At 47.9% G+C, this 101,317-nt stretch overlaps 8 protein-coding genes and 1 long non-coding RNA gene across 9 annotated transcripts; 4 read left to right on the top strand and 5 right to left on the bottom strand.

Annotated features, from left to right (window-relative positions):
• Positions 1–639: 639 nt before the first annotated feature.
• Positions 640–27,992, bottom strand: LOC135828860 (mucin-19-like). The gene is made up of 16 exons (XM_065341292.1): positions 27,704–27,992; positions 22,453–22,545; positions 22,110–22,173; positions 20,143–20,375; positions 19,536–19,599; positions 18,145–18,230; positions 17,457–17,503; positions 12,273–16,510; positions 11,521–11,950; positions 10,741–10,977; positions 10,246–10,371; positions 9,625–9,716; positions 4,133–4,184; positions 2,694–2,822; positions 2,142–2,300; positions 640–1,734 (listed from the first exon to the last, which is right to left on the bottom strand). Exons 1-16 carry the CDS (start codon positions 27,717–27,719, stop codon positions 1,657–1,659), a joined length of 6,144 nt encoding a protein of 2,047 aa, XP_065197364.1. The 5' UTR covers positions 27,720–27,992; the 3' UTR covers positions 640–1,656.
• Positions 27,993–28,160: 168 nt separating this feature from the next.
• On the top strand, positions 28,161–34,911 carry LOC135828849 (kxDL motif-containing protein 1-like). The gene is made up of 4 exons (XM_065341282.1): positions 28,161–28,597; positions 29,334–29,486; positions 33,944–33,990; positions 34,320–34,911. The coding sequence occupies exons 1-4, from the start codon at positions 28,419–28,421 to the stop codon at positions 34,484–34,486; spliced, it is 546 nt and encodes a 181-aa protein (XP_065197354.1). The 5' UTR covers positions 28,161–28,418; the 3' UTR covers positions 34,487–34,911.
• On the bottom strand, positions 34,592–38,501 carry LOC135828838 (eukaryotic translation initiation factor 2D-like). The gene is made up of 3 exons (XM_065341272.1): positions 36,902–38,501; positions 36,354–36,533; positions 34,592–35,221 (listed from the first exon to the last, which is right to left on the bottom strand). Exons 1-3 carry the CDS (start codon positions 38,420–38,422, stop codon positions 35,054–35,056), a joined length of 1,869 nt encoding a protein of 622 aa, XP_065197344.1. The 5' UTR covers positions 38,423–38,501; the 3' UTR covers positions 34,592–35,053.
• A 227-nt stretch (positions 38,502–38,728) lies between these two features.
• On the top strand, positions 38,729–50,376 carry LOC135828816 (dyslexia-associated protein KIAA0319-like protein). Its single transcript, XM_065341248.1, has 14 exons — positions 38,729–39,117; positions 40,232–40,513; positions 40,793–41,473; positions 42,050–42,922; positions 43,197–43,335; positions 43,513–43,667; positions 43,899–44,059; positions 44,575–44,713; positions 45,929–46,005; positions 47,000–47,088; positions 47,430–47,695; positions 47,902–47,992; positions 49,097–49,203; positions 49,760–50,376. The coding sequence occupies exons 1-14, from the start codon at positions 39,063–39,065 to the stop codon at positions 49,906–49,908; spliced, it is 3,264 nt and encodes a 1,087-aa protein (XP_065197320.1). The 5' UTR covers positions 38,729–39,062; the 3' UTR covers positions 49,909–50,376.
• A 182-nt stretch (positions 50,377–50,558) lies between these two features.
• LOC135828825 (guanine nucleotide-binding protein G(I)/G(S)/G(O) subunit gamma-7-like) lies at positions 50,559–53,782 on the bottom strand. Its single transcript, XM_065341255.1, has 2 exons — positions 53,541–53,782; positions 50,559–51,114 (listed from the first exon to the last, which is right to left on the bottom strand). Exons 1-2 carry the CDS (start codon positions 53,636–53,638, stop codon positions 51,009–51,011), a joined length of 204 nt encoding a protein of 67 aa, XP_065197327.1. The 5' UTR covers positions 53,639–53,782; the 3' UTR covers positions 50,559–51,008.
• Positions 53,783–55,377: 1,595 nt separating this feature from the next.
• On the bottom strand, positions 55,378–58,774 carry LOC135828831 (uncharacterized). Its single transcript, XR_010555756.1, has 2 exons — positions 56,664–58,774; positions 55,378–55,976 (listed from the first exon to the last, which is right to left on the bottom strand). It is a non-coding gene; the product is annotated as an uncharacterized LOC135828831 (long non-coding RNA).
• Positions 58,775–61,354: 2,580 nt separating this feature from the next.
• LOC135828804 (mitogen-activated protein kinase kinase kinase 21-like) lies at positions 61,355–68,587 on the top strand. Its single transcript, XM_065341238.1, has 6 exons — positions 61,355–62,218; positions 63,185–63,386; positions 64,177–64,325; positions 65,002–65,174; positions 66,255–66,395; positions 66,783–68,587. Exons 1-6 carry the CDS (start codon positions 61,579–61,581, stop codon positions 67,107–67,109), a joined length of 1,632 nt encoding a protein of 543 aa, XP_065197310.1. The 5' UTR covers positions 61,355–61,578; the 3' UTR covers positions 67,110–68,587.
• A 1,983-nt stretch (positions 68,588–70,570) lies between these two features.
• Positions 70,571–100,516, bottom strand: LOC135828794 (dynein axonemal intermediate chain 3-like). Its single transcript, XM_065341230.1, has 25 exons — positions 99,719–100,516; positions 98,586–98,690; positions 97,398–97,568; positions 96,848–97,000; positions 96,423–96,463; positions 95,543–95,809; positions 94,612–94,723; positions 94,309–94,387; positions 93,428–93,552; positions 92,194–92,283; positions 91,586–91,708; positions 90,374–90,499; positions 89,064–89,137; positions 88,029–88,191; positions 87,106–87,187; positions 81,327–81,433; positions 80,849–80,912; positions 80,368–80,498; positions 75,064–75,136; positions 74,575–74,632; positions 74,360–74,433; positions 73,217–73,317; positions 72,532–72,654; positions 71,914–71,967; positions 70,571–71,334 (listed from the first exon to the last, which is right to left on the bottom strand). Exons 1-25 carry the CDS (start codon positions 100,223–100,225, stop codon positions 71,254–71,256), a joined length of 3,084 nt encoding a protein of 1,027 aa, XP_065197302.1. The 5' UTR covers positions 100,226–100,516; the 3' UTR covers positions 70,571–71,253.
• Positions 77,457–80,258, top strand: LOC135806729 (uncharacterized). The gene is made up of 2 exons (XM_065320955.1): positions 77,457–79,390; positions 79,449–80,258. Exon 1 carries the CDS (start codon positions 77,457–77,459, stop codon positions 78,591–78,593), a length of 1,137 nt encoding a protein of 378 aa, XP_065177027.1. The 3' UTR covers positions 78,594–79,390; positions 79,449–80,258.
• Positions 100,517–101,317: the final 801 nt, after the last annotated feature.

Here is a 101,317-nt window from a genome sequence, read left to right as displayed (position 1 = left end):
GTACAGTGTACATGTACTCACTGCTTACTAGTACTATAAATTGGAACGGATTCCATTGGCTTTGCGCACATGTACATGTACGTTAATACTTAGACCAGCTAGAAAATTTATATACTCCCACCCTGGTTCCATTGCTTCTTCCACTTCCTGTCGGATGCTGACACGTTATTACGCCCAATATACTTCTTGCTGCTTAGTTCATGTTTGTCACTACAATGTCACTACACTATCACTACACTATGACTACACTATGACTACACTATCAGTAAGTTCTCTTTAGCTAGTTTAGGTCCTTGTTCTGGGCTGGTCGTTCTGCTAGGGTTATACCGTGTAGGTATTTACATTGTACATGTACTTACTAGAGTATTAAAGTATCAAAAGAAGATGTCCCTGTGGCCCCCTTGCCTTGGGTTACGTTGCGTGCTCTCATGCTGTTATCACCAAATTGTGAATTACATGTACTTGTAACTGTAATAACGTGTGCCCTAATGAAAAAGCAGGGGAGTTCTTCGTTCCCCTTTATCGGCTATCGAACTTTTGTCCTAAACAAGTAAACATGTACATGTAGGTCTCCTCGGTCTTTGTGGTCCATTCTCCCAACAACAACAAACCGCCCGGTACACCCAGAAGTCTGTGCTGTGAGTGTGGTGGCTCGACAATAGACACAAACTGAAGGAGAGAACGGGCTCAGGCCCCGACATGGCTACTTCCCCTTGTCTAGCCCCCAAGACGAAAATGATAGTAGCCGACTGGCCGAAATTAAAAAAAAAAAAAAAGAAGGAGAGAAAAGTCATTTCCAAGTGAAAGTACATGCAGCTGCCTACCAGCATCGCCATCTGCTGAAAGCCACTTTCATGGAGATCTAAAAACCGGCGCGATTTTTCATGGAGTTTTATGGCGTCGTTCCCATCACCAGGAACACCCTAGCGAGTAGCGACTATCATCTCGTTTGCTGAGGTGATTGTGAAAAGCGTTCATTAGGATTACTAATACATGTAGTTCCGATTACAACTTCATGTGCATGTATTATGATTGTATAGAATGTTTGTTAAAACCTCTACCATACACCTTGAAAAGCTTCGAACTAATCTACCTATAATTAGGTACTCAATAATTATACATGTACATTATTACACTGTACTGGAATATCGATGAAATCATTTAAAAAAAAAGAAGATAAAACGGAGATCAAATTAGAGATGAAATCATGTCAATGACATGATTTCATAATGTAACTGAGCCAGCAGTATTCACCAAAAGACACGTAGACACCCCATAAATGCGTGGTAAATGAGGCGTACATACCTACTACAAAAATACACGTACACGTAAGTACTACATTATATAAGTGCTTGCCAGGTATCTAGAGATGGAGTCACACATTATATAAGTGCTTGCCAGGTATCCAGAGATGGAGTCTTGACCGACTGCTTGCGTGCAAAAAAGCCCATACCACCAATGCACGGCTTGCCACATGGACACACGTCCCCAAGTCCAGCATGCAGTAGGCTCCAGCGGATTATGACCACATAAGTATTGGCATAATAGCATGCATGCACAACTTGTAAAATGAAGTGCAGTCCATAGATCTATGATTCGTGTTTTTCCCCTGATTTTCTAGTAGGAGATGAATATTTCAACTCAGCCAACGATCAGCTACTTTGCACCTCCAAACTTCTGCTCCCACTGCGCTGCCAGTGAATTCTGCTTGGTCATCCGCTTGGGTGCTGCGCCCTGTACATGCGTGGACGAAGACCAGACAGGTACCAACCAATTACATGTGCACATAATTATGGTCACATGTTACAAATTGATTATGAATTGTGATTGTTGTGTTGGTCACAAGTAACTAGGGGTCAAACGGGTATATCTATATCTCACGACCCAGCTCACTAGATCAAGCCAAGGTGTGGGTTCTCTTCACTCAGTATAGTCGAGCGACTCGCGAGCTGCAACTCCCAGTGCCGAAAGGCGGGCTCACGCGGCTACATAGTTACTTCCCCGTGTCTACCCCCCCCCCCCCCCCCCCAATTAACCGAGATGCTGGGCCGATCCATTCGCTGCTCCGCAAAAGTACTACAGCTTGATTTCTACTAAAACTTAAAGGCCTAACAGCTTCCATTACGCGCTACACTACGTACCTTCTCAGGGCTGCTGCTAGGCTGGCTGAAAGTTGGACCAGTGGAATAGGCTGACGCTGCGTCCTTGACGCTCACAGGTGCAGATCCCATTGAGCTAGAAGAAGTAGTAGCGCCAGCCAATGCTTTGGCGGATGCTTCTCTGGCAGCCATTGCCTCTTCCTGCACATACATGTAGAGTGGGTGACATCATACATGTAGAGTGGGTGACATCATACATGTAGAGTGGGTGACATCACATCATGCATGTACATGCCGACACAGACGTTACGAAACGTAGTGTTGGCCTTTGCAATGACGTACAAACTGGCAACGCATGTTTGAAAGTAGACCAAGGCGTAACTTCTGGCAACTGAAAACTATGGAACTATTCCACTGTTATAAGTACAATGGTAAATACATTGTACGCCAGGCCAGGGGCCAGGGCGTCACATATACGCCTTCCTTTGGCACTTCGCAAAGCGAATGCGGCAAAGTAAACACCTTTTTCGAAATACTGCCACGGTAGTGGTGGGACAAATTGCCTGTGCCTACACTCTAAGCGTCGTCACTGACCTTCTCTCTCTCAGCCTTCTTTTTCAGGGCGTCATCTTTGGCTTGCTGAGCACGCTGGGAGTCCACTTCGCGCTGCTCTCTCTCCTTCTCGAACTCTGCCTGGCGACGTCGGACTTCCTCTTCCTCTTTCTGCAGGGTACAGGTTGAACAAAAGATTTCGATGGATTTCGAAAAAACTTAAACGGGGAAGGTGGAACTCATGTGGAGACCTTATGTCAACGGAGTCTCCAAAGCCTCAATAGCACTGCATGCAGTGCGTCCTGCAGCCCCTGGTCAATACTTGCCTCGTTTGTCCTAGTCTACGCAGCTCCGCGTCGCGTGGTCGTCTTTTTTTAACCATTTCCGAGTTTGGTATATGAATTATTATTATAGTCTTGAAAATGCTGCAGTAGTCTACGCTTGTATTCTGAATGTAGCGACAGGAGGTGGAGAATTCGCTTCGATCGTCTTGAAAATATAATGAGTGCGTTGCCCGTCTCCTCTCGGAGTCTCCTTCGTTACATTTACATCTCCAAGCGAAGTCAGGCACCCTGATGGTTCTCCTGCCTGGGGGTGGAAAGCACGTTCACACATACATGTATACATGTATTGGTAATCTATCCTGCAATCATGATAACCTCACACTTGTCACAGGCCAGCACCTAAAAACTTAGTGAAAAGCCATGTTGTCAGCCACATCTGTATCCCCGATGGCGAACTGTAAGTGACTTTCCTTGGAGTGCGAACACGAACGCGAATTTCGTCTTTCTAATCCTCCGTAGGGTTCCCATGACAATATTTAAACTACTAGTACTCGACTTGAAATCAGCCGTAGTTTTTTAAATTGCCTGTTGACGCCAGTAACAAACCGATGAATTTCGTTTTGGTTAGCATGTTCTTCAACTTGCCTTTGGAATATGATTATTGCCATCGTCACCTACATTGTATACTTATACATGTACTGTACATGATCTACCCGGTACCGGTACCGTACCTGTACCTGTACCTACACAGTTTGCAATGGGCGCAGCGTGGGTACTAGTAGTAATCTGCAACATAACAGGAATCGCAAACGGCAGAATAATCTCCCTAATCTCCTCGCCAGACATGGTAGGTAATGAGTCACTACAGCTGCTTTGAAGTCGAGCAGGAAAGACAATCATTGACTTATGCCTAATGATTTGCTGCACTACTAGACTAGGACGGTTTTACATGCATACCTCGCAAAGTGTATTACAGTACAGGCAGTGTATGGATGACTGTGAAGCCGTCATAGTCTACAACGTAGCACAACATCGATCGTGAAGCCGTGAAGGCTGAAGCACGAAAACACAGATCTGAACATGAAGGTAGACCTCCCAGCTCCATTGAATATCTTCCAGACATAATGCTTACAAAATCAAAGTTGTCAGTTAGAGTACGGGTACAAGAACATGATTGAATCTACATGCAGAACGTACCTTTCTCCGCTCCAATGCCTTCTCACTCTCTTGGGACGTTGACACCGGTTTCCTGTGCACCCCAGGTCATATGTACAGTGTCTTTAATAGTTCGTGGTCGTCGTCGTGTAGGTCGGGGGTTAAAATATCTATTACTACACCACGACTTCCCGGTGACATAGCTGATTGTGCTACAGACAGTCAACCTGCTTACCAGCTACATAATCATTGGACATCAGTCCAGTAGTACCGTTTCAACAGTGCAGCCAATACTCAACCAGGCAATAGTCACATGTAGTACAATCAGTCATTCAGTCATGTATGACTGTACTCAGTTTTCACAGTGCCTACAGTGGACGGTCTGGACTCTGGAGTCTATGCCTTTGTATAAATGGAGCGGAGAATTCGGGAAATACAGTCAGCAAGTGACTATCACCGTGAAGGCTTCATGGTGACAACCGAACAGTTTGAACTTCTCCTTGCCCAACTTTAGAATCACTGAGACTGTCTTCTACTTTGAAGTAGCACAATCGAGTACTATACAATGTACATGATTGTGTGACTGTACATGATCCATGTCTACATTCAGTATACGGGTAGTCCAAGACCGGGGAGTCGTGAAAGCCCAACTCCATGTTATGTCCAATACTGTGAAAGGCAATCATTGGGTGATGCGCAAGCTTTGCAAGATATGCATGACTGTGAATCACTGTAGATCATGATGACTAGCTTGTGACATTCATTAAATTTTAATTAAAAACCTGACAAAACAGTGCATGAGTGTGTCGTCTAATGACCTGAACAGGACTAGACTGTAGTCATTCAAGCTCCTTATGTGTCAGAATCGCTTGCAGCTGCAAGCGTGGTTCGCCTTCCCCTCCTTTAGATTTCTCCTTCAACACTTCCATTGTCACTACAAGTATTTTCACGCTTGAGATTTCCGGGATAGTAGCCATTTATTTGCCTTTGGAAAATGAGTCAAAATGAAAATTAATGAAAGATGAAATGACCTGGCTGAATACGTACATTACTCCGTGTGACTTTCCACACGACTTGGCCATGCAGAATGGTGAAAGGCTATCTCCGGTTGTGACCATGGTGTGAACACTGAACTGCTCTGCACATTTGTGCACCCCGCACTCCCCCCCCCCCCTCCCCCCCCCCCCCCCCCCCCAGCAACAGCGCCTTTATACATAATAATTATTATGTAAAACTTGTACAACGTCATGTAGTTATGACTAGCAGTCCACCAAGGTAACGAGATATTATTATACGGTCAGATAGTGCGACAACAAGGCACAACACTGACAAGGATATTGAGACATTCGACGACCTGATTCCTAGCATCTACGAAGCGCAAACCAACAACCTTCCAACTGGGAAGGCTCAGGTGCGGAAAGATCCAATGAGGGGAAGGGACATCAACATGGAGTTAAGTAGGATATTTGCTTTCGGTTCGTGACAGTTCGTCTTCGCTTGGCTTCCCGTCTTCATGTATTTTTACATACCTTTGAGCCTCCCAAGTTGGGTGGTCTGTTGCCTTGCGTTTTCGAGTTGTAGTTAGACCGGTTTGTCCAATGGTCTTACTAGTCTCGTCATCATCATCCCGTAACGTTCGACTTTCTTTGTTGCCGAGGGACATAGCTAGTGCACAATTCAGGCGCGTACGCAGGGTCTCCTCTAGGGGGGTTTCCAACCGAATCGCAAACGACTCGTTTTAACCCCTTTCTAAAGAGTCCTAGGGAATTTTTCAAAATTATGCATTTTTTCGTGTTCTTTGGATCATAACTTCAGTTCTACTCACTCAATCTTCACTATCTTAGGCTTCCTGGAAGTGGAAAGGTAGACCTACCAGGGAGAGAATGAGGTCGACCATGATAGCCAGGAGTCTGGACACAGTACAGCCACGTACATAATTATCCAGCGCTATATATTATTATGCTATAGAGTATAGGCTAGCGGTAGAGTGCAGCGACAGTGCGAAAAAATGCCCCAAACTGCACTGGGCCAAAGGCCCAAATTGCAAACGCGTCCTGCTCCAGCGATTTCGTTTTTCTTGATTGCAGAGTTTCGATTTTTTTGTGTACTCTTGAAAATATCACACGTGAAGCCCCTGCAAATTTGAGCAGGTCAGCGTGACGAAAAGTTTCAAATTCTCGATACTCGAGAGTCGCACTGCGCGCTTTTGACAAGATCGCGGCTCAACTAATAATTAAATTATTACTTACGAACGATTTATCTCAAGAGACATTGCTCGCAGCGCGTCGCAAATTGTTTCAACCGACAGCTGAGAGTTTTCTATTCGACCTGGATCTGGATTTGACTGAGTTACGATCTGTTGAAGTTTTGCATTCTTGCCAGATCGATCGTGCGCCCTACCAAAATATGGCCAAAAACGTTGCTCGTTTGGAACAGTTGGGGGGGGGTTTCCGGGCAACGGGAACCCCCCCCCCCCCCCCCCCGCGTACGCGCCTGCCGTGCCATCTTCGTGGAGCACCCCTTCCCCTCATTCCGCACCTGAGCCTTCCAAGTAGCTGGAAGGTTGTTGGTTTGCGCTTCGAGCTTCGTGGATGTGTTGGAGCTACGTAACCAGTAACAGGGTGTCAGGTCGTCGAATGTCTCAATATCCTTGTCAGTTTCGTGCCTTGTTGTCGCACTATCTGACTGTATTATTTCGTTACCTTGGTCGGGACTGTTAGTCGTAACCAGTAACTCATAGGTCCTTTTCTCTTTCCATAATTATAAATTATGTGCTCAAGTTGGGTAAATACAATGACCTTATGTGCTGTACATGTACAGTACCAGTTTCTGGAGCGGGAAACGGCTGTTTAGCACGCAGTCACTTGAATGCACGAATACTACAAAACCACTGCCGAATTAGCAATCACTCTACACGCAATTCATTTGCATTACATATTCAAAATGCACTGATGGACAGAGTAATGATTACAAAATACAGTACATGTCAAACTCTCATGTCTGCTTGGACGTTTCCCAAACAGTGGTCACCATGCATGCAGCTGTTGAATTTCTCAGTAGATAATGAGCGTTTTTCGAAGTCACTGATGATACTGTGCTGAAAGTAGGGGTCAAAGGGGTGTACCGGGTACCCGACCGTTAATCTCAGGTACCGTTAGTAAAAGGGTACACGTTTGGATTTTGATGAACCAGTCAGTACGGAGCAACACTGCTGGGATCGTGTATTCCAGGCGGGAGTTAATTATTTACTACTCCACGCTGGATGTCTGCATTGTTGTTGCATTTTCGCACCTAGTAGATCTACTCCTGCGACTATCAGACACCAATCGATTTGCGAATCACAATGTGATATCAAAATGCAACCCGAGAACAGATGAATTAAAATCTTGATTTAGGTGAAAATTGCGCAAACACTTAAACATGGCTGCTAAAAGGTACCCGTTAACCCGCCCTTTAAGAAAATTACCCGTTCGTTAGTTAAAGGTACACCCGTTTGACCCCTAGCTGAAGGGCAAAATATCAGTGGCATGAAGATAATAACAGTACATTGTACTGTTACAGTGCTGGACAGTGAATGCTTTCAGGGATGCAATTGTGTCAAGCTGTGATAGTGGTGCCTACACATGTCCCCCAAGACCTTGAACGCCAGACAATTGTGTCAAGCTGTGATAGTGGTGCCTACACATGTCCCCCAAGACCTTGAACGCCAGACGGCTACGCATTTCAACGCGGTGCAGATTTGTGCAAGAGGGCAAGAGGTTGAATTCCACTACCGCCAGGACTGTAGCGCTATTGCACAGCACAAATTAATGTATTCCACCCGGAGTGGGTCACCTTTACACACCTGTAGGGAAAAGCACCACCATGAAGGCTAAGGGCCTAGGTGCAGTTGTTACAGCAATCTGACCGGGTGCAAGTGGGTGACTACTGTCTGTAAGACATGTTATTATAACGAGTTGCAAATAATTAATTTAACGATTGTCCAAAATTCATAGGTTAACGAGACGGTACGTTCACTAACTTGCAGTCTTCGGGCATATCTGCACATAACACATATGAGGCACTACAACCTCAACAGAACTTAAATTTATAACAGAGAAATGCAACTCGTTAAAACGTTAGAATTACTTCCTTGTTATATTTACATGTCTTACAGTACACCCGATACAAGAGAGCGTACCCACCACAAAGTGGTCAAAGAGTGCTAATCCTACTGGCTGCACCCATGTAAATATTATCATTTGCATATTGAAAGCTTAGCATACAAGTAATGTAAATCCTTGGCAAACACACACACACGCACCCACACATGCAAACACACACACACACACACAGAGAACCCCATACATTCACCACACGAGAAGATGCAGCAGAGTTGCAAGCATTGGAACAGCATCCAAGCCTCGGTTCCATGAATATACCCGATACCAAATGAAACTTCAATAAATTCCACAAGTCTGTCTGGTCATCGGGAGGTTAGGGTATGCAGAAAATACACATTATTTTGCTTCAAGGACAGATCAAAAAACAAACAACACAGAACAAACCAATGGAACCATTCATACAATTGTCATTCTTACGAGACTGAACAAAAGGGTTTGGAGATAAAAGGTGACAACTTGTATAGTTCAACCAACTGTAGCTGATAAGAAAAAACCGTCTTTACTGGCCAGCAGTGTGCCGGACTGACCAATAGCCCTCTAATTCATCTGTTAGCTAGTTTCAGTGAGATTGGAGCATATGCATTATGTCATAGTATCATAGATGTTTTATCAAACCCAGTTTATATATTTTCAAGAGACTCTGTTGACTAGAAAGCACTGCTGAAATATACATTGAGTGCATGTGCGTGCTTTATCAGGTCATTTCCGTGAGCCGTACGCGTATGCATATGCACAGCATCGAGGCAGTACATGACACCAACACACCTGTCAGTGCATATGCGTAAGTTACACGCATTCAAGGATACGTGCGTATGCGTGTCTGCTCTGTGTGTATGCTCACATGCATGCAAGTGCGACGGAATGGCTAACTGTACCGGGAAAACGGCTACGATATCGTACACGTAGGTGCGCTGAAAAGTAGATAACATACTAAGCGTGTCATAACTCTCGGTTTTGTTCAAGCACATATATACACATTCAAATTGCGTATGATGCAATACAAAGCAGCATAACTTTGCTAGCATGAAAAACGGGAGTGCAGCACTCTGCATTCGCACTCAGATAATATACCGGCAGTTTATCAAGTGTAAACGGTTAGAAGCAGATAGTACTGCGGCCGTGCACAGTCAGCGCAATACCTACACTCCTCAGCAGTAATCTATGCAAACTGTGCACATAAGAGTGCACTCGGGACCGGTTGGTGGCGTTCATTAGCGGATTTATTGGGACGTATTAGTGCATCAACATATTACCAGCATAACATTGGATTATCTCTGTATCACTTCAAGTGTCAGCAGCCCACTCGGGGCCGAAAAGTAAATCTGACATCTCACGCCAAGATAGATTAAAACCGGATACACGCATTCTTACGTGGAAAAGTGTGATGACTGCCCGGCCTTCTGTTCCCACTTGCTGGCCAGCTGCGATCCCCGGCGTGCTGATATGCCTGATCCAATGCTAGCCTATACGCAGTCAAACACAAAGTGAAAAGATACGAGTTTCTGTACACGTTCAGTGGTTTTTCTGGGTGCACTTGAAACCGCACTTCGATTCATTCAACTTATCCAGAAAGCACGGTGGCGTAGATAAGACCCTGCATCTGGATCTCAGGGCAAGAAAATGCCCTCATATCTCTATTATGTGGGCACTGTTCATCACTTAGAAATGTCCGTGATTCCGGATCACATACACTTCAATGAAGAAGGGCCAGAGAGTGGGCATCATATTACGTCACTAATTCCACAAAACTGGCTAAAGAGTAGTAATATTTCCACTAAAACTCACCCACAGGGTGTGCCCGGTAGACCAAGGTGTCTGTGACTTTGGATAATCAGTGGTTTGCCCCCACAAGGGACTTGAGCAAGCTGATAAGAAAACCATTGTACTAGCTCATTCTTTCCAATTATCATTTCCGTTTGCATTCCTTTTGTCCAGCAACACATGACAAAACAGTGCCACAGAAAAGCACCTGAATAGCTCAGTGAGCCTCACCTCTTCTTGCTTGCGCTTTTCTTCTTCTTGCTTGCGGATGAATTCCTTCTCCTTTTGCAATCGCTTCTCTTCCATTTGAGCCTGGCGTTTGTCAAAGTCTGGTACGGCTTCGATTTTCGTCCTCCTCTAGGAAAAGAATATTTTAAAGTCCAGTCTCGCTGTCAGTGATACTAGCACACTAAGTCTGCTTGTACCAGAATAGTACACATATACAGGAAAGATAAGGCGGCGTCAACTATGATGTGTGTGTGCGCGTGTACGCGTGTGTGCGCATGTGTGTGTGCGTGTGCATACATATGTGTGCAAAAGCCAATCAAATTCAGTGAATCAGTCATAGAAGGCATGTAAATCACATTAGACTATTAAATAGTCTATTTTCAAGTATTTTGTTTACAATAGGCGCATACATGTACATGTATGTTGCTTATAAAATGATACGCATCATGGAAATCATCATTTCCACTACGTAGTAGCAGAATAGACATTTCGACTCACGCTTCTAATACGCTCCAGCCTGGCCTGTTCTGCTTGCTCAGCGCTGATCCCTGGAGCAGCTGCCTGTGCTGGCGTGTCCGTGTCCGCCGGCTTGGTCTTTGGTATGAACTCCAGCTCTTCCACTGTGCTGATCGTTTTCTGCAGGACATCCTCGCTCTTAGAACTCAAACTGGGTGATCCGGTGGCCACTGTGGTTGGCTGTAAGATACCTGCCGTGGCTTGCTGTGAGGGTTGTTGCTGTGTATTCGAAGCAAGCGGGGGCAGCAGAATGAAAAAGAAACAGGGACCAAGAGTTACTATTTTATCTAGCAGGTTAGTGTGAGCATGGTATCCTTTTGGGAAGCACAATCATTTATCTAGCGCTCATACTCAGCGGATCGACGTCGGTTAGGCAGTAGTCACTACGCCAAGGTACATCCATCCTACAATATGGCAGCAGCCTTGGTGTTCAGTTGTGAGCTTGAGTAGTGTATTGGTGACTGCTGTACACTTGGATCACAGCAAAATCGGGATGCACAGGGCTAGCAGCAGCTGCAGCGGCAGCAGACGCGACAGCAGCATCGAGCGCTAGCAGCAGCGGCAGCGGATGCGACAGCAGCATCGAGGGCGATAGCAGCATCGAGGGCGACAGCAGCATCGAGGGCGACAGCAGCATCGAGGGCGACAGCAGCATCGAGGGCGACAGCAGCATCGAGGGCGACGGCAACTGCAGCGGCAGCGGAGGCGGACGCGACAGCAGCATCGGAGGCGACGGCAGCGGCGGCAACAGCAAGTGCTCACCGCATGTTGCAAAGCTGAGTAATCTCCCGTAACAGGTTGTTGGACTCTGGCAAGACATGGACCAGACCCTTGACCAGCCTGACTGATGGCACCAGTGGCCGCAGCAGCAGCAGCAGGGGCCATGGCTGTGGGTTGTGGTGCACTGGGTTGTTGATCTGAGCTGGCAGCTGCTGCTGCTGCTGCTGTTGTTTGCTTGGCCCGGAGTTGGGACAGCGAGGGGCTGCTTGTCCGCGGCTGTTGAGTTACTTTCGCTGGTGATCCGGCTGGTGCTCCAGTGGTTTTGTGCTTGAGAGCAGGCGACGTGCTGTTCAGAAGATCGGCCCATTCCTTGTCAATGTCCAACACCAGGGATTTCTGAATCTCCTCAACTTGCTTCTGTTTGTCTTCTTTAGATGGCCTGGACTTGCCCCCATCTGCAACAGTCGTTCCCCTAAAGCAGAGATACATAACGTTACATGAGGACAAAGGGAAAACGTGTAAGTACAAAGTGTTCAGCCAACCACTGCATTGAAGGAAACAGAAACACGTAATCCACACTTGTTTCCACAGAATCAAGGTCTGCGTGCAAGTGAGTGCAGTCACCACTATAGCCGTGGCAGGCTAAACGTGCTTGTACGAAACTGCTGCCGAATGCCCCGCTTGCTGAGGTAATGGTCCCGGAGATATCCACAAAATTTGAAAGCTTACATTCACAGCAGATTCGTTCACCACGATTGAGACACACAAACAATACCGCACAAATATTCACTTACGCCGTGAGCTGTCCAGAATCTTTTTTCGCTGCTGCCTGTTGCGGACCTGATGCATGGGGCTGCTGCTGAGGCATAAACCCTTGCCCAAACGGCTGCCCTGACGTGGCGGCAGGCTGGAACTGATCTCCAAATCCACCGGTACCTGTAGCACCTGCTTGTGGAACTGCTGTCGATGGTGCAAAGGGGGCTGTGCCGAACGGTCCAGGAGCCCCTGCGGGTTGTGCCGCGGGGGCTGATGCAGTTGTTGCTGCTGTGATCGGAGGGAATGCAGTAGATGTGAATGCCACTGGAGCTGCCGCAGCCCGTGGTGCTAGTGGGGCGGAAGCAGAGGCAGTAACCTGCATATGTGCTGGTGGAGCTAGAGCTTGTTGGCTTGTTGTGTTGAAAGCCGAGAAAGCATCAACTGCAGCTGGTTGTTGTTGTTGCTGCTGAGGCTGTGCAAACTCTCCAGTTTGTGTGCTGGGCAGAGAAGAGGTGACCAAAGAGGAAGAAAACCCTCCCGTCTGATCAGGCGGCATAGATGAACTTCTGTTAGCTGTCTGCTTCAAGTTGTCCCGGGATGAAGGCGGTATTGGAGGCGATGGTTTGGCTGCAGGCACCTGGCTGCTCAATGGATTACCAAAAGAACTTCCAAAGGGATCAAAACTAGGCTTGTTTGGAGCTTGTCCTGATCCAGCAGCGCTTCCAAACGGTGCACCACCAAATGCATCAGTTGTGGCAGCTGTGGACGGGGAGAACGAGTCTCCAAATGCAGAGCTGACAACGTTTGGTGCACCATCAGTCTTGGCTGGACTGGGAGAGAACGACGTTAGTCCAAATGGATCCACATTGCTGCTGCCAGACGTCTGATTGGAAGACTGCTGCTGTGTTGTAGATGATGCTCCAAAGGCATTATCTAGGGGGTTGAATGATGATCCTGGGCCAGTACTGCTGCTTTTCAGAGGTGCATGTTGGTCAGGAAGTCCAAACGCATCATCAAAGCCAGAAGTAGTACTTTTTTGTGCCGAAGTGTTGGCAACAGCAGCAGCTTGAAGACTTGCTGTGGATGAGGGTGTACTGAAAGCACCATCGAATCCAGACTGTTGACTGGCAGCTGTGGATGAAGCCGCACCAAAGGCATCGCCAAAACCAAACTGTTGGGGCGCTGCTGTTGCTGCTGCTGCGGATGGCTGCTTTTCTGATGAGCTGCTGTCAGTAGTCTTAGCTGCTGACTGTACAGGAACAGGAGCAGGAGCAGGACTGGCACTAAATGAGTCGCCAAATCCAAACGATGAGTCAGCTGCCTGAGTGGCATTGCTCGAGATTCCAAATGCACTATCAATACTCTTCCTGCTATCTGGGGTTTGAGTGGGAACGGGAGATTTCGATGCAAAGAGATCATCAAATTTCAGCATGCTCTGTGGAGCATGGACATTCACTGCTGGTGGATGGTTGGAAGTGGTAGCAGAAATGGCAGAAGCAGCAGATGCAGGAGGAATGACCGGAGAACTTGCTTGCAGTGTGCTGGCTCCCCCTGCTGCAACTGGTGGAGGAGTGGCATCACTGCTTTTTGCTGTCGTTCCTGATGAAAATGAGGATCCAAATGGTTCAAATGAGCCGCTAAATCCATCATTAAAGCCCAGTGGTTTGTCCGCCGCAGGCACAGCAGCTGTGCCTGAAGTAGCACTGCCAACAGCAGTGTTGGCTGCTTCGGCTACTCCTGGCTGCCGTACCTTGGCTGGCGTAGTAGCAGTGCTCCGTTGTGTTGGTGGTACTGGCGGTGGGATGGCCTTGCTGCTTGGCGCAGTGGCTGCTTCGACTGTTGCAGGAGCAGCAGCTAAAGCGGCAGTAACAGCAGTAGCAAGTGTGCTTGCATCAGAGCTTGCCACACTAGGTGGCATAGCAGTCTGATTGCTCGTTTTGTCAGCAGGTACGCTCGAGAATGCAGCATACTTGTCCGACACTTCTGCTGCTGTTTGCTGGTCACTGACATGGGTTGTGTCCACAGTGCTACCCGGTGTGCTTGAGGCAGGAGCGCCAACAGGGGTTGGTGTCAGCAATGCTGGTTGCAATACTGGATCAGTGTCCGTGGAAGCAGCAGCAGCAGCAGCAGGCGCTGTAGGCAATGCAGACACACTATGCGCCTCGGCCTGAGACTGACTTGGAAAGTTGGCAAAAGAATCTCCAAATGCAGCGACTGCATCGCTGCTTGATGCGACGGTACCTTGCGAAGAAGCAAAGGGATCGTTGACCATGGTGGGTTGGCCAACAGAAGATGACATGCTGGTAGCTGCAGTATTGTCTTTGCCAGTGAAAGCATCATTGAACGGAGCTGATGTTGTGAAGGCGTCCTGGCCAGCAAACAGATCTCCGTGTGGTGCATTGCCCCCAAAGCCAGTTGCTACTGATTCTTTAAGCCTGTCACTATCCAGTGGAGCAGCTGTGTTAGGATGCTCCTCGGCAGTATCTCTAGGTTGATCAAAATTGGAATCGCTACCAGCGTCTGCCATTCCTTCCAACGGAGCAGCTGGAGCAGGTACTGCAGTACTGGCTGGGCTGGCATCTGCCATGCCGAATGCATCGGCGAAGCCACCAGACTGAACCGGTTTCTCGCTTCCACCATCAGCCGGAGTGTCAAGCACTCCGAACGCATCCTCAAATCCGCTCGGTTTCCCCGAGGTTGCTGCTGACGGTTCTAGACTAAGCTTGCCAAAGGCATCATCAAATCCACTAGCTGCTGTGGTCGAGCTGGAACCACCTGTAAAGCCAAACGCATCATCAAACGCCACTGGCTTTGTGGATGCAGTGCCAGCACCGAAAGCATCAAACTCACCGGGTTTAGTCTCTCCTGCTGCACCCGCTGAGCTGCGAAACGGATCATCAAACAAAGACTGCTCAGTGTGCTCACTGGCCTTGACAGGGTCTGCAGCGGCCGACGATTTCACTGCTGCTGTTTCAGGAGCACTTGCAGTGAACGGGTCGCTGAACCCAATAGTTGCTGCTCCTGTGCCAGATGGTTTGGCTGCTTCAACAGATGCTGCCGATGCAATAGAAGGAGCGCGAGGGAGGCTTGGCGATCCATCGCCTCCTTTGTTGGTTGCTGATATCTGTGCAGCAAATGGGTCATCGGGAAAGCCGGTTGCAGGTGCTACAGTGCTTGCAGGCAGACCATCACCTCCTATGCTGGTTGCCGATATCTGTGCAGCGAATGGGTCATCAGGAAAGCCGGTTGCAGGTGCTACAGTGCTTGCAGGCAAACCATCACCTCCTATGCTGGCTGCCGATATCTGTGCAGCGAATGGGTCATCAGGAAAGCCGGTTGCAGGTGCTACAGTGCTTGCGCTGCTCATACTGCTATCATTGCTGGACACAACCTGTAGTGTGGTGCTGCTGGTCGTACTGGCAGTCAGGTTGTGGCCAAACGGATCATCCAACTGCTGAGGCTGCTGCTGCTCAGTCTCTTCTTCCAATGCCTCCAGGCTCTGAGGAGTCGTAGAAAGTGCAGGCAAATTGGAAGAACTGGGAAAGGGAGAGGGAATATCACCAATCGCCTTTGCTGTAGAGCTGAACGGATCAGCGAACATGCTGTCATCACCTCCAAACGGATCATCCGCACTCATTTGAAATGGATCCGCAGAGCTAAACGGGTCATTCTCTCCGGCTGTCACGTCCGCAAAAGGATCCATCTTGGGCTGCTGCTCAGACACTTCACGTGCAGTTAAACTGGCAAAGGAGTCGTTCGTGAACGGATTGTCGTCGGTTAGGCAGAATGCATCAGCTGGCGGCTTCTCCTTGTCAAACGCAGCGCCGTCTGTTTGTTGTACAGGTGAGAAGGCAGCAGCTGAGGAGATGGCACTGCTACCGTCACTTGCTTCTTGACTTGCCAAGTCACTGGCTACGGGTGCGGCTCCACTACTGTCGCGCAAGAAGCCAGCTGGACGCTTGGATGAGAAGCTGACCCAGCGACTTCCTTTCCTTGTCGGCACCCTTCGCTCGTTGACGGAGACCTTCTTGGCACCGTCCTCAGACGTGTTCGCGTTGCTGCCGTTGCTACTGCTGTCACCACCAGAGCAGGATGGATCGCGGATGGACGCTGACTTCCTCACTCGTGTTGGTATGCTGGTCGTGCTACGTCTCTCAGTGGTGCCTGGAGCTGCGGGTTCGGCTGCACTTTGACTTGGCTCAGCCACTGTTGGTGCCGCATCCACTGCTGCGGGTTCGGTGCGTTTTTCTTCGTCCACTGCTGATAAACGATCGTACTAACAGAACACGACAAAAACCAAAAAGCAAAGCCACACAGGGAATGACACACACACAATGATGATATCAAACTAACAAGGAGCAGGTTATATTCGGAGTGAATTCTGCCAATGATCTGATAACTCTCACACCAAACGTCAGGCACCAATCAAACTGCAACATGCCGCAAAGAGTGAGTGATAGCTAAGGTGCCAACAGCACCAGTGCACTGCACATCACTAATACAATGCAGAGCACAAAAAAAGGGGTCAGCACGGATGTGGCTGACACACTATACAGTGCACTGCACAAAAAGGGGTCAGCACAGGTGTGGCTGACACACTATACAGTGCACTGCACAAAAAGGCCTGAGCACAGGTTTGGGTGATATGCGCGTGAAACAGAGAGATCAAGGTCACCACAGCCCGACACAGGCAGGCTACGGTTATCTTCCCTCTACGCCTCCCCCCCCCCCCCCCCCCCCCCACGCCTCCTTCCCGGGGCCCTGTATTTCAGACAGCAGAGAACTACATCATAGTTCATGCGCTGTACCACAAAGTTTCTTCTGTAGCCATTCGCATAGGATGTTCAATGCAAAGCAATATTTAGTTAGACAGACCTGCCAAAACCTGCACCAGCATATGATCTCAAAATTCAGTAGATTAGCAGCACCAGCCACAGTGGACAAACTGGCACACACACATACCGCAATGCTGCAAGTACCGGGGACAGTATTTTGTTTCTGTAGTTAGAAGCTATCTAGTTGGCTACACAGTGTACATGCTGAACCTCACTGAACATACAGGACTACGGTTGTGTGTGTGTGGGGGGGGGGGGGGGGGGGTGCGAGCGCATGTGTGCGTGCGGAAAAAAATTCTTCGGGAGAATCTTGACATTGCAAAAGCCTGGTCAGTGAAAATGTTCAGATGGTCATACATGTGCTCCTGGCCCAAGAGCTCAACTTACCGACTGCACGAGTGACGGTCCATCAACGTCATTCGGTAACATGTCGCCTATTCACATGTGCACACACACACACACACACACACACACACACACACACACACACAGAAAACCAGTCCCAAGAACTGAATGACCTGCAGTATGTCGTGAATTCACCACATCACCAGGCCCTTTATACGGTGTGGATTGTGCAGTCCAGATTGATAGAACAGACAACATCCAACCCCTCTAAAGCCAGAGATCTGAGCTGCACCAAGGCAGCACCGTGACTCCCCTACGGGTGTTTTGCGCCTTAAAGGACGTGCCTTGAAGTACCCGTTACAACCCGGGTCTCTGGCAACCTATATCCAAAAGAGAGCCAGGTTCTACACATAGTTGACTTGCCAGTCATGTCGGCTGTCTACCGCCACACAGGCGTACCGGTACTTGAACATGTTGCATTCCATGGTACCATTCATTGACGTATGGATACATGTGATTTTGAAACGAGTGTGGGTTGAATGCAACTGTGTTGTATCTATGTGAGAGTGTGTGTATGTGTGTATGTGTGTGTGTGTGTGTGTGTGTGTGTGTGTGTGTGTGTGTGTGTGTGCGTGCGTGCGTGGGTGCGTGCGTGTGTGTGTTGAATGCAACTGTGTTGTATCTACGTGAGAGTTCGTGTACTTCGAAGTATGTGTGCGGTACTGCTCACCTCTTCTCAAGAAGCGCATCAAGTGCATGCAGAGAGCAAACTCTGCAGGTGCAAGCTGCCCATCAAAGTCCATGTCAGCCAAACTCCTGGAGGCCGGAGGCAGGTCACGGCAAACACACATCATTGAAAGCACATGTTTAAAGGGGAAGTTAAGGCAAAAATTAAAATTTCACCAGTTGTAGTCTTCGGGGTGCTGAGTCGAATGGTCTTGGTCCGAGAAAGCTGAGACGCTCCCTTCCTACTTGAATCCCAATCGAACTTGCGCACTTCCACCGAAACTGGGTGACTGCGCCCTACTAGATGGGGATTTGTATGCAAAATGTCACTAAAAGCGCCGTTTCGTTCTTATAAAAGCAAGGATGACCGCGATTGGCCCATATGTTGTAGTCTTTTGGACGCTGAGTCGACTGGTTTTGGTCCGAAAAGGCTGCGATGCAGCGTTCCTCCTTTATTCCCAATCGAACATGGTTGAACAAGTGGTCACGTGCTCCTGGGTGCCCAAATCACCTGGTCACCACGCCAGCAGGCGACAACTTTCACACCAAGGTTCAACTCGAGTGACAGGACTGCACCCAAAAAAGGTCAAACAGGCTAGTAAGTTGTACCCTGCAGGCACGGTGACCAGGTGACTGGTGTACGCAGGAGCACGTGACCACTTGTTCAACCATGTTCGATTGGGAATAAAGGAGGAACGCTGCATCGCAGCCTTTTCGGACCAAAACCAGTCGACTCAGCGTCCAAAAGACTACAACATATGGGCCAATCGCGGTCATACTTGCTTTTATAAGAACGAAACGGCGCTTTTAGTGACATTTTGCATACAAATCCCCATCTAGTAGGGCGCAGTCACCCAGTTTCGGTGGAAGTGCGCGAGTTCGATTGGGATTCAAGTAGGAAGGGAGCGTCTCAGCTTTCTCGGACCAAGACCATTCGACTCAGCACCCCGAAGACTACAACTGGTGAAATTTTAATTTTTGCCTTAACTTCCCCTTTAAAAGCAACATCGTGAGTCCTGCACACGTGAGGCCCGGACTTGGAAGGTACAAGTAGTCGACTTGATCTGGTGCACTGAGTTGAACATAGCAACTCCCAAATACTCAGTAGCCGGTACCCCTGTTTACTAGCGTCAGCCATCCCTGTATCCACCCAAACTAGTGCAACCGTCAAACAGCATGTGTACATGTGCATTATACTAACAGTCTAACATATGTACATACTCAACTTGATCTCCATAAAAATAAAAATAAAAAGTAAATTATCGTGTCCGTTCCCGAAGGGAACTCACGACAGCCGCTAACACCCGATAAACCCTAGCGGCATAGATACAGTCATACATAATAGATTGAGTACATACATCCATACATCCCGCACATGGGTACACCATGGCTCACCAGACACGTGCTAGTTGTGTGACAGGTAGATACGATCGCTTCAACAAAGGTTTCGCAGTGTCGCCTGGATGAAAAGAAATGCATGACAAAGCGGAGTTGAAAGTCAAACCAGTATAAGCTACATTCCCCGAACGGTAGAATCAGTGCTCACCTTGTGCACACGCACGCATATGCACGTGCATGGGTGTGCGTGTGTGTGTATGTATGTATGTATGTATGTATGTGCACACACACACACACACACACACACACACAAACACACGCAGGCACGCACGCACACACACACACACACACACACACGCGCGCACAGATGAAACCAGCAAAGACTGAAAACAAGGCTTGAGCACAGAAATGCGTGCCAATGAAACATGCTACACCACATCGCCGCCACCTGCACTGCTCCACTGCATGCAGGCCACCCATGCACACGTTCACATCACATGACTTTCACATCACCTAACATTAAGTTTTTGGCTCACCTTCACAGCCCATACTCTCTGGCGCGCATGCTTCTGGCCCAGAGCAGATCATACGACGAGATTGTTCTAGTAAATGTTATAGTAAGAAACTACCAGTTTACTCTTTGTTATGATCAGTTGGTAGTTACCTTGTATAAAGCCACTGGATTCGCTGTCGAGCTTTTCAAAAGCCGCTACGTAAGCTTTCATCTCAGCCTCCGATATAGCAGGTATCTCGTCTGCCCTCAGTTGGCGTGGGAGGAGGCCTTCCGGGGTACTTTCAGGCAGCTCCGCACCCGACAATTTCACCTTGATGAGGTGCATGGCAATGAGGAACTCGGGCAGACTGAGAGAACCGTCTTCGTCAAAGTCAGCTAGGCTCCTGGTGTGTGGGAATGTGACAAGCAGTCAGTGAAACAGACAGAACGGTTTCATACACCAATGGTTTAGACTTTAGAGGCTGCCACTGCCCTGCCCATGTCTAAAGCAGCATGAACCGCGCTACAGTAAAATAGACTAGGGGTGAAACGAGTGTATCATTAAAAGCTATCGAGCGATCATTCAAACTAACGAGCGATCTATCGAGTACTCGATAGTAATCATTTTCAAGCCATACATTTACTGGCTGAAAGAAAGAAAAAAAAGAAAAAAGAAAAAGGTTCCCTCTCGTTGTGTGCCTTGCAATCATCGTATAACATTTACACATACATGTCGACATATAGGAAATGCTTACAGTATAATTAGTCCTCCTTGTAACTATATTAAAACTGTCTCCGAAACGCTTGTCTAGAAAAAGATTTTTTTTTAATTCTTTGCTGCCGTGAGACTTAGCTTGTGCTCTTCTTCGATGTGCTTTCCTTCCCCTCTTGGGCCTTTTCTAACCTGAGCCTTCCAAGTTGGAAGGTTGTTGATTGGCACCTCGTAGAAGTGTTGGATCTAGGTGTGAGGTCTTCGAATGTCTCAGTACTCCTTGTCAGCCCGTGCCTTTTTGTCACACTAGCTGACTGTACAATTATGATCTGGTTACGCTGGTGGACAGTTAGTCAAAACTCGTAACATGTTGTCCTTTCCTTTAATCCAGCAGTTCCGCACTATGCATGCAGGGCAGGGATGTTATAATATTACAGTAGTCATACGTCTACAGCTGTACTATACACACATGTGCAGAATATCTATCGAGTGCTCGCTAGGCTATCGAGCTTCAGACAAACGAGCGGGTACCCGTCTGGCCGATGTACTCGTGTCACCCCTATAGAAACCCTGCCCCGGTCATAGTGAACAATGCCACGCCCAGGACCACCACCGGGCCCCAGTGCAGCACTGATCAAGCTGCATATATGCCCCAATGTTATATAGGGTGGACATGTATGCAGCTTGATCAGATACAGTCAACCTCGTGTATACCAATCTCGAGTATAACAACAGTTGGCGGATAACAACACAATCTTAGGTGACCTTGAAGTGATCATTTGCGGACTGCATACTTTCGACCTGGCTCATGAACTGATAGCGACGACTTGCGAATAACGGCACCTTTTCATACTACAATCGCATAGCATCAGTGGTCCTACGTTTCGCACCTAACGGAAGTAGGCAATCAGATCAGCTTACACTTTTCCTCAAGGAGGACAATCAGGCTGCGATCAACTTGAAGTATTTACAGCCTCGGTGGCGACCCGCTGGACCCAGGAAAGTAGTAAACCTGCTAGAAGCTCTGCCCGGACACAGACAATCAGGGGCGTCGGAAGGTATTCAACATTGGTGCGGCCGCACGAGTAGGCGGGGGTCGGGGGGTCCTCTCCCGGGAAAATGTTTGGGAAATTGGGCCCAAATAGCCCATATTTCATTGCTTCAAAAGTCGCAAGATGAACTTATTGGTGCGGCTTTGGCCGGACCTCACACCGGTCCCCCCCCCCCCCCCCCTCCCCGACGTCCCTGATAGTGTGCTGCACAGTGGACACCGGCACTGAATAGTACACAGCGGCCTGGCATGCAGCCGTTGCGGATTGATTATTTCAACAGCTATTGCGCACCTTACGGCTACAGTGGTATAGTCACATCAATGTGAAAACACGCCCGGTCATTTAAACACAACATGCTTACTATTAATACTAACCATATTTGACTGAGATCCGGCATAGGCAGTTTCGATTGAATAAAGAAGTTGCGAGCCTGGTCTCCTGCAACAGATTTCAATACAAATATCGGCAACACACACACATACATGTATACATTTGCTGCAGCCCATTCAGTGACCAAAACACGTGAACAGGCGTTAGTGAAGGCCCAATAGACTTTACTGTGACCAATCCTTGCTTAGCATGCATTCTGAAACATTCTTATCCATTAGGTCCAAGCACATACCGGTATGCATGTAAACAATATATTATAGTTCTAGAGTCATTGTTGAACACTGCAACATGGAATATTGAGTAAGCAATCGCTCCTGGCAACCTTACCATCTAGCAATCCATCTTCCGGTGAAAGCGAGTAGAAGATAGAGATGTTCTGGTTCCTTTCCAATGCAGGAATCCGCCACACGGGTGGCGGGGCTTCAACAATGAAAAGAAGAGAGGGGGAGAGAAAGAGAGGGGGGGGGGTGAGTGAGTAAGTGAGAGAGTGGGTAACGTTTAAGTGATTGGATGAGTGCCGGTTGAAGGGAGGGACGAGCGAATATCATACGGAGAAAAAAACTATCGACCTGGATTGAAGGGTTCAATCAATAGTCTTCGTTGCTATAATACAGATCGAGTTCGGATGTTAGGTGACCTCATCATCTGGATGACACAAACTGGGTGAAAAATTGAAAATACCACTTTCCCCTGATATCTAGCCCATTTGATGGTGGTTTAGCGTGTGCGCTAAGCCCTGTTAACGAACATGGAACATCTACCGCTCATACTTACTCTGATGATCATGCATCCTCTGATTATGATGTCATTGCTATACATGCGCATGCGCATCGTGCGCGTCACTCTCCCACGCGTGCTTTCCAAATCTTGCTTTGCAGAAAACTCCTTTGTCATTTCTGCCCAAAGTGGACATTCGAAACGCCTCCGATTATGCCCTGTTGCCCCCTCTGACTGGCACTTGTTGGGTATCTCTTGGGATGGTCGTTACTATTACGAAAAAGTCCTCCCGTTCGGGCTTCGGTCAGCTCCGTACATATGGACAAGTTTGCATCTGCCCTTCACTGGGTTCTGGAGGACACATGCCACATTCACCATCTCATTCATTATCTGGATGACTTTCTGAATGTTTCGCCTCCCAGTCTTCCTCTTGCACAGCACCAGAAGTCACTACTGCTCGACCTGTTTGCATATTTGCAGGTCCCAGTTGCACCTGAGAAGGTTGATGGCCCCTCTACCGTTCTCACCTTCCTGGGCTTAGAGCTGGGCACAATGGCTCTGGAGATCCGCCTTCCACCCTCCAAGCTGACTAAGCTATCTACCACTGTGTCAACCCTCGTCCAATCCGGCCGGGCTCAGAAACGCGACCTCGCCGCCGTACTGGGCCAACTCTCGTTCACGTCCAGAGCTGTACCAGCTGGTCGCACTGACACGCCTGTACGACCTGGACAGAGCAACTCGATCAACGCCATTGCACCAATGGCTACGCATTTCGGCATCGGCAATGGCAGACCTGTTGTGGTGGGCAGAGGCCCTGACCATACGGAATGGGAAGTCATGTTTTCCTGGTGGATGAGTGGACACCAGCCCCGACATGCAACTACAGACTGATGCCAGCGGCACCCATTGTTATGGTGCCTTCTACAACGGCCGGTGGCTGAGAGGAGAGTGGACAGCCCAGAACAAAAACGAGAACATCGAGTTCAAAGAAATGTATGCTATTGTAATTGCCTGTGCGACCTGGGGTTCGGAGTGGAGCAGGCGACGCATTCAGTTTCAGTGTGACAACAAGGCCGTGGTGGACTGTATACGCTCCCGCACCTGCCGTTCACCGCCAGGCATGACACTTATCCGGGCATTGTATCTGCTGTGGAGTATTGAGCATGACTTCTTGGTTTCAGCTGTCCACTTTCCTGGTGTCACCAACTCTGTTGCTGATGCATTGTCTCGCAATTTGCTGCAGATATTCAGGCGCCAGACCCCAGAAGCAGCAGCCGAGCTAGATCAGACAGTCTTGCCAACTCTCAGTTGACGGACTCCGTGCTATAGCTAGCAGCACTGGCAATAGCACCATCCTCCCGCCGGACGTATTCTACCGCCGAGACCCGTTACTCCCAGTTCTGTCAAGTGCATGCCTGCAATCCATTGCCAGGCGACGACTTTACTTTGTGCTATTTTGCTGCCGAGTTGCTCAGGACTCTTCAGCCCCAATCTGTCCGTGTCTACATGTCGGCAATCCGCAACCTTTGTGTGGAACTTGGCTTTACCTACCCGTCCGGCCCAACGACTCTCCTCGCAAGGGTCCTGCGGGGAATCAACAGGTCGCCATCGACACAGCGTCATCGTCTGCCAATAACCACTCCACTTCTCAGGGAGATCTGCCGGCATGTTGCCTTTCCATGTATGAGGCACCCTCACGACAAGGCCATGCTAATGGCAGCTTTTTCCTTGGCGTTTCATGGGTTCTTCCGTTGTGGAGAACTGACTGCTGGCCTGAGGCGATGTGATGTGACGATCAGTACTGACCAGCGGTCATTATCGGTAAACGTGCGCTCCTTTAAGACGGACCCCAACAGCACGGGCCACACAGTATTGGTTGGAGCCAGCACGGACGCACAGATCTGCCCAGTGCAGGCCATGGCAAACTACATGGTGTTTCACCCCGGCGGCGATCATCTATTCACCTATGCTAATGGCCAGCCGCTTACAAGAAACGCAGTGTCCTCTGAGCTGCGCAACGTGCTGCCACTCTGTGGGGTCACGGATCCGAGCGCATGTGCCAGTCACTCTTTCAGGATTGGCGCCGCAACATCAGCGGCCATGGCAAGTGTCCACGAACACATCATCCGTGTCATGGGTAGATGGCGCAGTGATGCGGTCCACCGCTACATCCGGGCTGCTATAGCTGACACCCTGCGAGTGTCACGTCAATTAGCTGCAGTTCAAAGTCATCAATGGTAGCTGCGGGTTAGTGACCACATTGCGCCTGAACTGCTTAGCTTTAGCTTTACATTGCTGCTGTCAGTACAGCACAATACACCAACCGTATTTCATGATTACTCTCATGCCACATTGGGATATTGGGAACGGGCAGTCTATCTCCGCAGCTGGCTCATTTCAATCACTACCGGTCGCAGCTCCTGCCCACGGCAGGCCGACCGTCTCTCGTTCACACTCTGTGTGCTCCAGGTCACAGCTCCTGCGCAGAGCAGGCCGACCTGTCTGTCTGTCTGTCTGTCTTTCTCTCTCTCTCTCTCTCTCTCTCTCTCTCTCTCTCTCTCTCTCTCTCTCTCTCTCTCTCTCTCTCTCTCTCTCTCTCTCTCTCTTTCTCTCTCTCTCTCTCTCACTATGTGTGCTCCGGGTCACAGCTCCTGCGCAGAGCAGGCCGACCTGTCTTTCTCATGTACGCCAGCTGCTCCGCCCAATATCCCTGATACGCCAACCAGAAAACAATGTGTTCTGAGCCTGTTGCATGCCTGTATGCGGAGAGTGCGTTAATGGTGAATACCAGACATTCGAAATGAATAGTAGAATATACGGGTTACTAGTGCTGCATGTACATAGCATTTTCCTCTAAGGGTCCCGTGGCCCGGGCCGGTTAGGTACTATCAATAGTACATAACCCCCCAAGAGTGTGCAACTCTACTTTGGGTGCTGTCCCAGACGGAATTTCAAGTTGACGTCCGCACTGTACATGTATTGTCAGACGTATCCTGAACCTGTGCTGGACAAAGCCCCCGTCTGATGCCTTACAAACTAGTTATAGGAAACACGTGTGATGCGTTGACACCCCGTGCAGGTGTCGTAAATGGCTGGTACAAGAAGCACTGTATCATAAAAATGACTTAAACCGTCTTGAAATTCTGTCGAGAAAACACCCATAAGTGGAGTTGCACACTCTGAGGGGGGGGGTACTCTTGGTATTATCTGGCCCTCCGCCTGTCCTTAGCCTGTATTCATTGTTGTTGTATCTACTTCTGAAGTACCTTCCGATCTTTGATCTTTAGTATAGCAGCATGCTGCATCATAAAGCTACCAGGTAGGAATAATTAATGTTGCCGCCTGGCATTTATTATTTACTGTCGACTGTTTCGGACTACACCATGCACTATTTGGACATGATAGAAGTTTTAATTCAAAGCACCTTGCGTGGGCTGCTTCGTGTCTATACTGCTGTGATGTGTGGGCGTACTCCGAAGCAAATGCTCTCAATACCGGCACTGTACTCAAGTTCCCCGGTAGGGACTGGCGGATAGTGCACGGCGAAAGAAGCAATTCTGCTTTTCAGTCTGCTGAAAATTCTGCTCGAAGGACATGGGGGTCTTCTAATTTTTCTGCTCAAAAAGTGCTCATCCAGTTGTATATCATTCTACATATTGTCTTTGTAAAAAAATTGAGGAACAGCCATCTTCAATGCGTGGTACATCGCGTGAGTGCTGAAACAGACATTGCACTTTGACCTCTGTACTGAAGTACAGCATGAAGTCAAGCGCCAGTGCCTGCCACTAGTACTGTGGCTTGCGGACTGGATGATGTAGCGCTGTGTCTCGGCCCCTGGCCAAACTGTGACGCAGCGCCCTCTGCCAAGCACAAGCGAGCGCTTGAACTGCAGTGCTGAAAAAAGTACCCAGGATTTCTGAGAGTAAGGGAAAGCCTTGAAGTTAGGAGTCTTAGGACTCGGGATAGATCTTATGCTATTTCAAGCGTCAGTTCTGCCAAATTCTGCTCTCTCTGTCTGTGATGCCGTTTTCTGCCGAATTTCCTGCCGGCATTATCCGCCAGTCCCTATTCCCCGAGAGCGCGAGATAGTCGCCCAATTGTGAGTCATCCGCTTTTCTGCGACCACAACCGGACAGCTTTCGGAACCGATGCAGTGTGTTAACGGGGACGGCCGAGAGCGTGTGTGCTTCTGTGGGAACCATTGGCAGCTACAGGCCTGCCCAGTGAACCTCGCTTAGTAGATAAATAGCCGTGAGTGGCATGTCCGAGTGCACAGCCTAATAATCTTTATTTCAGGATTACCCAAAGGCTGACGCCCCTACCTAGCCCCGCAGTGTACATAGTACATGTACTAGGGATGTGCAGTACTAGATCCGGTGCCGCTATCTTGTATTTATGCTGGCAAATGTCATCGGTCGGCGCTGAGGTCGATTGTGCGACTTTTCCGGGACTAATCTCAAATCCTGCTTGGGGAAATCATTCTGGTAACGTGCCCCACCTGCTCTGCCTACATAGAGTACTAGTACTTACTGCACCGTCAGTATTCTCGTGCATGGTGGAGGTGGTACCAATATCTTTATCTTCAAATGGAGCAAATGGAATTGCCAAATTTGGCCTCTACGGAGCTAGCTAGGGGACAGCACACACAGGGCATGTAAGTTACTAGTTGTATGTTGTCGTGAACTCAGAACGACGCATGCACACATGAGACTCAGACTGAGCAGTAAGCACCCACCAGTTTTTCAGCCCAAGGTGATAATAGGCAGAGCCTGCAAACAACAACAACCTACAGTACTACATTTTACTGCACTACAATGTACGTCGTTACTTGTCACACTAGGGGTTGGGTAGGGACGCTTACCTGGTGCACTAGGCATCGTTAGTCGCTAGCAAACAGAGCCACTCGAACAAGACAAGGTGAGCATTGACGACGCTGGCAGAACCTTGAGACTTACAGAACCAAAAGGCTCTACATGAGCACGAAATAGTAGATCTCCTGAGCCACCAGGACTGAGAGATTAATCCTGTTGCTCAGAATCGACGAACCGTCGGACGAACGTGAAACTAAAAAGAAGTCGACGTGCCCCGTGCACATGATGCATCGCCCAACGCCATACACTGCAGATACAGACCAGCCTAGCCTCCACACCAGGCCCAGGCCAGGGCCAGGGGTCCAGTGACAGTGTCAATGCGACGACAGCTAGCAGCGCTATTTTTATTACGAAAATGCAGTGTACTGCATGCATGCACTGGCTGCGTAACGTCACTCGTCTACGATCGTGACGTAACTCGTTGGTCGTTACTGTTTATTTCATCAGTTTATTTTGACTTTCAGTCACATTTCCGAAATTTACTCCTTCGCTTCAATTCAATTATTCTGTGTAGCTTGTGTTGGCTGTTGTCGGAGCGAACAGCAGAAAGTAAATTTTCATTAGGCGTATTATACTGCGCAGATTATATCGATAGGCGTGAAAGGCCAGCCTGCAAAGTGCACTCTGTTGCTGTGAGAATGTAGGTGTGAATCTTTGCATTTTCAAAAACGTTTATGTAGAGAAACATCCTTGGGTGTATTCTTGATGGCTGAAAACGGAGCAGCTGCCACTGATCATGCCTCGCCGACAACGGCAGCGGCTTTTGGCAATGAAGGATCTTCCCGAAAGCCAGGAGCTAATCCATCTGAGACTTTCGTGAACATGCTTGGTGAAATGGTGGATCAAAATGACGTTCGTGACATCGCTGCGCAGCAAGCATTGATGTGAGCTCCTAGGATATCAGGAAGATTTACATGAGTGTGTACTTGTTAACATGTTATCCAAGTAATAGTTCCATTTGACCATCCAGCAGTACTAGTGACACTGCAACTCATGAAACTGAGAATGAAATATCATTCTGTTATACATGTACTGTAAGACATGTTATTATAACGAGTCGCAAATTTAACGATTGTCCAAAATTCATAGGTTAACGAGAAGATATGTTAACGATCTTGCAGTATTCTGCCATATCCACACACAGCATATATGAAGCAGTACGGCCTCAACGGATCTTATTAAAACGAAGAAATGTCATCCGTTAAAGCGTTAGATTTGCTTCCTCGTTATATATACATGTCTTACAGTACCTGTGTATGCATGTAGTAGTGTGTTCTGGTAGCTTCTGTGCTACATATTATGCAGCACAGAACTGGGAAGCTGCCAGAACCCAACACCGATGTTCTCATTAACTTTGGGCTGTGATGTTCTTAGTATTTCGAGCTGGGCGTTCTTGGGTCCTCGCTCTTCGGCGCGCGACTACTGTAAATGTTATTACTAGCTTTGCATGCACTGGCGGTATTGTAAGGTTATAAGGTGATCATTTTTACTGTACTACAAATTACACAGTACAAAGTTGTTGTTTTTTGTAGTATTGTAGATCGCACTCGCCTACATTGTAGTACTGCCATGACCATCCTTTTGATGATGATATCAATGTGGCTCTTATGGTTTATGCAGGCTAAGCCGGTTTGAGAAAACCAATGAGAAATTGGAGCGCTTCAACAGCCTGGAGGCTGGTCGATTCAATCAGGCAATGGAACAGTTCCGCTCACACACGCGAGTGCTTTCGGATATGAAAAAGGACCTTGACTCAGTCTTCCGTCGGATCAGGTTGGTAGTAGCTTCATTCTACAGTCCATTCACAAAAAAGATGGGCCCTGGCTCTGGCGAGCTCCCATATTCGCCGATTTTTCAAGATTTTATCGTACACAGTGCAGTGCTGCGAAATTTGAAATTTGAAAAAGGGTACCTGAACTGGGGTTCGAACCGTTGCAGGCAGGGTTAAACGGCCTGGATTTCGATGGATTTTCCCAATTCAGTGCTCGGGCAAAACCTGGCCGAAATCCTTATTATTATTATTAATTATTATTTATTCTTCTTTTACTAGGGAATTCCCAACAGGCGTCAGCGCCTTTTTACAGGGAACCCTAGGTATAATTTGATGGATGAGCGAAATTCAGCTGGTGAACTAGACATGCGGCAAGCCGGTGGAAGAGTATTCCACCTGGCAGCGCCCAAATAAGAAATTGCACTAAAGCCATATCGGGTGTTAGCGGGGGGCAGAACAAGAGCAGCAGAGACTTGGCCACGGGTGGTGGCTGCAGTGCGAGCACCATGGGCGCGCAAGGTAAAGCGGTCTCGCAGAAGAGGACTAGCAAGTCCATTCAGGCAGCGGTAAACAAATACATAGGTTTTGAAGTTGAGGCGTTTCTCAAGGGCGTACAAGTTAGTATGACTGTATAGAAGAGTGGTGGGAGTCATTCTATCCAACGAAAATATTCTCTTTAATGCTACGCGGCTGGCAGTAAGAAGCTTGTCATATAGGGTTTGTGATAAGCAATGAATATATGCAGTGCTGCCAAACTCAAATGTGGACTGAATGATCGATAAATAGAAAAGTCGTTTGCCAAAAATGCTGATATTCTGCTTTGCATGGACAAATGCTCCGACCTTCCTATTGACAGTTGCACATACTGCATCCACTTGGGTTGAGAAAGACAGATGTTCGTCAACCAGTATTCCTAAGTACCGAGCGTAAGCAGATGGGGCTATGGAAGTGCCCCGGCAGTTGACTGCGGTGCCAGGTGGCAGCTCCTTGCCCGGTCGCCTGAGCAGGACAAACTGAGTCTTGGACGGGTTCAACACCAGTCCCTTCTGATCTAGGTAGCGATCCAGAGCGGCAAGGTCAGCACTCAGCTGGGTTGTGATGGTCTGGATGGACTTGTGCCTGATATAGAGTGTGATATCATCGGCATAAAGTTGATTCAATGCATGTTGGAAGCACTGTGGTGCATCACGGGTGTAAATGCAAAATAGCAGTGGGCCGAGCACGGAGCCTTGTGGGACGCCTCTTGTGCAAGGGCGGGCCCCACCTAGCTCTTGTCCTACTCTTACTCGCTGGACGCGTCTGGTCAGGTAGCTTGCAAACCAGGCAAGTGCAGTGTCAGCAATGCCAAGCATCTTCAACTCGTCAATGAGCTCTTGATGCTTAACTCGGTCAAAAGCTTTGCTCATATCTGCAAACACTATGCCGCAGTACTCGTTGTTATCAAGGGCTTGGAGCCATTCGTCGACCACTAGCGCTAGGCAGTCCTCACACGAGCTGTTGGTACGGTAGGCAAATTGATTGTCAGGCACGTACATGATGTTGTGTAACTTAAAGAATGCAATCAGCTGCTCCAAGACAACTCGTTCTAATATCTTGCTGCATATGGGCAATAATGAGACTGGTCTGTAATTAGTAGAGCTTTCTGCATCGCCTGATTTGAAATCCTATTCTTGCTATGGCTTGCTTTTTGGACAAATAGACTTCAGAAACATAATTGGAAGAGGATTCCATAGGGGATTGCAGAAAAATTCTAAAAAAACTCAACGTTTGACCCATTTATGGCCAAAAGCTAGAAGTCCATCTTTTTCTGAATGTACTGTACGGTATAGTGTTAATTGCAACTGTAGAAAGTAGGGTAGCATCTTAATTTTGTTATGGAAACAAAGGACAAAGATCACGTATCAGTGACCTAATTACTTATTGGGATCTGCCTTACCTACGAGCTCATTGACATTAGCGATATGGGCAAGAAAGGTATCATCAAGAGTAAATAAGCTCTCAAGAGTGTGCAACTCCTGATACCCTTTCTATGGGGCTCGCCAACGGCGAAAACTCGCATCACGTGGTGCAGTGTCCCAGTTGTAGGTTTCCAGCCTGTTTTTAGCGACCAGCGAAGTAATAATAGAAGCACTCCCTGGCAGAAACACACTGCGCGTATGCAACTCGCCAGCGTAATCATGGCTGATTTTCAGATTGCGCGCACGCTATCCTTAGTTGTACGTAGTACAAAACGTACCTGAGACAAGTGATGTGAGTTTTCGCCGTCGGAGACCCCATATGCAGAGTTGCACACTCTTGGGAGTTTATTTTTGGCATCATCATTGATCGATACAACATCGGGTGCCGTTAGAGTGTGAGAAGGAGTCTACAAACACGATGCCGTTGTAGTCGAGCCGTAATACAGGTGGAATCCTGATAATTTGAACCCTGCAATGCTAGGAAAAAAAGTTCGAAATATCCAGACATTCTAGTTATGCAAACATATCGTATGTCAAAAATGCTCGAATTGTCACGCAGAGTTACGTTATGCACCATAGACCTAGATTTCTCGGATGCTGGACTGACCTGTAAAGCCCGTTCATGCAAACTGAACTCACCAGTGTAGTGTAGAGTAGAGTGAACTTTGAATTAGTCGATATCATGTAATTAGGCAAATTTGCCGGTTTGTTCTTCGACTCTAAATAAACAAACAACAAACAAAATTACGCACTCCTAACTTCGAATTACTAGTATCAGCAGGAATCCCGTACATTTTCTATGTATGCGGATTGCGTGGGACTTCCAATGACGTGCGTATGTCCAGTTCGAAGTTCGAATTATCGGACATTGTTACTAGTATGTGGTTATTAAATATCTATGGAGAAATAAACTAATATCATCCAATGGTTTTGATCAGGGAGTCGTAAAAGCCCGGGAGAGGACACGGGATGCGCGCACGCGGACGATGTTTGCCTCGGCCAGAAAGTGAAGCACGCTAGGCCGGCGCGGCCGGATCTGCTCGATCCACGGCGCTGTGCTCGTCTTCAGGGCAGGGAGTCCTAAAATACCAATATTTTACAACTCGTTGTTGACACCATAATCCGAAACTGGTGCCGAAGGAAGAAGGAAGCATAAACATGACTGTGTGTCTGTCTGTCAGACTCAGTACACATGGTACAGGGGGTGGGGATTTGAATGTGTGTGTGTGGGGGGGGGGGGGGGGGGGGGGGGAGGCGTGTGTATGTGCACATGTGCTTGTACTTTTGTGTGTGTGTGTACAGTGTTTGTGTGTGTGTGTGTGTGCGCGCGCGCGTGTGCGCATTTTTTGTGCACAATTCCGTTATGAAGTACAAATGATAGGTTTACCTTTTGTACACTCGCCAAGACGTCGGTTAGATTCACTGAGAACCTTTCTGGCCAACCTGGAGGCTGAGCCTTCCGTTTCCTAAACGGCTAAAGTCACCGCGTACTCAGTATACGAGTAGAAAAGTGTTGAAATTATCAAGATTTATAAATAACGACCTGCGACCATGTACAATGTAGATAGATAGGGAACACACATTGATTGTTTTTAAAAGAATCCAGGCAATATCTAATCATGAATCATGGAACGAGTGCGTAATAATACTCTATGTTGCGTTTTGACGATGCTGAAGGAAGGGAGCCGTTGCGATTCACTCACAACACACGCACAGAAGTCCACTCCACTGCAATTTCTGACACAAATTCATAAATCCACGAGTACGAGGAAGCTCAGCGGATCTCCACAAGAACTTTCCACCATCACCTGCAATGGAATATGGGCTGTATGATACGACCAGCGGCTAACATGGGAAGTGGCTTCATTTTCCACAAATCTCGTTTCATTCACAACCATTTGACTGCACTGATTCAGTGCAATTTCTGCCACAAATTCAACTCCACGAGTACGAGGAAGCTCAGCGGATCTCAACACGAACGTTCGCCCATCACCTGCAATGGAATATGGGCTGTATGATACGACCAGCGGCTAACACGGGAAGTGGCGTCATTTCCACAAATCTCATTTCGTTCACCCCAACTCAAATAAAAGTGAAGTACAATTAGGGATTTATCTTGCATTTCCATCGCCTCAGAATAAATTAACTTCGATAAACTGAGAGAGAATGAGTGAGGCAGCTGGAAGAATTGAGGATGAAAATAGAGATCAGAAGACTCGACGGAGCAATCGTCTCCGTGCTCTAAGAGAAATCGGAGAATGTCCCAATTAGTATTTCAAGAAGACATCACAATTTTCGAAAATAATAATTTCCTTGCCTCGCGACACCGTTCCCTGGCAGCGTTCCCCGGCAGCGCGAGGCAAAGATGTTTTCTGGGAATGTGTGCCGTGTCCTCTCCCGGGCTTTTACGACTCCCTGGTTTTGATGTGCTCGTAGTACGTTCTGATGATATCCCCCTAAACATCATCATGTGCCTTGTGTTTTGCAAATGTGCATTGTAGGCTGCTGCGAGGGAAGCTTTCACGCCAGTATCCGGATGTGTTTGAAGGTATTTTAGTCTTGTCGCCTTTCATTTGCAAAACTTTCCTGTCCATTTCATGCCCCCCCCCCCCCCTTCCCCACACACACTCGAGTAGTATCTGAGTCTATGTGTGTGTGTGTGTGTGTGTGTGCGTGTATGTGTGTGTGTGTGTCTCTCTCTCTCTCTCTCTCTCTCTCTCTCTCTCTCTCTCTCTCTCTCTCTCTCTCTCTCTCTCTCTCTCTCTCTCTCTCTCTCTCTCTCACTCTCACAATGCACACACGCGCTTACATACACATAGTTGTTTGGGAAATCCCCCCAGCTTGCAACAATGCTTTTTCTCTATTTTGCGCATCCAGCATACGACAGAGAGCATGGTGTGGACAGAGAGGAGGAGGAGGAAGATGAAGACGAAGAGCAAGAACATGAACAAGACAAGCAAGCTGAAGGCCATACAGATAGTGCTGCTGCAAGTAACGTTCAAGAGACAGATCCCGCCGCCATTAATGTGGATGTTCCATCATGATACACATATCTATTGCTTAGTTCACTTCTATGTCCAGTTGTCCACCCCCCCCCCCCCCCCCCCTGTCCAACATCATGAATTGTTACATTCTCAAATCACGAAAACTGACGACTGCACAAAAATAATTCTGAAATTAGAGTGAGATGTGGAGCATCGAGTAACAGCATGTCCAGCATCAGTGTTTCAATCACTGCGTTAATTCTTAGAATAGTCTGCCATGCAAACTCCTAGCTCAACAATGGGTTTGTGTTTTATGAGCAATCAAACACACACAGCCAATATCAATATTCACTGCGCTCTCAAGGCAGCCGCTCATACTACAGGAAAGGTTATATGAATTTCAGTCGCTTTTATGCTGTAGATTTTTATGCTGCTGGTCAGTTTGATGCCGAAATTGAATTTTTAATGAAAGTTATTTTAAAATACTGTGTTGCGTGGTTGCTGTATGTATGAGGTACATGCCCGTGTACTATAGAGAACCAGAGCAGGGGCGGCATAGCTAGTACAGCAGCCATCCATGGTACAGCGGAACGTGTATGCTGGCGGCGGGCAAGTGGGCAGCAGACCTCACTTTTTGCCCTTGCCGCCCGATTTCTTCGACTTTCCCTGCTGCACGGTGATGGCCTGCTGTGGCACATTGTAGTGATCTTGAAGCATGTCGGTAACCGCTCTGACAGCATTTCCCTGTACAAGCACCTGTCTGTCAGCCTTGCCCTTGGTAGCTTTGTTGTGCACCTATCAGAAGGAGAAAAAGAAGGACAAATTGCACTGATACTGCTGACCAAAGTAAAACTACAAGCACCGTACAAGCAGGCGGATGTTCTTCCGAAGTACACGCAGCATAACGGGAAGGAATTGCCCCCTCCCCCCCCCCCCCCCACACACACACACTTGTACTTGCTCACTGCCAAAGCCCGGTCAAGTGGGCCTCCCTGGGAGATGGAGGGAGATTCAAAGGGAAATACATTGCATAGAAAAGATGACTCGATTGGCTATTGGGCCACCTGGTGACGAATGCCCCCTGAACTTCCCAGCCTCTGGGTGGACTTAGAAACGACGCCACTTACGGGCTCACCACACCGCAGTAAGTGGATGACGACAAGGTGCAGAAAAGGGCTCGACGGCAAATTATGCATCCGTCCCATGATCCAACTGCATTTACCCCTGCCCCAGTGAAGGTGATACTAGTACTTGACGTATGCAGTGCTGCCAAATAATTTTCGCCCAAAATCGGACACCCTTCACCGCCAAGGCTGGCCACATCGTGCGAATTTTTCTCCTCGGCAAATTTTTTACAGAGAGTTCAAAATATCGCCTAAACACCATGAAAATTCGCTTCGTTGCCATGGTAACCCCGTAGTTGTCATGAATTTTGTAATGATGAGTGTGGTCGCACACTGACTCTGTACGGACTGTCAGCGTACATGCCATCCAGCCTGATCCAGACATGTTACTTTGCACTTCCACAGCCAAGCGCTAGCCTTTTTAGAAGCAAATGTACAGTGATTTGTGCCTTCAGTTGCGCTGAAAAGTGACAGTACAGGACTTCTGCATAGGAAAGTAATGATCTCCAACATTTTGGCTGCTTTTCTGACGTTTCCCTTTTCGGACCGGTTTTCGGAAGAGCCTTCAAAAATCGGACGGTTTGGCAGCACTGCGTATGTGCACACGCGCACACACACACACACACACACTCTGGCAATAGCCGCAATACACCCGGCCAACCCAGAAAATAACTAGGTAGGCTCAATAGAGGCGAATATGTAAACCAAAACCGGTCAGAAGAAATCTTGATTGAGATCCCTGAGCATTGAGCAGTTCCCAAGGCATGCTGTTCCTAAAGATGTGTTGTTCACTTGTTACTTACGCTGGCACTGCTTGCCATTACGTGCTGCATTCGCTCTGCCAAGTCCTTGGCTTCTATGCCGTAAACCTCGACATTGTCGATCAGTGTCACGACCTTGTTGCCGGTCCGTAGAGCGGTTGACACTGAGATCGGCTGCAGCGCGCCTTTGTGCATGACCTTGATTCCAGACGAAGTGACAATCTGAGAGAACACACAAGTGTGCACATGCATCCCCCATTGGCATTAGTCCACGGCCGGGGAACTGTCAAGGCTACACAACAGCCGCATACAAAGCACCACCATTACCGACATACCTATTTAGTAGCAAGCACCACCATTACCGACATACCTACGTAGTATCACTATCGTGCTTGCGGCGAGTGGCACATACAAATACCATACTTGAAGTGTGTTGGTGTAATACTAATAGACGACTGGTCTTTATAACAACGGGCTGCGTGCCTAATCATTCCCAGTTCACAGCTATTCAAACACAATTGTGTTGTACAGGCCAGGTGTAGTAGGACTACACATGACTCATGATAACCATACCGGCACGTATGTCTCACCTCATGGCGAGGCAGCATCTTTGCCTTGACCCCACGCATCAGTTCGTCCCAGCGTAGCAATGTTGGTGCCGGCTCGCCCTTTTTCCGGAGCGCTTTGCTGAGGGCATCATTCAAGTGTATGTGGGTACGCTTCGCCTCGTCCACCAGGTCATTAGAGCGGACATACTTTGTGACAGCCTCCTTGATGTCGCTATCTGTAAGCAAGGAATCTTTGGCGTACCCAGAGGCAGAGAATACCGGCATCAAGTCCACTGAAGGCGATAAGTAGAGACTGAAAGTCGGTGCACTGGCTTCAGCAGCGGGACTATCCTCATCCAAAGATGGCAGTAGGCTACCAAAGTCAGACTTTGCTTGTCTAATAGCTGGGTGTGACCAGTTCACATCCGTGACCGAGTCCACTCCTTTAGACGTTTCCTTGACGGTGAAACAGCCAGTGAACTTTGCACCCATTGCCGCCAGGAAGCGTGACACTTTCTTGTGGCTGCTGTGTTTGATTTCTAGATGTTCATCCCCCTGGCAGCAGGACTGCATGTGGGTCCTGTAGAACTGACTTGTCAACACAGGCAGGTCGACTTTGCGCACACGATAGGCAAGAGCTAGCAGAAAGCACCTCTCCAGAAGCACGTCCATCTGCTCAACCCGAGACACTTCGCTACCAGCCTCCTCATCATCAGCAGCTGCGACCACTGCTCCGGAAGCTGCTTCCGAATCGGCCGTTGCAGCGCTAGTTTGCTGCATAGATTGTGCACTGGAGTCCGCTTCACCTGGCTTATCGCTGCCTAGAGTATCGAATCCAGCATGCTGTGTCTCTTCGGCAATGTCGTCGATAGAGATGTGCGGCTGGGCAGTTTTGGAACCATAGAGCCATAGGTGATCAAGCACGGTGTGTTTCATCAATATGCCTTTACCGCGCACGCTGGAGAAGTTGGCAATCTGAGTGGCAATAGCTGAGCTTGCCACTGCTGTCACACCGACACCAACGGACGCAAGGTTGCTTGGAGTGGCAACGCTGCGCGGGGCACGCGCTGGAAACTCTCCAAGTCCAGCATCGGTTGCACCGGCTCTAGTGATGACACCGGGAAGCATTAAGTCAGCACCACCCTGCAGTTTCCCCACCACCTGCTCTCCAGTGAACCATGTAGGAGCAAGACCAGGACACTTCCACAGTGTGTACACAGTTGGGAGAATCACATTCTCAGGCTGACTCATGAAGAATGCTGGCTCGCCATCCACACAAAAGATGCTCGTCTCGTCCTCGCGATGCAAAACAGCCGTCACCAACGTCAAAGTAGATTTCCCTGGAAGCAGAGAATCTGCTGCTTTAGCAAAAGTAGGGCCATAGCAGGACTCTAGATCAGTACGCAACTTGCGCTTATCTGAATTGCGCAACATAATGTTGCTCTTCACTCTGAACGGTTTCGAGAACATCGTGCCCGGGATATCAAGTCCAAGGACAGGGAAGTGAGGAATTCTTTCTCGCCAGAGAAGTTTTAGTTTGTTTCGAGACACACACTTCAACATAGTCTCTTCATCTAGGCATAATTATGGTATCCAATTTTTCGAAATGCAAATGACATGCAAATGACACTTTTTCAAGTAACATAGTTAGTTGTGTGTGGTCCTGCCAGTTTCTGCGATTCTGCGCTTGTAGACGCCATTTCGATTTTCCATGGAAACAATGCAAGTGACGTAACCCAGCCTAGTTGCTGACGTAACTACTTACTCGCTATTTATTATGTCATTGTTGAACGTCAAACGTTGAACAGCGGATCGAACTGTGTTTCTCAAATTTTGACACACGTGTCTCTTGCTGACATCGAATCGAAGTAAGTAATTAGTTATCGAACGCGGAGAGATATCGGGTTGTGTGCTGCCGCTGAATAATGGAAATCTGGCTTGAGTTGTTTAGGTAGAACAATGATTGCATTGATCCTTTACTCCCAGTTGCTACGCTTCCCAACGAAATATCCGTAGATTGCTTTGCAGTGATATTCTCGCCGCAGGTGGCCAAAGCCAGGTTGCAAAGAAGAGACAGGTACATGATTGTAGTAGTAGTACTTTTGGAAGTACTTGCCGGTAGTACATGCATGTATCCTACTCTTCATCAGTATTGAACAGATGCCGAATATAGTTGCGAGAGCAGCTGTTCAGGTAGCTTGTGATGGAAGCTCTGAGGTATATAGCTCTCTCTGTTCTGCTTCTTGTCATTGAGTTAGGTAAGGCCGGATTCTTTCAACAATTTCTTTCCGTGAATATTATACGATGAATACTTCTCGCTCTGTATTGCCAACTATTGGTGCATATTGGTACTGGCAAGAGTACATTGTTATGAACTCTTGTTACTGGTTATAAGTATTGTATCACAAATGCCAGCGTGATGAAAAATGATGGCCTCTAATGTGTTGGCTGTGTTGGTTTCATTCAAAAAAATTATTCTCAAAAAAATGTGTACTGGTCCATGATCCATAGCTATGGTATTGCTCTTTGTATCGAAAAGCTCATAAAATTGTGAACAGCTGCTGTGGATCAACTGACCGTAAAATCGCAATGAAAGGCATTAATTTGTAATTTTAATATTTCCTAGCACTACGCCATTGACTCAATATGTTGCTCATGGTTCTCATAGAACAGGTATGGACAAGTGGTGACGAAATGAGCGTGGAAGTATAATAGTGCCAGCAGGGACCGCTTGGGACACCGCAGTTAAAACAATGACTGAGAAGAATATACATGTATTCAAGAGTCCATACCCCTGTCGTATACAATGCTGCACTTGGGGTCCGGCACAGCTGTAGCAGCACTTCCTGTACTAGGCTGTAGTACATGACTTGAACTGCAGTTTGGCAGTCAATTTGACTTTCATGCCGCTATCGACTTCGATTTGGAGTTTCAGGTGCTTTTTGTGGAGGCTTCGAAAAAATTATGCATGGTGCTTCGCATGCATGTATTGCCTTCTTAATCTACCATACGCTACCACTCTTGTATCCACACAAAGCCTGCTATCACTACTTGATGGAAACAACATGCTGAGAAGAAATTCTATAGCACAGAGATCAGGGCTGCTACTCTGGGGTGTTCGGGACTCTTGATGTGTGAAGTTTACTCTATCCAGTTCATTCTCATTGGTCCTATCTTATTCAGTATGTTGGTTTTACTAGGATGTGTGTTCGGAGTCCGTTTCGTGTCGTAAAGATTGTCGAGTTGGGAAGCCACTTTGGTGGCAGCCTCTATTGTAAGAGATTCGGATGTGCGAACATTGCGCTCCTGCTCTGTTTTCGTGGCCTTAGCATTGTTGACCGTTGTGCCTTGTGATCATGTGCGTGTGTGAAGATCCATCGGGCTCTGAAGATGCGTGCCGCCACACAACGGTAGTGCCTGGCTATCGGCCGCTGGTGTCTCGGCTAGTGACGTCGCGTGCACAGGTGAACAAGGGCGTATCGGTGGAGGCCTGCAGTCGGCTATGTTGCCAGGAAAGGTGCACCATGGCGTATGCTCGCAACGGGACGTGCGTTCGACTGACGTGCACTCCGGCTGACCCGTCACCGCCGTGCACCTACAAGAAAGATATTGGCCACGCGAGTGCGGTGCTCATTTTCCCTGTCCAGTCAGGTGGTGAGTAACAATCCGTGTTCTCGCTCCAATTAGTTTTGGCTGCTTTCTTTTCCACTGCATTCAGATTCAGAGTGGGTGGGTGTCTCCGGTCTGCCTGTTGAATAATTCTTCCGGTCGTTTAATCCTTCCAGAGGAATTGGTTGTGTAGCATGACCTTGAGTTTCTAGATCCATTCTATTTCTTTGTACGGCGGCTTCTATTTCCCTACTGGATTGTGTTCTCCTCTTACTTCCACTGTGTGCTGCTGCTGCCGATGTGGCTGTTGTTACCATTGCCCAGTGCACTCCATCCCGTGCAACTTTGCAACCGCCAGTGGCTGTGGTCGGAATGAAGTGTGCTCTGAATCAGAATCGTGCGAATGTGATGAAGCCTCCCTGAGGTCCGAGGCAGGTGTCTGTACTCGGGCGAAGGAATCTGGAAGGCGGCTACGCGGCACTGGTGTAGTGACAACGACGGTACCGCCGACGTCAGACTCTGTTGTGTCCATCCCGCATACGTCCTTGCCATCCACTGCGGATGTCTCTCCCTCAAACACAATTCATCGCACCAGTGTGCCGTCGAGTGAAGTATCTACAGTACAGGAGCAAAATCAGCAGCAGGTGAAGGAGCCAGAACAGGGACAAAGTATACCCATGACCGCTACTGTGAACGTAGCCAGCAATAAGGTTTCATCACCATCTTTGCCCACATTAGCATTCACATCTGCGCCTGAATCACCACCATTGTCAGCGTCAACACCAGCGTCTACAATTGGAGCATCTGCGCATGCAACTTCACAAACCAATGCTGATACGGTGACCACCATCCAAACAACTGCAGCCACAACAATTTCGGCAACTGGTCCAGTTCTAAACTCAACACGTCCTAGTGAATCCATTGCACACACGGAACTTCATTCATCAGAACCTGTATCAACAGCACCAACAACAGCACCGCCACGGACAGAGAGCCTTGTACCAGGTATGGTAACTACAAGTAACTTCTGAGTTCTGTTGTGACTTGGCACGTTGGTGCTACTATAGAACACGGTCCTGCATTGTCCTTTCACCATTGTCATGACCGGGTATGTGTATAGCGGTGTTTTGTTCCTGTCTGTAGTACCGGCATAGCTAATGTGGCCTGTGCTTTTCTTGCTCAAGCCGAGCAATGTCTCGTCTTTTAAATGAAGCGATGCCTGCCATTATTATTGCCTGGTGAGTAGTAGTAAATTGTCATGCCTGCCCATCCGTGTTCAGCCTCAGCTGCAAATTTGCTGCACTGCGTGGTGCGCAGATACTTGGCCCAAGTGGATTACTAGTATTAATTGTTAGTGTGGTGCAGAGAGATGCTGCTTTCCCAGCTAGCGTGTTTACAAACTTGGAAGACCGTGTCTGCAAATAGGTATGTCTTTACTGCTGTTTCTCTTGCATGGCAAGTTAGATTGCAGGGACCTCATCGAGCCAATCTGTTATACCTTCTTCTACTGCCGTCTGCCAGTTCTTGGTAGTAGTGACACTATTCCAATTGTGCTGTATGTCTTCTTTCCCTGTGTTTTAGTTGTTCATCCTGTAGTGACCGCTGGAAAGAATCGCAGCATTACCCTGCCCAAGAACACTGTCCAGATACTTGCTACTATCTTTCCAGCTCCGGAGCCTGAAGAAGCTGCCAAGTTTGAATTTGATTGGACGTTCGTCAGCGGGCCGAGTACTGGTCAAATTGACAGCCCTCATTCGAAGGCAGCCATTTTGTCCGACTTGGTGGTTGGCGTGTACCATGTTCATTTGAAGGTGCACGGTCCAGACGGGGCTATTTACGAAGACGGTCTCAACATCACCGTCTTCCCCAAGCCACGCGTAAATCAACCACCAGTGGCCAGTGTCAATCCAGCATCTGTCACTGTGCAGTACCCGCTCAGCTCGGTGGTACTGGATGCCTCGCAGAGTCACGATGAGTTTGACAAGACGCTCAACTACCACTGGAGGGAGCTCTCCTGGCCCATCGGCCGGCGTCTGACCGACTACGACGACACGGACAACTCTGTGCTGAAGCTGCACGACCTGAGCGTCGGCGACTATCAGCTGCAGGTGATTGTGAGCGACTCGAACGGTGCGGAGGACTCGGCCACTGTCAACATCACCGTACTGCGAGAGCGCGATGATCCGCCCGTTGCTCTAGCCGGTGAGCCCCAGATCATCCAGCTACCCACAGACAGTGTGTGGCTGAATGGCAATGCCAGTACGGACGACAAGGGCATCAAGAGCTACATCTGGAAGAACCTGAAAGGCCCGCTGGGTTACGATCAGAGTGGTTCGTCATCGGCTTACCTACATCTCACCGGTCTACGGGATGGCGATTATGTGTTTCAGCTCACTGTCACCGACACGCACGGTCAATCCTCGTCCAGCACCGTCTCTTTTGTAGTCAAACCAGGTTAGGGGTGTGGACTACTGGTGCCTTGCTGCTGCTGCTGCTGCTGTGTGTTATGTTGCATTGTGTCCCAGCAATGTCTCTTTTTCGTTGTCAAAGCAGGTTAGAGGTGTGGAACGATTGGACTGCTGTAGCCTTGCTGCTGCTGCTGCTGCTGCTGTGTTTGTGTCGCATTGTGTTGTGAGTTGTTCACCCCGTCCATGGCTGCTCTGTATTGGTTTGTTCTGTGCGCCTTGTTTACCCACTGTCTAGTGCTTCAATGTGTCGTTCTGTGCAGCCAATGACAAACCTCCGCATGTAGATGCTGGCAATGACATGTCCTCGCCGGCTCGTTCTATGACACTGGAGGGACATGCATGGCTGGAGGATAAAGGGGACGGCTGCGTGGGTTGTACCTACAGGTGGATCAAGAAAAGGTAAATACCATGAAGAACTACCCCCTACCCCTAGTTGTCATGTGTCATCTCATTCCTCTATATAGATATTTTTTAGTCTCAAGTTGTTTGAACGTGTCGTGTTCGTTCTGTTGTGCTGCACTATGTGGTCGATGATGGCGTTGCTACTGCTGCTGCTGCTATTGTTGCTACTGCCAGGGCCCCAGTTGGCGATAAGTCACGCTTGTCTGGCAATACAACGCTGTTTCCTAAAGTTGACACGATGATAGCCGGACAGTACATCTTCACACTCACTGCTAAGAGCAGCCAGGGCAAGGCGGCATCAAGCGACATCACGCTGACCATTCAGAATGGTAAGAGACCATTCAAACCAGAAGGAATCTCTCGAGCAGACCTCTACTCTTTTCCCCGTTGACATAGCCTACCCCGGTTTAATGCCACCTTCACCTCTACCTATGTGTGATAGTACTTGCTTCTTTTTGTCCCTTCAGTGTGTGTTACTTCATGCTGTATGTCCACACCCACTAGCACTTGTATTGAGCATGGCTCTTCGCTTACTTTCCTGCTTGTTCTACTGTTGGCAGCGGCTGATATCAACAAGGCACCTGTGGCCAATGCCGGCGGTGATGTGACCATTCGCTTGCCCAATCACATGGCAATGCTGGATGGTAGCGGGTCAAGTGACAGCGACGACGGGATCAACCGCTGGCTGTGGACCCGCTCCTCGGACAGTCCAGCTGTGGGGGTATGTACTCGTACACGGCTTGACATCGCAGCCTGCTGTTCTTGTCACAAGGATTCTTGAAGGAGTGTGTATGATTGTGTTGTACTCGTACTCTCTCTCTCTCTCTCTCTTTCTCTCTCTCTCTCTCTCTCTTTCTCTCTCTCTCTCTCTCTCTCTCTCTCTCTCTCTCTCTCTCTTTCTCTCTCTCTCTCTCTCTCTCTCTCTCTCTTTCTCTCTCTCTCTCTCTCTCTCTCTCCTCTCTCCTCTCTCTCCTCTCTCTCTCTCTCTCTCTCTCTCTCTCCTCTCTCTCTCTCTCTCTCTCTCTCTCTCTCTCTCTCTCTCTCTCTCTCTCTCTACACTCCGATAGCCTGGATGGTGGTGTGGAACGCTTGATTGTACCACGCACTCTGCGTATATTGAACTGAGCTCGTCATGTTGCTACGTCATCGCACTACAATATATGTGGGTCACTCGTACGGCATGTGTCATGCGTTCTGTGACTTTTTTGTGTGGGTGGTTGCGTTTGCTGTGCTTAGGATGTTGCCAATGGCTCCGCTCACTCGCCCATGCTCAAACTGTCCAATCTGGTGGAAGGCACCTACAGGTTCCAGCTTGAAGTGTTCGACACTTTCCGCAAGAGCAGCATATCCACGGCTCGAGTGGTGGTTTTGCCAGGTATGCTGCTCGTCTGTGTCCGTGTTGGTGTGATGTGCCTGCTGGTGACTGCAGCTCTGTACGATCATGGAGCAGCTTTTCATGTGCACTGCCAATCATACAGGGAGAGGCATTTCTTTAGCCAGGGTTATGCTGTACATGTTTCTGTACATTGTGCTGTGCACTGTGCTGTACATTGTGCTGTGCACTGTGCTGTGCATTGTGCATCAGCTAGATACAGTACTAGTAACTTAGTAGTACTAACTAGTAAGGTCATGAAACTGAACAATGTTGGATGTGACAAGTGTCACCTGGCATACTGACGTCTGTTCTGCAGTCCCATGCAGTGCTGGGACATAACCAGTACGGGACCAACCCATAAGCTGTCCGTTGGGCTGGACTGCTGGGGGGGGGGGGGGTCTTCTGAGCACCATTCTACTCCTGTGATGAGTGGAAATATTATGACTCCGTCCCTGCGGGTCTGAGCAACCCTTGTGTGCAACTTATTTCATGATATATTCGACTCACATCGCTTATTTCCAAAAGGAAACGAGACTTCGTGCAGCAGAATGTTGTCCAAATATTTTATCTTTTTTTCCAGTTCAGTAAGAGAGTGACTTGGGATGCTTTCAAGTGTGGCTAACTGTAATTGTAGAATAGTTTTTGAACAAAAGAAGAGGAAGAAAAAAGGCGGTAGATGGAAGTGCACAAAGGCAGATCTACCCGTTTCAGTAGATCATCAATGCATAGTCAGTATATTTCATGTATTAGCACATTTTAAGTACAGTCATCGGAATGTATGACATTTCGTTGAAACTAGGTCCATTTCTATGCATACACTGAAATCCCGCACCTGTTCCAATGTCAATCAACTTATATCAGTTGCAAACCTGATAGAGCCGGTAGAGGAAAGCAGAATTTACCGCTCTTGTAGAAAACGAAAACGAACGCATCTACATCCAAGTACGAACATGGAATAGTCTGAGTATGGCTATGGAAGCTTATAGTGAAGAAAAGGCAGGAATTAGCTGTGCGATCGTCTTACTCTCTACAGAAAACATATCTGCAGGAAGTAGGACATGAAATAGGGCAGACCTTCCGGCAACTTAGCATAAATACTAGTAGGCCCAGCACGCCCCGTTGTGTGTACGCGTATGCATGTATGTAACCATTCTGCTATTACGACGTGTGTGGCCAGGACTGGCCTTAAATTGTTTGACTATGTTTCTGTTACAGCTGCTTTCTCGCTCCACGGTAGCCTCTTCGAGATCGAACTCAAGGAAGCGGCGTCTGACTTCACAGAGAACGAGAAGGTATTTTCTATGCACATGTGTGTGTTGTCCGAGTGGCTGTCTCCCATGCACACACGATATCCTGTCTGCTCTCCTAGCCAGCAGTGCAAGCTCATTCTCGCTTCAACACGTCAAGTTTAGTCTATTTTCCTCAGGGTGCGCAGGCTGTGCTATGAACTTTGTCAGTGAACAGTAGTCATGCATTCACAGCTTACTTGCTGGCAAATTCCTCTACTGCATGTAGGAATGCTGGCAACGAGTCGCTGGGATTGCAGTATAGATGTGAGTGTTTCACTTACATAGTGCGTATTTCAGCGAGGAAATCTTCCAGTGTCACCCCCTCCCAGTAGCAGACTTGGGCGCGAGTGTCACCTCAGATGTCGCTAATTCGTATTCCTATGCTGAGTATGAATCTGAATGCTACTAAGTACAAACAGCGCGTACTCTTTACACAAGTAGTCTAATACTCTATGTATGGATTTGAATGTGTTGTTGCCGGTGTGAGTATTCACTGGGGGGAACAGGAGTTTTGCACTATAAGTAGTAGTCTAGTGCTGTACATGTACGTCCTGTTTGAAATGTAGCCTTGCTGCTGTGAGTATTCACTGCGTGCAACTGGCGGCAATTCGATTCACGCAACAGTGGCGGTGTTTTATGCTTTCTCTTCTCGTATCTGGTAATTAGCATGGTGGAGACTTGTAGCTTGCCACCTCTCTTTTCACACTTGTCACACTTGATGTTGTGACAACATATTGCCACTGTGGCGAGACTTTCCTCACACTCCTTACACTGTTCTTGTTTAAAGGGGGTGCTTCTTGTTTCACTCTTGTTCTTCCTTTCTCAGCTATGAATGAGCTCTATATTGGTCTTGATTCATAGAAACAGGCCTGTTGCGTCTGGTTTTCGTTGCCCGTAGCTTCCTGGAGAGTGTGGATCAATCCTTCATCATGTCTGCGTTTCGTGTATGCATGTGCTGTGTGTGTGTGTGTGTGTGTGTGTGTGTTTATATGTGCAGGACATTCTTCTTCATAATGTGGCAAATGCATTGGGCTATGGGTCAAGCTCACCTGTTAAGGTGTATGCAATTGACTCGCGTCTTGGAAAGTAAGGTCATTTTTGCCTTGGATAGTGGCTCGTAGAATTTTCAGTTGGGACTCCTTAGCAGTAGAATTTGTTGTTATTAGTGTGAGCTGTATTTTCAAACTCCGTATTGTTTGACTTCACCCTGTCTGGTTTCTTGTTTTGCGCTGAAGTAGTTCCATAGTAATATGTGTAGCCTGTGGAGCGTGTGGCATAGTTCAATGCCACTGGTTATATTTTGTCTTCTTTGCACCTTTAATAGTGCAGTATTGTATAATTGTGTGTACTTGTTTGCGTGTGTGTGTGTGTGTGTGTGTGTGTGTGTGTGTGTGTGTGTGCGTGTGCATATGCATGCGTTTTCACAGGGTAACCATTGTACTGCACATCGTCGATGAAAAAGAGGACTGGACCGCTGAATCTGCCGTCAGTCAGCTGCGCGCGTCCCAGGACTCACTGAACGTGAACGTCAAGAAATCCTCGGTAACAGTGGAACGCATCAACACGTTTTACTGCCTGAACAACTGCTCCAACCATGGCACGTGTGAGCCACTCTCCAAGCAGTGCATCTGTGACACGCTCTGGTTGCAGAATCCCTTCAAGGCGCACTTTGGCGACAGGACGCCTAACTGTGGTGAGTTTAACCCAAGTTGCCTGATCACACCGGTCCTGTTTGTGAATATTGTACTCTGCAGTTGTGCCACCAACAGCACCTTGTATCACCACTACCGTAAGCAATCTCACTCAGTCACTGTCTAGAGGTGCTCGCCTTGAGTTTGCCTAGCCTGAATTTGCTTGCCCTCTGCACATGTACTCCTGCTGCTGCTTGTCCTGTGCTAGACTGGAACCTACTTTACGTTGCTATAGTAAACATGGCGATACTCGTAGCGGCCGTGCTCCTGTGCTACGGTGTGTACCATGCCTACAGTCGGTAAGTGAGCATTGAGAAACGTTGGTGTGCGTCTTACCTGGACAATCTGGGCGTCGTGATCTTCTTTTCTTCATTTAGCACCAATTCTAGATACGGCAATAAGGTGAACGCATTCATACCACGGCGCCAGGGGAACACTATGTATACCGTAATGTCGCCTATAAAAGCAGGTGCTTACGGCCGTATAAGCCAGTGTCAGTGCTAGGCTTCTATTCAAACCACCTATCTCTATGCATGGCAATACTAAAACCAGGCGTATGCGCTGACAGTGTATCTTAGAAATCAGGCTTGTATTCAAAACAGGCTTCTATACAAGACAGGCTTTTATACAAGACACAACAGTAGATTTAACGTCGTTCTCATGTAAATATCTTCAGAAATCTTCATCACAATGAATCACAAATTGCTATCTGTAATAGGTTTCTTGTCTCCTTGCCCCCTGTTTTACTATTTTAGCCCCAAGCTATTATTTTCGCTACTTGACCTTGCAGAGCGTGGTACCCTCTTCTGTTTGTGCTGGTGTCGTCTTCCGCAACACCACATCCCCCTTTTTCCCCATTTACGATGCCTGATCACCGAGACCTCTGGTCGGTCAAGTTGCTCTCAGTACATCGGCACGTCGTCCCTGCATCCCCTTTGTCTTGTTTTATGTTGTCATCCACGTGTATCCCAGTAGGGCTGTGTTCATAGTAAAAATCTTTAAAAAAATTGCCACCCCTATAGCCAGAGATGACCTGTCCCCAGTATACAGCCCTGTTTTCTACACGTTGCAGTGAACATGCGTACCGGTAGGTTGACGACCAAGAACAAAAACTGTAAATCTGTAAAAGCCCCTGACTCTGAGTAAGGAAATTCTTTAGGTGACCTGTAGTGTCTAGTATACTAGTATTACTTGTACTCGTAGTAATGGTAGCACTCAATAACCCGGGGCAAAACCCTTTCTGCTACAAGGAGAGTACACTTCCTGTTGTCAGCTTTATGCGCTTGACCAGGGAGTAATAAAAATACTCCCTGCGCTTGACCATTAGATCGTCTGATCAGGTCTAGTCTGATGGTGTATCATCCAGTATATGATGAAACCTGTGCGTGTGTGTGTGTGGACAGGTGTACTTTGAATCGGATCAAGCTGCGTGCCAAAGGGAAGAAAGGCTATTCCGTTTTGAAGAGGGCTGAGTCGGAGGAGGATACGTCTCTTGCTATTTTGTCGCAAGGTATGTGCAAGTACAGCATTCAGCACACTGTGTGCTGAGCGTACCTAATACCTATGCTGATACTCGCTCACTTGCTCCACTTGAAAGTGCTGGCTTTGTATTGAATGATGCTGCCGATGCTTTGTCGTAGTGAGATAGATAGATGACCACCGTATGATGTATACCATGGTACCAAATAGTTCTAACGATTTACAATATGGTGTATGAAGGAACTGAGAACCAATGGATGTGCCGCTTTGCTGATGGTATGTGCTGTGGCAACGCATCGAGTTCGGTTGGAGAGGGCAGGTGTGGGGCGGTCGTCAATGAAAAAATCGATCCAGGATGGAATCATCTTTTTGGTGTTAAAAGATGGGGGGGGGGGGGGGGGCAGGTGGTTCTTGACCAGGAAGTAACGACTCCTTGTTCTTGACCTGCGCTGCCCGGTACGCGAACCCCGTCGAATTTATTTATTTTTTAAAGATGGCATGTGATAACTTAGATGTTACAATATTCATGTGATCTGTATGCTAGTCTAGTAGTAAGAGTCTTTTGTCTTCTACTTTGCTGATTATAGCTCATAGTCGTGGCCAACTGCAGAATGACTCAGGCTCAGAAGATCTACTCTTTGATACCACGAGTCTTGTAAGGATGGATGGAAACTCCAAGACGCGCAAAGCCCACGAAGGATCAAACGGCAAACTACAGAACCATAAGGAGACCTAGGGATGCCCTCACATGGTTTGCCCACCTGCTTTCAATTTCCTTGATTATATCTGAGTGTTTTTTTTTGTTTCTCTTTTTTTCTTCCCAAACTGCCAACCATTTTAGGACTGGTTTTTGACTTCCTTGAGTTTGCCTTGGCCATGAGAGCTTACTGCATGATCTAGTCTTGTCCTATTATGTTCCATTGTCATTGAGCAGACCAAAATTGCCCCCATTCAGCATTATCATGATAAAACTCTTTGTCTACAGACCTCGATCACACATAAAATATTTTGCCCAGAAGTTGGCTGTTTAATTTTCAAATCAAAAGTGTGCGTCACATTTCTTTGCCATTGCATTTTTTAAACATTATTATACGTCACATTTCTTTGATTATCTGTAGTACATGTTTAGATTTTTAGGCTGTTTAGAAGAATTTGAAACAGCGACCATCGCACTATGGATAAGCATTACAGCATTGAACAGAGACGGCAGTTTTACCGTATTTCCAGCGTATAAGCCGCGCTTTAAAATCTGGGTGCGGCTTATACTCCAGAAAATAGTTCAAAACACGGTACTCGTTGGGCTGTGCAACCATGCATAATCTCGGTTTAGTACAGTTTTTTTCATTACCAACGTACATACCCACACACACACCAGCAGACATGCAGTTGCGGTGGACGCATATGATTACAAGTATGGTACTTTAACTGCCAGGAGGGCAGCAGAAGGAAGTCAGCACACTAAAAGAGAAGAGGGCCCACCCATAACAGCTGGCAAAAGCGTGCTGTCGTAAGAAAGAGAGACGAAACAACAGAATAAAGTGAAATAGATGACAAGAGGTCTCCAGTCCCAGACTCTGGAATCAGCTACAGTATTGACGACTACTGGAATGTGTTGCATGCTGGTGACGGAATGTTTTCAAAGTCATGAATGCAAGCATGCCTAATAGCCAGTGAGCAGAAGAAAAGATCATGCAGGGCATTGCAGAGTGAAGCAAAGGCAGCAGAATAGAGAGAAGCAAGCGGTAAGACACTGAACTGCGAGAAGGCAGCAACAGAAGAGAGTGAACGAACCAGATGTGAACGCCTTACCAGGCAGCAAAGTGAAAGATGGAGATATCAGAGAATTAGACAGTTGACCTTCTCCTTGAAGGGGTTCTCGTTGTTAGGAATTCCAACAAGCAACGGGTCATTCACCTGGTGCGTTGTGCAATATCCTACCAAGCTGCACAAATAATCAAATGCAGACAGACACACCCAGACAGACACACAGAATGAGAGAGAATAATGACCATGGCAAAGACACATACATATGCAGTGTTCATCAGTCAAAGTTTCACAACAATGAAAGTCGATACCCAAGTAGACTCCTTACTAACTCAACAGAAGCCTGCATGTGCAGCTCTCCAGCAAGAGTACATAGTGTAAAGTGAGAAAATTTCGCTATTTTCGCGACCATCGCACATTCGCGAATATAAATCGCAGCAAACCTCTCTGTACATTGATTGTAGACAGTACAAGATCCGACTGAAGATACAGAATCGTGAACCAGCACAATTTATGAAAACGTTAAATTTGCGCGCCGCGAAAGTTTTGTCGCTTCACAGTACCCTGCCCACCTGCACAAGATGAAGATTGCTATTCATTGGCTTCTAGAGAAAAATCTGACTTTGGTTGAAAACTACCCGGCCACACTGACAATGGCACAGGAGTGACAGAAGTGACAGTACACTACCGTTTTTCACCAAGCTGACCGTTCATGACGTCACGCCTACGGGTGGCGGAAGTCAGTAGCTGCTGCTACACGTATTTTCATGGCTTTGCTTTCTCGACCCCCAGTAGAGTCTCAGGGGCAGGAGAACGGCAAAGTTCAGTTGTTATCTTGGCGGCAAAGAAGCCGGCAGCATCTCCGGAATGAATTCACACCAAACGCTCCCAGCAGAGGGCACTACTGTAGAACGGGTAATTTTAGCGACTATTAATTTTAGCGTTTTCCCATTGTCAACCGGTTAGCGACGTTTTATTTTAGCGATTTTACTCACGGATCACCAGTGCACTATTAATGTCTCAACGGATTAACGACTTGAAACTTTAGCGAAAATGAGTCAATCGCTAAATTCGCTAGGGTTTTTACGTCGCTAAAATTACCCGTTCTACAGTATTCTCACTAGTCCCTAATCTCAGTCCGGTTGGTCGCAGAAACCCTAGCGGCATGGCATTCTACCTGCACGGGGAGTCGGTGGAGAAGTATGCTTTATGCACAGCGGTTGCCGCAGCCTACTACCACGGTACAGGTGCCCGGCATAACAGGCCAACACAACAACGGACTGAAAGATGATAATGAGCGGCCATCCCATGTAGACTAGACTGTAGTGTCGGTGTGAAGCTTGAACGCGAAAGGACCTCACACTCACTGAAAACTACACTACTAGACTGAAATTTACCAACCAGATAACAGATCTCAGTGTACACTGTAATACTGTATAAGCAGAAATATTCGTCTGGAATTTAATTTCGTCTTTTTCGTCCAAGGAGCTTTTGGACTGAATCAAATGTCGATTTGCCCAGCTTTTCTATACTCTTATGATCCATGGACGAAATTTTCAACCGGACGAACTCCTTTTCTTTGGAGTTGGACGAAATTATTGACCGACGGAATTTTCTGCCTCTACAGTATTCGTCAGTGGCCTTTTTTTGCAGAGAGAGAGAGAGAGAGAGAGAGAGAGAGAGAGAGAGAGAGAGAGAGAGAGAGAGAGAGAGAGAGAGAGAGAGAGTGATGCATTTTTACGCATTGCGTTCCTCGAGATCGGGTGCTTGCTGATGCACCACTGCGCACATCATCCGCTGATTGCATAAGTACTGAAAAGAGGATGGGCGGTGACGGACGGCACATCGCCGTATCCATGGACACCGTCAATCGGCGTCATGAGCGCCTTGTCGCTTCTTACGCTGCACCCCGTTAAACGTGAACCGGGTTCACAACTTCACACCGGTGTGAGATGCAGCAAAGGCGAGTGAGTCACTGTGACACGAAGAAAAAAATGGATTTAAAACTACTTCGCACCGGGCTCATTCTCCCGGAATTGTACACTCCGGTGTATGTGCTCAATACGAGTAATACTGTGCTTCATTCTCTATCAGTGATCGTGCATCATACAGTAGTATGGTGCATCCGACTACAGTTTAGGTCGTAGATCTACGACAAAGCTTTCGAAAATACATGTACGGAGCTTTCAAGCCATTCTATTTATTCGCACATTCACAGATTCAAGGATTACGACTGTATTGCCTCAAAATCCGCAGACTTTTTTTAGCAACCGAAGCCTAGCCTTCGCGTTATACACAGAAAAAACACTACTGGAAGCGAAGGGCAACTGCACCGTTCACTTCATGTCAATCATGACCCGAATGTAAGCTGCAGCAGCAAGAGCTGCAATGCGAAGGATTGACAAAAATAAGTTGTTTGAGAACACCCGCAATCTATTTACGAGGATTAGTACCAAAACAACGGGAGTACTACTGATGGAAGTCAAGCAGTGAGAACGATAGCAGAAACAGAGAAATGATACGAAGTGCAAAGAGACGGTGGGAGCGAACATCCTGTAACTCTTCAGTGTTGCGAGAGAAAAACATTCAAACTCAACAACTTACTCTTGAGCAGCTTGCGAGACTTTCATTCTTGAGATTCCCGCTTCGCTGCGAAGCTGCTCCACAGACTTCCGCGCTGATTGAACTGCCGCTGAAGACATTGTGGCAAACTTCCACCCACTCCTTTCCAACAGCAACCAAAGACGTTCACTACGGGGAGACTGCCAGTTCACCTACTTCAAGCACTCAAAATCAAATACAAACTCTCTCCGAAACTGGCGAAGAGCAGTGGCCGGGACAGCGTAGCTGGCGTGGATCTGACTGATGCCTCCAGTCTGACACTGTACTACCGGCAGTACCGCGCATGATTTCCAAACCAGCCCGATTTTGTACACAACTTTTTTTTCTTTCCATTTCCATTTTTTTCATTCCATTTCAATGGGGATATGGGTGTTTGAAGAAGTAGCCGCTGAGTGCTCGGCATTAGGTGGCATGTTTTTGGCTATTATTATTATTATGTGCTTGTTCGCGTAGACATCAGCATGGCCTGCAGGCTGCAGCTGCATTAAAGGGGCACTCCGGCTTCATTTTCGACGCCGAGTTTTCGATGGCAAGACGAAGGTAGGTGAAAGAGAAGACCCCTCGAACAAGAACGAGTCTCCAGAAGCGATCGAGTCGAGCGGGAAGACGACTTTTGAATTTCGCCGAGCGAGCGCTGATGACGTAATGAGGGATTAGCTTGCCGGTGGAAATGCACCTACGCACATACATTTCACATACTTTTTGGCCAATTTTCAATCGAAGAGGAGGTTGTTTTCTATGTTCTCCCAACGTTGTGAGCGATCCCGTCTTCTATACCCTTCCAGGTATCCTGAGGGTCCTCCAGAGGAGAATTTATCTCCAGCAAAGCGTTGTTGATCCGCTAAATTCGTCTCGAGACATATTCACCCAGTACAGATACCGGTAAATGTAGAATGTTGAATCTGTGATAATTGTTGACGATGGAGAGAGAGGCTAATAGCCGCTGTCGCAGGGAGAGTGAAGCTGCTGGAAGTAACAACGGGGAGCCCGTTAGCATCACATGAGCACCCAGACTTCAAAGCAGCTTGACGGAATCGGGGAGTACAGACTATTTGTCTCGCCGTTTTAGTGAATTTTATGATCAGGAAACTATTCGATCAGGATCCCTTCCACAAGATGTGAAGTACAGGTGATTTCTGAACTTGACGATATGGAGACCGGCCAGTGGACCTACAAACAACGTGTACCTGCAGGAAATTCACCCAAGCCTGCTGCTATCCTCTTCAGTGGCTGTTGTCTTTCAGTAAAAAATATATTCACTTCTCAACATACTTCTGCATGGCAGCAAGAAGGTGTGCTATGGAATTCAACGCCACATTCTTCGCCCAGCTGTGGATGAAGCATGGCCAAGTCATGGGCAGTACTGTACATATACTTGTAACAGAAGAGAAATTGAAGTTCATTTGTGATGGGAAGTTTGACAGCCCCAGTGACCGAGTCAAGCATTGCTATGTACTTTTGCCGCGGCAAAAATTACAGAAGAATCCGACATGGTCTTGGAATTATGCACATGGATACTACCGGTATACCAGAAATAATGGTGGCATGAACCAGTGTGGAATGGGACAGCTCACGGCGAATACTGGAGTAGCGCAAATATCTGTAGGTGATTGTAAAATAGTCCTGTTCTGGCTGATAGCTTCGGCCTGCTGCGCCCGTCCATGCACAATGATGGGAACATGCATTTCTGTTTTCTACATATTTGCCAGCTATTTTTCTATGGCATTACAGTTGCAGGTCCCTTGTATAGAAATATTTTCACCCTCCCCTCCCATATACCCACTCAATATGAACTAACAATTTCACTGTTGGACTCAGATAGAGGGCCAATGATTAATTTACAGCAAAGAAAAGGACCAGGGAACTACAAGTAACGCTATAATGTCCACTAGCAATTTCACTGTATTTGGAATAATTTGCTTGATACCCTGAGAACTCTGAAACTTTGCAACACTGTGGATTATCCGTGGATACAACATTTATGGAAGGAAAAATGGAATAATTTCCAACACATTGTACAAATAATTAGAGCACTGAATTATTGAGATTGTGAGCACATTCCAAACAGCACTCCACACCTTTATAAGCGGTGGCAATCGTTAGGAATAGGTCATGAGTTGTCAAAGTGATCAATTATATAAGAGAAGGCTTTGTTTGTCTAATCGACGGCTCGTTTGAAGTCGAGTTGTTTCCGTCGACTTGATTCTAAACAGTAGTCGAAGGAGTACTATGAAGTATACACCAGACGTAGTCTGTGAGGTATCTCGTGAGAATTCTGTCGGTACACATCAGGTATCAGCCTTGACAAGATGGCTCCTCTCTCTTTCTTGCAAGCCTGTTTAGCTGGACTGTGGCTCCAGCGATTCCCTTCTCAGAGCAGAAACCATACCCACTGCGGTCAATGCATATTGGACAGACCTGTGTGCACAACAGAAATAGTGAAGAGAAATCTCTCAGCTCATGAACAATTTGAAGTTTGAACTGCCGTTGTTTGTGGTCATCAGTATGAACCTATCGACTATAACTATAATGTGCAAAAACCTCTATAACTACAGCTGGGGGGGGGGGGGGGGGCATGGAATTATAAAGCATCTAACTTAGGGAACTGCCAATTCTGGTCTGAGTTGCGTTCGAGGCCTGCAATTCATGATGGCTATCGTATGTTGCATTGACCAGAGATCATGTAAAACTTCCTAATGCCACACTGAAACGCGCACCGCTTCGAGTACTATGATATCCCCCACCAAATGGGCATTCGTTCTTGGGGTGGCAGGCGTCACCATTCTTCATGCCTGGATCAGATTTCATTGACCCCAACTGTCATGAAGAATCATTTTTACTTCGACTGGATTTTAGTACAAGTTGTAGAACTTTAGAATCAATTTTGTTGTATTTGGGCAACCATTTCTCTACCAACGCTCTATTTGGAAAATAGAATGTTTTTACCCACATCTACCCAAATCGGAATACAGTGATCGCGCATTCAGTAGTACTACACGGAAATTTGGAAAACGCCAGGGAATAGGAATTTGCTAAAGAGAACTCCAGGCCATAGCATGCCATGCCATGGGTACTAGTGTACGAACAAAAACAAGAAAAACTCACCAGCATACGTACGTGTAGTAATTCATGTTGGTGTAATATTCACGATACACAACGAGGGAAATAGTCAGCACCCTCCGATTTGGTCAAGCTGCTTTGAAGTCTGGGTGCTCATGTGATGCTAACGGGCTCCCCGTTGTTACTTCCAGCAGCTTCACTCTCCCTGCGACAGCGGCTATTAGCCTCTCTCTCCATCGTCAACAATTATCACAGATTCAACATTCTACATTTACCGGTATCTGTACTGGGTGAATATGTCTCGAGACGAATTTAGCGGATCAACAACGCTTTGCTGGAGATAAATTCTCCTCTGGAGGACCCTCAGGATACCTGGAAGGGTATAGAAGACGGGATCGCTCACAACGTTGGGAGAACATAGAAAACAACCTCCTCTTCGATTGAAAATTGGCCAAAAAGTATGTGAAATGTATGTGCGTAGGTGCATTTCCACCGGCAAGCTAATCCCTCATTACGTCATCAGCGCTCGCTCGGCGAAATTCAAAAGTCGTCTTCCCGCTCGACTCGATCGCTTCTGGAGACTCGTTCTTGTTCGAGGGGTCTTCTCTTTCACCTACCTTCGTCTTGCCATCGAAAACTCGGCGTCGAAAATGAAGCCGGAGTGCCCCTTTAATGGGCATGCAAATCAAGCAAACCAGCCAAAGATGTTCGCATAAGCCACTTCGAATAGATACAAAAGACCATAACAGTTTCAGAAAAAGAAGAAATATGCGAAAAGAAGACAAAAACCAGGGTGCCGACACCACTCGGGCACAGATGCCCACCCAACCGCTTCGGTCAGCAGCAAGGGCACGGAACGCCTCCAGATCGACTTTGCTTGACAAGGAAAGTCCAATCCGCTTGGCATCATCTTGTAGTAGCGTTGGTAGTGTGTGTCTTGGTCGTCCCCTCCAGCCCGCTGGACGAGGCTCTGCGAAGTACGCTCCCATGGCCAGTGATGGTGGGGAGTCAGCCGGGAGCCGGAGGACGTGCCCAAAGAGCCTCCACCTAGCTCTCAAGATGATAATGCCGAGTAGAGAGGAACCGCGCCGGTACGCTCATAGAGCCTCTCGTTCCTAATCCGATTCGGGAACACAATGCCGATTAGCGCCCGCAGCTGTTTTCGGTGGAAGGCCTCAATACGGCTCAGCTGCTGTTTCGTTGGTGCCCATGTTGCACAATTGTAGCAGAGTACAGGGAGTACAAAGGCATTATAGAGCCGGATGCGGAGATCCTCCGAAACTAGCGACCTACGGATCCACAGCGTCCAGAGTTTACCAAAGGCAACCAGTTGCCAGTTGCTGTCGCCGTAGCATATCCTCGGCATCACCTAATAGGAACCCGAGTTTCTTGGTGGTTCGCCACTCCTCCTCGATGCGATCAGTGTGCCGTTCGATGTGCGTGTGCTCTGTTTTGGTCTCATTCACTTTCAAATCCCATTCGAGGAGCTTGTTGGATATGGTTGGAAGGAGGGTCCTCAGCCTCTCACCATCAGTAGTCACGAAATCCACATCGTCGGCGTAGGCAGTTTCAGTTGGTAACCCCAGGGAGATATCGGCAGGGGGACGTGGTAGAAGAAGAGGCCGGACATCACGCAGCGCACCCTCAAGGTACACAATGAAAAGAACAGGAGACAACGAGTCACCTTGGGGTGTGCCGCGGAGAGTGGGGAATGACGGGCCCTTAGCGGATGGGAGTACAACCCGCAGTACGGTGTCCTGGAGGAGGTAACTGATCATTCGGATTTCATCCGGCTGCAAGAACGATCCCAGCACCGAGATGAGCCGTGGCCTGCTTATACAGTCAAACGCTTTTGACATATCAATGCCTAGGATATCCAGCGCACAGCGATAGCGTTGGCATCGAGCCGCCAACCATCGGTATGACCACACAACATCTGTGGTGCTTCTGCTGGGGCGGAAACCACTCTGTGTGTGTGCAACGAAGTTGTTGACGTCCTTGTTGATCCTCCGCAGCACAATCAATGATAGAATCTTCCTGAGCGCTGTGAGTAAAACCACGGGCCGTAGGTGAGCGACTGGTCCCCTTGATTTGCCAGGCTTTTGTAACGGAATAAGCGACCCAATACCGATGTAATGCTGTTCAGGGGCAGGCCTGTCTCGACGTTTTTGGCTAGAGAAAGCATTATCAGTTCTATTTTGGTACAATACAAGTCTTAGACTTTTTACACGTCTTTTCACATGACAAGAGGCTTGTACAGACAGTGTACCGACACTCTTGCGTCGCTCTTCCGACAGTTGCGTGTTGTCGTCGACTAGTGGACTGGCAACTACACTTCCTTATCTCAGTATGAGCCAATTGTGGATACATTTCTTTTCCATGTGCATATTTGCCCAAGATAGCTCGAAAATATACATATCACTCTAGCATTATAGTGTGAATGGAGCATTATAACAGGCATTATGCCGTGAAATATCGAGCACTGCCAAAAGCATTATACTGTGAAAAAAGAGCATTAGCCGCCGATGCCTAACCGGTACCGTCCTTCGTCTTCAGATGACTGACGGTGACTACGAGTAGTGCATTTCCAAGATGTGGGCACTGAACCGAGATTTTCTCGACCATAGCGAGGTGCCGGGTCGTGAAGAACGATACACCATCCCCAGTGCGTGGGATTAGAGCATACCGAGAGTCCGAGACCCCCTTCTCGATAGGGGAAACTGGGAAGAGATGCCAAGAGCAATGTCAACAGGTTGTCCCGTCCGGTTCGGTAGAAGTTTAGTGTGGCCCATGATGATTATTATGCTCTACGGGTGTCATGGCTTCCGGAGATTACTTCTAATCCCGACAGAGGTACGTCGTCCATCTATCATGTCTATTGGCAAGGCGTGAATGCTGCATACATGTATGCACCTTGCGGTTGGAACAGGGCAAAAGAGTACAGCACATCAACCTCCTTGCACCGCAAATCTGCCTTCTTCTGGAGATATTCCTGGATACAGTCAAGAGCGCCTAATGGCGCAGCGAGATACCGATGCCCCTCAGCAATTACTACAATACTAGTACATGTACCTGGATACCGCCCGGGTATCAGCGGAAATCCTAGTGGCTTCTTCCCTGACTGGCCTTACGAGTATTGACTGCAGAGCAGGGTAGGGTCGATGACGCTCAGTCCGCCCAGCCCACGGGGAAGAACTCGGGCAACCCTCTCGGAAGATCCGAAGCTCCTGGTGGATTCCTGCCTTTCAGATCCGGGAGGAGTACTTAGCAAGCGAATGTGCTCCAGCGGCTGTGAGGCGTACATGCACCGGTACATGTACAAACGAAAATCCAGTGGAACAAAAAGTGATTACAAGTCTCTACTCACGAGTTTCATGCTGAAAATCACTCATCAGAGAGTGGCGCTCGGAGTTATGTGGTGATGGTGGGGGGGGGGGGGGGGGGGGGTGTGTTATCCCATGGCATGTATGCAATGCTAGTGTTTCAGCGCGAAGGCAGTGTAACACAGTGGTATAGTACTATGCGGGTGGCATGAGGGTATTATGAAGGCAGTGCAAGTGATCAGCTATGCGGGTGGCGTGGGGATATAATGAAACCGGCCAAGGCGCTACCGGTCCGCAGGGCAGAGGAGAATACAGGCAAAACGCCAGTCTTGTCATTGGGGCTTGGTGAGAGTTGGCACCAACTCGGGGTGCTACTGATGCGGGAAGGGCGCTATGTTATAAAGTTGCAGAGGTAGAACTTCGATTCGTGTCGGCACTTTGACACCAGCCCTGTGCGCTTGTTGAGGGACGTTTCCTTGTCTGCATTGCTGATGTATAGCTTCTCTGTTAGTTAGTTAGACACAGGTCACACCTTGGTGGTATTTGTGTAGGGACCCGCCCTGCATCGGATCGACCAGTAGATCCTGCCTGAGGCCTTGTTCGACTGCTTCAACTCCCAAACGTATCTCGACAGCCGTGTCACTGTGCTTTTCTCATACTTTTTGTGACGGAACGAGGTATTGTGCACATATGGTTGTTTAGGTGCTGCTTGAATTATGTGTTCTCGCAATCTCGGACAGCCCATGGTAGATTTTTGGTGGGGTGCTGTCGGAATCCACGTGAACTTCCGCCATGTAAATGAGTTCGTCTGTATAAAACATTGTCCGTTGAGCGGGCATTGGCACATTTTCCCATACCATCGGTCGTTGAGAGAACGACAGGGACAAGTGTGGAGTGTTCGACCTCCCTATATATGAACACAATAATAGAAAAGCTGACAGGATCGCTTTTCTAAATGCACGCTTCTTGTATTTAGCACGCTACCAAGAGTTCATAACCCCCAGGGGTTATGGACTCTTGACGCTACGCATTGCCACCACACCTGCATTATTTAGAAAAGCGATCCTGTCAGCTTTTGTTCACACACAAGGCAAGATGTGCATTGCATGCAGGGAAAGGCCATTACATGCGCATAGGCCCGGCCCCTACATTTAATTATAGCCCTGCATAATTACCGGTACGGTATGACTGGGACGCATTTGCGGCGTTTGCACTCTTCAAAGTCTTGCAAACAGTTGCCTACGGGTACGGGTACTGGATTTGGTACAAAAGTGCTTACTCCTGTACGCAGTGCACAACAGCTAGCGCCATCGTACATCGTGACGCCATCGAAAAGTTTCTTGCGGGGACCTCGTGCCAACCCAGCATGCAAGACTGTGCCGTTATACTCCCCTTCGATGCCCCATGCCTGGCGCTGAAGTGCCACTCACAGTCACCAAGCCGCACAGGTAGTGTGCTCTTCCAGCAGGCCCTGGGGCATTTGTGGTGGAGGAAGAAGGAAGGAGGTCGTGTAGGAGTTAGCACACCTCTATCTCGTAACCTTCAACCATCTTCTGCTTCCAGTCTACCAAACTTTCTTTCAAGCTACACCGGATGTAGGTTATGGCCATACCTGGTTTGTAATTTTTATTTTCATAATGGATTCTTTTCACTCTTGCTGTGCAAGAAATTTCACACCCGACGGTGTGCCGCAGGCGGCTTTCATCCAAGGAAATATGAGTGAGTGCTGGACGAAAACGATACCAATCATCGATGGCCTCCAACTTACATCCGAACTGGAGAGGAAAGCAGCTTGTCCTCGGCTGGCCGAGGAAACAACTTTGGACGAGGGTATTTCTCTGGGCTTTGACGGGGAGCGGCCGAACTTCGACATCACAGCTGGAGCAACGCAACTTGGAAGTGGTGGATTCGGGTCTGTGTACCAAGCCTATTTGATAGATAAGCCGGTGGCAGTGAAGACATGCCATCACCCCCAAGACCTTCATGCTTCGGCAAATTCAGCTAACACGCCTCTTTGGCGTGAAGCCAGGGTTTGCTCTCGCCTTCGTCATCCCAACATCGTGGAGTTCATCGGCATGGCGGACACAGTGTCTGGCGTGTCTCTGGTCATGGAGTACTGCTCCGGCGGACCGCTGTCCGCGCTGTTGTCGAAGCAAGGAGAATTACTTCCGTCCACGTTGCTGACTTGGGCACAACAGATAGCGGAGGGAATGTGTTATCTGCACCATTCTGTTCGAGGTGGGCCTGTAGTACACAAGGACTTGAAATCGGCCAATGGTGAGTAGGTCTCTGTTGGCATGCAATATACACATACATGTACAGTGGCCCCTTCATAATGCGGCAACACTTGTCCTACAGAAATGCTGGATTAGGCTGAATTAGAGAGGTTGCTAGATTAATACATCTGATTCGCTGCTGCAATGTGCACGAAGAGAACATTTTGGTTACTGAAAATGTGCTGGTTGTATAAAATGCTGGATTAAAAAGAGGGACGACTGTACCGGTATAGAGCTAACTTTAACTTTTTCAAGGTTGTACCAGCGGTCACTTTTTGGGGTCATGTGCGAGAAATTTTTGAATTTTTTTGAATCGCTGGTGAACAGGTGAAGCCCAGTTCAAGTTCACTTTGTATGGGAATGGATGCGTGGAGGTGAAAGAAGCAGTAGAATGGCGCTCCACTTGATGTCCGACACTCGTGTTAAGTCAGAGCAGTTGCCAGGAAACCCTTCCATGGCTTGGGCGAAAAAGAACAAGCTTAAGAATCGCGCCAAGCGCTGGTGGAGACGAACCTGACACATGTCATATACTTTTCACTGTATTTTGACATGCGACCTGTTCACCACAATCTCGGGGTGATCGCCGGGGCGGGAAAGGTGTCCTTGAAAAAGCTCAAGCATACCGCCCAGTGTCCATATAGGGCAGTGGCTACATGGCGTCCGGTGTTGACTATCTCACAAGGTCATGCTTCATTCAGCGCACTAGAGCGCCTCACATTGTTACCAATGTGTGTGTGTGTGTGTGTGTGTGTGTGTGTGTGTGTGCACGCATGCACATGTGTGTGTGTGTGTGCGTGCGTGCGTGGTCTACAGGGCATTGCATGCCCCCATTAGTATAGTAGCATTGTGAAGCCTCAGTGTCCACTGGGTGTCAGAGACAATGGGTCAACATATTGGATAGTGTGCTTCTCGAATGGTCTAGTTGCACTTGGTTTGATTACAATTGTGCGTCTGTTTTGTGATGCAGTTCTACTATCTCGCCAGGTCAACCTTGATGATCCGACCACGCTGGTGAACAATCCCGTGAAGATTGGTGATTTCGGCCTTGCTGGAGCGCCGTCCAATGTTGACTGTGCATCTCATGCCACGTCCTGCATGGGGACTTTCCCCTGGCTGGCACCGGAGTCCATACGCCGGTCATTGTTTACTTGTGCATCAGATACGTGGAGGTGAGGTGCCTGGCAAGCCTGAGGTCATACATTATGTAGAACATGCACACACTAACTGAACTGTGTGCAATTGTTGCGTCCAGAAGTGTCTTGTACCATGCACTATACGCTCATAGCTCTCTTGTCCGGGCGGTCCGGGACCTCCATCTACTGCCCGTAATTTGGAATTGTCTGTCACTCGGAATCACGTACGTTTTGATGCATTTCCACAAAAAATGGCAAAGGAGTGTGTCCCTGGTTCGAGTCCCGGTGGTGTGACTAATGATTTTTTCTTTCTTTCGTATCTGGCTTGCAAGTGTTGAGTTTCGGAGAGAAAAGAGCAGTATGAGGCATGTGGCCTCTAATTTCCTAATAGGAGTACAGTCAGACCTCGCATAACCGCACACATCCGTTTTCCACAAAAATATCCGGATAGGCGAGGGAACCGGATAATCGAACACACATACTGTATGCAAGCATGGCATATGCTGTACATGTGTAACCAACTATTTTCTTCCGGATGGCGAGGGATCCGGATAAACGAGGACCGGATAAGCGAGGTCTGACTGTAATACTGTTTCCACTAAAGCCCACAGAGTGCCCGGTAGACCGAGGTGCCCGTAACTTCGAGGTCCGGATAAGAGAGATACGAGTTGCTCAGTGTAATCTCATGCTATGTAGAACTGGCCGGATATACGCTATCTTATCATCACATTGCATTGTCTGGTCCAGTGCTCTGCAATCCCTTGCTTTTCCCCTTCTTCAGTCTGCATGGTTTTGATATTTCCCATTTCACTTTCCTGTTGTTCAGTTTTGGCGTGGTCCTGTGGGAGTTACTGACGAGTGAGGTACCCTACCACGGCATCAACAAGTGGGCGGTTGCGTACGGCATTTCCACACAGCAACTGCAGCTTCCGATTCCTGCCACTTGCCCGGCCAAGCTACGCAGTTTGATTGAAGGTACAGTGAAACCTGGTTGAAAAGAGCACTGATAAGGCCAGCCTTTGCTTCAGAAAAACTAGTATTTATATCTATTGGATAAATCACTGGGTATTCACTGGGTATATAGTAACGTTATGGATAAAAAGAAGTCCCGTTATTGCAAACAAATGCAGTGAAACCTCGTTAGGAATAACACTGATAAGACAAATGTTTGCTTAAAGAACTAATATTCGTCACTCCATTGGATAAATCACTGTGTATTCACTGGGTATATAGTATGGATAAGAAGAAGTCCCGTTCTTGCAAACAAATACCATTGGTTCCTTGATGTTGGTCCTAAAGACGTTTGACTGTACCATTGGTTCCTTGGTGTTGGTCCTGAAGAGGTTTGACTGTACAGTGCAGATGAACATGGTTCGTGTGGCGTGTCAGACCTGTAACAAGCATGCTGGTTGTTGAAGTCTTGGAAATGGTGCCCTGTAGCCCTTGTCTTTGCCTGCATGCACTGACGACCCATTGCATATTCCCCTGTGTGCATTATGATTATATCCAAAGTGAATAGCTAATCTCGTTTCATGTCCCTTCTACTATGTACTAGTAATTTAGATTTAACTCGGTACCCGACACTGTTGTGCTCTCTTGCATAACCTGCTACATGTGTACTGTATGCAATTTCTCTTTTCTCTCCATGCAGACTGCTGGCGGTACAATCCCAACGAGCGGCCAGCCTTTCCTGTCATCCGTGATCGCCTTTTAGCCATTCAACCTGATTTTGTCCCGCTGGAGCAAGAACCGTTCACCCGCGCCCAGCTAGACTGGAGGCGTGAAATCTCAAAACTCTTCGATGAGCTTCGTCAGAAAGAGCAGGTAATTATACAGTTTAGCATGTGTCTGTAACTGTTTTCAGAGTAAAGCAATAGTGTGGCCTTTGCTTAAAGGGGCACTCCGGGAATTTTTTCGGCGGTGTGTTCTCTTCATGGTGGCCTTATATGGCCCCCAAGGAATGGGGAATCGCGAAAACTAGACCCAAAAAGTCGATATATGAAGCCAGGGAGGGCCAAGTTTGTCTCCTCTTTTGATGGTTTTGATGATGTCACGTGTGATTAGTATTCAGATTCTCTGCATTTGAAGATCTTAGTTGTTTGAATTTTCTGGTGATGAATAACGATGTTTGGTCAACATTCCCAAGCTTCACAACTGCGGACATGCTCTAAGGAACCTGAAGCACCCCCTGAGGTGCCCTTGGTAGAAGCGCAGCCTGATGAGGGCCAGGAGATTGGAGCGGACGACTTCACTGGTCCGAGTACGAGGATCCCGAAATTCTCTATACGCCGTGAGGCATATGGTCAGAACTGATGTGTAACGCATGTCAAAGGGCTGTCAATGCTAACAGCTGCAGCGCTCTCTCGACAGCGAAGGTAATCGACTGCCCTCTGCATCACCCCACATTTCTGGCAGGAACACCACTCGTTATTTCCTTGTCGACCAGTGAAGTCGTCCCGCTCCAATTTCCTGGCCCTCATCAGGCTGCGCTTCTACCAGGGGCACCTCAGGAGGTCCTTCAGGTTCCTTAGAGTATGGTCGCAGTTGTGAAGCTTGGGAATGTTGACCAAACATCGTTCTTCATCACCAGAAAATTCAAACAACTATGATCTTCAAATGCAGAGAATTTGAATACTAATCACACGTGACGTCATCAAAACCATCAAAAGTGGAGACAAACTTGGCCCTCCCTGGCTTCATATATCGACTTTTTGGGTCTAGTTTTCGCGATTCCCCATTCCTTGGGGACCATAAAAGGCCCCCATGAAGAGAACACACCACCGAAAAAATTCCCGGAGTGCCCCTTTAATTTCTTCCAAGCAACATTGCCTCTTTCTTGCATGAACTTGTTTTCTTGTCTTTGTTCACTGCCTGCTGCTGCTGGTGTTGCGGTGTTGTTTGTAGGTACTGCGATCTCGCGAGGAAGAGATTAGGCTCGGGGAAGCACAGCAGGCTGCGCTTCGCTCTGATATCCGCAAGAGGGAGCAGGCACTCCGGCGGCGTGAGAATATTCTGCTTGGAAGAGAGATTGAGCTTGGAATGATGGTGAGTGCATTTCATGTGTGTGTGCTTAATCCAAGAAGAGGTTGGTGCCACTTTGGCGATACTTGGGGGAATCGTGTGTTGCTCCCTACCTGCTAAATCCAAGATGTTTCACTGTACCAACAGCGTTAGGTCCCAAGCATGCGTAGGGTCGTGTTGCTCGTAGCACCTTGTCAGTTTTCTCCTGTATGTAAGCTCCTGGTTTTCTTCTGGCCTCCTGGATTTCTTTTTGCTTTTTGCCTCTCATTTCACAGCAGTTTCTGCTGCTGCTATAGGTAAAGGAACAGTTTCACTGTTGTGAGCATGAGCAATTTTGCTGTCAGGACATGATTGTGTTACAATAGTCTTGACAGTGATGTCTCTCAATTCATATCTATAAACTATGCACAGGAGAAGGAACAAACGGAGCAACAAGCCGACCAATCCCGTCCCGCTTCAGCCGCTGGCAGGAGGAGTGCTTTCATTCAGTTCTTCAGGCGTCTTAGCGCGCGCACTCCTCTTTTGCAGCTGGACAATCGCAGCACAAGTAGTTCTGATAACATGGCGCTACCTCTGATCGACTCTCTGTCCTCTAATGATGATGATGCGATGAGTTTTGACGATGGATTCGAGTCCTCATCATCTGCCCCTCAAACACCAACGAGCATCGGTGTCGGGTCTGACATCTTCTCGGATTTCGAATATTTTTCCAGGTTTGAGTCCGGTCTCCCAGTATGACCTACGCTCTGCTCCTGTTTCCTCCCTTGCTCTAGCTGCACAACCAATCTTATTTATACAACGTACACTTTCCCTTAGTCGTGCTTTTTTGTATTCTTCGGTGGACCACTGCTCTGTCCCCGGATGTCGGCTCCCTTCTGCAGCTTAGGATTTGCATTCGCTGAGGCTCAGCTGCCAGAATGTGTGTGTGTATTCGATGCGGCACGGCGAGTGACACGTTCAACACCTGGCCATGGTTACATTGTTTACTGCCAGCTTGAGAAGGGGCCCCGTGCGCCTGAAGGTCAGTTTCTACTTGGGGACTGGTCGTCACTCCTAGCCTGGACAGACTTGCCACCCAACGTCCACAGTTTATATTGGAATTATCCAGCCGACTCGTCCCTTGCCAATCGGCCTGCAAGTTGATTCGAAGGAAACTCACCAAACCTATCGCGCCGGCTCTAAGGCGTTTGCATCCATGACGACCGTTGCCTTGTAATAATCTCTTCTCAGCTCCTGGGTCGTCAACAAAACTAAGTATTATACGTTATCCTTGTTATATCTTCCATAATTTCGTAACAGCTCTATGTCAAAAATATTATCCATAATCTATTGTTACTAACTGTAACTAGGGCATGTTAGTCAATCCATGGTCTCACCGTACCAGCTTGCGGCTATACATAGGGTTTTTGACTTTGTGATCCTCGCCCCGTAACTACTCCTGAATTTTAATCTTTCGTCCTCGTCACCATTATTACTATTTTATCCGACAGCAGCCGCCTTTAAAGACAGCGTCTGTGTATGTATTTTTGGATGCCTAGCATTGTAGTTGACTTACAATCTCATCTTATCCTTGTATGTCTAGTGGTGTTTTGTGTTCTTTTAATCCCTACAAATGACTGTGTCCACCTGCTCTTCCGCTGACCATGACACTTCCATCATATTGTATCCCCCCCCCTATTATCCACCTCGGTTCCGTGTCCGTGTTTCTGAGCAACGTCCCCAAGCACTGCTGCTGCTCCTGCACATGCCGGTTCTGTCATTGTCCGGGCTCTTCCTTTCGTCCCCGGTACATCCCCCGCGACAACAAGTGCTTGTCATGCTGCTGCTGCTGCTGCTGCCGTTGCAGCAGCAGTACTAGTAGTCTCTAGTTTCTGGTCTCTTTTAGATTTTGTCTATACCCCACAGATACACATGTTCTCTCTTAACTTTATTATTTTGTTTTTCAAAAGTTCACCATACACCATGGCGTAGCTTAAAATCCTCACCTAGCACTTTGAGCACAATATAGTTCACTAAATGTAGATTTTCAATTCCGTTAACACCAGTTTCACGATCACTTGTATTATCATGTTGCTAAGTTACCATGCATAAGCTGGTTTCTCTTGCCACATTCTCTCCACGTATCTATCAACCATCACAACACAACACGCTCTAGCCTATATGCACTATAAAGTGGTTTGAATCACGCCTTTGTAATAATTATTTCAAAGTACAGACACGATCGGTGGAGCCTTGTGTTCATTGGTACTGCCGGTGTGCAGTACCGTCCATTGTAGTGTGCAGTCAAGAGTGGATAAACCAGAGTGCACAACTCCGGGAGAATCATCCCTCCCACGTCGAATGTTTTTCAAATCGAAGCACTTGACTGACTTGAGCCCGGGGTTCGATCCCCTGTAGATCTCACCTAACTTTTTTTCGCCTCCAGTCTCTCAAGTGTTGCAATTTGAATACATGTACTGTAAACTGCCCAATGTTGCGGTGTATTTTTAAATGTTTGCTAATTTTGCGAGAAGAGCATAAGTTATAAACGCGAATATTAGGCCAAGTAAAGAAAATTGATTGTTTATCGTCCGCGCCCGCCCCGATTTTTCGCCCTCCCGGCCGAAATATTTTATTTTTTAGTTCCAGTAACTGTACTGTATGTACTGCAATCTATGCCCATACGGTCTCTAATGAGCTTGGCAGTAGATCTTGGAAGGCAAATTCCGCAGATTGAATCATACATGTACTTCTTGAAAAGTGAAAGAGATTATCAGCTGCCTGATTCTCTTCGTTGTCCTACGTTGGTTGTTTCACTTTTCCCTATTTGCAACCTCAAAATTATCTTGCAAGATGTTATCCGGTTCCCTCGCCTATCCGGATATTTTTGTGGAAAACGGATGTGTGCGGTTAAGCGAGGTCTGACTGTATAACCGTAAGGGGAAAATACCGAGATTTGGGTTCGACCTTTAGCAAGATGCACGTTAACGCACTTTCTACATACAGGCATGCACCCGGCTCAGAACACATTGCTTTTGGTTGGCATATCAGGGATATTGGGCGGAGCAGCTGGCGTGCATGAGAAAGACAGGTCGGCCTGCTCTGCGCAGAAGCTGTGACCTGGAGCACAGAGTGTGAACGAGAGACGGTCGGCCTGCCGTGGGCAGGAGCTGCGACCGGTAGTGATTGAAATGAGCCAGCTGCGGAGATAGATTGCCCTCACCCGGTATAGGTATATTGACAAGAGTTGTACTGACACTGTGACTGAGGAAATTATAGTGGCACGCACGCTGCGCATGTATAGCAATGACATCATAATCAGATGCATGATCATCAGACTAAGTATGAGCGGTAGAGGTTCCACGTTCGTTAACAGGGCTTAGCGCACACGCTAACCCACCACTCATTTGAGTACGCTGTTGTCATGAGTATAGCTTTTATTTCGCACGGTACAACCTTTCATGGCGCCATATACGTGATACAAGGTGACGCAAAATCTCTATACGAAACATGGTTTGTGTGAAAGCCAGCTCCACACGGATTCTCCGTGCCGGAAAATCGTATGGAGCACACCTCGAAAAATCCGTAGCGCCCATACGGATTTTGGCACGGAAAATCGTACCCCGGAACCTCTTTATCGTGTACATGACTCACTGCATGTACACACATATGTGGGAGTTCCAGCAGTCATGTTCATGAGGTTTAATTTTATTGTTGACTTACTACCACTGTATGTGAAGTCATTATCTATACATTCATTTGCACTGTGCGGCCCGCTCATATCTCAATACTGATATATTTACCAAAAAAGATAATCGTGCACAAACCACTCTACTCTACCCAAACGATAGGATATCTTCTCTAAGAGATATGGACATATTTCGCTTATTCATGGCTTACTTTTGAGTACAGTAGGCGCACGCTGAAGAACGTGGAGCTGAAGGACGTCCAGCCTGAAATACTAAAAACTCCACAGCCTAAAATTAAGAACGGCGGTATTGGTTTTCCGGCAGCTTGTAGGACACATACTGATCCGGTGCGGATTGTTCTCGGCTAAGAACGTGCTATAAGAACGCTGCCCGATTGCTGAAAACATTAATAAGAACGTGCCAGGCTAACCCCTTGGAAACAACGTCCGTGGGCGCGCGACTCTACTGTAATTAGACTTGCACCGTTGACCGGGAGAATATCCTATGTTCTAAATGAACATCAAGACCAGGTAATTTGCCATTTCTATTCAATTCACATTTTGTGAGCATGCATCACCATCAAGCATGCAGTGACCAGTGCAGCGCTTGTGATAAAATGCTGCACATAGTCACCTACGTACTAGCATGGGCCAGTGCATCACTGCTCAGCACACGCTCACAACAGCTGATTTCTAAGTTCTAACGGACTGTGATGTGGTTAGCCAATGCCCGTTCTCAAGTGCTTATACAGTGTAGAGTAAGCCTGAGAAACAGAAACAGCCGTTTCTCAGGGATACGTCATTCAGTTCACTCATTAGTTACAACATTGCCGCGCATACCTGAAATAGAATAATCAATCAGCAGTCAGTCGACGGTACTTCACAACTTCAGCAAAGAAGTGCAGCAGCGGTCGGGGTGTGTGGTGGTCAGTGATGAGGATACGCTGTAGTGCCCTGTGTCACGGCCATGCTGCTCCATGAGGATACGCTGTAGTGCCCTGTGTCACGGCCATGCTGTAGTGCCCTGTGTCACGGCCATGCTGCTCCATAACCGTGAGTAGCACACCAGCCTTGACGGCCGAGAGCAACATGTCGACACAGTGACCGTATGCAGGCCAGAGTCTTGTTGACGCGGCTAAGCAGTCAGCATGCAGTAGGTACTGAGAGGCATAGAACACTATCCGGTCATGGAGCTACGCAGCGTTGCCGAAGCACTCAATCGTCAGTCTTCGCCTCCTGGACCACACCCAGCTGGACTAGCAGCTTGTGTTCAAATGCCAGGTATTCCTTGTATTCCTACCACAAACAGAACAGAGTAGCCGTTGGCACTTGTGTACTGGCATCATGATAATGGTACATAGCGTTGCATCATAGGGCTCAGGCTTTACTGGAACTTCCTTTAATAGTAGAGCTATCAGATTGCACATGCGAATTTGCCAAGTCAAGGACAGTGGTGTATATTCCGAACATTGGAAAGCAGCTAGCACGAAAAATCGAGGGGTGCACCACGGAGTACGTGCATGAGCAGTTTGAGGCTTTTGTATCTGCACAATCCGCCTCTTTTGTATCTGCACAGTCTGCCTCTTTTGTATCTGCACAGTCCGCCTCTTTTGGCACATTTCATAAGATGTACTGAATGTTGTATGGCTTTGAGAGCATCCCCCGCAGAACATACCTCGTATCAGCAAGAGTAAATAAGTTCCCGAGAGTATGCAACTCTGCATATGAGGGTCTCCGACGGTGAAAACTCGCATCACATGTTTCAGGCACGCTTCGTACTACGTAGAGCAGAGGATAGCGTGTGTGCAATCCAAATATTTGCCATGATCACGACAGGAAGTTGTGCACCGAAATGTCGCATATATTTGAATTTACCTGTTTCAATCTTGCTCTCCGCTCAGTCGTTGGCTCTGAGTCTGGTCTAGATGCCTGGGAAGCAAAGAGGGAAGGAAGGAAGCAAGTCAATTCTATCTAGTTTGGTAAGAGAGATTGGCATCGATGTAGCTGAAGCGATAAAGCTATACTTTCACAATACGGCCCACTTTCGAGAATTCTGTCACTACAGGTATTGAATGTACGTCAGAACCTGTCCTAAAGGACATCTGGGAATTGAGGGCATCTTTCAGAAGTGCATGCAGGAGATGCAAACCTGTACATTTGGACATCCAAAGGAGGACGCTTCTGTAATAGGGACAGTCCCTAAGGTGTTCACATGTCTGTTAGCACTACAGTAAGAACCTGCATTTGCCGGACCCTGTCACGGCCCTAGAGGAATCCTGAATCAAGTTGACCGGACACATTTTCAAGCACCGACGTGCTGTGGATCAAACGTGCACCCTGGATCAAGCGGAATCCTGTCATATCAGGACAGAGTCCACTGCACCAAGGGCGTCCGGTTTGGGCTGGTCTTACTGCACATGTAGTGAGCTCTTCTTCAAATGTAGAATATCAGGATGTAGAGAATGGTGGCACACAACTGATACTGGTACGCACCGATTTGATGGCCTCCTCCTCTTCCAGCCGTGTCTTCTTCACAGCGGCATTCTTCCCCAGTAGGCCCTGCATGTACGTCAGCCTTTCAACTTCACGCTCAAAGAAAGCCTGCGCTGATGTCCGCTGCAGGAAAGCACGTGCATAGCAAGAAAGCAACCAATGGCCGGTCAAGTGCAGAACACAATCGGAGTGCTTCGCAAAAAAACGACTGTCAGCGACTGTGAATGCAACGGCAATTGGCTGTACAAAATTAAGGTGGCTGGGGCGGTACAACCTTTTTGGGAAAATTTTGACTGCATTTTTGAGTTTATCGGCAAGGCAGAGATGAAATTTGAAAATGTTTTCTGGTGAATCTCTGGAGAATAGCCTTCTCTAGCTTCCTATAGTTTTATTTTTACTTTTGGACAAAATTTGAAATTGTTTTATGAAAGGTTCGTGTTATTTTTTCACGGACCTTTCATAAAACTTTTTCAAATTTTGTCCAAAGTAAAAGTAAAACTATAGGAGGCTAGAGAAGGCTCTTCTCCAGAGATTCACCAGAAAACATTTTCAAATTTCATCTCCACCTTGCCGATAAACTCAAAAATGCAGTCAAAATGTGATCAAAATGACCCCTAAAAAGTTGTACCGCCCCAGCCACCTTAAGGCGTTTGAAAAGTGGAACACTCAGTGTAAGTTGCTGTACCTCAGACGGAGAACAGTGGGCTAGTGACCATGGCAGCTGGGTGACGTGTAATGTGCCACTGCGGTCTCCAATTGCAAGCAAGACCTGCTGTTTCTTACGACCTGTGCATGGCATGAGCACATAGATTGACACGATGGCTATGGGCTTCACAAGGCAAAACAACCGCCACTAGCATACAGCATACACACTTACACACTTACACATGCACACACACACACACAGGCACACACATGCACATGCACACACATGCACCCCCCCCCCCACACACACACACATGTACACACACACAGGCACACACGTGCACATGTACACACACATATACACGCATGGACATACACGCACACACGGACACACCATGTACCATGTATACGCCTGTCATAAGAGAAGCACGCAAATCTACAAATGCACTGGATGTGCACCCACAGATTTTCTCTTATAGCAACGATAGCGAACAAGATCTGAATGAGACAGATCAAGACTTGCGCCAGATAACTGTCTAATCCACACAACTGGCGAAGCCATGTGAATCGACCACCAATGCATACCTGGTCTACACCACACGGACACACACACACACACACATACACACACACACACACACACACACACACACACACACACACACACACACACACACACACACACACATGGACTAACACGGATACACACACACATACACACATATACACATATTTTCAGGAGAGTCACAGTTCACGGGCTGGTCTACTGTTCTGCGGCATTGCACCGGAAAAGCAAACTTCCGATGGCATGACCGAGTGTCAATTAATTCGCTTCTCAGCAACATGAACTGGTGGAAGTGCATGTACATGTACATCTACCGACTAAAAGAGAAGGAAAACCAGCAAGAACTGGAATCCGACAGCATTTGTTCATGCCAAACCTGATAAATCCTGTAGGTTGAGCTTGATCGTGCAAAGGATGCGCCCCTGTAATTGGTGGACCTACTACCTCCACTGATGAACAAGTCCAGAAAGTGCAGAAACCCAATGGTCTGGACCGGTACTAAGCTAAACCAGTAGTCAGCAGCAGCAGCAGCAGGAGCATTTGTACAATGTCCCAATGCTATGAAGAAATCTCACTGTAGCAGCAATGTATGCCGTATGTAATGTGTGTGTCTCCTACCTTTCTGGATATGCGGAACCAGTGTGGTGATCCCCAGCGCTGAGATATTCTGGGAGAGAGTTGGTATGTGTGATCTGCAGGGAAGTGCAACGGAAACATACACTGACATATTAGCACACAACACCAGCTCAGTCGCAGGCAGCAAAACCCCACCAACAAAGATCACGTACACCGACAGCATCAAACGCCCTTTGGGGCACAGGCGGGCAGCTTACTTGTCCAAGAGGTCCCAGATTTCCACTGTACCGTTCGCCTTGCCGATGAAGAACACACCTGCACGAAGACCGTGACAAACAAGTCACACAGGACACATCCACACGTTGCAGCATTCAGTAGACAGTTCAATACGGGACTGCGCTAGCCCTACAAGTACAACACTAAAGGACTTGGACTGATCCGCACACACACTGTATTGTATTGTAGTTGAAAAGCGTCATGTGAACATCATATCAACTTGCTCATTGCATGTCCATCAGAATCGTAACATTATGATTAAGCTGGCTTAAAACTCTGACAAGGATCTTGATGGGAACGTTGCTGATTGGCCGTCTCCTGGATGACGAGACTCGCCTTGATCTAAACAATATTAGAACCTTAAAAAGTGCTGGTAGTGTTGGTCTGTTGCACTTGCGCAAATTTGAAAACGCTACATACACGTTACATGTGCTCTAACTCAGCGAAGGGGTGCACAAGATATTGCTGACCTGGCCGAGTTGGACTCCACTTTCCGACAGTCAGGCAACACTCATACGGTGCACTGTGCATCAGGGGCCCGGCCTTCACAGAACAACGCACCAGCAGCATTGCAATATATTATATGTGAGGCCCTTGCGCATTGTCAAATATGGTCAGATGCATGAATAATGCATGTGAGTACGCTGAGATCAGCAATGCACTGTTCAACACCCCCACACAACCAGGCCCGGGTGGCCGTGTGGGGTGTTGACTGTGTTGACTGTGTTGACTGTGTTGACTGCTGACCGTACAAACTACATCATTGCGCAATGGGCCTACACACACTTCAATGTAGCATACATACACACACACATTGTGATCACAGACATATGTACACATGCACACCCGTGTGTGCCCAGAAACACACACGGCGTGGATTAGGAATGCATGAAGACCTGCATCCAAAGGTGCAACACGCCTACATTAAATGCCAATTGCGCTATGCACACGTGCATCCCCACAGAATGTCACAACACTCACATGGTATGCTCCACATTATTTTCTTTTTCTACAGTATTTGTGCAAGTTTTGCGTAGCTAAAGTATGTTAACGCGGTGACGTAATGTTTTCACTGTATGCTGATGTCTATCACGCGCGTGTTCGCGCCAGCTCACGGATGCGCCGTTGTGCGCATGCGCAAACTCTCCCAGCAGCTCGCTTTGCATACGTACACCCTTCAGCAGCCTTCGTGCCTGGCTCTCTTTGTTAGTTGCATTGGCTCGCATGACTCTTGCTCCGTGTTTTCAAACTCCGGAGTTCTTCAGTTCTGTTCAGACTTCCTTGTACAAGGTGACATCGTCGTTTCGGTCTCTTGTTGCCTAGTTGTGGTGTCCAGCCCCTGGGCGGGCTGGAATTCTGAGTGCTGTATCCGCGGAGTGGTTTACTCAAATTTTCTCAAATTTTCCCACGCTGAGGCAAGAGATGTCGCGCAGGTCCGCCAGGTCATCTTCTAGCCCCTACGCTAGAGCAACATCCTCCCCTGCTCCTGGAACCACCCAGGCCAGAGCCCCGGCCCAGAACCTCGCGCCGCCTCGTGCTCCTCGTGCTTCGGCTCTACCTGGCCAAGTGCCTCCGTCTCAGTCAATGCCGGCCGGCCACCCACCCCAGCCCACGCTGGCGAGCCAGATCTCCGCCGCCGTGGCTGTTGCTATTCAGCCTCTGGCCGACAAGGTTACCCTGCTGGAGCAGGCTGGCGCAGCCCAACTCGCCGGCCCAGGAACTGGCGTAAACTCGGGACTCGCTCATGTTCCGACGTTCAGCGGGGCCTCGCTTTGTGCTGCCGGATCAATCGCCACTGCAGCGCCGGTTTTACCAGTATCAGTACCGGCCGCCAGCCACCCGACACAACAGTGGCCGTCATCTGGAGACCTCCCCGTGGTGCCGCCTCGCCTTCGAGACCGGATTGTGCGAGGTGAGTTCACAGAATTAAGCGATTTGCTGCCTGAATCCCTGGGCTTCGAGGGGGATCATGATGTGATGCAACTCGACGTGGGCGCGGGCCGATCTGTGCAGCTCGTCCCCAAATCTTCCCACCGGCAACCCGCCAAACGACACATCTATGATCTTGCCACATGGGTGGAAGCGTTCACCACATACTCGAGGGTGCTGGCCGACGCCTCACCACAGCTGGCAGGTGATCTCTGGGCGTATCAGGCCATCATTGTCGATGCCAACGTCCGGTTCCACAATGATGCCTGGCTGTCCTACGACCGCAAATTCCGTATGGCCACGGCGTCCCTCCCTCACCGCTATTCCTGGTCCGTCATTGACCCGAACCTGTGGCAGTCTTGTCTCACGGGCCGCGGGCGGCCTCCGTGCCAGCGTTGCTCCATGGTCCATCCAAGTCAGCCCAGCAGCTGCCCCTTTCGTGGGGGGCTCCCAGCCCCAACAGCGCCTACGGGGAGCCAGTTCTCGCACCAGCCTGGCTTTGACGGCAAAGCCATCTGTCGTAATTTCAACTTCGGCAGCTGCTTGCTCTCCCCCTGCTCCAGAGCACACGTCTGCATCCAGTGCCGCGGCCGTCACCCCGCACGCCAATGCTCCAAGTCTGGTGACTCGACCAAGAAATAACTCTCACCCCAGTGGTGACGCTGCTTTACAGGTGCCCACTAGCACGCCTGTTCATGTTCAGCGCTTTATCAATCTTCCCTCTCCTCATCCAAATGCAGTCTTTCGCTCTTATGGTTCACAAGGCATGCAGTATGGCTTTCGTATTGGCAGCTTTCGCCCCATTGCATCTTCTGTTATGTCTCCTAATCACTCTTCGGCTTGTGCTTGCCCTGCTGAGGTTACTACTCATCTGCTTAACTGTTGTGACCGCGGAGAAACTGCGGGCCCATTTGCATCTCCGCCATTCCCTCACATGCATATTTCTGGTTTGGGTGCTATCCCGAAGTCTGATGACAAACTGCGTATCATCCACGACCTCTCGCCCCCTGCCGGCTCGAGTGTGAATGACGGTATATCTCGGGATGAATTCAGCCTGCAGTACGAAACTGTCGATACAGCTATCTCTCTGATCATGCAGGCAGGGTGTGGCGCTCTTTTGACGAAGGTCGACAGGAATGCATTCCGTCTCTGTCCTGTTGCCCCCTGTGACTGGCCTTTTCTGGGCATCTTCTGGCAGGGACAATTCTATCATGACAAAGTGCTACCATTTGGATTGCGTTCTGCACCATACATATTCGATAAATTCGCCACAGCAGTCCAGTTTATTCTCGAGGATGCATGCCACCTAAGCCAATTACTCCCCTACCTGGACGACTTTCTGAACGTTAGTCCGCCCCACCTGCCCGTTGCGGAACATCATCGCTCACATATCTTAGACATGCTCCGCTATTTGCAGATACCGGTGGCCTCTGAGAAAGTCGAAGGCCCATCCACATGTCTCACCTTCCTCGGCCTGGAGCTGGATTCGCTGACGTTTGAGATCCGGTTACCGTCCGCCAAACATGGGGCGTATCTCGGCAAAGTCAACGGCCTCCTTCAATCAGGCATGGCGTCCCGGCGCGAACTCGCCTCCGTGTTGGGCAATCTCTCGTTCGCGGCCCGGGCTATTCCTGTCGGTCGTACCTTCCTGAGGCGCCTGTACGACCTTGACCGTGCAACAAGCAACCTTCCAAAGCACAAGGTTCTCTCTGGCAATAGCACCGTCATCCAGGAAGACATACTCAGCTTCAGAGCGGCGGTACCTGGATTTCTGTCAGCAGCATGGCGTTGTGGCCCTGCCTGGAAGCGACGTTCCACTGTGCTACTACGCAGCCCTCCTCATGCGCACACTGCGGCCGGCCTCGGTTCGCACATATATGTCAGCCATCTGGAACTTACATGTCGAAATGGGCCTCGAGTACCCGAATCAGCCAACGTCCCTGCTGTCACGAGTGTTAAGAGGCATAGCCCGTTCGTCGGGACCTGGCCGCCCTCGTTTGCCTATCACAACACCCATCCTCCGGCAACTCTGCCAACGCCTCCAAGTTTCCTCCATGCGGCACTCAGTTGACCAGGCAATGCTGCAGTGCGCCTTCACCCTGGCCTTTTATGGCTTCCTGCGCTGTGGTGTGAGCTCACCTCGTTGACGTTTGGCAACGTGGCCCTGGACCAACAATCATTTCGTATCACCATCACGCTGCTGCAATCAAAGACGGACCCGGACGGTAGGGGCACGGTAGTCCACGTGGGCGGCTGTACCGATGTCATCAGCTGCCCGGTTACGGCGATGGTGCGGTACCTGACGGCAGTGTCGGCAGAGTCCCAATCTCCTAGAGATCAGCTGCTCGTCTACCACAATGGCCAGCCTCTGACACGAGCGGACGTCACGAGGGAGGTGCGGACCCTCCTACCGCTTTGTGGGATTACAGATCCGTCCAGCTATGCCAGCCACTCATTCCGGATCGGAGCAGCCACGTCTGCAGCTATCGCAGGCGTACCAGAGCACGTGATCCGCCATATGGGGCGATGGCGCAGCGACGCCGTGCTGCGCTATATCCGTGTTGAGCCATCCGAGGTGCGGCTAGTATCAGAGAAGCTAGCCACAGTGAGTGACTGACCAGTAGCGCTGCACCTTGACGAATGTCTCCTCTGGTATACATACCAACTCTCAGTACCGCTATCGGTACCTAGATTTCTTGACTGCTAGCAGCTCCTGCTATACTCCTCGTTCAATGCTCGCGTTATTTCTGAGCACTGACTTATTTGGTTGGCCCACCAGGGTAACTAGCTTGGGCACTGAACTCTCAGTAGCTGGCAGCATTCTCTCTACTCTCCCGAATCACTCTATTCGGTTACTGCCCTTGGCAGGTCAGCCGCCATTTCGGTCTCACTCCGAATCACTCTATTCGGTTACTGCCCTTGGCAGGTCAGCCGCCATTTCGGTCTCACTCTCGGTCCCCGCCTCTGTCGGGTCGGCCGCCTCCATGGTTACACACTGCCAGCTCCTTCGCCCAGTTACCCTGTGGTGCCAACCAACTACTGCTGTGTCTGTGTGTGGGTCGTGTATGCCTCCGCGTACGGAGCATGCGTTAATGCAAGTTTTGCGTAGCTAAAGTATGTTAACGCGGTGACGTAATGTTTTCACTGTATGCTGATGTCTATCACGCGCGTGTTCGCGCCAGCTCACGGATGCGCCGTTGTGCGCATGCGCAAACTCTCCCAGCAGCTCGCTTTGCATACGTACACCCTTCAGCAGCCTTCGTGCCTGGCTCTCTTTGTTAGTTGCATTGGCTCGCATGACTCTTGCTCCGTGTTTTCACCCACCCACCCACACCGACTTCATTGTGTTACAATTCTCATTCTGTAGCACCCCGCTTATACTACTAACCTCATTCGTCTTCCAAACTCACTCTGCTAAACAAAAACAAGCAGGGATTGGGCACTGAACTCTCAGTAGCTGGCAGCATTCTCTCTACTCTCCCGAATCACTCTATTCGGTTACTGCCCTTGGCAGGTCAGCCGCCATTTCGGTCTCACTCCGAATCACTCTATTCGGTTACTGCCCTTGGCAGGTCAGCCGCCATTTCGGTCTCACTCTCGGTCCCCGCCTCTGTCGGGTCGGCCGCCTCCATGGTTACACACTGCCAGCTCCTTCGCCCAGTTACCCTGTGGTGCCAACCAACTACTGCTGTGTCTGTGTGTGGGTCGTGTATGCCTCCGCGTACGGAGCATGCGTTAACAAAACCCTTAGCACCCTAACTGAATGATATGCATGCATCTCAAACTACGAGAAGGATGTCCGTGCTGCTTCTGAGTGATAACAGTGACAGCGCAGCAGGGCATACCTCAACACCTTCCTTCCAGAGTGCGAACGTCCACTGTGACACGCTGAGGATGATGTCTTCAAAAAACGGCGAGCGCTCCAAACTGGCTATTGAGCCGCTGTGCGTGGTGTCAATGTTGAGTGGTCGCTGAGCTGTCGTGATCGGCAAAGCACAGCACGTGAACATAATCTGAACGTGGATACTGCATCAGCACATGCGGCTGTGTTTGGGGCTGTGTTTGGATAATTAAAACTTCCGCATGATTAGAATTTGGGGCTTGAACGTTAATTAAGGTTCGAATTAAAGGGACTCTACCTGTATATCTCACTTGGACGCATGGTGATCAAGGGTTCCATGCACACATCATGCGTACATATGCATGCACACGCGATGCATTGCTGACAGTTACAAACAGCTTACACTGCAGTCTGCAGACAGAGCAGTTTCGGAAACAACTACAATTTTTTGGTAAGAAATGACCTCTCCAAACTTTTTAACTCACTGATCCATTTGGCTGAGTCGGAATCTTTGACGAATGGCCAGCTGACGTACATCAGTTCACCATCCTATGAAAGACAGGAGAGTGGTAGAGAAGGCTACTTCATGAAAATCCAGAGCCCAGCACACATTGTTCACGCTCTGCAATAGGCGTTATCCTTCATGCACGGCATACAAGGTCAGGACGGTGGCCTTACGCATGAAGGCCAACTGCCTTGCCATCAGGTAGTGATTGTAAAGTAGGATTTGCCCCCCCCCCCCACACACACAGTTCAAAAAGACTGTTGGCTGCTGCACTATGGTGAAGTACACACAGAAAAGTCTGCATGGAACCGATAGAAACATTCACTCACTGACACGGAGCTATTTGAGCCCAGTCTTCTACCATCCCAATCCCACATGGATTGGAAAGGAACATACAGAGGGAGTGCAACAAGCCTACTTTCGGGTACCAATCATACAAGAGGGCAAAGTCTACTCACTTCTGTTCCAATGTAGTATTTGGCAATGCTCTCGTCCAATGCAACCAAGTCAGCACTGCTGGGAGGGGGCAGGGTGGTCAATGGAATTTCTCGTTCATAGACGGCATCTGAGCATGAAATCACAGGCATAGTTATGATCATGCATGTCAAGCACACATGACAAAATTAATGCAGTGGCAATCCACAAGGATGCTTACAATACACCCGCAGTATGCTCTGCCGTTGGAACAACCAAACACCAAACCACACTCCTACCGCCACCGTTCATTGCAGTCATCCTGGAAAGGGAGAGATGATGTATGGTGATGGATGCTGACAAGTGGACCTACTGCGAGTCTTGTAATCTACAGTAGAGTTCCGAGTTATGTGCACTCAACAGTCCATTTCAAAAACTATAGACGCACAGTGTTTTTGAAATATTTCAAATTTGGCTGGAACTTTTTGAGAATAGTTTTCGGAATATTGCTCAGGTCTGCTCCACAATTACTCTCATATAGTTTCTAAACGATTGGATAACAGACGCCCAATTTGGAAAAAATTATGCACAAAGTGATCACAGATTTTATGTGGTATAGATGCTGGCATAGCGGTTTTTGCCTAGGTACGCGTCTATAGTTTTGAAATGGACTGTAAATGCCTAATAGATGCCTTGCACTCCCGACACCAGTCACCAGGCGTAAATGTCATGTACAGGTAAAAGTAGGTACAGGTATCTTGATTACAAAAATATACCACATGCTTATGACAAAAATATACCACATGCTTATGACAAAAATATACCACATGCTCATGACAAAAATATACCACATGCTTATGACAAAAATATACCACATGCTTATGACAAAAATATACCACATGCTTATGACTTGCTTGGGAACAGTACTAGTAACTGTTTGGACTGCACAAACGTTTTCCGGCTGAGTGCGCAGGTGTCCACCAAGGGACGCTCTACTGTAATGCAACTGACCAGTGACTTGTCCAGAATACAGAGCTAGTTACAACTTTTAGAAACGGCTGGGACTGCCAACAGATGTTGCCTGGATGAGGAAGTGTCATGTGATCAGAGGACTCCGGTGTCTGCTGTCAGGAGAACACTATTGTAGCTGTACTTGGCTAAGGTTGTAGGGAAACTCCTAGCGCTCAAGATAGACACCTATTTGCAACAGGATCCAGGCAAAGCATGCTGACTGTTGACAGGGTAAAACCATCAAAAACCAAAAAACCTATAAGTTAGTACAGTGGAGATTGGATATAATGACACTCCTTTGGGAGAAAACAAAATGTCGCTATATTCGATCTGTCACTAAACCCGATCTTCACATTTAGTATGCAATATGCATATCAACAGGACAGAAATGTATTGCAGATATGCATGTGCATAATATCATGCATATGGATTTCAGATGTGTATGTGCATGTGTCTTGCATGCATAGTTGAAGCCAAATGTCATGCATAGCAACTACACTGCGACTACAATGTGCAATGACCAGCCATGGAGTGACCCAGAGGTCCGGGCATGTGACACAGACATGTCCCATGGATGCCAATCCGCCTGATACAAGAGGAAAGTGGTATACTCGATGTATTTTCAGGTCTTCGGGCACCAAAAAAGTGTCCGTAAATTCGATCTGTCGTTATTTTCGAGGTCGTTATACCCGATCTATAATGTACAGAAAGGACTTGCTAAACGACTTGGACAACACCATTTTGTCGTTATATCCAAGGTCGTTATATCCAATCTCCACTGTACATGTATGGCATTGCAATGACAGAGGTGTCCCCATGGAGTCTGAATTTTCCAAATGATCGCGAGAGTCTTGGAACATCACTACAGTGAGCTTCAATATAACGTATCCCTGTCAGTCACGTAAGTACAGATCCGAGTATAACGTATCCCTGTCAGTCACGTAAGTACAGATCCGAGTATAACGTATCCCTGTCAGTCACGTAAGTACAGATCCGAGTATAACGTATCCCTGTCAGTCACGTAAGTACAGATCCGAGTATAACGTATCCCTGTCAGTCACGTAAGTACAGATCCGAGTATAACGTATCCCTGTCAGTCACGTAAGTACAGATCCGAGTATAACGTATCCCTGTCAGTCACGTAAGTACAGATCCGAGTATAACGTATCCCAGTCAGTCACGTAAGTACAGATCCGAGTATAACGTATCCCTGTCAGTCACGTAAGTACAGATCCGAGTATAACGTATCCCTGTCAGTCACGTAAGTACAGATCCGAGTATAACGTATCCCAGTCAGTCACGTAAGTACAGATCCGAGTATAACGTATCCCAGTCAGTCACGTAAGTACAGATCCGAGTATAACGTATCCCAGTCAGTCACGTAAGTACAGATCCGAGTATAACGTATCCCAGTCAGTCACGTAAGTACAGATCCGAGTATAACGTATCCCAGTCAGTCACGTAAGTACAGATCCGAGTATAACGTATCCCAGTCAGTCACGTAAGTACAGATCCGAGTATAACGTATCCCAGTCAGTCACGTAAGTACAGATCCGAGTATAACGTATCCCAGTCAGTCACGTAAGTACAGATCCGAGTATAACGTATCCCAGTCAGTCACGTAAGTACAGATCCGAGTATAACGTATCCCTGTCAGTCACGTAAGTACAGATCCGAGTATAACGTATCCCTGTCAGTCACGTAAGTACAGATCCGAGTATAACGTATCCCAGTCAGTCACGTAAGTACAGATCCGAGTATAACGTATCCCTGTCAGTCACGTAAGTACAGATCCGAGTATAACGTATCCCTGTCAGTCACGTAAGTACAGATCCGAGTATAACGTATCCCTGTCAGTCACGTAAGTACAGATCCGAGTATAACGTATCCCTGTCAGTCACGTAAGTACAGATCCGAGTATAACGTATCCCTGTCAGTCACGTAAGTACAGATCCGAGTATAACGTATCCCAGTCAGTCACGTAAGTACAGATCCGAGTATAACGTATCCCTGTCAGTCACGTAAGTACAGATCCGAGTATAACGTATCCCTGTCAGTCACGTAAGTACAGATCCGAGTATAACGTATCCCAGTCAGTCACGTAAGTACAGATCCGAGTATAACGTATCCCAGTCAGTCACGTAAGTACAGATCCGAGTATAACGTATCCCAGTCAGTCACGTAAGTACAGATCCGAGTATAACGTATCCCAGTCAGTCACGTAAGTACAGATCCGAGTATAACGTATCCCAGTCAGTCACGTAAGTACAGATCCGAGTATAACGTATCCCAGTCAGTCACGTAAGTACAGATCCGAGTATAACGTATCCCAGTCAGTCACGTAAGTACAGATCCGAGTATAACGTATCCCAGTCAGTCACGTAAGTACAGATCCGAGTATAACGTATCCCAGTCAGTCACGTAAGTACAGATCCGAGTATAACGTATCCCTGTCAGTCACGTAAGTACAGATCCGAGTATAACGTATCCCTGTCAGTCACGTAAGTACAGATCCGAGTATAACGTATCCCAGTCAGTCACGTAAGTACAGATCCGAGTATAACGTATCCCTGTCAGTCACGTAAGTACAGATCCGAGTATAACGTATCCCTGTCAGTCACGTAAGTACAGATCCGAGTATAACGTATCCCAGTCAGTCACGTAAGTACAGATCCGAGTATAACGTATCCCAGTCAGTCACGTAAGTACAGATCCGAGTATAACGTATCCCAGTCAGTCACGTAAGTACAGATCCGAGTATAACGTATCCCAGTCAGTCACGTAAGTACAGATCCGAGTATAACGTATCCCAGTCAGTCACGTAAGTACAGATCCGAGTATAACGTATCCCAGTCAGTCACGTAAGTACAGATCCGAGTATAACGTATCCCAGTCAGTCACGTAAGTACAGATCCGAGTATAACGTATCCCAGTCAGTCACGTAAGTACAGATCCGAGTATAACGTATCCCAGTCAGTCACGTAAGTACAGATCCGAGTATAACGTATCCCAGTCAGTCACGTAAGTACAGATCCGAGTATAACGTATCCCAGTCAGTCACGTAAGTACAGATCCGAGTATAACGTATCCCAGTCAGTCACGTAAGTACAGATCCGAGTATAACGTATCCCAGTCAGTCACGTAAGTACAGATCCGAGTATAACGTATCCCAGTCAGTCACGTAAGTACAGATCCGAGTATAACGTATCCCAGTCAGTCACGTAAGTACAGATCCGAGTATAACGTATCCCAGTCAGTCACGTAAGTACAGATCCGAGTATAACGTATCCCTGTCAGTCACGTAAGTACAGATCCGAGTATAACGTATCCCTGTCAGTCAACGTAAGTACAGATCCGAGTATAACGTATCCCAGTCAGTCACGTAAGTACAGATCCGAGTATAACGTATCCCTGTCAGTCACGTAAGTACAGATCCGAGTATAACGTATCCCTGTCAGTCACGTAAGTACAGATCCGAGTATAACGTATCCCTGTCAGTCACGTAAGTACAGATCCGAGTATAACGTATCCCAGTCAGTCACGTAAGTACAGATCCGAGTATAACGTATCCCAGTCAGTCACGTAAGTACAGATCCGAGTATAACGTATCCCAGTCAGTCACGTAAGTACAGATCCGAGTATAACGTATCCCAGTCAGTCACGTAAGTACAGATCCGAGTATAACGTATCCCAGTCAGTCACGTAAGTACAGATCCGAGTATAACGTATCCTAGTCAGTCACGTAAGTACAGATCCGAGTATAACGTATCCCAGTCAGTCACGTAAGTACAGATCCGAGTATAACGTATCCCAGTCAGTCACGTAAGTACAGATCCGAGTATAACGTATCCCAGTCAGTCACGTAAGTACAGATCCGAGTATAACGTATCCCTGTCAGTCACGTAAGTACAGATCCGAGTATAACGTATCCCTGTCAGTCAACGTAAGTACAGATCCGAGTATAACGTATCCCAGTCAGTCACGTAAGTACAGATCCGAGTATAACGTATCCCTGTCAGTCACGTAAGTACAGATCCGAGTATAACGTATCCCTGTCAGTCACGTAAGTACAGATCCGAGTATAACGTATCCCTGTCAGTCACGTAAGTACAGATCCGAGTATAACGTATCCCAGTCAGTCACGTAAGTACAGATCCGAGTATAACGTATCCCAGTCAGTCACGTAAGTACAGATCCGAGTATAACGTATCCCAGTCAGTCACGTAAGTACAGATCCGAGTATAACGTATCCCAGTCAGTCACGTAAGTACAGATCCGAGTATAACGTATCCCAGTCAGTCACGTAAGTACAGATCCGAGTATAACGTATCCTAGTCAGTCACGTAAGTACAGATCCGAGTATAACGTATCCCAGTCAGTCACGTAAGTACAGATCCGAGTATAACGTATCCCAGACAGTCACGTAAGTACAGATCCGAGGCCGGTAAACAACTGGAGTAGCACAGTCATGCAGAGTCCAGGGAATGGGTGTCAGTTCTATCCCGAAGTTTACTACAGTCGTCCCTCTCTAATCCGGCACTTTATAATCCAGCACCCTCGATAAACCAGCACAATTTTCAGTAGCCAAAATGTCCTCTTCATGCACATTGCAGCAGTAAATCAGATTTGTTAATCCAGCACCCTCCCTAATCCAGCAGATTTTCGTGGCACAAATGGTGCCGGATTATAGAGGGACCACTGTACATCAATTCATGGGTAGTCCGGCTATACTGAATTTTCACTTTCAAGTCTAAGAATACATGTTCTGATGAGGCTGCATTGTGAATATGTCAGACACCAACACACACCTACCTTTGTCCTGTTCACTCTGGAGTCTCGTCGCCAATTTGTACGGGGAGTATGGCACACCCGCATCAGACTTGCCATAGACCAGCTGAATGAGACATGTTACACATCATGATCCGGCATACGCGCACAAATACATGCATGCACATAGACACAAAACACAAACACACACACACACACACACACACACACAGACGCACACACACACACACACACACACACACACACACACACACACACACAGACGCACACACGCACACACACGGCATGCAGCCAACGCCTCAGGCTCTTTACAATCAACATTGGAAAGTTTCCACTAGTACTTTCACTGCCTGCTGGTCAGGTGGATACAGACAGAAGAAGAAACTAACCAGGACACCTAAGATAAAACATTTATGATTTCTGTGTGCTATATACATGTACAAGACTTCGTGAGTATTCAACTCAAATTCGTGTTCCGTCAGCGTCAGTATCAGCAAGTACATGTAGTACAATTTGTTCCCAAAATAACTTCGGGACAGTCTGTTCATGGTTTTCATTTGTATTGGACTCGTTCTCTACACTTGCGATAATTTAGCAGCAACTCTAACGTTGTAGCGTTGTTCTCTTGTAATTTAGTGGAACCTGTATTGAGTAACTGAGTTTTATGTTTCGTTACATTGTCGACAGATCTCCTGTGTACCGATTTTGTGGCACAATGATTATAGCCATTATATTTCGTCATCTCCATTCTTGTGCAATCATGCATATGTAGGTTGGTTCTCTTCATGTTATTGTGACCAATTTCATAGATGTTGGTTGCCTTGTTGCTTTCTCTCCCCTCTCCTCTCACCCAAGCCATTCTGCATAAGCGAAGCTGTGGACGCAGCATACTGCTGCTACACTTCAACGCGGGAATGCGTATAATAGTAATAATAATATACACTTACATGTACGTATGGCTTCCACTCGGTGCTGAGGTGTTTGAAGGTAGACGGTATTCGTGTGCCGCGCTGCGTCTTGAGCACAGCATCAGCCGGATGACCAGCTTCTTTTCTCGCTATCTCATTTTGCTTCTTTGGCGGCCGTCGCAAGTCCCAGACGTTCACAGATCTAGAATAGACACATCCATGCATTTCAGCCCGCAGCAAGGGAGTCATGGGTGCGGGCTATGTGTGATGCAGCACAAGTGGATCCAGGGACCTCCTGAAGCCTGAAGGGAGTTTTTTTTGAAATTTGCTTTTCGGCACTCTTCACAAAATGTGATCTGGCCAAAACTGGACGGCTTCTTAGAGCGTTGAATATTGGTGTGTGCAGTTTGAGTGATAGGATTGTCCATTGAGCACTAGTGAGGCAGTCATTTGGCCAAACACCTGGCTCTTATGGTTTTGCCAAGTGCAGTTGCTCACATAATGTTTTTCGATTTGTATAGTATCTGTAAGTGTGCTTTCATATTATGTGCCAATTGCTAATGGGCATGCAAAATGATGACAAGCTTCCGGCACAGACGCACCTGCAAATTTAGTGCTATCATTCGGCACATTCTAAACTGCTGACGGCTAACTGTTCCAGCCAATGAGGCTTATTAATCAGTTGAACTACAAGCTAAAATAGAATGCGGCTGAACTGCCAGTCAGTGCATGCCAGCAGCATGCTATCCGCCACTATACTGACATGACTTCATTGATACTCAGACAATGACATGCTTCGATGGCCAAGGTGATATTTCACTACAATGAAGCCTGGTTAAGAAGATCACTGACAAGACTGTGCGAGGTCTTGTCAGACAGGCTTTTGCTCAAGATGAAGCAGTGTTCAGAACTCCATTGGATAGATCACTGCACTTTCTGACTGGGTATAAAACATGCATGAGAAGAACTCTCGTTATTGCAAACAAATAGTCATTGACTCAAATACCATCCGTCTCTAGGTGACGGTTGTTCTAAACAGGTTTGACTGTACTTTAGTTGCTGATGCTCACTTACCCATCCGCCGCGGCAGTGACGATCTGCACAGACATGGGTGCTTTGGAACGCAGTGGGTTTCCCATCCTATCGAACTGTGCCGGACACAAACACAGGGAAAGGAATCACTGTAAGCATGCAGATTCTGTAGGGCATAAGCTTTGCCTTCACAGGATGGCGTGGTGCAGATGTGTTGCTTCCGAGATCTGTACTATTGCCATGTACCTTACAACTGAGAAACAACCTATTTAATATGATGAACTAGAACCCCCCCCCCCGAAACGTTTTTAAAATGGCTATCCAACGTCTTCAAACACTAGCGTAGCCGTGGTTCCCATTTGGGGGGGGGGGGGGGGTGCACAGCGGCATATGTGTAGTATGGCTAGTGCATGTCATTCATGGTCACTATGTGCATGCTGAACCTAGGTCGAAATTGTTTGGGGGTGCACATGTCCCCCGTGCCCCATGCGGGCTACGCGCCTGCTACACATCCATGCTAATCAGGGGCAGACCTCGCACATCTGTAGTGTGGTGACCATGGGCCCCCACCGCAACCTCATAGCCACCATTTGCCTATATTGACTACCAGTATGTACATACGTAGTATCTATATTATAATTATTATTATTATTAAAAGCATGTCCGCGTAGGTGGCGGGGGTGCCACTTTCGGTTATGCCATTCAGGATTGATGTCTGAAGAGTAATACGATACAATGAAATGACAGAAGTGACGTCAACAAAAGCCGTTAGCAACAACACCAATATGACTAATGGAAAACTTCATCCAAAGTATAAAATAAAATAGAATATGCATACAACATGTCTGGTCAGTCCTGTTAGGTGGGACGGGCTCCACGCCATGCCTGTCGGTCCGCTGCCATTGTGCGGACTGCGTCAACATCTAGCGGCTGGTGGAGGGCAAGTCCATGCCATGATAACAGTTCCGTCTGCAAGACCGTTACCAAAGTCGACCCCTGAAGCGTTCAGTGCCCTCGTCGTTGGCCAGGCGAAGATACATATCCACTGCCAACTGTGGAGGAGCAGTTGGGGCCAAACGAAAGATGTAGTATCTATGCTGGTGTGGTGACCGGACTACGCTGACTACACATGAGCTACGCGCCTGCTAGTGATATCAACGATGCCATATAGAGAAAAGTTTCCCATTGCACATTGATCCCATTGTTGGTCCTAGCACTATGTGCACACACATCCCACAGGCACACTCTTAGACCGGTCTGTGTTTTTGTACACACACTTCACAACATTCAGTCAAGGTCTTCTCTCACTGCCAGGAGACTATTCAAAAGCCTAGTGTCTTTAATTAAAATACCTCAACACTAGACGGCAGCCAGAACAGCTCTGTGACGATGCTCTGATGGCCGTCCTCTATTGTTGCAGCGATGTGATAATGCACCGTTTCCGCCTGTCCAGCCTTTGTAGAGCGGTCAAAGAAGTTCTGTTCATACGACGACGACGACAACAACAACAACAACAACAACAACAACAACAACAACAACAACAACAACAACAACAACAACAACAACAACAACAACAACAACAACAACAACAACAACAACAACAACAACAACAACAACAACAACAACAACAACAACAACAACAACAACAACAACAACAACAACAACAACAACAACAACAACAATGTGAGAATAAAGAATTCAAATTCAAAAAACAACAACGACAACGACGACGACGACGACGACAACGACAACAACAAGGGTGGCAACGGCAATAGCAACGAGTCACAGCACAAGTCACAGTACAAGTCAACACATACGCTTCTTTCTCACATTGGGGCCTCACATCAGCCATAGCCAGTGCAGGGTTGGCTGCAGACAGCCATATTGCAAGACAAAAAGAAGTCAACACCCACACCCACACAAACACGCACGCATGCACACACAGCAGGTAGAAAGGAACGGCTCACTGCAAAGATGCACGTCTGAGTGGCGAAGATTTTGCTTTAATAGGAGTAGGGGTGAAAGTTGGCACTGAGAACCCGAGTTCGAGTACTCTGATTTTCTCCGATCGAATATTCGAGTATTCTTGATATCCTAAAAATCGCACACCAATGGCCTTAAAAATCACATGATACAACCCTGATTGAACCGATTGGCAGTCCTTTTCTCGGGTGTATTGGTTGGTGGGTCATTTGGGCTCTCTCTACTAGTGTACAAGTGTTCACCACACAGTCTGCACATCAATATCTGCTGACTGCTGCTCTGAAATGCAGACTTCTGTGGCAAATGCATGTACCATGTATGAGCGAGTACTCTGATTTATTCCGAGTACGATTATATTTGAAAAATCCAAACGACTATTCGAATATTCGGTATAATTGTTTCACCCCTAAATAGGAGTAACATCCGACCAATGCAAGAGCAGTGGATTCAGGTCGTTTCTGATGCCACCAACACTACGACAACATAAAGAAACAGCAAGATAAGATCAGGAGCGACTTGGACTACCAAGAGTTACCGCTGCACTGGCACTGGGCGAAAGCATAGCTACTTTTCTTACTCACCTTGTCACGCTCACGATTCGTGTCCACCTTCGCAGCGTCGTCGCCTTCACTCTTCCCGTCCTTGGTCAGTGCCATGTGGTTGCTCAACTTCCCGTCATAATCTGACAAGTCCCACAGGACGAGCTGAAACGGATATTGACAAAAAAATGTTAACAAAAGGTATACATGCACGGAGGATATAAAACTTATGGCAGGCCCTTACTATCCATGGCCGAGCACATTTCTGGACTAATGGGCATTTTCTTCTGTGCATACCATCTTAAAGCGAAATATCAGCAAATAATCCCCATCCCATGTACTGTTGCGAAGCAGCACAATGTCAATCTAGCAACACAGGGTGTTATATCTTCAATGTTCTGCTGCTCACGGTAACAGTTAGATACATCATATACATGTACCGGTATAGGATTTCAAAATGGAGCAACAGCCCAGCCTACTACGGTCAACCAGGCCCAGGCAAGCCAACATCACATTGCTGGTACTGCATCTTTATTTCATGTGGCTCATTGCACCGCAGGGAACGAAAGGACTCTCGCCTCGTACAAAACCAGACACGGTTCCATGCGCAATATATGTATGTATTGCGCAACACATTCTCACACTAGTACCTGTCCGCTGACACAGCCCGCAGCCACAATGTTTGGATGTGTTGGGCAGAACTCAAACACGGTGACATCCTCTGGAGCCTCAAGTAGCAGCTAGCAAAAAGCATGACAAGCAGTGAAAACCACAGTGTAATGTAGTGTAGTTTAATCCACATCTACAAACTCAGTAGCCCCACCACCATGTGAACTAAGCACATTGATCAGATTCTCAACATGACCCTGTAACCTGTACAGGTACAGTCCAGGCATTTGTGCTGTTTAATCCGTGCTGTTGGATTGCGCCCAATGCCCAAACACATAATAATTATTATGGTACGAAACTGGACATCCTATGGTGTTTCGTGAATTGTCTTCGGCAGCCCTCCTCAACCACCCAGTACCATCCTTATCCATGCGGAGTTTCATACTGTCACATCCTGCAAGCTAATTGTCTAGGCCAGGTGTGATGAGATCAGTGGCAATCCAGTATACGCCGGTGTACCTATACTGTAGTAGGAGTCCTGTACAACCAATCCACAGTCGTCACCATGGAGTTGATGTTGGGCGCTATTTGCCAGTTATAATAATTATCTACTTCACGAGACTAGAAGAATCTTTGAGTATATAATATGCAGGCAACTTGCACGTAATGTTTTCTTCTCTTGTTCTAGGAGGTGCATGGTTGGGTGTCAGTTACAAAACTAGCAGAATTTCAGCCTGTATTAAGCATGTTTTGATGAATTTTTGCGAGCGCGCAAAAATAAGTTAACACAGAAGGCGCATGCGCCGCGCCGGACACTTCACAGTTTGCTTCCTGCTCAGATTTGCATGGCTGACTGGTGACTCTCTTCAAAGCCCACCCTCCCATGCCCTCTGCTTCTTTTCTGCTGTGCTGCACAATGCTGAGGCACATCTTCACTTTCCTCTTGGTATCACAATAACCAACATTCAATATCACATCTCTTCAGTTTAAATAACTGAATAAAGAGGGGAGTCAATCTCGCTCACCAGGCTCATCCTGCCAGTGCGGCTCACACAGCCCACCCGGCTCTCAAAAGATGCGACAGGGTCACTCACCTTGACGCCAACATAAAGATGCGGCCAGGGTCACTCACCCTGCTGCGACTAAAAATAATACTCACTGCGAGCCTGGCAAACAGCGATTGACAAACCACTCCTATCCCCACAACTCAATGCTCTCAATGCTGTGTAGTGTGCATGCAGATGGGTGTGTTAATGACAAGCAGCAGCAACTAACCAGTGGATGTATGGGGTCAGAGAAACTCCAGAGCAGAATCAGCGACTGGCTCAGGCGAATCGTCGAAGACATGTCGATCCTTTCGTCGAAGGTCAACGCGTGCGCGTAGGACACGCCGATCAGACCTATGAACACACACAAACACACACATACACACACACACACACACACACACACACACACACACATGGCACACACACACACACACACACACACACACGCACACGCACGCACGCACACACACAAACACACACACACACACACGCACGCACGCACGCACGCACGCACGCACACACACACACACACACACACCTGGCACTATTTGATACACGCTAAGCATTCACTTCACACGAGCAAAGTTAGGTCACCAGCTGGGTTTCGAGTTTACAGTACAAAGTATTATTGGTACTGGTGACTGTACTGCCTCCTGAAGGCAAAATACATACTGCCTGGTCCTATCACGTATCTAATCATGACTGATCACAACTCAATATAACGTTGGTAAGGCTGACATGACGACATTTGTGGACTGCCTTAAAAAGAACAAGCGATAAGAATATAAAGTGCATAGTAAGTTACCCAAAGGCACACGATGAAAACCTTGGGCAAATTCCGTTGTGACTCAGAGGAATTTCAACTTGCCCAAGGTTTTCATTGTGTGCCTTTGTGTACGCCGCTCTGCCTGAATCAGGTATTGAGCACTTTCGCAGAACCTAAGCCTACTGCCTCTGTGCTTAGTAAGTTAGTAACATCATACAATATAGATTAGTGTCTGATATATCACATGACACTAAGATTTAATGCCAGGCCGGCAGATCAAAGCTAGTCGGAGTCACCACTACTTCAGTCAACTACTTGGTCACTCTCCACACTCCACTCACCTTTGATTGTGGGGTGCCACCGGACACAAGTTGATGTTCGGTCCTTGCTGTATTTCAAGTCGGTAAACGATTGGTATTCCTTTGCAGGTTGCACAAGAAAGCGCGGACAGATAAAACTTGCGTAGCATAGAAAGAGCACAATCAAAATGTGCAGAATGTATGCATAGAGTTACTCCTTGGCATACAAATCACATGTTCTCGGGCGTGTTCTTGACATAATCCTCATACTGATTGTGCTGGGTGTGCAAAGAGAATGCGTAAGTAACATGTGGAAATTCATTACTTTTGGAAATCACTGTGTACCTTCATAGCAGTGTCTGCCTTCGTTCCGAGGTCTCCTTCCTCAACAGGCAAGCTTCGACAGTTGTCTTTGAAGATGTTGATCAGGTTGTTCTGTTGAATGGCACCAAGCACACTGCAGCAGGGAAAATACGGTGTGATAGTCAAAGTCGTGTGAGTCACAGCTCATTCACCCTATGGCTCTTGTACAATGGTCCAGGATATCATGTCATGCTTAAGAAGAAACACACTTCCTTTCAGCAAAAAACACACGGCATATTACTAGATAAACTCCAGGAAGTATGCCAGGAAGGGGAGAGTTCTTTCGCAACAAGGCATTATTATGTCTCCGCTACATTTAAGCCACCATGAAATTGTTGCTGGCCTGTGTTACGGTCTGATTTGGAGACATGTTTGTACGTTTTGCATCATAGCAAGAGTCCATAAACAAGAGTATGCAACTGTGACTTCTTTTCTATGGGCCAGATGCGCGGCGCGCTGCCTTCATTACATCATTCAGCTGCAGTCCGCGCACTGAGGAAAATCAAACACCGCGCTTTCCCTCTGGTTTGAAATGAATTTTTGTACGGAGCTGGAGTTCACGCGCCAAAATTTAGAGATCGCGTAGGTACTGGAATGAATCGAGCAAAAACGGATGGGCTCGTACGAGAAATTGTGGGTTTGAGTGCATGCTTTCAGAGTGTGATGGAGGCAAGTTACGTAATGAAGGCAGCGCGCCGCGCACTGGCCCATAACCACAGTTGCATACTCTTGTTTATGCACTCTTGATCATAGTAGCAGTTGAAACAGTGACAAGCTACAGTGACAAGCTACCGCAGACGTATTGGTTCAAAAAATAGATGCACCATAGCATAGGAGCACAGGAGCACAGGACTAAGTATGATGTTCAAGTAAGTACACACAGCATCATCAACGTGGCACATGTATCACTCACTTTGGCAAGTGGCGCCGTAAGACCTCATCAATATCATCACTGCCATCGCTGGTTGTGGGTGCGGGCGTGACCACAGCAGGCGTTGCGGCTCTTGCCTGACTCGCAGCTGATGTGCTCCGGTCAGCGCTCGCATCCGGCGGCTGATCCGTGCTGTTACCGACTCCAATGCTAGCACTACTCGTCACGGCGGTCGCTGGGGTTTCCTCTGCTGGCTTTTCCGGTTCTGTCCGAGGCTCGTACTGAATAGCCATGTGAACCTTCTTCACCCTGCATGACCAGGCAACGCGGTATAGGACATGGATCAGGTTACACAGTACAGGACATGGATATGGAGGAGCATGTGTGTGATGTTTGTGTAAGGTATTTGAAGTGCACCCTCAGACATCGATTTTGACATTCATAGATGCTCTCTCCGAGCGATATGCACCATGGTTGAATGACCTGCAGATCAAAAGCTAATCAAGCTAAATTGGAGTCCGGCCTTTCAGCACCACCTGCTCTATTTAGCACGATTCTGCGGCACTAGACGTGCAAAATGCGCAGGGGGTCACTCTGGCTTTGGATACTGCCTATCACGCAAAGACTGAGATACGGCGGTCCCACGGGTGAGTCACTGAAATCACGTTTCGCTATGACTACAGGGCAATGCAAGTTATAGTACATTTCAAACAGTTTATAACTGAAGTACCGCACTTTCCCGGATATAAGTCACACTTTTTTTCTTTCTTTTTTACAATCACAATCAAGGGCAAAGAAGGGGATACAGCTTACAATCGAGCGTGACTTCCTACTTAGGTCACCATATTGAAATAGTATGGACAATAGACCTGAAAATGGGGTTGCGACTTTGATATGACGGGGGGGGGGGGTATGTTCTCACCATGTAGTCTGTATCATGGCGTCTATTGTCTCTGGTATAGCCTGCACGGAACACAATCGCATAATCAGTGTCATCAGCAGGCAGAGTGACCAGCAACAAATACATTCATTTGAGAACGCACTGAGATCTGGTCAGCGTTGAGGAGAAACCAGTACGTAGACACCATAGCGTAGTTACATGTGCATTTGCGACACTTGTTTTATAGTTTTCATTTTGAGGAGGCAGCTATGAGAGGGAGCGAAGGGTGTGTGTGGGGGGGGGGGGGTCTCATCAAGAGGCATGACCTTTGCCAACATGTCTGTGTAGAGCTGCTTTAAACACCTATTAGTATTGATCTTCTGGATGCGTGGGGTTTGTACATCTATCCTAGCCTGTGAGAGCATATGACATAATATAATTATGTCCATAATGATCTTGCCACTCACTTGAATTGCTTTGTCCTTCTCCATGATCGGTACAGACTTGATCTCATTCGAGCTTGGTAAGCACTCGTGGACGGCTCTCTCCTTGAAATCGGAATCGGAAAACTCCACAGGGGCGCCGAAGAAGCGTCTCTTTCGAAAATACTTCACCTGGAGCTGCAGTTGATAGGAACAAATGCAGCACATACAAAGGGACACTACAGCAGCTGCATGCGTAATTCCATGCACCGTCTATTGTGCAGAGCATCCAGGTCTAATTACAGGTTAAGCGAGTCACGCATCAACATGCTCCACTGCAGAACATATCATCGCATGCTGTGAGTACTACACAAGCAGAATCCACGGGCCTGGCCTATGTTCGGATGTTGGACGGCCCGGCTCACGTCACCGGTCTCCACCTCCAGGAAATACCTCTCTCCTTCAATCACACCATAGTACCGTTGACATACGCATACAGATGGTATTACAAGAGTTGTGGAAGTCCAAACATTAGAAGCATGGACATCGGATATAACAAGATCAGCTTGTATACAGAAGGTATACAGGACTGTACCAGTTGTCGCTGATTCTTGCACTGAGCTTCAATGACTTCCATGTCGCTGCCTAGGTTCTCCCAGGGTCGTGGTATCGGTGTCTTCGGGATGGGAATATCCTCCTCGTCTTCATCCTCTCCATCACTACCTTCTCCTCCTCCTTTTGCCTTGTGCTCCTCTTCAAATGGCAGCTGCACGTGAGAATACCAGACAGAAAGGAGCAATAATTATTGTATTCTGCTAACAGCACGCACTGATGTCAGAATTGTACGACATGCACTGGTGTGTGTGTGTGTGTGTGTGTGTGTGTGTGTGTGTGCACGCGTGTGCGTGCGGGAGAGAGAGAGAGGGGGGGGGGGGGGGCTGGGGGCTGGAACGTTAGCCTGTGCTGAGATCCCTAATCCTAAAACTAAGGATGGCATAAGTTCACACACCGTGCCCACTCCTGGGGCTCTGGCTACACCGTGGCACTTGGAGATACAGGTCAGGTATTCTTGTGTCCTACCTTTCGCCATTACATTCAATACTGAAATGAACAAGTCACTTGGAGTCATGCTCAAAAGAAGAACAAGGTTCAGCCTCCTCACATGCAACATTTTTAAAAATTCCGCAAGTAACGGTTACTTTCAATGCCTTCTCATCAGGTGGAATACAGGCAAAAAAAGAAACCCAAGAGGCACAATGAACTTTATACTGGAAATATGTGATAGACACGGCGCAAAGAGGAATAGCCAGACACAAGCGTAACCTCATATACATAGAATGCATGACAAAAGGTACAAGTGTGAAGAAACCTATTATTAAAGCGAGTCATGATTTACTACGCCGACAATAGACAACCAATGGACGTAAGTAATGAATTGTCGACGATCTGACAACCAACCTACTTGTAGCTTTATAGCATTCAATAATTTAGCGCGATATACACGTGACGAATCAAAATAGCAATCAGCTGAACACACAGCATGGCATTCAGGATGCGCATAGAGGCATTGTGATAAAACTGGACCCCACGGCTCCAGGCTGACTGGAATTGAGGCCACGCTGATTCTGTGTTCTATCATTTAGATCAACATGTCACTATACCACAGGCACAGGCTGTATACATGGTATTAGCAGGCACACTGAACATGCCAAGTACGTTCACACAGGTCATTGTACTCGTACAGTGCACTTTGGCCGGTTGACTATAGGGGAAGCACACATACCTGAAGGAAGAATTCCTTGGCCTCTTCGGTCAAGCAAACAACAAAGTTCTCTCCGTACTTGTAATCCCGGTCCATGACAATGAGCACCTCGTCACCAGGGTAGTTCTGTCGCATTGCAAACACAGCAGCCACAAGCCAATAAGTATCGAACTCGCCAAGAGTTAATCTTTTCCATGGACTTTTCCCATGTGTCCTGTTGATGGAAGAAAAACGACATGCTGTGGATAGGAATGAAGTGCAACACGGGGTACAGAATACGTAAACTACGCTGCACTTTTACTTGAGTTGTGGACCTCAGCAAATTCCGGGCCAACTTGAGCTGAAACTGCTCCCTGTCCATGCCTGCTCAAATTCAGTGGAAAGGTGTCGAGCTCCATGGGTCACCTTGCCGGTACACACACAGAGCATGAGAGGACCGTGTCAGAAAAGCCGGCTCACACAATATACCCACTTTATGTTGGGTGCGTTTGTGGAGGCCACGTATTGCATGTGTCTCCAGGTGCAGAGTGTTCAATACAGTACTGCCGGTCGCCGAAGAACAAGGGAGTCAGGCTCGTAGCCTCGGACCGTTCTTATTTTCATGTACTACCGTCTATGTATAGTTGAGTCACCGTGTATACACTGGTATGCCATGCTTGGTGAAATTCTAGCCTGTTTGTTCTTCGGCGCTGCGTTCTTCAGCGCCCACCATTACTGTATGTATGCTAGAGGGTGATGTGGACGCGTGTCGAAGTATCCTCAGGCTACATAGAGTGCCCAACATCTGGTGGACAGAACCAAGCAATAGTATAGCACATGGTGCTGTCTGATCTGTGCTTTTTTTTTAACACGAAACTCTGAATAGCAGCGAAAACAGACTAGCCTGAGCTTGGCTGTACCGTTGCAGTGTGCCTATCGAATACAGCACTGTGCCTACACTACTAAACGATGGGATAAGACCTGAAGCCGCAGTGATCGACTAAGGCACTACAATTAGTAAAACCGGATTCACACTTCATTTCGCGTACCGGAAATGCATCGAGCGACGGGCCAAACATGTTGAGCTCAAGTCAACTTTTCTCTCCGCGGCGGGTATCGCGATGCATTTCCCGGATGCCAAATGAAGTACGAATCGGCCATTACCAGCAACTGACCTGTATATCGGACTTGACCGGGTGGAAATCACAGACTGACGCCCGGTTTTTGAAGTCTTGCATGATGTCGGCCTTCAGGATCAGCTTGAACATGTCGGCGTCGTTGATATCAACGTCCGGCGTACAGTGGAAGATTTCTTGCGACGGGCCGGACATAAACAGTGGTTTTGCTCCCGCTGGTAATTCATCAGGTAGTTTGCGTATGCGTATCTTCTCTACTTGAGTTTCAGAGCCCTCACCCTCACCTTCTGCGCCACCGTCGCCACCACTGGTGTCCGGTTGCGATGCTGGACCTTCAGCATGGTCACTAGCAGTGGGTGGGTCGGCCACTGCTGGCGTTGCAGCTGTGGATCTCGTCGCACCCTCTGCTCCGTCCTGATCGCTGCTCCCATTCGCCGTCACGCCCGCTGCAGCAGCCGGTGTTTGCTTTCCACTGGCAGGCGCTTCCCCGCCAGCAGCGCTAGCGCTGGCCGGCGGTTTGGACGATGCACTGCCCGCACGAGACATAGCAAATTCAATTATTCAGTTAGGTAAATAATTCCTCCCTAGGGCAGGTGTTCGTCGAGATTCCCATTCAAGGACCAAATTCAAGAGGTTCAAGAAATGGATGGTCGTTGACCATCCCGGTCGGCGTTGGTGTTACTTTTAGACTAGTTTTAGCGCAGTTACCACTCATGCCACGTGCGACAAGAAAGAACGCTTATTTTAGGCAAAGAAAAGATGAAAACGATGTCAAAGTTTTCAGAAAACAAGCCCGGACGACCTTGTTGGCTCAGCGGTTGCACCGCGGGAAGTGGCGACAACATTACTTACTAGCTGCATGACATGTGTATCCGAGGTCTGGCTCTGATTTTGATGTTGGTTTTTTAGCAAGACTTGACTCTTCCCTGGCCTTGCACGGCTGTCAAGAAGCGGCAACTTAGAAAGATGGCGTCGGTTCGAGATGGCATGGTAACCGCGCACGTGCCGTGGTCCGTGCCTTGCTCATGTATGCACGCAAATGCAAGTCACAAACTCACAAAGATCGTCTTTGCATTTGGAGAAAATATCTTCGACTCTCTTTGGAGGTTGGCGAGGTTTGCCTAATCTTTACTTGATTGCGATGCCGGTATGTCCTCTCAATAATTAGAAGAAAGAGAGCTGATGATCGCTTCATTGCTGAGCAGAAGTAACAATCAACTCTCCTCATGTCCTCAGTGCCAAAGGCAGACGACTGCAATTCCACAACGCTCATTTCACGATGATGGAAACAATAATCGTGTACTAGTACACACTTGGACCATTTGGTCATCCCTATTCTAGCCGCTAGTCCGTCCAGCAAGCAGATATTGACTATTACGATAAGGACAACTGCGTGAACGAGGGCTCGCCCAGCAAATACAATTCAAGTCGTGACTCCAGTCAAGAATTAGGGTCTTTACTCGAGAACTTCACAAATACAGGCCAAGGCACCCCACAAAACTGATAGATGGCATGAACGAAAGACAAATAGGCTAAAGTGTCCCAAGTGATTGAAAACAGCAGATCTACCAAATAAGACAGCTACATGTGCCTAAACAACAATTCCCATACAGTAGAGAGTAGTATCAGGCAGAATGA

The sequence above is a fragment of the Sycon ciliatum genome, chromosome 1 (assembly GCF_964019385.1).
Source record: "Sycon ciliatum chromosome 1, ocSycCili1.1, whole genome shotgun sequence".
NCBI classification, from domain to species: domain Eukaryota; kingdom Metazoa; phylum Porifera; class Calcarea; order Leucosolenida; family Sycettidae; genus Sycon; species Sycon ciliatum.
The sequence above is the reverse complement of the archived record's forward strand: the minus strand, read 5'-3'. Positions and strand labels throughout refer to the sequence as shown.

Excerpts from the sequence above, each read along its gene's own strand:
- LOC135828860 (XM_065341292.1), bottom strand. Across the intron at positions 22,174-22,452 it reads GGAAGATGGATTGCTAGATG|GAGACCAGGCTCGCAACTTC; the intron begins GTAAGGTTGCCA and ends AATCTGTTGCAG. Across the intron at positions 9,717-10,245 it reads AAAAGCGCAAGCAAGAAGAG|GCTAGCATTGGATCAGGCAT; the intron begins GTGAGGCTCACT and ends GACTGCGTATAG.
- LOC135828849 (XM_065341282.1), top strand. The coding sequence starts at position 28,419 with ATGGCTGAAAACGGAGCAGCTGCCACTGATCATGCCTCGCCGACAACG. Across the intron at positions 28,598-29,333 it reads GCTGCGCAGCAAGCATTGAT|GCTAAGCCGGTTTGAGAAAA; the intron begins GTGAGCTCCTAG and ends TGGTTTATGCAG. Across the intron at positions 33,991-34,319 it reads GTATCCGGATGTGTTTGAAG|CATACGACAGAGAGCATGGT; the intron begins GTATTTTAGTCT and ends TTGCGCATCCAG.
- LOC135828838 (XM_065341272.1), bottom strand. The coding sequence starts at position 38,422 with ATGTTGAAGTGTGTGTCTCGAAACAAACTAAAACTTCTCTGGCGAGAA. Across the intron at positions 36,534-36,901 it reads AGATGCTGCCTCGCCATGAG|ATTGTCACTTCGTCTGGAAT; the intron begins GTGAGACATACG and ends GTGTTCTCTCAG. Across the intron at positions 35,222-36,353 it reads TAATGGCAAGCAGTGCCAGC|GTGCACAACAAAGCTACCAA; the intron begins GTAAGTAACAAG and ends TCCTTCTGATAG.
- LOC135828816 (XM_065341248.1), top strand. The coding sequence starts at position 39,063 with ATGGAAGCTCTGAGGTATATAGCTCTCTCTGTTCTGCTTCTTGTCATT. Across the intron at positions 47,089-47,429 it reads ATTGACTCGCGTCTTGGAAA|GGTAACCATTGTACTGCACA; the intron begins GTAAGGTCATTT and ends GCGTTTTCACAG. Across the intron at positions 47,993-49,096 it reads GTGTACCATGCCTACAGTCG|GTGTACTTTGAATCGGATCA; the intron begins GTAAGTGAGCAT and ends GTGTGTGGACAG.
- LOC135828825 (XM_065341255.1), bottom strand. The coding sequence starts at position 53,638 with ATGTCTTCAGCGGCAGTTCAATCAGCGCGGAAGTCTGTGGAGCAGCTT. Across the intron at positions 51,115-53,540 it reads GTCTCGCAAGCTGCTCAAGA|CTTGGTAGGATATTGCACAA; the intron begins GTAAGTTGTTGA and ends TTATTTGTGCAG.
- LOC135828804 (XM_065341238.1), top strand. The coding sequence starts at position 61,579 with ATGGATTCTTTTCACTCTTGCTGTGCAAGAAATTTCACACCCGACGGT. Across the intron at positions 64,326-65,001 it reads GCTACGCAGTTTGATTGAAG|ACTGCTGGCGGTACAATCCC; the intron begins GTACAGTGAAAC and ends CTCTCCATGCAG. Across the intron at positions 65,175-66,254 it reads AGCTTCGTCAGAAAGAGCAG|GTACTGCGATCTCGCGAGGA; the intron begins GTAATTATACAG and ends TGTTGTTTGTAG.
- LOC135806729 (XM_065320955.1), top strand. The coding sequence starts at position 77,457 with ATGCATATTTCTGGTTTGGGTGCTATCCCGAAGTCTGATGACAAACTG.
- LOC135828794 (XM_065341230.1), bottom strand. The coding sequence starts at position 100,225 with ATGTCTCGTGCGGGCAGTGCATCGTCCAAACCGCCGGCCAGCGCTAGC. Across the intron at positions 90,500-91,585 it reads CGAATCGTGAGCGTGACAAG|AACTTCTTTGACCGCTCTAC; the intron begins GTGAGTAAGAAA and ends TCGTATGAACAG. Across the intron at positions 74,434-74,574 it reads ATCTGGGACCTCTTGGACAA|ATCACACATACCAACTCTCT; the intron begins GTAAGCTGCCCG and ends ACTTCCCTGCAG.